General features: G+C 34.5%; 16 protein-coding genes, 3 long non-coding RNA genes and 1 pseudogene across 27 annotated transcripts in view; 11 read left to right on the top strand and 9 right to left on the bottom strand.

The window, feature by feature from the left end:
- Positions 1 to 7532: 7532 nt before the first annotated feature.
- On the top strand, positions 7533 to 9680 carry LOC106375845 (glycolipid transfer protein 1). Of its 2 annotated transcripts, none has more exons than XM_013815852.3 (7): positions 7533 to 7694; positions 8231 to 8366; positions 8583 to 8638; positions 8789 to 8919; positions 8993 to 9128; positions 9243 to 9374; positions 9468 to 9680. In XM_013815852.3, the coding sequence occupies exons 2-7, from the start codon at positions 8249 to 8251 to the stop codon at positions 9501 to 9503; spliced, it is 609 nt and encodes a 202-aa protein (XP_013671306.1). In that variant the 5' UTR covers positions 7533 to 7694; positions 8231 to 8248; the 3' UTR covers positions 9504 to 9680. The 2 variants fall into 2 exon arrangements, with proteins under 2 accessions (XP_013671306.1, XP_013671307.1); XM_013815853.2 differs by having other exon boundaries at positions 7637 to 7760.
- A 264-nt stretch (positions 9681 to 9944) lies between these two features.
- Positions 9945 to 11608, top strand: LOC106375846 (CRIB domain-containing protein RIC1). 2 transcript variants are annotated; one of them, XM_013815854.3, is made up of 5 exons: positions 9945 to 10201; positions 10288 to 10456; positions 10536 to 10636; positions 10706 to 10784; positions 10862 to 11608. In XM_013815854.3, exons 2-5 carry the CDS (start codon positions 10399 to 10401, stop codon positions 11212 to 11214), a joined length of 591 nt encoding a protein of 196 aa, XP_013671308.1. In that variant the 5' UTR covers positions 9945 to 10201; positions 10288 to 10398; the 3' UTR covers positions 11215 to 11608. The 2 variants fall into 2 exon arrangements, with proteins under 2 accessions (XP_013671308.1, XP_022556036.1); XM_022700315.2 differs by having other exon boundaries at positions 9951 to 10201; positions 10533 to 10636.
- On the bottom strand, positions 11243 to 12319 carry LOC106375847 (50S ribosomal protein L28, chloroplastic). Its single transcript, XM_013815855.3, has 2 exons — positions 11987 to 12319; positions 11243 to 11600 (listed from the first exon to the last, which is right to left on the bottom strand). The coding sequence occupies exons 1-2, from the start codon at positions 12180 to 12182 to the stop codon at positions 11368 to 11370; spliced, it is 429 nt and encodes a 142-aa protein (XP_013671309.1). The 5' UTR covers positions 12183 to 12319; the 3' UTR covers positions 11243 to 11367.
- Positions 12320 to 18443: 6124 nt separating this feature from the next.
- LOC106375848 (multiple organellar RNA editing factor 2, chloroplastic) lies at positions 18444 to 20329 on the bottom strand. Its single transcript, XM_013815856.3, has 4 exons — positions 19882 to 20329; positions 19712 to 19809; positions 19556 to 19621; positions 18444 to 18887 (listed from the first exon to the last, which is right to left on the bottom strand). The coding sequence occupies exons 1-4, from the start codon at positions 20259 to 20261 to the stop codon at positions 18745 to 18747; spliced, it is 687 nt and encodes a 228-aa protein (XP_013671310.1). The 5' UTR covers positions 20262 to 20329; the 3' UTR covers positions 18444 to 18744.
- Positions 20330 to 28698: 8369 nt separating this feature from the next.
- Positions 28699 to 30423, top strand: LOC125586211. The gene has a single exon (XM_048756053.1). The coding sequence runs from the start codon at positions 28699 to 28701 to the stop codon at positions 30421 to 30423; it is 1725 nt and encodes a 574-aa protein (XP_048612010.1).
- A 767-nt stretch (positions 30424 to 31190) lies between these two features.
- On the top strand, positions 31191 to 31889 carry LOC106373085. Its single transcript, XM_013813313.1, has one exon. It carries the CDS (start codon positions 31191 to 31193, stop codon positions 31887 to 31889), a length of 699 nt encoding a protein of 232 aa, XP_013668767.1.
- An 8224-nt stretch (positions 31890 to 40113) lies between these two features.
- Positions 40114 to 40812, top strand: LOC106373087. Its single transcript, XM_013813314.2, has one exon. It carries the CDS (start codon positions 40114 to 40116, stop codon positions 40810 to 40812), a length of 699 nt encoding a protein of 232 aa, XP_013668768.2.
- Positions 40813 to 58996: 18184 nt separating this feature from the next.
- LOC106375849 (receptor like protein 24-like) lies at positions 58997 to 62399 on the top strand. The gene has a single exon (XM_048754986.1). It carries the CDS (start codon positions 59588 to 59590, stop codon positions 62240 to 62242), a length of 2655 nt encoding a protein of 884 aa, XP_048610943.1. The 5' UTR covers positions 58997 to 59587; the 3' UTR covers positions 62243 to 62399.
- A 5128-nt stretch (positions 62400 to 67527) lies between these two features.
- Positions 67528 to 68790, bottom strand: LOC125585612. Its single transcript, XR_007322601.1, has 2 exons — positions 68196 to 68790; positions 67528 to 68083 (listed from the first exon to the last, which is right to left on the bottom strand). It is a non-coding gene; the product is annotated as an uncharacterized LOC125585612 (long non-coding RNA).
- Positions 68791 to 69704: 914 nt separating this feature from the next.
- On the bottom strand, positions 69705 to 74303 carry LOC106375139 (protein unc-13 homolog). Of its 2 annotated transcripts, XR_002657908.2 has the most exons (7): positions 73602 to 74303; positions 72550 to 73220; positions 72270 to 72471; positions 71722 to 72177; positions 71438 to 71624; positions 69939 to 70983; positions 69705 to 69795 (listed from the first exon to the last, which is right to left on the bottom strand). XR_002657908.2 is itself a non-coding variant. In XM_013815026.3 (6 exons), exons 1-6 carry the CDS (start codon positions 74229 to 74231, stop codon positions 70010 to 70012), a joined length of 3120 nt encoding a protein of 1039 aa, XP_013670480.1. In that variant the 5' UTR covers positions 74232 to 74303; the 3' UTR covers positions 69809 to 70009. The 2 variants fall into 2 exon arrangements, 1 of the variants encoding a protein (XP_013670480.1); XM_013815026.3 differs by lacking the exon at positions 69705 to 69795 and having other exon boundaries at positions 69809 to 70983.
- A 520-nt stretch (positions 74304 to 74823) lies between these two features.
- On the bottom strand, positions 74824 to 76614 carry LOC111213586 (heterogeneous nuclear ribonucleoprotein 1). The gene is made up of 2 exons (XM_022715380.2): positions 76180 to 76614; positions 74824 to 76046 (listed from the first exon to the last, which is right to left on the bottom strand). The coding sequence occupies exons 1-2, from the start codon at positions 76399 to 76401 to the stop codon at positions 75093 to 75095; spliced, it is 1176 nt and encodes a 391-aa protein (XP_022571101.1). The 5' UTR covers positions 76402 to 76614; the 3' UTR covers positions 74824 to 75092.
- A 4083-nt stretch (positions 76615 to 80697) lies between these two features.
- Positions 80698 to 82095, top strand: LOC106375851 (acidic leucine-rich nuclear phosphoprotein 32 family member B). Its single transcript, XM_013815858.3, has 3 exons — positions 80698 to 81033; positions 81095 to 81189; positions 81357 to 82095. Exons 1-3 carry the CDS (start codon positions 80950 to 80952, stop codon positions 81964 to 81966), a joined length of 789 nt encoding a protein of 262 aa, XP_013671312.1. The 5' UTR covers positions 80698 to 80949; the 3' UTR covers positions 81967 to 82095.
- A 57-nt stretch (positions 82096 to 82152) lies between these two features.
- On the bottom strand, positions 82153 to 83924 carry BNAC04G43810D. Its single transcript, XM_013815859.3, has 3 exons — positions 83714 to 83924; positions 83222 to 83585; positions 82153 to 82582 (listed from the first exon to the last, which is right to left on the bottom strand). Exons 2-3 carry the CDS (start codon positions 83470 to 83472, stop codon positions 82525 to 82527), a joined length of 309 nt encoding a protein of 102 aa, XP_013671313.1. The 5' UTR covers positions 83473 to 83585; positions 83714 to 83924; the 3' UTR covers positions 82153 to 82524.
- Positions 83925 to 92421: 8497 nt separating this feature from the next.
- Positions 92422 to 101128, top strand: LOC106373088 (annotated as a pseudogene).
- Positions 97006 to 98258, bottom strand: LOC125585611. Its single transcript, XR_007322599.1, has 2 exons — positions 97351 to 98258; positions 97006 to 97251 (listed from the first exon to the last, which is right to left on the bottom strand). It is a non-coding gene; the product is annotated as an uncharacterized LOC125585611 (long non-coding RNA).
- A 1443-nt stretch (positions 101129 to 102571) lies between the features above and the next one.
- LOC111197698 (probable peroxygenase 3) lies at positions 102572 to 104805 on the top strand. The gene is made up of 6 exons (XM_022702324.2): positions 102572 to 102814; positions 103317 to 103466; positions 103592 to 103677; positions 104049 to 104143; positions 104232 to 104357; positions 104478 to 104805. Exons 1-6 carry the CDS (start codon positions 102697 to 102699, stop codon positions 104635 to 104637), a joined length of 735 nt encoding a protein of 244 aa, XP_022558045.1. The 5' UTR covers positions 102572 to 102696; the 3' UTR covers positions 104638 to 104805.
- LOC106375854 (zinc finger protein CONSTANS-LIKE 12) lies at positions 104464 to 108809 on the bottom strand. 2 transcript variants are annotated; one of them, XM_013815863.3, is made up of 5 exons: positions 108406 to 108809; positions 106465 to 107202; positions 105973 to 106167; positions 105773 to 105895; positions 104464 to 105699 (listed from the first exon to the last, which is right to left on the bottom strand). In XM_013815863.3, exons 1-5 carry the CDS (start codon positions 108445 to 108447, stop codon positions 105592 to 105594), a joined length of 1206 nt encoding a protein of 401 aa, XP_013671317.1. In that variant the 5' UTR covers positions 108448 to 108809; the 3' UTR covers positions 104464 to 105591. The 2 variants fall into 2 exon arrangements, with proteins under 2 accessions (XP_013671317.1, XP_013671318.1); XM_013815864.3 differs by lacking the exon at positions 108406 to 108809 and adding an exon at positions 107287 to 108281.
- Positions 108810 to 114113: 5304 nt separating this feature from the next.
- On the bottom strand, positions 114114 to 119999 carry LOC106375855. The gene is made up of 9 exons (XM_048754985.1): positions 119792 to 119999; positions 119084 to 119286; positions 117269 to 119004; positions 117085 to 117185; positions 115330 to 116922; positions 115202 to 115250; positions 114879 to 115120; positions 114693 to 114797; positions 114114 to 114590 (listed from the first exon to the last, which is right to left on the bottom strand). The coding sequence occupies exons 2-9, from the start codon at positions 119253 to 119255 to the stop codon at positions 114380 to 114382; spliced, it is 4209 nt and encodes a 1402-aa protein (XP_048610942.1). The 5' UTR covers positions 119256 to 119286; positions 119792 to 119999; the 3' UTR covers positions 114114 to 114379.
- Positions 120000 to 129051: 9052 nt separating this feature from the next.
- Positions 129052 to 131459, top strand: LOC106375857. 5 transcript variants are annotated; one of them, XR_007322595.1, is made up of 5 exons: positions 129058 to 129578; positions 129677 to 129853; positions 130225 to 130438; positions 130552 to 130829; positions 131028 to 131459. It is a non-coding gene; the product is annotated as an uncharacterized LOC106375857 (long non-coding RNA). The 5 variants fall into 5 exon arrangements; XR_007322597.1 differs by having other exon boundaries at positions 129059 to 129578; positions 130225 to 130429; XR_007322594.1 differs by having other exon boundaries at positions 129060 to 129578; positions 129665 to 129853; positions 130225 to 130452.
- Positions 131460 to 136298: 4839 nt separating this feature from the next.
- Positions 136299 to 140487, top strand: part of LOC106375860 (pre-mRNA-processing factor 19 homolog 2) — a 4661-nt gene continuing 472 nt past the window's right edge. Inside the window, exons 1-17 of the mRNA XM_013815868.3 lie at positions 136299 to 136519; positions 136611 to 136696; positions 136866 to 136937; positions 137027 to 137089; positions 137369 to 137455; positions 137590 to 137731; positions 137820 to 137941; positions 138264 to 138380; positions 138680 to 138775; positions 138858 to 138917; positions 139250 to 139324; positions 139426 to 139530; positions 139697 to 139813; positions 139913 to 139990; positions 140083 to 140167; positions 140261 to 140312; positions 140398 to 140468. Of these exons, the coding sequence (XP_013671322.1) occupies positions 136507 to 136519; positions 136611 to 136696; positions 136866 to 136937; positions 137027 to 137089; positions 137369 to 137455; positions 137590 to 137731; positions 137820 to 137941; positions 138264 to 138380; positions 138680 to 138775; positions 138858 to 138917; positions 139250 to 139324; positions 139426 to 139530; positions 139697 to 139813; positions 139913 to 139990; positions 140083 to 140167; positions 140261 to 140312; positions 140398 to 140468 (1441 nt within the window). The 5' untranslated portion in view covers positions 136299 to 136506. The remainder of the gene's footprint in view (positions 136520 to 136610; positions 136697 to 136865; positions 136938 to 137026; positions 137090 to 137368; positions 137456 to 137589; positions 137732 to 137819; positions 137942 to 138263; positions 138381 to 138679; positions 138776 to 138857; positions 138918 to 139249; positions 139325 to 139425; positions 139531 to 139696; positions 139814 to 139912; positions 139991 to 140082; positions 140168 to 140260; positions 140313 to 140397; positions 140469 to 140487) is intronic.

Below are 140487 nucleotides of genomic sequence, written 5' to 3'. Positions count from 1 at the left end.
GACAACTTGCCATAAGTTAAGAGAACAAATATAGAAGGAACACAAGCTAAACAAGAAAGAGATGCAATTAGGAAAATGCGTAAATCGCACGTAAAAAATGGAAAAGTCAGGAGGGCCGACCCACTTTAGTTGCTTGTAAAACGACGGAGATTACCGCCCCTTAATTGCCTTGTCCCACAATAGATCTCCTCTCTATTAACTTATTTTGTCTCACACAGTCGTCCGTACACACCTCACAATCTCCCATATCATGAATATTGCTCTAACAAAACTCAAAATAATTCTCGACTTTTGTATTTGAACCCAAAAATATCTGAATGGATTCTTTAGTGTGGTATTGGATTATGGGTATTATCCAAACCCGTTGGAAACTTGAAAAACTCAAAAACCGAAAATGAGCTTGAATATCTAAATCAGTACTTGAAAATAGAATTCAAAACCTTAATAAACAACCACTCATTTTTTTGACATTATATTTAAATGAATCCGAAATATTATTATCCAAAATAAATTCAGATGCAAATAAATTTACACAGAATTTTAATTTATCTAACCAAAAAGTATTATTAATCGAATCCTATCCGAATAGAGCCTAGAAAACTTAATCTAAAAATCCGATTTGAACAAATACTCGAATTCCAAACCTAATTAACTCAAAAGGCTACATGATTGTAACAAACCGAGACGAATGTAAAATAATAGATTGAACTAGGTTAAGATCCGCGCCTTGCGCGTAATGAACATTATATATATAAATTATTTTATATATTATATGTTTTTACATTATGAAATAACAAATATATCTTGAATAAATAAAAAAATCAACAATTATTACGTATATAATTAAAATGGTGCTGACATATAAATTAATCTTATTAATCCAAACAATATTTTTTTTCTATTTGATATGGTATATAATTAAATATAAATGATATTAACATATATATAGTATAATTTTTATATTAATATCTATAAAATGATGTTTTCTACTCATATATTTTTTTGATCATTTGTATCTTTTATAACAAAAACTTTAAATTTTTAATAATAAAATTTTCATTGTAGGATTAATAGTTTTAGTAATTTATAATTTCTTAAAAAAAATTATGTTGTCAATATTTGTTCAGAAATTTTAGTAAATTTCTAAATTATATTATTTATGTATTTTATATGGTATATAGTTTGATTTAAAATGATATATATATATATATATATATATATATATATATATATATCTTTTAATCTTAATAATTATTAAATGAGACTTTCTACTTATATGATTTTGGTAATATTTTTATCTTGTCATAACAAAAATTTTATACCATGGTTCACAAAATTTGAATGTAAGACTTTTAACAGTTTTAGTTATTTATAGTTGTTTTTAAAATTTTAAAATATAACTTATAAATAAAAAATTGATTTTTTATTTATTTTATGGTTAATATGGTTTTTAATTTAAGGAAATAATGAAGAATATTAATATTGAATTTATGGTTAATTTAATAAAAAAATTATTATATATTTAGATGGACCAACATTTTTTCTAAAAATTCTAAGAATCATCATAGTGATGACACGTGACTACAAAAAATGTTTTAATGCTTTTCAATTAATTTATAAGGGATAACATAAGTTAGTTACAACAGTTTGTTGAATAAGCTATTTTTTAATTGATTGTACTATATTCAACTAAATAAATTATGAAGCTTGACACATTCTAAATCCTTTGGTATGTATATAGTACAATCTTCTTCGTTGTCCCTAATACTGAGACTAACTATGTCTGATTTCACTATGGGTAATATTTTCTATGTAGGTTTTCTTGGATTTTTTAGCCATCTTACGTAACTTTAACTAAATACATTATGACGATGATCATGGTTCATAATTGTTTAAATTAGATATGATATTTGTTGATAGTTAAATAGTTAATTGTTCGATTGAAAAATGATGCTAATTCTAAGTATTATGATGATTTGTTATTTGTTATTTGATATTTTCTATGTGGGTGTTCGAATGTGTACAAAAACGAATTTGTATAACATTTTGAAAAATCAAACACAATTTAAAATTTTGATTTTAATGTACCGGTTTAAGTCTACCAAAATTAAAACGAAGTTCGAGTATAATAGATATCAAACGTTATATACGTATATCGAGTATAATAAATATCAAACGTTATATATGTAAATATTAATTTAAACATTAATGGTCCGTAGTGGCAATCTTGTTATTACTCTAATAATCTATGTTTTTTAATAGGGTATGTGAGGAAGGCTAAGGTGATGACACGTAAGCATTAAAATATAAGTCACAACTTAAAAATACTTCCTAGTTAATATATAGGAGATGAAACAACATACCTTTTTGAGTAATTAGTGACAAAATACGGTTAATGTTTGTTGAATCGTATCGTATCAGTGTGCAACTATACTGAAGGATGGGAGGATACAAGTGGGTTGTTAGTTTTGGTATTAAATGTGGGGTCCAAAGAGAGACAGTGGAGACTTCAACAATGCCGGTTGCGTGAGGAGAAGGTAAAGGTCATGTCCAAATAATACAATGTGGATTTGTCGTCAACGAAATTCATGATATCGACTTCCTTTCTTATAAAGAACATAGAGTTTATCTTGGATGTTCTTCTTGTATATATAACAGTATTGTTTTTCAAGTTAAGATTATTAATACTTGGGTTGTATATAATTTGACGGAGCACTCTATAAGCATGCAGTTAAACTAAAATGAAACAATAGTATTCTAGTAGCTCATAGTTTTACGTAGGACTCGCCCTGCTAAGTTCTGTGACAGCATCCAATTCCTCATTTGAATACTTACTAATAATCCAAAATTTTCACAGTTTCACAAAATTTCTTGGATTAGGACTAATTTTTATTGTTATTCAACATTCAGTTCATAAGATTAGAACCATAAATCTATTGGATTTCTCTTGGACATCACGTTATTCTTCATCTTTCTCATTTTCATATATTTTGAAAATAAGCTAGAATATGCAACTCATAATCGCCAAATTTCATCCATATCTCCTAATTTGAACACAAATATTATTATTCTTTTAATGATAAAATGCTAAGCCTCAAATATCATACATCTTCTTATAGCGAAATCTAAATCACATTAAATTAAAAAAAAAATTGGAGAGCGTACATTTTCTAATGAGGATCGAATATGCGACCTCCTAAATCCTACCAGATAATCCAAGAGTTTTACTCACTATGCCAATTAGCCCAACTCTTCGTTGATCATTGTTGGTTTTGTGATGAGCCTCTGTCCAACTCTATAATATCTGATTAGTACGATATTGTCCACTTTGGGCCTAAGAGACTGGCCCGCTTGGATTTACTTTCGGGCTCCTTCCCAAAAGGCCTCGTACTATTAGAGTTGGACATATCTTTATATATTAGACTCTCCTTGTCTAATTCTGTAATGTGAGACTTAGTTTGTTATATCACATTCTTCCCCTCAAACTAAGGATCACATTCATCTCGTGTCCTACAACTAACTTTCAGGATCTTTTGACTTGATCTCTACTACATACACCTCCCAATCCTAGCTCGATGGGTTCCGTTCCTACTCGAAAGATATTTTGGTATTCTTGCAGATTTTTCGTCAACCGCTCTGATACCAATTGTTGGAGATAGTAATGGAAATCATAGAGTTGACCCGGATAATGGGAAGAACATGGCGGGTACTGAAGCTGCAAGGCAAGCTATGTGGTTGCGGGATTTGCTAGGAAAAATCGATATCACTGTAAGTGAGAAAGTCGACATAAGATAATGTGTTGAAAATGAATTGAGTGAAGTTTAGCATGAAGAAATGAGGGAGCTTATTGGAGTTCAAAAATTATCGAAGATGGAGTTCAAGGTTAAAGGGGAGAATGTTGAATTAAGCTTGAAGAAAAATGAAACTTGAGAAATAAGTTAAAGACCTAATCCTACCGAGTTATGGTTTAAAGGATTAGGAAATATCCAAATATGTTATACCTAATGAGTTTAGGAAATTTGATTTATATATGAGGAGATGCAAGGGTGTTGCATAACTTATGAGTTGAGAGATTGTGTGAGAGCTTAAGGTTTTGAGTTAGTTTCTTTAAGATTAATAAGAGGGTTATTCTTATCAAGTTGATTGAGTTCACAATCGATATTCTATAATCATGTTATTCAATTTGGTTAAATATCAATTTTTATCGTATGTTAAATTGTGATGTTTTTAAAAACTACTATTTTTAACATATATTAATTTTGTATAAGGGAATGAGAATGATAGGAATATTATTTTATCAAATGAATGAGTTAGTTTGTTAAATTAAGAAAACATAATTAGAAAAAAAAACCTGTGTGTACATGCAAATATTCATCTAGTATGACTCAAAGAGTAAGAAAGTACACCACATCTAGTCTGCAATTATTTCACATTGTGAGGCTACTACCTCATTTTGCGATTCATGTTTTGAGATCTATCTAGACTTTGAAAAAATGCAAAACATATACTGTAAGACAAAAAAAACATACCCAATTCTCCAGACAACAATAGCAAAAATGTCATTTTTAAAACGTTTAGGACAAAATTTCTTTCAGCTTCTGCGATTAACTGGTTACCAATTCTCCCAGCTCCAGTTAACTGCATACATAATAGGAATAGCCTATCAACATATGCCGAGTCGAGTGGTCTACAACCTTACACCACAGCGCTCTGGAACCGGATCTTCGAACGGCTAGATCCTCATCGTACGACTTTCCTAACGTGGGAAGAGCTCCTCTCTCGGTTATGAGTCTCAGCTGCATTAGCACCCTCAACCCCTGACACTACAAGAAAACATGTAATTACCGACTACGACATCAATAGTAAATCAGTCGCAAAAAGCACTATTACGACTGTTTTGCGACTGATCAACGTAGTCACTAATTGTTGTGTCGCTAATTCAAAGAGTCGTAAATCAGTCGTTATTTTACTACTGAATTGCGACTGCTTTACGATTATGGTTAGTAGTGGCTATTTAGATGCAAAATAGTCGCAACAATTGCCGGCTAACTTGCGACTAATACATGATTACTTTGCAACTCATGTTCATAGTCGGATTTTGGTAGTAAAATTACAGTCGCTAATTAGTCGTAAAAAATAAAAGCAAAAACAAAAAAAAATTGCAATAATTATTTATTAAATATAAATAAAAATTGCATTAATTATTTATAAAATACAAATACAAATAATATAAAATCTTATTTACATAAATACATATAAATATTATAATATATCTATTTGCCGGAGACGGAGACGACGGCTTGCCTCCTAAGACAAAGGCGGAGTTGAGGAGCCATACACCGGATCTTCCAGTCCTCCTTCCAAACCGGTGCTCCCTCTCCTCCACATTCCACGCCGCGAGTTGAGGAGCCACTGTGCCACACTAAAGCTCACTCTCCATCTCTGCTTCTTCGTGACATCTTCTTCCTCTGCCGTCTCCACCCGGAAGCTCCTCCTTCTTCTTCATGCTGTTTCACTCAGATCCGCCGTCGTCTGAGCCTCTTCCGGTGTGAACATCGTCGTCTGAGATTCTTCTTCTCTCCGTCTATCTTCTAACCTTTCTCTGCCGTCACGCTTCACCATCTTCATCAACACATATTGAACGAAGAATTGTGCGAGAGATAGTGAGATTGCTTCTTCTTATTCTCTCAGTCTGTATTGATTAATTTGTTGTTCATTCTGTACAAGAATGAAGATTGTGCGAGAGAGATAGTGAGATACAGAAAGATCGTAGTGGGACAGGGGAGAGATGTGAGTTATAGAAACACAATCTGAATAAATCTGAACCATTGATTTTTTGTAATCAGTGGTGTATAATTGCTATCCACCCCATCTTGGTTTCAACCAATAAGAAAAGAGGAGAGGGATTGCTATCAGAGTTCTATTTTTGTCGACTAGCCGAGTTTATTTTGTTCTTTTTTTAATATTATCTGAGGAGATTTCTTTTAATGTAAATATGAAATGTTAAAAGATATATATAAGGTTATGGTTTAGGGTTTAGACTAAATTTTGGAAATAAATATATGATTTGAGACCAGATTTTGAAAGATTATAGCTTTATAATTCAAATTTAGAGTTTGAGTTTAAAAATATTATAATTGGAATATGTATTTATGTTATTTATGTTATAAGGTCTAAGGAATATAGTTTAGAGTATAGAAGTTAAAATTTAAAATGAAGTTTAAAGAAAAATAGATTTAGAGTTTAAGTTTAAGATTTGTGTTTTGGAAGTTTAGATTTGAAGTTTATATTTAGTGGATGTATGATTTATGTTTGAAGTAAGGGTTTAGGGTATATAGTTTGATCGAAGATTTAAGGTTTTGTGGGTTAGAGTTAAGGTTTGAGATTAAGTTTTCAAAAAACTAAATTTGTTATAATTTTAAGATTGGAAGTTAAAGTATAAAAAGATTATAGTTTAAATGTTTTTTTATTAATAGTTTTCTAGTTTATGACATAAGATATATAATACATATGATGTTTATATTTAATGATTATATTATGATCATATCATTTTCAAAACAATAATTTATGTTTAAGTTTAGTTTAGTTTAGATTATAAGATAGAAAGGTTAGATTTTATGGTTTTATATAGGTTTAGTTTGGGGTTTAGGGTATAGAAGTTAAAATTTGAGTTTAGGTATTTAATAACGACTGATTTGCGACTATATGATATGGTCGGGACATGTAGTAGTAAAATAGTCGTTAATTAGGGACTGTTTTGCGACTACATGCTCTATACCTCAAATATGTTCTTAAAATTAGTGTATAGAGTAAGTAGTCGCAAAACAATCGTTAATTAACGACTATTTTGCGGCTACATGTACCGACTACATCATATAGTCGCAAATCCGTTGGTAATTAGCGACTGTTTTGCAACGTATTTTTTAAATCGCAGATTAGCGACTGTTTTGCGACTAAAAAGAGTTAGTAACAAAATAGTTACAAAACAGTCGCTACTCAGTCGGAATATTTTGCGACTGCAAAATTAGTAGCAACATGCAGTCGGTAATGTCATGTTTTCTTGTAGTGTGAAGAAGATAGCTACTCAATCCCTTTTCTATAATGTCTGGAGGTAGCGTAACTCTGCAGTTCACCTCAACGGATTCTTGCCATTGCAGACAACTTTCAGCACCATCGATAGGGAAATCCGCAATGCCATTAGTGCGAGAAGACATAGGAGGAATTTCACGACTCTTATGCAGCTTTGGATTAGATGATTCGTTCTTCTACTCTAATTTTCTATGCATACTTTGTTTTTTATCTTTTTTTTGCCAAGGTATCACTAACTAGGCTTTTGTAACCCTAAATCTTTCATTTTATGATATTCACATTTTAGCAAAAAAAAAAAAAAAAAAAAAGTTGCTTAAACTTCAAAGCAGACTAAAATAAAATAAGGCTAAACGTTATAAATAAAAAATCTCGCTCCCTCCAAACGCAATGAAACGGCGCGTTTTCGTATTCACCTATGAAATTGGACGTAATTGACAAATAAATAAATCTTAGGGCTATTATCAGAAACTTCCGTAACGTATGGGGCATAACAGAATCATTTGAAAATTTATAACTCCCATAGAGAGAGCGAAGAAGAAGAAGAAGAACCTCTATCAGTCTATCAGAATCTGATCCCATCTTTCCTTGATTCTCAAGGCCAAAAGGTACGATTTTTCTCATTCTCCGTTATAGATCGGCTTCAGATTCTTCTTTCCTCGTCTATTGAATCGGTAGATCTCGAACCATTTCTTGTTTTTTTTGGTGTGATGCTATGTTTGATCCATGGATCGGGATTGATTTTTAGATCTGTTTCTCGATCTGATTGATGAAAGTCTCGATTTTTATGATGTGGGTCTCAGTCTTTGGTCTGAGTTTGGACTGTAGTGGAGCTGATTCGAACAGTTCTGTATCTGTTAGCAAAAAAAGAGAGAGATTGTTAGCTGTTTCAGACGTTCTCCTACGTATGGATTTGACTATTTCTTCATAAAGGGTTGAATCAATTTATAACCTTTGTAGCATTTTCTTTTTTCCTGGTTTGAGTTAAATGGTGTTTCTCAGTGGTGTTCATGTGGTTGCTCAAGTGAATTGTTGATTGTGGGTTTTGTTTTGATGTTGACTGTCTTCATTGTTAGGATATGGAGGATCATCCATTCTTCAGTGTCAAAATATCTGAGTTTTCCTCTTTTGTTGTTGTTTTCAGTTGAGTAAAGAGTTGAAAATGGAAGGGACTGTGTTCACGCCGTGTTTGGAAGGAATGAAGAATGTCAAGTCTGAACAAGGGGAGATGCTTACTAAGCCTTTTCTAGACCTCTGCAAGACCATCTTGCCTGTTATAGGTACCAATAAAAGGCCGAAACTTTTCTGTCTATATGCTTTTTTTGAGTGGAGCTTCTGATATTTTCTGGGGTGATATATATAAGCACAAGTATATCTTGTGATTTTCTGTTGTCGTTATATGCAATAATAAGTTTCTTTACCTTAAATAGACAATTGTTATGTACTTGTGTTTCCTATTTTTTAACTTAATTTTCTTTTGGTTTCTGTTTTTCCAGATAAGTTTGGAGCCGCTATGACTCTTGTGAAAGCTGACATTGGTGGCAACATATCGGTAAAGTTCTCTTCTAGTTTCCATGATTTTGGTAAAATCGTAGATCACAAATCTATTTAGCATTCATAGTACAAGACCATTGATAAAAGTGCATTGTCTGGCTCTGTTCTTGCTCTTCTTACCTAGTAATGTACAATGTCTCTTGTGTAGAGGTTGGAGAAGAACTACTTGTCTGATCCCGACAAGTACAAGTACTTGTACACCTTTGTTCAAGGTGAAATTGAGTCTAAGACAGCAAAAGGATCGTCTAGTTGTACCAACGGTCTTCTCTGGTTAACCAGGTAAACACAATACACACCTTTGTTATGAAGAGAGCTGCTTCTCAGAAACAGTTATATATATTGATTCTTTCAGAGCGATGGATTTCTTAGTGGAGCTGTTCCGCAACTTGGTAGCACATCAAGACTGGTCAATGTCACAAGCTTGTGGTGAATCTTACCAAAAAACACTCAAGAAATGGCACGGATGGCTCGCCAGCTCTACCTTCTCTGTATGAATTTACTTGCGCATTTATCTCCTTCTTTTCACTGTTCCATCCTCATTGTCTACAAACGAAATCTCATTTTGATTTCCTGAGAAATGGTAAACCTTTTCTGTTTCTCAGATGGCGTTAAAGCTTGCTCCTGACAGGAAGAAGTTCATGGATGTCATATCTGGTTCTGGTGACATCTACGCCGACATGGAAAGGTTTTGCACTGAGTTTGGTCCATTCCTTCAAGAAAATCACAAGTTTCTGGTAAACAAAGTGACTTTATAAACCTTTCAATCATCGCAATGTCTTCAGATTTTATCACTTAAGTTTTTGATCCTCTTGTTCTTGTCTATGCAGGCGAGCGTTGGTATGGATGACATGAAAGCTTCTTGAGCATCATATGATTACCACCTGTATCCAAATCTGCTTTTGTCAAAAACTTTGTCTGTTTTAACTTTTCTCCTTTGGATTCTAAAAATCATAAACCCTTCAAAGAAACAGAATAATGTGTCAATTTCTATCTGAATGTTGTTCACTTTATAATACAAGTTTATAACTTTTATCTTCTCATTAGTCTTTTGTTTCCTAAGAAATGTTTCAATTATTTGCAGAGGTTACAAAATATATATGTACACTCTAAGATCTCCATTACAACTCTTAGATTTCCCACGTAGAAATATAAAATCAAATACACGTTTAGACATGCATGTGTTTTTTTATTAATAGTATATGATGTTCTGTTGTGGTCTTTTTTTCTACTTCCTTAAGACCCGGAAGATCCTCATGACAACTTGTTTCCCATGGAGGGTTGGATTGACTCAACGTTGCCTCCATTACCATCAACATTCTAAATATAAAACTACAAATTACCTGTAAACTACAGCTTTGATTAGAAAAGGAAAAAAATAAAAATTCAATGGTAAAAATAAAAACTTAGTGCTCTCCCTCTTCTTCTTTCTCTTGGTTGAGATTACAATCAACAATTCTGAGGGATCTCTTGATCCTTCTCTCTCTCTCTCTCTCTTCCTCTCTTCGTCAGAAAACCTTCAACATTTTTTCTGGTCAAGAAAAGAAAAATCCATGCGTTCAAGGTTTCTCTTATATTCTCTATCTTCTTGTTTGTGCCTGGGGACTTGTTCTTGATTTGTTTCTTGGTTTACTTTTCCTGCAAGTTTAGGTTTACGGGAGTTGCAAAGCTGTAACGATCGTTAAATCTTGAACGTAGAGATTGTCTCCGGCGTGTGGGTGGTTTACACACAAACCGGATTCAAAACCTTCATTAAGAGAAATGGCGACGACTATGAAAGGCCTTCTTAAGGGCCTTCGTTACATTACTCAAATTTTTGGTGAGTCTCTTTCGATATTAATTACCCTAATGTATTTCTTCCATCACAAGGCATATTAACCGTTCTATTATTACAGAAGACGAAGAGAAAGAAAAGGAGATGCAGATAGGGTTTCCGACCGATGTAAAGCATGTTGCCCATATCGGCTCTGACGGTCCAGCCGCCAATACGCCAAGCTGGGTACGCTCATTCATTTATATATCCATTTGTACGTATGTAAACTCATCATCATCGTTGCTCTTTCCGCAGATGAATGACTTCAAATCTCAAGAAAATGAGAACGCTCAAGTAGTTTCAAGAGGCAACTCCAACAAATACAACCCTCAAGGTTATATATCTTTCCTCTGTAACGTTTTGTTTCGTTCATTTAAAAGCGTCAAGTTGTAACGTTTTATCTTTTAACAGAGATGAACCAACGTGGAGCGGGGCTAAAAGAGCTACTTCCTCCGACCACAAACGAGAAACCGAAACATAAACACAGGCGTAAACCAGGAAGCAGCGGGAACGTTGCATCATCAGAGGAACCAGCGAAGCACTCATCAAGACATAACCGAAGCAAACACGGTTCGATGGACTCATCGTCTAGTGATCAAGAGCCTTCAGTACGTAGAAGGCGTAGTGGTGAAGGTTCTACTAATCCTTTTCCAGATGGTTCAGCTCCTCCACGGAAGGGTAAACCAAGGAAACAAAAAGGATCAATAGGAGGAGAAGGGTCGGTGAGGAGATCATCAAAAGGTAAACCAGATACTGAGAGTTGAGTTTGATACATGTAATGATGTAACGATATAAAACGAAAACATGAAATGTAATTTTTTTTAAGGGAAACAAAAACAGTTTCTGATTCAAACTCACAAGGTCCATTGAAGGAAATGTATTAAGAGAACAGTAAGAGATACATATCAATCAATCATCTATTTCTTGCGGAGATCTATGCCAGCTTTCTTGGCGACAGCGTCGAGTCCGTTCTTCTCAATGGTCTTCAAGGCCTTTGTTGATAAACGAAGCTTGACGAAGCGTTTGCCAGCTTCCCACCAAACCTTCTTGTACTGTAGGTTGACGAACTGCAACTTCTTGGTCTTGTGGTTAGAGAAGGAAACTTTGTTGGCTCTGTTCGCTTTCTTCCCAGTAAAAGGACAGATCCTCCCTGACACAAAAAAAAAAAAAACAGTTTCAAAGGCAAAGAAAGGGCCAAATGTTTCAGAATCAGAAAGGTTTAACAGAGAGATATTAAGTCAAAGTTTATTACAAGACGAGAAACCAGAACTTAAAACACATACTTGTCGGAATCGAGACATAACTTGAGAGAATCCAACACACAAGCCTACCCGAACAATTTTAAAATACAAAACAGTACAAATACATTGATAGCTTATTACAAGACAAGAAACAGGACAAGCACGAGGTCTGTAACGGAACTTAAACACACTTGTCGTCGACACCTAGACATTAATTTAAAGAATCCAAACACAACAACTCCAAAATTTCGAAATTCGACATGAATAAACTCTTAAGAGACAAGGGGGAACTTACGGGCGACGATTGGCTGAAGACCGGGGAAGGAAGAAAGGGAGATGCGGTTGATGACGTCACTGGAGGGACCCTGCGAGATTCTTAAGCCGCTGAGCTGGGAGCTGAGGAAGCCGAGCTCAGTTGGCTTAGCGACGGACTTTGAGGATGAGGTCATTCGTAATCGTAGAAAAGCCCCTTGCGTCGCCATTGTCGTCATCTTTTTTTTGCTTCCCTCTTGTTACTCTGCTTCGAGAGGATTTGGTTGGATAAAGAAGAAGATTGGCTTCTTACTTTTCATTTGCAGACTAGGAAAGGAAGCGAACACTCTTTCTCATCCAGAAGGTTACCTTCTCTAAACCGTTCGATTTCGTGATAACCGGATAGCATTTATTTCTCAGTTTTTTATTATTTTAACTAGGATTCAAACCCCCCGCATACCGCGGGGGAAACAATAGTAAATTTTAAATATAATTTATAATGATAAGTTCGTAAATTATCTTTGAAATTTAGGTTAAAATTAATGTATTATATTAATTTGAATAATACCAAGATCATAATACATGATCATTGAATAAGACAAAATGTGATTTCTAATGCTATGTTTGAAATGATTTTTGAGTTTGTTATAGATTTCATCACTGAAATTAATAAAAATATTTTGCTGAATTTTATGTTTTTAGTAAGATGTTTCCAGTATAAACTCAAGACGTTTAGTGGAATTGTAACCTTGTAATGAACTAATATTGATAGAAAAATTTACACATCTAATATGGTGTATCCCAAAATGATTATATTCTATGGATTCTTGCCACTATTTTCTCTTTGTGCTAAATATATATATTTGCATCTCTAATTAAACTATAAATTTTACCAACAACCATAAAAATATTCTCATAATGTTCAAGGAAATTAACATTCAAAGTTATATAACTGGCCAACAAAAGGGTCAATATGCTAATTTAATGAGTATTCAGTATTGTTATAAAACATTAATATGGATAACGATTGAATTGTGCATGAATGCTATTTTTATAAATAATATTTTAATTTTTTTCAAATTTTGATTATAAAAATTTCTTTAGAGAATGAGACAGCAAAAAAAAAATCCTATTAATAATAAATTAATATCAGACTAATACAAAGAAAATTTGTCGTTTTAATGTGTGTTTGATCTTGAAATATATTTTTAATAATTTAGAGTTATTAACTTACTATTTTCTTTCTTTTATATATGTTTTATTGTATCTTAATGTTGATTTTTGTCAATGTTTAATCGGATTACAATGATTGATCATTTAGTGTTGCAATGTAACATTAAAACAACTACAAATGTTCATCTAAAATACAATGGGTTCCTAACTTATTAAAATGAATCAGCTTAATTTTTAAGAAAAACTACATACTCTCTTGATAGTAATCAATAAACAATTTAGTCGGAAAGAAAAGAAAAAAACTACATACTCTCCAAATTGAATAATCAATCTTCCATTTTATCCCAATATGATAATCTTGCTTCAACATAACGGTTGAAAATTGAATGTAAATCAATCTTTTTTTTTTTTTTTGGTAAACATGTAAATCAAATCCTGTACATCTGTATAATATTTATTTATCGTAACAATCTAATAAATATGTTGTTTTGAAACTCCATGTTAGCAACAAACGGTTAAATATGAGATTAATATTTTTCAACAATTCTAAATTGTTGTGAAATTTTATAATATTTTTAAATAACTGGAAGGTGTAGTCTGTAAATGACTAAATCAGACTATGATATACAAATTGAAACAAATAGAGTTGAGAGGATAAAAATATTACGATGAAGTTTTTTTTGTAAGAAGTTGTTACAAAAAATAATAATATATGATAATAATATATACAATCAATCTCTTACAATGGTTATTAAATACTTTTTTGAAGTCACATCTTTAAATGTCATTAAAAAGATTGTATGATCACAAAGACGTTATCATTAAAAAACATATGTATACAAGATATTTATAGTTTTTAGTGAAAATAGTAATAGGTAAATTGACTAAAAGATAATTTTCCAACAGACTCATATCATTTCTTTTTCATCTGAGGGTTAGGTCTGTGTCTTTAATAGACTCGGGTTTAACCATTATTTGTTGTTTCGTGAAAACAATCTGAAGTCTGTTAGAAATATATTTTCTACGTAACAAAGTAAATCTCAGATATGCAATTTTCTAGTAAAGCATTATAATGTCCACATCTCATTAGATGTTTTGCTCGATTTTTATTGACATCATTTTTCATTGCGTGTTATAAATTTTTTAGATGATTGTTAGCTTATTAATCGAAAACTCCATCATACTCCAATTTCACTTGTACTTATTTTTTAAAAGAGACAAAATTATATCATTTGTATGATAAGATCAACTCAGAATTATTTGTAGCAATTTTTAATCCAATGAATATTGTATCATAACAGAACATAGCATATTTTTGACTCTGATTATTAAAAAATAATGGGAAAATTGTTTTTTTAGAGCAAAAAAAATGATAACTATGTCCCTTTAGATTTATCTCATATACTTTATGTGCCATTAGGCTAATTATTTTCAAAATAGCAATAATGCCCTTAAAATTGTAATTTTTATATATAATAAATAATGGGTTCGATCAAGCGGGGTCGATCGATCCGGAATTACAAGGTCGAACGGATCGATCGATCCTGATCATTATGCAAAACAAAAAAAAACGCGGAGCATATACTGATCGACCTGGTCTATTTCACTCGATCGGCAAATGTCGATTTCATACATATCGACCGATCTCGAATTGTAGACCGTTCGATCTGTGGAAGCATATATATGAATCATGGTAGAAATAATGTGAAATTTTTGTGAAAATCTTCTGAACAATCAATGGAATATAGGAGACGGCGTGAGAAGAAAATTACTACTTTTTTTTCGTTTTTTTCTGTTTTTTTAAATCGATTTTTTCAAAATATGAAAGTGAATATTCCGAAATATTTTGTTTCCATATTTTTAGGAACTGATTTCTTATCCGTAGAATACAATTAATATGTAGAAATCGGTTTCTACATGTTTTTAGAATTATATTAATGTGTAGATTTTGATTTCTACATGTTTTAGATTAACTGTAAATCTGTAGAAATCGGTTTCTACGTGTTTTATATTTATATTAATGTGTAGATTTTGATTTCTAAAGATTTTAGATCGGTAGGTTAAGCGCGGAATGTGTATTCTAAATATTCTTAGAATACTCTTATTTACGTAGATCATGTATTTTAAAAATTGTAGATTCAATGAAAAAAGTGGATTTCGTTTTCTACTTCATAGAATGTCATTTCTACTTTATTTAAAACATAATCTGAAAATTATGATTTAAACATTTTTAGAACTGAAAAAAATACCACTAAGTTCATAGGTATTTTATCAATAGTTACTATTTTTCCAAATTTTTTTTGTTTGTAAAACTATTTATTAAATTTATTTTCAAAAATATTAAAAGTATTATAGGCAAAAATGACACAAAATAGATATTAGTCTAAAAAGACATAGTTATCAATTTTTTTGCCCTAAAAAAACCAATTTTCCCAAATATGAAATACTATACATGAAATTGATGTAATCCATCCAATTTAAACAAATCATAATTTTTTTTATTGGACAAACAAATCATAATGCTATAACCACAAATAGACATAATTTTACACCTTTATCTTTTTCTTTGTGTAAGTTCGTCATATATTACGTTCTTTGAATCTACTGCAACTAAAATAATGATTATAAACAATTACTCTTCTTTTTTTTGAAAAGACAATTACTCTTTTTTCGACAAATGCTTTTATTATATTGATTTAGGTTTTATGTTTGACCGAGGGTTCATTAGTGCTTCTACACCAAGAGGTCTGGGTTTCAATTCCCAGAGAAAGCGGAATTATGCGAATTAGAGGAGAAAAACATTACAAGAGATCTACAGAATGACGCAAGTTGTATCGTCACACATGGATCTCATAGGACGGCTCAGGTGATGCAGTCAGGCGTGAATCCTCATACGGCAAGTAGAATTGTCGGCTGTAAAATCGTCTGTAATATTTCTCATAGTTGTAATAGCATAATTATCCAACGTTAAAAAAAAATATATTTATACATTTTAATGAATATTCTCAATATGGTTAAAATTTAATATATAGAATATTATTTACTCAGAAGATAAAATAAAAATATGTTTGTAAAAGTTAAAAACTTACTCAGAGGTCACCTTCTAAGTTCTAACTAACAGAAAATAAGATTTCTGTGATAGAAATATTATCCACTTTCCTCTCTATAAAAATTTGGATATATTTTTTTCTCATGTTCGCTATTACCATAGATATGCATATGGCATCAGAAGTAAACATTATTCTGTGCTCCTACGTATGGCAAAATTTTTGGTATTCCTTTTTTTTGCTGAAGACCTAAACATAGTTGACATGACTTCTTTAAACTACTTACAAGAAATTTATATTTCTTCGATCATAAAAAGCCAACAAATCGGTGGTTACAGTAACAATATTAACTACAAGAATTTTATGTCAGTGGAAGGAATGAAACAGGTTTGCTACAATTTACGTGGAGCTAAAAAATGATTTGTTAACACAAGAATGTATTTGATCTCTCCTATGCACATATATCAATCTATACAATTAATTATCTCACATCTAGAAACATAAAATCTCTTCAATTGTAAGAGTTCTTCCGAAAAGGGAGTGACAGGATTGAGGAGATTGTTAATCATTTCCACTTTCTGCGATTGAGTACGCACACATGCCCAATATTTTGATATGAGTGTCCATTGTATGAGGCTCACAGCCGCAGCAGGTGATGGCCTGCCCAGGGGATCCATGGGATACATCTATCCCAACAATGATGGTAGGAACTTGCATTACTAAAGGCATTGCTGGAGAGCGCAGACATCACCTGCTGTCACTCTTCGTCGCATCTCAGTACAAGCCATCATTTTTCATCTGTGGAAACAGCGTAATAACGTCATTCATAACCAAATTTCCCTTTCCACAGCTGTAGTCTTCCGTCTTGTTGACCGTGACGTTCGGACTATCATCACTGCAAAGCGTCAACGAAAGAATTTTGCCTCTCTCATGTCGAGTTGGCTGCGATAACTGATCTTCTCAGATCTTTCCTAGCTCCATTATGTTTTTCCTTTTTTTGCCATAGTGGTGCTCTCTGATTTTGTAAATCTAACTCTTTCATTAATTTGAATATTAACAGTTTAGCAAAAAAAAAAAAGTTTTAAGCACTGTTGACTTCTGTTTTTTTCTAACGTTTGTATCACTCAGCTTGCAATCAATAATCTAACATCTAATAACATATAGTCTCTACGTTTGGAAACATTTGTAAAATCAGATATTGTAAATGCAACGTCTATTAATTAGCGTCTCCGTATATGGTCGCCAAATCAGTTTGGAAAGGCACCTTCTCGCACTTAAGATAAGATAACTTGTAAATTGTGGTTTCAATCGATGTTCGAATGGAGAGAATTAGAAACTCAACAGGGCAGTAAATTGAGTAATTGCAGAGAGAAAACTCAATAGGGGTCAATAAACTCATCATCAAAACAACAACAACATAAAACCAAACTGAATATATTGGAAAAGATTAAGACAGTAAACTCACCAGAAACTGATCACATGCAGTATTCGTCAGAGGAATAGGTCTAAAATTGCAGAAACTCAACGGGACAGTAAACTCTTCAAAAACTCAAAAAGACAGAATACGAAAATGAAATTATCTGAAAAGGAGAGAGGGTTTAGAGGAAAAAGGAAAGAAGATGCCAGCAACGTATATCAAAGAAACAGAGAAAATAAAGTCCAGAGAAAGTGATAAGAAACAATAGAGAGAATGAGAGAAAACTTCAAATAAATCTGACAACCTTTACAATCTCTTTTATATATAGATTCTGAAACGATACGACTCGTGAGGAAAGATTACGAGTGTAAGGATGTGAATTTATTTTGCAATATGTTTAAGAGGCGCCAGTTATGATACGGTGGATTGAAGACGACGATTGCTAAAAGTAAATCGATAACATCATAGGTTTATCCTAAACAAAATTTTAACCATTAGATTATATCCTAGAAACAATTCTAACCGCTAGATTCTAATTTTTTTTTTCCTATAAAAAAAGAATGACATCATTGTTTAAAGAAAAAACAGGTTTGCTATTATATATAGATTACGGTTATCCGAAAACAAAACCGAATCCGAGACAGCTTAGGCTCCTGTGGGTTTCCTTAACCAAGCCACTGCCTATGAATCGCCGGCTCATTCTTCAACAGGCAAGCAGTTAGAGCCCCAGGCTCAGCCACACCATTCTCCGCCGATTATTCACCAAATAAAAGTACGGTCTCAACTTTACTTTTCTTTCAAACCCCAAAGTTTTTTTGTTTATGAAAATGTAATCACAATTTGCCACAGACAATGGGTAAGAATTGAGGAAAAGATGATACATGAATTGCTCTAGAAAGGAAAACGAATATTGATGCCCAAATATCCCAGTGTCTTCTCTAAAACAGTAAAAGTAACCTCAATTTACATTATTACATATAAAAGATGTTACACATTACCGAAACTAAGCATTTCAACAATATCCAAAGTTGATCCATTAGCAGCAACGGTGTGGAACATGGAACCTTCGCCTGGCAGCAGCAACATCATCCTCATGATCACCACTATCGTACTCGCTTTCGATTTGATTCAATACGGTGTACGCGTATCTTCTTCAGTCGCGGCTCAGCGTGTGTTTTCTCTGCGGCGAGAGTAACGAGTTCTGTCATTGTATCTCGGTCTATCTTGCGCTCTCTGCGGCTGTGGCTCAACTCGCCTCTGCCTCTCTGGTGATCGTTGGACTATCTCTCCATTAACAAACAGCTCCGCTACAAAGCCACAATTAAGAAGATACAAATCAGGAATTACAAGATCTTTATGAATGATCAGTCTCAAAACCAGCCTGCAGTTAAGATATGTCATAATCCAATGCACACACCGAGCCAAAAGAAAAGCTGATGTGTCAATACATTAGCAATCAAAACTAATCACACTTAACAGACTCACTAACTTCGGTAAGATGGACTAACAGAAGCATGAAGCAAACAATGGTTGTTGCAATATATGTTTCATCTCAACCGGCCTGCAGTTAGATATAATAATACCTATCTGCAAAAATCGGCTCAGAGAAAGTATTCGATGTCAGTCCATTAGCATTCAAAGCTAATCATAGCTCAAAGACTCGTTAGCTTCGCCAAGATGGACTTCTTATCAAAAATAGTCTCGTGTTTCAAGAAAAAAGCACTCAGGATTGCATGTTTTCTTATAAACCAGCTTGCAGTTAGATATACTATTATAAAACTATCTGCACATATTAGCTACAAGAAAATGGGTTTTCTCAGTCCATTAGCATTCAAAGCTAATCATAGCCAAAAGGCTATGATTAGCTTTGCCAAGATGGACTAATCAAAATATATCTTTCATCTTTCAAGAGACACACTAAGACTAGCTAACCAGAAAAGATTTCATTTTGAGATTAAAGCAAAAAAAAAACTACCTCCATAATCTTTGTTCTCAGGATCCACATATGAATCCGGAAGCACAAACAGAACACCAGGCAAACCTGTCGTAAACAAAAGCAACACTCTCTATTATTAGTTTATTACTCAACACTAAGCTAACAGAAGAGACAAGTGTAAAGTAAAGACAAGACCTTCAAGCTTAGTAGAAGTCTCTTCATCAATCTCACACCCAAACCCTAAATACCTCTCACACGAAACATTATAGATCCTCTTCTTCGCCTCCTCCTCACTACACAAACCCAAAACAAGAAACAGCGAGTAAACACAAAGAAGAGTCACCACGAAGAATATATTAATTTACCTTCCAACGACTTTAGCTAAGGTTTGGACGTAGCAATCAATCATCTCCTGCTTCGTCGCGCCTTCGCCGCCAGGCTTATCCATAACAATCAGCCAGTGCTCGTAATCGCATCCCGGGAACAGAGGCGCCATCTCCGTCGGAGGTCGGTCGCTGAAGTTGGAGCCGGAGTTGAGCGGGGAGTAAGCGGAGCCTGACCGGTTAGCGAGGCATCTGATTGAGGTAAACCGGGTCGAGGAAGGTAACCGAGATCCAACCGAATCGCGACCGGAACTGAATCCACCGCAGCGAACGGTGGAAGGAAGCTTAGGAGGAGAGACTAAGGTTGTGCTGGGGAAGAGGGAGCGCGTGAGGTGGCGCGTGCCGGAGATAGGCAAGGCCATTGTTGGCGACTGAAGGAAGAGAGGTAAGAGAGTGATAGCGTTTGGAGGTTTAAAGTGGATAGGGTTTTGGCAGACTATTTATTTTTGCTTTCCTTATATTATTATGATGGGCTTCACATAACTTGGGCTTATAGCCCATAAAATATTATGCTTAGAATATAATTTTAGAGAGAACATTATAAGTGATGAATTTAATTTATTAAATTCGTTTATTATTTAAAACTTTATTACTTAAAACTTTATTACTTAAAACTAAGTTTTTTTAAAAACATATTGAGTTATAAATATCAATACTGGATTGGTGAGTATAACATGAAGACAAAAATATACATAATATATATATATATATATATATAGATTAATCTTCCAAACTTAAACTATTATATTATATATGAATAATGTTTTAAATGATTTTAAAAAAAAAAAACAACAAATGGTTATTTTCAAATAATGGATGTAATTTACATTATACTATCATTTAACAAGTATTAGATACGTTTTGATATATCATTATTTTCTATTTCCAAAAAAAAATAAATTGTTAAACAACAATATCATCTAGGTTAAGTATACTAACAACACAAATTCAAACATCATAAAAAATATTTACATAAAAATTATAATACAATAATTTAATCAAAAAATACAATTCAAAAAAACAATATTCAAAAGAATAGTTATATACTTAATATTTGAAAATCAAAGATATTTTTGCTAAATTGTACTCACCTCGCCAAGGAGATCGACCATTTTTTTTACGGATCGATCGATTGTTGAGCATGTGGCCGATCCGAAAATATTCTGCAATTTAATTAAATATCTAAAACATTTATTCCAACACTTAACCGATAATTTTGCTAAATATGATAACTAGATAGCCAACAAAATTAAAAAAAAATATTTAAATAGTAAAAAATATGTTAATTTAACGTGTTAAAATTTAAAAATAAATTTTAATTATGACATGCATCTTAACATTTATATAAATATATATCATAACCTAAATATAAATAATTTAACAACTTAAATTAGAAAAAAATAAAAATCTCGGGCGTAGCCTGGGTTAATCCCTAGTATACACAGAAATAAGAATCTAACTCTATTAAAAGCACGATATACAGTTTCTTAGGTGTGGCATGTGGGATCGGAAATTCGACCAGTAATAACGCAACAAAGAGACATGTCATCCGTTCATAATTCGATTTGGGCTTCGTATTATTTTATTTGGTTTTAGGCTTCTTATTTTACATTTCTTTAGATTGTTAGGGCTTCTCCGCGTTCTTTGTCGATCATTCCCTCTTCAGGCTTCGATGATCATGCCGTTCTTCTCTTCGACTTCCTCCTCTTCTCTTACTCTTCTCTCCGGATCCGTTTCATCTCATACTTTCTCCACTAACTGCTCTAATCAAACCTTCTTTGATTTCATTCAATGGATTCTTTTCATCTTCCTCTCTATTTGTCTATTTATAAATCTTTTTTCTTGGGTTATGAGTCGATCAAAATTGAAAATCTTCTCTCAAACAATCGTCGCGATGGAACCCAAAGGACACTCTTCGATCTCCAGCGACCGCAATACCAAGAAGAAGACCGTCGCATCCTCCGCATCTGCAAAGCCAAACGGGAAGTCCAGCGCTTCCTCCGCCGTTGCGATGAAACCTAACAGGAAGTCTGCTGTTTCGTCTGCCATTCTGATGAAATCAAACGCTTCTACCGCCCTCTCCTCCGCGCATGACGATAAAGTGATGTTCTTCAGAGATGTGAAACTCGGCCCACACGAAGTCGACTTGAGGTTTCGTCTGATTCATTTCTGGGAGGCTCGAAATCCAAATACGAAAACTCTCATTGGACAGGAGATGCTCCTTATCGATGAAGAGGTTCGTCTTCAACTATTTTGCTAATCTTCCTCCTTATTTATTATTGCTCGAAATTGTTAGGTTTCTATTAATCGTCAATTTGAAATGATCTATAGGGAACTGTTATTCAAGGTTATGTTCCATCTGGGCGGGTTGGGACATATGAGCTGACATCGGGTTCTGTTTACAAACTGAGCAATTTTTCGGCTCCAGAAACAAAGCTCAGTATCGGGTTACTGATCATAGCACCACCGTTACATTCGCTTGGAATTCTGAAGTATCGGTTCTTCATAACCCACCGGTTCCAGTTCCTGAAGATAGGTTCAGGTTTGATAGCTACGAGGAGTTTCAGGCCAACTATGACCGCAAAGTTGATCTTTATGGTTAGCTCTGTTGAACTATTTTTTTTTGTGTTTATACTTAGATCTTTAGATTATATATTTACATCTAATGAGTATACTCCTATGAAATCTTTTATCCCAGACTATGTTGGCCACATGAAGCTGGTGAATGGGCAGACTATCACTGATCATACTGTTCTCGACGAAGCCGCCATAGCAGAGAAGCGGCATCTATGTGTTCATGTTCAGCCACACGAGTAAGACTGTCCAAATATTAGATATATTCTTTGTGAGTTATGCTTGACACATGATTTTAATCTTATGCAGCGGGCCAGTAATGAAGCTCTATCTATGGGACAAAGCCGCATCCGACTTCTGCGAGAAATTCAAATCGTATGGAAGCACTCCAAGCGTTCTTTTGGTCACCACAGTGAACCCTAAACATCTTGGAGGTTAGCATTTTTCTTAATAACAGGATTAAGTCATTATATTATGTTAGGTCATTAGAATTCTATTGGATGGTGTGCTCATATTTATAAATTAGGTGTTGTGATTCGAACTGAAATGAATTAGGTCATTTTTTTTATTGTTAAGTGAGACATAGTTATAGCACGTAACACTTGTTTGAATACTTTTGTGGCATCGTTTAAGTATTTGGTTGGTAATAATCAATTCATGTGTTCTGAACAGGAACCCTTGCTCTGACTTCGATGGCATCTTCTTGTGTGTTTATGGATACCGATGTCCAGCCTAGCAAGGATTACCTTGGGTGGTGAGCATTTTTGTATTCAGTTATTTTTTACATGCGACTTCTGTTGACATTTCATGCGATTCAGCTCTGACATTCTTTTGGAATTTTCATTTTTCTCAGGCTGAGATCCAACTCGGATATTGCTAATAAGATTAATGCAGAGGTTGTCACTAAGCCTGAGACAGCTACTCTTGAGGAACTCTTCTCCTACATCAAGCAGTCAACTGCTAAAGGTACAAGATTTGTTCTGTTTTCACATTCCTTGTCATATGCGTGTGTATTGATAGAGTTTCTTTTATTTTCCACAATGGGAGGCTGCTTGGTTTGAATGCACAACAACTATAGATGATGTTATCCAGGGTTCAGCTTGGTATTATATTTCATGTGATGGGTATAATAGCAAGGAATTCAAAGGGCCAACCTCTCTGATTTGTAACAATAAGAAGTGTGGGAAAAGTGAAGTCACAGGCGTTGCTCAGTAAGTGTTGTATACACAGTTTCATCTACTTTTTGCCCGCACTAATAGCTAATCTTCTCTCATTCCAGATACCTGACCAGGATTTCTGTTTATGATAAGAGTGAACAAGCAGTTTTTGTCATTCTTGGTGATGCTGGCAAAGAGTTGACTGGGAAGCATGCATCAGAATTAGTTGCTCGTTACTTTGAGGTAATTAAGAATCTGTCTATACATAGCCCCATATTATTTGAACTCATTTATATTGTTCTTGGATGTTAGTCTAATGAGGGCGTGGAAGCTGACCATTGTGTGCCGGTACCACAAGCTTTGCTTGATACAATCAGGCAGACACACAGGTTCATTGTGAAAGTCTCCGATCATAACTTGACAGGGAAGACACATACCATAACCGTCACCAAGATATTCCCACCAGAAGCTCCACATCCTATAGCACCATTGGGAGAATACGCTATTCCAGCAACGTCCAACGATATCTTGAAGACTGGAAGTGAGGAATCCAGTGCTTGCAAAGGATTTGGGGATTCCGCTGGTGATAGGGTTAGAAAAGCCTCTGAAAGTATTGAGTCAGATGAGGCCAAGCGTTCCAAGAGTGGCTAATACAGCTTCAGCTATCTTTATACTCAGTGATTGTTATTTTGCTGCAGTATGAGTTCGGTTTTATGTTTACGTAATGACTTTGTCTTTTTCTATTTCTATCTTCATACTTTTGTTTTTTGGTTGCTCTTTATATTTCTTTGAATACATTTTCCGCCAGGTGGTTTTCCTCATCTCTTTAAGCAATTTACTTGGTATTAATTCCTTTCTACTACTCATATAATTCAGAGTTTGTGATTAAAATATATACTATATGAAAACATTATGCCTCAATGGTAGGCTACATAAACACACATTGAGACACATAAAAGCAATATATTCAGACACACATGATAACATCTCTGACAGTTATATATTTAATCAAACTTGCAGACATGATTTAGGGCGTGATTTCAGCACCAAAATATCAATTCAAACACAAGTAATTAAATACTATTTACTTTCAAAAACGTAAGACAACCATATATACACGTCCTAACTCCTAAGGAATAATTTTATTTTTCAAATAAACCAAAGCAAAGAAACATCTACCTTCCTCTTCAACATTATTTTAGCGTATAACTTATCTATCACATGTTCTAAATTAGTTTACAAAACATTATTGGAACCGACAGCAAAGCTCATATCAAGAGGATCCTCTAAAAGCAGTGTGAGTTTAAGAATTTATAAAAAATCAACAAATTTCTATACCTATTCTAAAATTCTAATTTAAAATCAGAATGAGACTGAGAATCGCATTTAATGGAATGGAGAACCCACCTCCTACACCCCCTGTCCAAATTCCAGGTAACTCAAATCTTTATTCCAGTTTGTGTGCTTTTGCAGACCTTAGATAATTTATAGTAATTTTTTAATTATATAATTATGTGATTTTATGTATGATAATTATATTCATATAAAATTTATTGATGATTTACGTTATAATCATATATGTTGGATATGCTTTTTTTATTTACATCTATAATTTACAACTATATATGGAAATCGAAATAGTATAAAAATATTATACGGGTACAGAATGTTCCACTCCTACTCAGAATATAGTACTGTAATTGTTTTTTTGTGAACCATGTAGTAGTGATACTCAGTGCCGGCTTATATAGGAGGGCGAGCGGTGCGACCGTCCCGGGTCCAATCCATTGTCCTTCTATTTCTTAATAGATAAGAGTCCGTTTTTAAAAAAATACATGTATTTTTATATTAAAAATAAGAAAAGGGCCTCAATCTTTTTTTTTATGAAAGTATTTTTTATTTCCATAGATTTATTTTTAAAAATACTTCTTGTATTTTGAAAAAACATATATCTATCACATTTTTTAAAGAAAAATAATAGTTTGGAAATTAAACTTTTGTTTTTGCTCCATGGTCTATGACACTATTGAGCCGGCACTGGTGATACTGTAGGCTATATTAGTAAGTACGAACCTAATTTTGAATCTCCTCTATTCCATAGATTATGCCTGTTAATATTGATTTTTAGTGAACCATGTAATAGTCATACTCTGGCACATAGTTTCCATAGACCATGTATGATACGAATTGAAAACAAGTTGAACACCGGGTCATATTGGTTTTAAGTAAACCATACAATATAATCGTGCAATAAACCAATCATAATAATTTGGTTATTGGTCAAACGAAACACGTCATTATAGAACACCGGGTCATATTGGTTTTAATTAAACCATACAATACAAAAGTACTCTAACCAATGATTTTAATTTGGTTATTGATCAAACAAAACGCATCATAATAAAACGTTAACCGATGACAACAAAAAAACCATAACCACATTTTATTACTCAATGACAATATTTTTATTTACGTACATAAAATCGTATTTTCCAACTACATAAAAAACCTACTATATAAGTTGATAAATTGACAGATAGCGCTCATAGCATATCTCAATATTATTCTTTTAGAATTTTAATGGTTTCTTTATTCAATTACTTAAACGTGTATATTTGTTCCAGACATATAAAAACTCAACTACACAGATTGTATAACGAAAGTTTATGATTTTGTTATCCCCAGGATTATGAAAATATACTGCAGAAAATTCATCACTTAATTTGTATCACATAAATAAATGATATTGGTTTAAATTATTCATTACCCGCAAATTTAAGTATAATTCATATTGTTTAAAATACCTAATTTTTCATAACAAATAAATTACTATCAATCGATATAAAGATATTCATATTGTCATATACATATGATGAAATTTGAAGGGCAGAACACAATTTTTCATATTAGGATCTTACTTTAATAGTATAGATGTCTTTTATAAATGAAGTGCAAAAAATACCACATATTTGTATAACCAAATCGGATTCAACCTAAATTAGTTACTATGATTTATTAATTCTTTAATCGCTTACGTAAAAGAATTTAACTAAGTTGACTCCGAAATAACAGCTCTCCGAATACAGTTGTTTTGTATAAAATTTTGTTAAGTTTCATTTTATAATATAAACTATGTACAACAGAAACTCTATAAATTAATACTATTTAAGTTAATACTTTATAAATTAATAAATATCACCGGTCCCAAATTAGGCCGGTTTAAATTTGACACGTACCGATAAAATAATAAGATAATATGTTAAGAAACTTTTATGCAAATATATGGTCCCATCAAAATTATTAATTGGTAATTAATATATATATACATATTTTATATAAGTTGAACCTATTATTAAATTATTTGTTTTATATTCACAAATGAAATATATTTATATTTTCTTATCACTTAAAATATTTTTGATGAGATTTACTAATATTATACTAAATAATATAATATAATTGAGATAAATTTCTAATCTCAAAAAATAACAATTAATGACTATACACTAAATAAAATATTTTTCCTATTTTATAATAAACATATCTTAAAGCAAGGAATCTATATAAGGAACTTTTATAAATTAATATATTTATAAATTAATAAAATTTGAAATCCCAACGTTAGTAATTTATAGAGGGTTTACTATAATATAAAAAACGTAATTCTTTTTATGTAAATTAAGATTTTGGTAACTCCGATACTAATAAATACTTAGCTATTTTTTGAAATGCAGAAGCTTCATCTGGAATAACGCATAAAAGAAAACGAGGACGTCCACTCGGATCACGAACGAAATCGAGAGGTGTGTCTTCGTTATAAGTTATACACTATTTCCAACTAATATGTTGTATTGAATATTACTCTAATTATGATTATTTCCCAGTTCATCTAATAAATGATCGACCAACATTCAAACCGAAGTTCTATGACTGTAAGTTTATATGAATTATGATAACATACTTTTATCAATAAAAATTCGTAAAACTAATTGGGTTTCGAATTTAAACAAACAGGTGGTTGTGATAAATGCGACTCTTATGGTACGAAACGTTACTCCGGTATCTATATCTTACATTATATCCTCTTACAAATTATTATAAAACATATTAGTTAAACAAAAAAATGCACGTAACATGAGGAAGGCCAAATTTGGATTAATGATTTACTAGCTCTAATATTCATTGTTTACACATATATTCAGATGCTACAACCTGACCATATGGCTTGCGACGCACCCCAACGAAAAAAAAAGGTACATACTATGTGTTTTTTTTGTACATATTAAGTCCTTTAATGAACGAAAGTATAAAAGTATGTGAAAGGCAAAAATTCTTAACAAAATTTTAAAATCCAAAAATTGTAAATATTAGATCCACTATGTGTTACCAATGTCAAAAAAAATTTAATTCAGATAAAGACTCTACATCTAAAGCCGAAGAGAACATAATCGTAGCATGCGCAAAATGTGGTGCATTAATGTGGACTTCGGAGAGCACTGGTAGGGACTCCAGAACAGGCAAACCAACGTTCACAATTTGTTGTAACCATGGTCAAATAAAGCTACCCCCGCTCATGCAACCCCCGCCCTATTAGAAGAACTTATTAATGCTAGGTGGTTTCGAGATACTATCCGAGTCTATAATTCTGTACTGGCTTTCACATCCATTGGAATGAAAATGGATTATAGTGTGGTGCATGCGCCTGGTCCTTACACTATACGTATACAAGGTCAAACCCACCACAGAATTGGCTCACTTATACCCCGTCAAGGCCGTCCCCCGGAATATCTTCAGCTTTATATATTCGATACAGGCAACGAAGTCAGAAACCGGTTAAATACGATGGGACAAACCTCAACCGAAGGTAATCTTGATGAGACAACCTTAGAGTGCCTCATCGAGATGATTGACGAGAATAACTGTTTAGCTAAGATTTTCCGACGTGCACGTGATCACTAAGAAAGCGTTGGTCAAGAGTTTACTATTAGGTTGCTCCAAGGTAAAGGGAAAGGGAAAGAATACGATCTTCCAAGTACGAGTAAGGTCGCATGCCTTATCGTAGGGGATTATGTCATCGACAATTGGAGTACGGGATATAGTGGTTCAATTCCAATCTGACACTTTGCAGCAGATACGTGATAACCACCCTCTATTCATGAGCCTTCAATATCCTCTTCTGTTTCCATATGGCGAGTATGGTTTTCATCCTGAGATCTCATTGCATCTTGAGACAGGCACTTCAAGAACAAGGCAATTCCTTACCATACGCCAATTCTACGCTGCTCAGATACAGACACATCTTAACCAAGGGTTGACGTTGATTAAAGGCGGTCGTCTCCTCCATCAATATGTTGTGGACGTTTATACAGCAATTGAAGAAGATCGGTTAAGGTGGGCGAGGAATAATCAAGATATCTTGAGAGCCGAACTCTATAGTAATGTACTCGATGATGTTAGCAAGGGTGAAACTGATGCTAAGATTATTGGTCAACGGTTCATACTGCCTCCAAGTTTTACCGGTGGACCCCGATACTTAGTTGAGAAATACCATGATGCGATGGCTATTTCCAGAGAATATGGGAATCCAGATTTGTTTATCAGAATGACGGCCAATCCTAACTGGAGAGAGATTAAAGATCACTTTGATAGATACGGTGGAGACTCTCCCAATGATAGACCGGACATCGAATGTCGAGTCTTTAAAATGAAGTTAGATCAGCTACTCAAAGATTTCAAAAAAAGAACTTTCTTCAAGCCATACACAGCAGCTCTTCACAGGATAGAGTTTCAAAAAAGAGGGCTCCCTCATGCACATATATTATTGTGGTTTGGAAGCTCTTCCAGGACACCAAGTGCAGAGGAGGTAGATGAGATTATTTTGGCTGAGCTTCCAAACAGAGAAAAAGATCCAGAGGCTTACAATTTAGTAACGAAACACATGATCCATGGTCCATGTGGTGTCATTAATCTGAAGTCACCATGTATGGAGAACAACGTGTACACGAAAAAGTATCCTCGCCAGTATAATGACAATAATTCGATTGATAAATCAGGGTATGTATTATATCGTCGCCGCCGAAATGAAAATGCGTATGTGGTAAAGGATGGGGTGATCCTAAACAATACTTTCGTTGTGCCTCATAACATTAAGCTCCTAAAGAAGTACGAAGCTCATATTAATGTTGAATGGTGTAATCGTACAAGCGCGGTCAAATACTTATTCAAGTATATAACCAAAGGTGTTGATAGAGCATCTGCAGTAATTGAAAGGGGAAATACGGAAACTGCCTCTGACCCAATGGCTTCTGGCGAAACAAGTGAAAGAGTTATCAAGCAACAAAATGAGATCCAAGACTACGTCGATGCTCGGTATTTATCAGCTTGTGAGTCTATGTGGTGGACTTTTGCATTCCACATCCACAAAAGAAAGACATCAGTTGAGAAGCTTATCATTCACTTTGAAGGTGAGCATAACATCACAATTAAATCAACTGATAACCTCAGCCGTGTGATCCGCAAGCCAGGTATTGAGAAGAAGATGTTCACTGAATGGATGGTCTTATGCAGAAGGTCAGCGTTTGCACAAACATTAACTTATGTGCAAATACCTGAATATTTCGTATGGAACAACAGTTCCAAAATCTGGTCCGAACGCAAGAAAGGAAAAACCATTGGCAGGATTGTAGCTGTCCATCCATCGACAGGTGATCGTTACTATCTAAGGATCCTCATAAACAAGATTAAGCGTCCTAGAAGTTACGACGAGTTAAAAACGTTTAACAATGTGAAATAACCTGACTTCAAATCGGTTTGCCACGCACAAAGATATTTGGACAATGATGTTGAATGGCTTGAGAGTATGATTGAGGGTGCTAGAACGGCTACCCCATTCCAACTCCGCGATATGTTTGTCACATTCCTAAACAATTGCTTCGTTGCGAGCCCTGGCAAACTATGGGAACACTCATGGAAATCAATGAGCGAAGACATACTTCACAAAAGGCAACGACTCTTAGGTCACACAAATTTGAAACTGGATGATGAGACCCTTGAGCAATACACATTAATTGAAGTGGAGAAGTTGATGCGCATGCATGATCGCTCATTAAATGATATTAAAGAGATGCCAAAGATCAAACATGTTTTGCTAAAAGAATTGGGGAAAAGTTTGTGGAACCAAGAAATGGATTACGATGTTGCCGAGGAAACACTAAGACATGACACGCTGTACAACTTACTTAATGCTGAGCAGCGTGCGATTTCTTTAGACTCTGTTGATAAAAAGGATGGAAAACTATACTTTGTATATGGCGCAGGTGGCACAGGGAAAACATTCCTATACAAAGCCATTATATCCAGACTTGCTCAAGAAAACAAATCGTTCTGCCAGTTGCTTCTTCGGGAATAACTGCATTGCTACTACCTAACGGGAGAATGGCTCATTCTCGCTTTAATATTCCTTTGAAACTCTCCGCAGATAAGCTATGCAACATCAAACCAGGTACGATGCTGGCTGAGCTAATTGAGAAAACGGATCTCATAATTTGAGATGAGGCACCTATGACACACAAGCACGCTTTCAAAGCGCTAGAAAAAACGTTGAAGGACATAATGTCTATGAAAAATCCACTTGCAAAGGATCAAACTTTCAGCGGCAAGACGGTTTTGCTAGGCGGTGATTTCAGACAAATCTTACCAGTAATTCTACAAGGTAGTAGAGCTGATATTGTCTTAGCTTCGATTAGTCACTCATATCTATGGGATAGCTTCCACAAGTTCTCTTTAAAAACAAATATGCGAGTCAATCAGGACGAGAAAGAATTCTCTGAGTGGCTTCTCAAGGTTGGGGAAGGTCATCCAGAATCGGTCGAAGAAGATGGAGATGATGCCTACCGTGAACAAATGATAATTATCCACAACTCTTTGGTCCAAGAGTTTAAGGATGACTCTTTAAAACAAGTGCTCGATGCTGCACATGGAGATGTCAAAAAATTAAAAGCCTCCCAAAGTTCCTACACTGATAAAACCATACTTACACCCCGAAATGATACAGTCGATGAAATCAATGCATACACGATCTCGAAAAATGACGGGGAGTCAAGAGACTACTACAGTTACGATAGCTTTGAGATCTCGGACACTCAATCTGATCAAAATGATTCATTATATGCAATTGAGTATCTCAATTCCATGGAATTTCCAGGATTGCCTGCTCATAAGCTCACTCTCAAAGTTGGGCCCCCAGTTATGCTTCTGTGAAACATAAATCAGAAAAAGTGTTATATAATGGTACCCGTATGATCCTAACCCACATAGGCGAACGAGTGCTTAAGGCAGAAATAATCATTGGCTCACATGTTGGAGAAGAAGTTTTGATCCCAAAAGTTGTTCCCTTGCATGATGAAACAAAGCTACCGTTCACTTTACGTCGACGACAATTTCCTATCAGATTGTGTTATGCAATGACAATCAACAAAAGCCAAGGGCAAAGTTTGAAAGAGGTTATCCTATATCTACCTAGACCGGTCTTTGCACATGGTCAGCTCTACGTGACATTCTCACGTGTAACAAGCAAAGTAGGATTAAAAATCATCAAAGGCGAAGATTCACACCCACAAAGAGTGAAGAACATAGTATACAAAGAAATCTTCAACCGCCTTCGTTCCGATGAGAGTGAATAAAATTTCAAATTCAGAATATCATGAAGATGTTTTTAGTGATTACTAATCTAATAATTGACATTTACCTGATATTTAATATTCTAGCCATCAACAGAAATAACTCAAAGTTAACGTTTTTTTCCTGATGCTGGATATCTCGCTACTTCCAAGTACGTCTACCTATTCAGTTAATTACATAAATTTATTTCTACTACTAATCTATGTTCGCTGGTTAATTTTAAAATAATTTCAGGCTCTTTGTCAAAAAAGTCTACCATCTTATCTATGATTTTCACTTTTCTGCTTAAAGACGTTACTCTATTTATCTATGATATACCATTTTTTGCTTTAAGACTTTACAGTATGCTCTTAGCTATATGATAAATGCTTTATCTATGCACTGCTTTCGTATTTTCGTCAAGAAGTCGACCATCTTATTTATGATTTCCACTTTTCTATTCTAAGACCTTAACATCTGCTTCTAAATTTTCATTCTCAAAATAATTATTCTATAGTTAGAAACAAATATAAAATAAATACCATTTAGCATTCACAAGACAAAAGACAGTAACCAAAACAGCAGAAACAAATTCGATTCAGCATTTCAATTTACGAAAAGGATAAACTTTAAATCCGATCTGCGACTCAGCAAAGAGACAGTTACTTCGAATCACACAGAATTCGGCAGCATAATACAAATAGTCAATCAAAAACATAACTTAATATTATCCGTAAACAAAACAAGTATGTGAAGGGTAGTCTAATGGTTAGAGATGTGCACCAACGACTCTTTGGTCGCAGGTTCGAGGTGCAAGTATATATTTTACTTATTTTCATTTAATTATTTACTAAGTACGTATTTACAAACATACCATCTCCTTCATCTTCCCAAATACCAGCCTGCAAACCCTAAATATCCCATATCACCATTTTCACAATTCACCACAATTTCAACTTCTTCTTTTTTGTTTTGTTCAATCATAATGAGATTTGAACCCTCTACTTCGTAACGGAATATCCTCTTAATCTCATTTTTAAATTACCCTTATTCAATCAGATTTCCTTATATAAACCACAAAATCTTGAAACTGAAAGAAACGCGTTCAAACAAAAGTCAATCACCTATAATTACGACTATTTTCTCAAATTAACGCTTATCAAATCACTATAAAAATACCATTTAACCAGACCAAATGATTTCCAGCATAAACTCGAACCGCAATACACAAAGGCTCTTCTCTTCATCTCATATTTCCGCACAAGCAAACAATGAATTCGAAAATCATCTCAACGACGGACAACAAAAAAAATGACAGGGAGACAACTACTAGAGACAACAAATCCCTACACCAAACAAGGTAAACAAAATATCTCTTCATACGTTCTTACAACAACTCTAGCTCACCTAGATAAGCAATAAACAATAACACCAATAATATATTTAAATCACACTTTTCGCAGGTCAATATCACGTCCTCTGCGTCCCATTGCTCAAGAAAATCAACCTCTTCGGGAAGGCTTCTCAACAGCACCTATGTCAGTTCGTATAAGTCGTCTCTGGCACATCAAAAAACATCAGACAAACCAGATGCAAACCGGCTTTATATGCTTAGATCACCAAGTCTGCTTCATTCTCAAAACGTTAATATCTATCCATATATATCTCCATTAACAATTTCATACACATGCAGGGGAACTTATACGAAGGAAGACTTCAAACAGATATTTCGCCAGATAACAACCCCATTTTGAAAGAAGGAGATATTTATGAAATTTCGGAATTTCTGGTCGTGATTAACACTCAGGACTTCTTATTCTTTCTATCCATCTTGCTGATCCTGAGTGGCTAGCTCATCTTTAGTTAGTACCCACCTTGAAACCCTAAAGGCCGTTTAGGCCAAGGAAGTTTGAGGCAATAACAGGTCTGTGATGCCCTTAGATGTTCTGGGCCGCACGCGCGCTACACTGATGTATTCAACGAGCAGCCTGGTGAACTCAGGAAGCAACAACACCGAGAGGAGAGGTTAATAGAAGAGAATGAAAAAATGGTAGAAGAGCTACAACACCAAATGTTGACGTGCCAACATCGGTCGTCAGACAGCCAGAATTCGGCAGAAGAGCTTATGATCTCTATGGTAACAGGAAATTCTACTGGGAAGAGAAAGATGAGCATGGAATCGACAGAGATGATCAGGGACAAGCCAGAGATCTAGAAGAAATTTTCATGCAGAAATCTCAGAGACTACATTATCTCTTTGGCATAGTCGCCTGGGCCACATGAGTGACAAGACCTCCATGTACTGGTTTAGGGATGGTATTCCTACCAAATTTCCGGGAACATAAATTCACCCCACACCCGTATTTCATACAGTTCACCAAACGAACCACAACGACAAAACCACAGTTCACAACTTCTCTCCTCGGAATTACAACCACCTCCTACATTTGGCCACTAACAATACCTACCTACCAGGTAAATCATTCATACCACTTGCATTCTTATCTCCAAAATTAAAAATATTAAGAAACTAAAATGATAAACAATGACTAGATGTCGTCGGCCAGATACGGTTGATGCAAGACCTAAAACCACAAAATCCAGAAAGCAACTCGAAACTCATAATAGGCCTATTGCTAAACAGGTAGTCTCAGTCAAATGATTTATTTATTAAATTAAATCATCACCTAATCATACTTATAATTCAATTCTAGATCCACAATGGTTAAGCTCGTGTTCTGGGACAACCAAGCCGCAGACTTGAGATCCCTACAAGCCAAGAGAGATAGGAAATTCCAAGTTCTTATCGTCACAAGCATCATCCCAACAATATATAAAGGTACTGATCCATGTTTAATTTATTATTAGTACAACTACTAAACTGCAACGACCTAAAATCTGTGGCAATTTTACAAATATTTGAATTATTAATCTAAATTTTAATTTCCTACTAATTACAAGTTTACTACTGCAGGAAAACTACAATTCTCTTCATCACTAGCTACGAGATTTTACTTTGACTCCTCAATCAAACATATCAAGCACTTCAAAAGACAATACAAGTCAACCAAATGCTGATCTCAAGGCAAACTTAAGCTACCCATCGGATTAAGACCATCGAGATGAATCAAAGCTATAGAGATACAAAAAGATCTCCAAACATCTTTTTATTTCTAATTCATGTCTTAATAACTTTTTATATTATATCTTCAAAAAAATTCTTCCGCGGGAGTCTATCCTCTCAATTAATTCACAAACTGGACAAAACCTGTGTGCAACGTATAATAAAAAATATTAACTAAAATAAACAATAAAATTTGATTTTTCCATACATTATCATCTAAAATTATAGTATTTAAAATAGTAAATGATCTATTTATTAAAACTGCTTAAATACAAAAAAAAATACACAATAAATTCAAGTTCAAACAAAATATTTTATATAGTAATTCAATCTAATAATACTCTTTACATACACATTATAATATACATATATATGTTTTCCTAATTTTAAAACATATTATGGACATGGGCTGGACCATTTTCAAATCACAACAATGTAAACCATAATAATCCAACACCCATCTAAATCTCGGGCCAGGCCCAGTTGTAATTTTACATGAAAACGGCCCAAATGACAACAATTTCAATTAAAAAGTTGAGTGCTTCAATTGGAAAGTCGGGAACCGTCGTCTTCCATCTCTCGACTGCGATAATCTCACTGCCATGACAGAACCGATACCTTCCTCTACTCATCAATCAAGACGTCAGAGGTTTAGTGAGATCGATTCCTCATTCGGAGAAAGCTATCAGTACCGACCTCGATTCCCGTTCAAATCGTTCGATGAGCGGCTCCAAATAAGCCGACGGTTATTCTCCGGTGCTGCTCCGGCCATCGGAGGTTCTTCTCGCCGTTATCATAATCACGAAGCCGCTATCGGGTACCTCTATCTTTCTCTCCGAGGCTTTACGCTTCAGGGTTCTTTAGATCCTAAGGACCCTTCTTAATTTAGATGATGCGTTTAGGGTTATCGATAGCATAGGATGGTCTTACACTGTGATGCATGTGCATCCGTTCTGCCCCAGGGTTGTGCGAGAGTTTATCTCAAACAAACCCTTCAATGATGAAGGTGCTCTCATTCGGGGACATGTGTTCTAATTTACCCCTTCTGTGATCAATCAGTTGATGATGACACCATCTGTTAATCACTCTTTTGGGCGGAGAGAAGTTGTTCTGAAACAAGCCATCTCATACCTCACCGGAGGCCAATGCTCCGGATGGACGGGATTCAATCGCATCTCTCTACTCAGTCCTTTCCAAGTTCTATACCGCGTTTGTGAACTGAATTGGCTTCCAGTTCCCGATTCTGACTCAATGATGAAAAACCGACTCCGTCTTCTATATGATGTAGCGAAATGCAAGCCAATTGACTTTGGTCATCTTGTGTATGACCAAGTGATCGAGGTGACCCGCAAAACAGACTGGGACACAAACCTGATTTTCCCAAACCTCATCTACCAACTCTTGATGCTTCAGAAGGATGTTCCTTTCCTACCAGGAGATGAAGAACCTATAGGAAGAGGTCTCCCTATCTATGGGTTTGCAGATGACATAACTGGAGCAAGAGGACATCGAAGGCTGTATTAGCTAAGCAGCCATAAAAAAATTTGTTAGCTCCATCACTCCTTTCACAAATGTGACATATATATGATCTTTTTGTAGAGTCACATCACTCTGAATCCTCTAATAGACTGTTGTAGTGTAAAATAAAGTAATATTTTGGTATGGTATTATAAGTATGGAGTCAGTTATGTAGTCAAAATATTTATTTAAATGCTTGGGTATAGAGTAGCTGTTGTAGTTGCTTACAAGTGCTTGACTAATTAGGATAATTATAAGATTTCAACATATTCTGACCATGATCTAAGAAGAGATGATGCGTCTCTGTTTTTAATAGAAGCGATGTGTTGTGGAAAGAGGAGATATACAACTATCAAAGACGCAGACGACATGGGAACTGGAGTATTTGACAAATCTCTTTCTTGGTTTGGTTGTGGACTCGGCTGGTGAGTAGTTTATGTACTCTCTTTTTTATTCCGTTTATTTATCAGTCTAAGACTAATGCTGATTTCTTATTATCTTTGTCTCCCCACATGTGTGGTACTACGCTACGTTTCTTTATTTCGGGAACTATTACCGCAGAGATCCTAGAGAAAGGCCTGGCCTTGTTGCTTCCCCAATCACTGTAAGTTACTTCTTATATGAAAATTATAGTGTAGAAGTAGATACTCTATAGTCTGGATCAGAGAACTGAAGATGTAAAATTGACGCATGCAATGGGATTTTTTCTTATGTTGCACCTTTTTTTTTTTTGCTTTCCTATGGTTTTAATATTTTTTGAGATCAATATTATAGAAGTTCAAGCTGTCACATAGGAGGTCGATATACTTTCGGATAAGGTCTATTTATTAAGAGATGCAATCTTTTTGGCTTGATTTTGTACGAAAAGGGGGATGAAAAATTGTGTTCAAGTTGATTTTGTTTTGCAAAAATTAGGTTCGCGCTTACTAAGTTTCTATGAATGGAGGGATGAAAGTTGAGGTGCATGAGTCCGACATGACTGCAAAGCTTTTCACGAGTATGTTGCTCAGTTTTGATGGAATCGAACCAGAAGGGAGAACATATATAAATAGTAACATCAATTTTTGTAATTCATATACATTGACATCATTTATTATAATTGATTATAACCGAAGTATTAAAAATGATAATATTAAAAAATTTCATTCGAATACTTAACGCTTCCTGCTTCACACTACAGTCTCCTGTTTCTCTCTTCCTCCGTAACCGAAGTTTCAAGCTTCTTCAGTGTATATTCTCTTTCTAACGTTGCTCAGTTAAACCCGAACCTTAACTCAAAACGTTTGGTAAGAAAGAGAAGATAGAAGTAAAATGGGTTGTCAAGTTGAAACGGATGTCCACCATACACAGAGAACGATGATCAGCTTTCTTCTTCAAGCCATACACAGCAGCTCTTCACAGGATAGAGTTTCAAAAAAGAGGGCTCCCTCATGCACATATATTATTGTGGTTTGGAAGCTCTTCCAGGACACCAAGTGCAGAGGAGGTAGATGAGATTATTTTGGCTGAGCTTCCAAACAGAGAAAAAGATCCAGAGGCTTACAATTTAGTAACGAAACACATGATCCATGGTCCATGTGGTGTCATTAATCTGAAGTCACCATGTATGGAGAACAACGTGTACACGAAAAAGTATCCTCGCCAGTATAATGACAATAATTCGATTGATAAATCAGGGTATGTATTATATCGTCGCCGCCGAAATGAAAATGCGTATGTGGTAAAGGATGGGGTGATCCTAAACAATACTTTCGTTGTGCCTCATAACATTAAGCTCCTAAAGAAGTACGAAGCTCATATTAATGTTGAATGGTGTAATCGTACAAGCGCGGTCAAATACTTATTCAAGTATATAACCAAAGGTGTTGATAGAGCATCTGCAGTAATTGAAAGGGGAAATACGGAAACTGCCTCTGACCCAATGGCTTCTGGCGAAACAAGTGAAAGAGTTATCAAGCAACAAAATGAGATCCAAGACTACGTCGATGCTCGGTATTTATCAGCTTGTGAGTCTATGTGGTGGGCTTTTGCATTCCACATCCACAAAAGAAAGACATCAGTTGAGAAGCTTATCATTCACTTTGAAGGTGAGCATAACATCACAATTAAATCAACTGATAACCTCAGCCGTGTGATCCGCAAGCCAGGTATTGAGAAGAAGATGTTCACTGAATGGATGGTCTTATGCAGAAGGTCAGCGTTTGCACAAACATTAACTTATGTGCAAATACCTGAATATTTCGTATGGAACAACAGTTCCAAAATCTGGTCCGAACGCAAGAAAGGAAAAACCATTGGCAGGATTGTAGCTGTCCATCCATCGACAGGTGATCGTTACTATCTAAGGATCCTCATAAACAAGATTAAGCGTCCTAGAAGTTACGACGAGTTAAAAACGTTTAACAATGTGAAATAACCTGACTTCAAATCGGTTTGCCACGCACAAAGATATTTGGACAATGATGTTGAATGGCTTGAGAGTATGATTGAGGGTGCTAGAACGGCTACCCCATTCCAACTCCGCGATATGTTTGTCACATTCCTAAACAATTGCTTCGTTGCGAGCCCTGGCAAACTATGGGAACACTCATGGAAATCAATGAGCGAAGACATACTTCACAAAAGGCAACGACTCTTAGGTCACACAAATTTGAAACTGGATGATGAGACCCTTGAGCAATACACATTAATTGAAGTGGAGAAGTTGATGCGCATGCATGATCGCTCATTAAATGATATTAAAGAGATGCCAAAGATCAAACATGTTTTGCTAAAAGAATTGGGGAAAAGTTTGTGGAACCAAGAAATGGATTACGATGTTGCCGAGGAAACACTAAGACATGACACGCTGTACAACTTACTTAATGCTGAGCAGCGTGCGATTTCTTTAGACTCTGTTGATAAAAAGGATGGAAAACTATACTTTGTATATGGCGCAGGTGGCACAGGGAAAACATTCCTATACAAAGCCATTATATCCAGACTTGCTCAAGAAAACAAATCGTTCTGCCAGTTGCTTCTTCGGGAATAACTGCATTGCTACTACCTAACGGGAGAATGGCTCATTCTCGCTTTAATATTCCTTTGAAACTCTCCGCAGATAAGCTATGCAACATCAAACCAGGTACGATGCTGGCTGAGCTAATTGAGAAAACGGATCTCATAATTTGAGATGAGGCACCTATGACACACAAGCACGCTTTCAAAGCGCTAGAAAAAACGTTGAAGGACATAATGTCTATGAAAAATCCACTTGCAAAGGATCAAACTTTCAGCGGCAAGACGGTTTTGCTAGGCGGTGATTTCAGACAAATCTTACCAGTAATTCCACAAGGTAGTAGAGCTGATATTGTCTTAGCTTCGATTAGTCACTCATATCTATGGGATAGCTTCCACAAGTTCTCTTTAAAAACAAATATGCGAGTCAATCAGGACGAGAAAGAATTCTCTGAGTGGCTTCTCAAGGTTGGGGAAGGTCATCCAGAATCGGTCGAAGAAGATGGAGATGATGCCTACCGTGAACAAATGATAATTATCCACAACTCTTTGGTCCAAGAGTTTAAGGATGACTCTTTAAAACAAGTGCTCGATGCTGCACATGGAGATGTCAAAAAATTAAAAGCCTCCCAAAGTTCCTACACTGATAAAACCATACTTACACCCCGAAATGATACAGTCGATGAAATCAATGCATACACGATCTCGAAAAATGACGGGGAGTCAAGAGACTACTACAGTTACGATAGCTTTGAGATCTCGGACACTCAATCTGATCAAAATGATTCATTATATGCAATTGAGTATCTCAATTCCATGGAATTTCCAGGATTGCCTGCTCATAAGCTCACTCTCAAAGTTGGGCCCCCAGTTATGCTTCTGTGAAACATAAATCAGAAAAAGTGTTATATAATGGTACCCGTATGATCCTAACCCACATAGGCGAACGAGTGCTTAAGGCAGAAATAATCATTGGCTCACATGTTGGAGAAGAAGTTTTGATCCCAAAAGTTGTTCCCTTGCATGATGAAACAAAGCTACCGTTCACTTTACGTCGACGACAATTTCCTATCAGATTGTGTTATGCAATGACAATCAACAAAAGCCAAGGGCAAAGTTTGAAAGAGGTTATCCTATATCTACCTAGACCGGTCTTTGCACATGGTCAGCTCTACGTGACATTCTCACGTGTAACAAGCAAAGTAGGATTAAAAATCATCAAAGGCGAAGATTCACACCCACAAAGAGTGAAGAACATAGTATACAAAGAAATCTTCAACCGCCTTCGTTCCGATGAGAGTGAATAAAATTTCAAATTCAGAATATCATGAAGATGTTTTTAGTGATTACTAATCTAATAATTGACATTTACCTGATATTTAATATTCTAGCCATCAACAGAAATAACTCAAAGTTAACGTTTTTTTCCTGATGCTGGATATCTCGCTACTTCCAAGTACGTCTACCTATTCAGTTAATTACATAAATTTATTTCTACTACTAATCTATGTTCGCTGGTTAATTTTAAAATAATTTCAGGCTCTTTGTCAAAAAAGTCTACCATCTTATCTATGATTTTCACTTTTCTGCTTAAAGACGTTACTCTATTTATCTATGATATACCATTTTTTGCTTTAAGACTTTACAGTATGCTCTTAGCTATATGATAAATGCTTTATCTATGCACTGCTTTCGTATTTTCGTCAAGAAGTCGACCATCTTATTTATGATTTCCACTTTTCTATTCTAAGACCTTAACATCTGCTTCTAAATTTTCATTCTCAAAATAATTATTCTATAGTTAGAAACAAATATAAAATAAATACCATTTAGCATTCACAAGACAAAAGACAGTAACCAAAACAGCAGAAACAAATTCGATTCAGCATTTCAATTTACGAAAAGGATAAACTTTAAATCCGATCTGCGACTCAGCAAAGAGACAGTTACTTCGAATCACACAGAATTCGGCAGCATAATACAAATAGTCAATCAAAAACATAACTTAATATTATCCGTAAACAAAACAAGTATGTGAAGGGTAGTCTAATGGTTAGAGATGTGCACCAACGACTCTTTGGTCGCAGGTTCGAGGTGCAAGTATATATTTTACTTATTTTCATTTAATTATTTACTAAGTACGTATTTACAAACATACCATCTCCTTCATCTTCCCAAATACCAGCCTGCAAACCCTAAATATCCCATATCACCATTTTCACAATTCACCACAATTTCAACTTCTTCTTTTTTGTTTTGTTCAATCATAATGAGATTTGAACCCTCTACTTCGTAACGGAATATCCTCTTAATCTCATTTTTAAATTACCCTTATTCAATCAGATTTCCTTATATAAACCACAAAATCTTGAAACTGAAAGAAACGCGTTCAAACAAAAGTCAATCACCTATAATTACGACTATTTTCTCAAATTAACGCTTATCAAATCACTATAAAAATACCATTTAACCAGACCAAATGATTTCCAGCATAAACTCGAACCGCAATACACAAAGGCTCTTCTCTTCATCTCATATTTCCGCACAAGCAAACAATGAATTCGAAAATCATCTCAACGACGGACAACAAAAAAAATGACAGGGAGACAACTACTAGAGACAACAAATCCCTACACCAAACAAGGTAAACAAAATATCTCTTCATACGTTCTTACAACAACTCTAGCTCACCTAGATAAGCAATAAACAATAACACCAATAATATATTTAAATCACACTTTTCGCAGGTCAATATCACGTCCTCTGCGTCCCATTGCTCAAGAAAATCAACCTCTTCGGGAAGGCTTCTCAACAGCACCTATGTCAGTTCGTATAAGTCGTCTCTGGCACATCAAAAAACATCAGACAAACCAGATGCAAACCGGCTTTATATGCTTAGATCACCAAGTCTGCTTCATTCTCAAAACGTTAATATCTATCCATATATATCTCCATTAACAATTTCATACACATGCAGGGGAACTTATACGAAGGAAGACTTCAAACAGATATTTCGCCAGATAACAACCCCATTTTGAAAGAAGGAGATATTTATGAAATTTCGGAATTTCTGGTCGTGATTAACACTCAGGACTTCTTATTCTTTCTATCCATCTTGCTGATCCTGAGTGGCTAGCTCATCTTTAGTTAGTACCCACCTTGAAACCCTAAAGGCCGTTTAGGCCAAGGAAGTTTGAGGCAATAACAGGTCTGTGATGCCCTTAGATGTTCTGGGCCGCACGCGCGCTACACTGATGTATTCAACGAGCAGCCTGGTGAACTCAGGAAGCAACAACACCGAGAGGAGAGGTTAATAGAAGAGAATGAAAAAATGGTAGAAGAGCTACAACACCAAATGTTGACGTGCCAACATCGGTCGTCAGACAGCCAGAATTCGGCAGAAGAGCTTATGATCTCTATGGTAACAGGAAATTCTACTGGGAAGAGAAAGATGAGCATGGAATCGACAGAGATGATCAGGGACAAGCCAGAGATCTAGAAGAAATTTTCATGCAGAAATCTCAGAGACTACATTATCTCTTTGGCATAGTCGCCTGGGCCACATGAGTGACAAGACCTCCATGTACTGGTTTAGGGATGGTATTCCTACCAAATTTCCGGGAACATAAATTCACCCCACACCCGTATTTCATACAGTTCACCAAACGAACCACAACGACAAAACCACAGTTCACAACTTCTCTCCTCGGAATTACAACCACCTCCTACATTTGGCCACTAACAATACCTACCTACCAGGTAAATCATTCATACCACTTGCATTCTTATCTCCAAAATTAAAAATATTAAGAAACTAAAATGATAAACAATGACTAGATGTCGTCGGCCAGATACGGTTGATGCAAGACCTAAAACCACAAAATCCAGAAAGCAACTCGAAACTCATAATAGGCCTATTGCTAAACAGGTAGTCTCAGTCAAATGATTTATTTATTAAATTAAATCATCACCTAATCATACTTATAATTCAATTCTAGATCCACAATGGTTAAGCTCGTGTTCTGGGACAACCAAGCCGCAGACTTGAGATCCCTACAAGCCAAGAGAGATAGGAAATTCCAAGTTCTTATCGTCACAAGCATCATCCCAACAATATATAAAGGTACTGATCCATGTTTAATTTATTATTAGTACAACTACTAAACTGCAACGACCTAAAATCTGTGGCAATTTTACAAATATTTGAATTATTAATCTAAATTTTAATTTCCTACTAATTACAAGTTTACTACTGCAGGAAAACTACAATTCTCTTCATCACTAGCTACGAGATTTTACTTTGACTCCTCAATCAAACATATCAAGCACTTCAAAAGACAATACAAGTCAACCAAATGCTGATCTCAAGGCAAACTTAAGCTACCCATCGGATTAAGACCATCGAGATGAATCAAAGCTATAGAGATACAAAAAGATCTCCAAACATCTTTTTATTTCTAATTCATGTCTTAATAACTTTTTATATTATATCTTCAAAAAAATTCTTCCGCGGGAGTCTATCCTCTCAATTAATTCACAAACTGGACAAAACCTGTGTGCAACGTATAATAAAAAATATTAACTAAAATAAACAATAAAATTTGATTTTTCCATACATTATCATCTAAAATTATAGTATTTAAAATAGTAAATGATCTATTTATTAAAACTGCTTAAATACAAAAAAAAAATACACAATAAATTCAAGTTCAAACAAAATATTTTATATAGTAATTCAATCTAATAATACTCTTTACATACACATTATAATATACATATATATGTTTTCCTAATTTTAAAACATATTATGGACATGGGCTGGGCCATTTTCAAATCACAACAATGTAAACCATAATAATCCAACACCCATCTAAATCTCGGGCCAGGCCCAGTTGTAATTTTACATGAAAACGGCCCAAATGACAACAATTTCAATTAAAAAGTTGAGTGCTTCAATTGGAAAGTCGGGAACCGTCGTCTTCCATCTCTCGACTGCGATAATCTCACTGCCATGACAGAACCGATACCTTCCTCTACTCATCAATCAAGACGTCAGAGGTTTAGTGAGATCGATTCCTCATTCGGAGAAAGCTATCAGTACCGACCTCGATTCCCGTTCAAATCGTTCGATGAGCGGCTCCAAATAAGCCGACGGTTATTCTCCGGTGCTGCTCCGGCCATCGGAGGTTCTTCTCGCCGTTATCATAATCACGAAGCCGCTATCGGGTACCTCTATCTTTCTCTCCGAGGCTTTACGCTTCAGGGTTCTTTAGATCCTAAGGACCCTTCTTAATTTAGATGATGCGTTTAGGGTTATCGATAGCATAGGATGGTCTTACACTGTGATGCATGTGCATCCGTTCTGCCCCAGGGTTGTGCGAGAGTTTATCTCAAACAAACCCTTCAATGATGAAGGTGCTCTCATTCGGGGACATGTGTTCTAATTTACCCCTTCTGTGATCAATCAGTTGATGATGACACCATCTGTTAATCACTCTTTTGGGCAGAGAGAAGTTGTTCTGAAACAAGCCATCTCATACCTCACCGGAGGCCAATGCTCCGGATGGACGGGATTCAATCGCATCTCTCTACTCAGTCCTTTCCAAGTTCTATACCGCGTTTGTGAACTGAATTGGCTTCCAGTTCCCGATTCTGACTCAATGATGAAAAACCGACTCCGTCTTCTATATGATGTAGCGAAATGCAAGCCAATTGACTTTGGTCATCTTGTGTATGACCAAGTGATCGAGGTGACCCGCAAAACAGACTGGGACACAAACCTGATTTTCCCAAACCTCATCTACCAACTCTTGATGCTTCAGAAGGATGTTCCTTTCCTACCAGGAGATGAAGAACCTATAGGAAGAGGTCTCCCTATCTATGGGTTTGCAGATGACATAACTGGAGCAAGAGGACATCGAAGGCTGTATTAGCTAAGCAGCCATAAAAAAATTTGTTAGCTCCATCACTCCTTTCACAAATGTGACATATATATGATCTTTTTGTAGAGTCACATCACTCTGAATCCTCTAATAGACTGTTGTAGTGTAAAATAAAGTAATATTTTGGTATGGTATTATAAGTATGGAGTCAGTTATGTAGTCAAAATATTTATTTAAATGCTTGGGTATAGAGTAGCTGTTGTAGTTGCTTACAAGTGCTTGACTAATTAGGATAATTATAAGATTTCAACATATTCTGACCATGATCTAAGAAGAGATGATGCGTCTCTGTTTTTAATAGAAGCGATGTGTTGTGGAAAGAGGAGATATACAACTATCAAAGACGCAGACGACATGGGAACTGGAGTATTTGACAAATCTCTTTCTTGGTTTGGTTGTGGACTCGGCTGGTGAGTAGTTTATGTACTCTCTTTTTTATTCCGTTTATTTATCAGTCTAAGACTAATGCTGATTTCTTATTATCTTTGTCTCCCCACATGTGTGGTACTACGCTACGTTTCTTTATTTCGGGAACTATTACCGCAGAGATCCTAGAGAAAGGCCTGGCCTTGTTGCTTCCCCAATCACTGTAAGTTACTTCTTATATGAAAATTATAGTGTAGAAGTAGATACTCTATAGTCTGGATCAGAGAACTGAAGATGTAAAATTGACGCATGCAATGGGATTTTTTCTTATGTTGCACCTTTTTTTTTTTTGCTTTCCTATGGTTTTAATATTTTTTGAGATCAATATTATAGAAGTTCAAGCTGTCACATAGGAGGTCGATATACTTTCGGATAAGGTCTATTTATTAAGAGATGCAATCTTTTTGGCTTGATTTTGTACGAAAAGGGGGATGAAAAATTGTGTTCAAGTTGATTTTGTTTTGCAAAAATTAGGTTCGCGCTTACTAAGTTTCTATGAATGGAGGGATGAAAGTTGAGGTGCATGAGTCCGACTTGACTGCAAAGCTTTTCACGAGTATGTTGCTCAGTTTTGATGGAATCGAACCAGAAGGGAGAACATATATAAATAGTAACATCAATTTTTGTAATTCATATACATTGACATCATTTATTATAATTGATTATAACCGAAGTATTAAAAATGATAATATTAAAAAATTTCATTCGAATAATTAACGCTTCCTGCTTCACACTACAGTCTCCTGTTTCTCTCTTCCTCCGTAACCGAAGTTTCAAGCTTCTTCAGTGTATATTCTCTTTCTAACGTTGCTCAGTTAAACCCGAACCTTAACTCAAAACGTTTGGTAAGAAAGAGAAGATAGAAGTAAAATGGGTTGTCAAGTTGAAACGGATGTCCACCATACACAGAGAACGATGATCAGCTTTCTTCTTCAAGACTCAGGCTATTCTTTAAAGTAAAAAAAGTACCACCTGCAAATCCTCTCGACAAATATAAACAATCTGATACTCCTCCAATGCCTCCTCAGTAACATCATGACTCCTCAGAAGCATCATGCCTCCAATACTCCATCACTATCTGCCAGAAGACAGAAATCAGTAACAAAAGAGACTCATATGCTCACCCAAAGATAATCTTCTCCTTGGTAACTCCCCATATAGCGGACAACATAAAGAAATGTATCTATGAAACTTGACAACCTAGTACAAGAAAAAGTTATAGTATCGCGTTTCATAATATCCAGCCTATTTATTTAAAAAATGATATACATATGAGCACAAAAAAATTTAAACTTTAGCAAAAGCAGAGTATTTTAATTACTAATAAATATTAAAGTATGATTACTAAAAGACTAATATAAACATTTTTTTCCTTTTCCATCTCTTCAACTGATACCATTTGACTAATATGAAACAAAATATGAATTTGTGTTATTCCAAACAGAACATTGTAATCTTCGGAATAAATTTCTCTCATTTTACAAATATTTCATAAAAATTATTAATAGTAATATAACATTTCAAATCAAACACAAAATTGAAATAGCCCATATTTCTTAATATAAAAATTAATAATAGTAATACAATATTCAAATCAACACAAATTTGAAATAGTCCATTTTCCGCGCGTAGCGCGGACAAAGTCTCTAGTACTTTTATAATTGTGTTCCCCTTAGACCATGTGGAAAGTAAAATTTCAAAACCTACTTCAAATTTTGCGCTATACTCCTTACATTTGTTACAACTAATATAAATTTATAAAACTTTTTATAAATAACTAACACATATATAAAAATATTACAGCAATATTAATTAATAAAAGCTTACATTAAAATATAAAACTAGACATAGAAATACATAATTAAATATTAAACGACAAACAAAATATCATATTATTCCATAAAATTATTTCCGTAATGCTTTCATATGTGATCAACTAGTGCATTTCCAAGTGAAAAATGATTATACTTTAAAAAAAATATAAAGCTTGTTTTAAATTTTTATTTAGTTTTATGTGTAAAACTTAAATTTATAAAAATAAATTTGAAGATTTATGAGATATAATTTTTTTTAAAAGATTAAAATGAGAAATGAGAAAATACTTAACAATCATACATAAGATGTATAATTGTAAAGACCAAAATGTAAATAAAAAGATGAAACTTCAAATTTGAAGATTTGAATAGTAACATTCTGTATTTGAAGTTTCACTACTCAAAACTTTAAATTTGAAATTTTGAAGTTTCTTTTTACAGGTAAAAAAAATTCTATATTTAAAGTTATAGAGTGTCTTTTGGAGATGATCTTAGTACCAACTGTCCTCGAAAAAAGTCTATTTCAAACCCAAATTTCTCGATCATGCCTATTCTATCATGTACTTTAGTATAGTGTCTATTCTATCACAAATTCAACAAAATTTTAAAATATCTATACGAATTTTTGGTGGTTAGTTAACCGTTTCTACAGGTGATTAAATAGCTAAAATGACATTTATGTTAAAACAACGCATTTTTTAAATAACACAACATTAAAATTTTGAATTTTATAGACTTCAAACCCACCTATTGGTGGATGAAATTCTTCTATTTATCCGTCAAGACGTGAATTTGAAGTGAGTTTTATCCATCAAGACGTAGATTCGAAGTTTGTAAAACTCAAAATTTAAATTTTATGATAGTTATAAAACAAGGTTGTTTTAACGAAAATATCATGTCAGTTTTCTAGTCACTCGAATAAATGGTTTACTAATCATCGTTATAGTCAATATATATATATATATATATATATATATATATATGCACATTTATAAACGTTTGTGTTGATATTTTAAAATTTTGTTAAATTTATAATGGAATAAACACCATATTAAATTTCATCATTGAATAGGCACGATACAGAAAGTTTCATTAGTACAACGGTCAATTAATATTTCTACGTGGTTTGAGATTCAAGCTTCAAACCCCACAAATTATGAATATTATAAAAAGATTGGTTACAATATAAAAGATTAGTCTCCCACATTTTTAAAAAGAAAATTGAAGAAAAAAAAACTTTAAAACCTTAAAAAAATAGCTGTTGAGAAAAGTGAACAAAACAGTTTTTTTTAAATTAGTTTCTAAAACTCTACAAAATTCTCAAACCTATAAAAATTGATTGGCAATTTTATTAGTTTTCATAGCTTTACGCAACCAACAAACATCAACAGCCTAATCCTCAATCGAACCATAGGATGGTGAAGAATACAATTAGATATAGATCAAAATGGTATAATTAAATGTTAATTCTTATAAAACATATAAAATTGGTAGTTGTAAAATCGTCTATGTAATCGTTTCTATTAGTGTAATAATTATCGATACTTTAAAAAATAAGTTTTAATGTAGGAAAGTAATTTGGTTGAAGAAAAACAAAATCATCATTCTCATCATTCTGGGGATAAAATAAAAGCAAATGGGTTTGACTTCTACTTCTACTAGGTTAAAATCATTGGATTAAAAATTTAAAACGATCATGCCTTTCATCCAACGGAGCAGATTAGGATAAGATGGTGATTATGAGAAAAATATTTGTTTTGTAAATATCAGTTTTACTTCAACAAAACGTTACGTTGTTCAGTTAATAATTTTGTAAGTCAAGTATATACAGGGATTGACAAAAGAAAATTCAGACACTTGGACAAGATTTTTTAAAACGTGATTTTAATAGGAAAAAGTATTTTTACAGCCAAAAAAATAGTACGAGCTGAAATTGTTTCGTATGATATTTTAAGTAGTAAGGCTAGTTATGAAAACTAAAAGTAATTTTTTGTGTAAGAGAATATAAATAAATTTTTAAATTTCTAAATATCATAGACTCTGATACTGTCGGACTCGACTCCTAATTCAGTTGACCTTTTATTTAAAAAATAATTTTATTTTACTATACTAATTTACCATATCTTTTTTTTTTAAATATCTCCAGAAACAACATTATTCTAAAGACAATTTTTTCAAATAGTTTTTAAAGCTTTTTTACTAAAAGGCGTCCAATAAAATAAAGACAAAAAAACTTTATTAAAGAGAGAAAATACTATTCTATCATTCTTGCTTAAATATGAAAAATTGTTTAAATAAATAAATAAAAAGTATTTCTGAATTCTATGTTTTCAAATTTGAACATTTTATAATTTTTTTAACTTTCTTAAAATTTTCTTTTTAAAATTTGAAAATATTTTTTAAACTATTTTTGAAAAAACTTTACAAAATTATTAATATTTATTTATTTTAAAAAATTCTAAATCTTACCTCGTAAATCTAAATCTAGATTAGTCAACTCTAAAAGATAATTGTCTATTAATCTTTACCAAAACTTCTTTTGTAATTTTTTTCTTTTTAAAAGCTCTTTTGGTGAAAAAACTAAAAAAAAAATTGTCCTATAGAATTTCTGTTATTTATTTTAATGTTTAACAATCTTTTGTTTATTAAATGAGTGGCACTTCCACTGAGAGTCATACTTCTTCCAAGTCAAGTTGTGTGGGTGACGTAACTGTAGTTAAAAGTTTCAACTTGAAACCCACGTCTCTTTTTATACCACATACCTTCTCTCAAGTTCCTTAAACCAAAATAATTCTCTTATTCAACAGTTTTCATGATCACCATGTCTGAATCTCGTGTGCGTATGCGTCTGCATTTTCTCTCGCTAATCTTGCTCTGCTGTGTCTCACTTTCAAAACCGTTCACGGTAGTTATCGTAAGATATCAAACTAAGTCTCACATTACATATTAGACAAATGATAGTTTAATATATAAACAGATGTCCAAATTTAATAGTACGAAGTCTTTTGGGATGGAAACAAAAGTAAATCTATGCGGATCAGCCTCTTATGCTCAAAATAGACAATATCGTACTAATCAGATAATAAAGAGTTGGACACGAGATTTTACAATCCTAACAATTGATATCAGAGCGGTTGACAAAAAAATCTATAAAAAAAGTAAAATACCCTTCGAAAGATGAATGGGATCGTTCTGAGTGATGAATGAGAGATGTTTGTGGAAGAGATCAAATCAGAAGATCCTGAAAATTAGTCGTGGGACATAAGATGAATATGATCATGAAAATGTTAATTCTTATAAAACATATAAAATTGGTAGTTGTAAAATCGTCTGTGTAATAGTTTCTATTAATGTAATAATTATCGATACTTTAAAAAATAAGTTTTAATGTAGGAAAGTAATTTGGTTGAAGAAAAACAAAATCATCGTTCTCATCATTCTGGGGATAAAATAAAAGCAAATGGGTTTGACTTCTACTTCTACTAGGTTAAAATCATTGGATTAAAAATTCAAAACGATCATGCCTTGCATCCAACGGAGCAGATTAGGATAAGATGGTGATTATGAGAAAAATATTTGTTTTGTAAATATCAGTTTTACTTCAACAAAACGTTACGTTGTTCAGTTAATAATTTTGTAAGTCAAGTATATACAGGGATTGACAAAAGAAAATTCAGACACTTGGACAAGATTTTTTAAAACGTGATTTTAATAGGAAAAAGTATTTTTACAGCCAAAAAAATAGTACGAGCTGAAATTGTTTCATATGATATTTTAAGTAGTAAGGCTAGTTATGAAAACTAAAAGTAATTTTTTGTGTAAGAAAATATAAATAACTTTTTAAATTTCTAAATATAATAGACTCTGATACTGTCGGACTCGACTCCTAATTCAGTTGACCTTTTATTTAAAAAATAATTTTATTTTACTATACTAATTTACCATTTCTTTTTTTTTATAAATATCTCCAAAAACAACATTATTCTAAAGACAATTTTTCCAAATAGTTTTTAAAGCTTTTTTACTAAAAGGCCTCCAATAAAATAAAGACAAAAAAGCTTTATTAAAGAGAGAAAATACTATTCTATCATTCTTGCTTAAATATGAAAAATTGTTTAAATAAATAAATAAAAAGTATTTCTGAATTCTATGTTTTCAAATTTGAACATTTTATAATTTTTTTTAACTTTCTTAAAATTTTCTTTTTAAAATTTGAAAATATTTTTTAAACTATTTTTGAAAAAACTTTACAAAATTATTAATATTTATTTATTTAAAAAAATTCTAAATCTTACCTCTTAAATCTAAATCTAGATTAGTTAACTCTAAAATATAATTTTCTATTAATCTTTACCAAACTTCTTTTGCAATTTTTTTCTTTTCAAAAGCTCTTTTGGTGAAAAAACTAAAAAAAAATTGTCCTATAGAATTTCTCTTATTTATTTTAATGTTTAACAATCTTTTGTTTATTAAATGAGTGGCACTTCCACTGAGAGTCATACTTCTTCCAAGTCAAGTTGTGTGGGTGACGTAACTGTAGTTAAAAGTTTCAACTTGACACCCACGTCTCTTTTTATACCACATACCTTATCTCACGTTCCTTAAACCAAAATAATTCTCTTCTTCAACAGTTTTCATGATCACCATGTCTGAATCTCGTGTGCGTATGCGTCTGCATTTTCTCTCGCTAATCTTGCTCTGCTGTGTCTCACTTTCAAAACCGTTCACGGTAGTTATCGTAAGATATCAAACTAAGTCTCACATTGCATATTAGACAAATGATAGTTTAATATATAAACAGATGTCCAAATTTAATAGTACGAAGTCTTTTGGGATGGAAACAAAAGTAAATCTATACGGATCAGCCTCTTATGCCCAAAATAGACAATATCGTACTAATCAGATAATAAAGAGTTGGACACGAGATTTTACAATCCTAACAATTGATATCAGAGCGGTTGACAAAAAAATCTATAAAAAGAGTAAAATACCCTTCGAAAGATGAATGGGATCGTTCTGACTTCTGAGTGATGAATGAGAGATGTTTGTGGAAGAGATCAAATCAGAAGATCCTGAAAATTAGTTGTGGGACATAAGATGAATAATCCTGAAAATGTTAATTCTTATAAAACATATAAAATTGGTAGTTGTAAAATCGTCTATGTAATAGTTTCTATTAATGTAATAATTATCGATACTTTAAAAAATAAGTTTTAATGTAGGAAAGTAATTTGGTTGAAGAAAAACAAAATCATCGTTCTCATCATTCTGGGGATAAAATAAAAGCAAATGGGTTTGACTTCTACTTCTACTAGGTTAAAATCATTGGATTAAAAATTCAAAACGATCATGCCTTTCATCCAACGGAGCAGATTAGGATAAGATGGTGATTATGAGAAAAATATTTGTTTTGTAAAATCAGTTTTACTTCAACAAAACGTTACGTTGTTCAGTTAATAATTTTGTAAGTCAAGTATATACAGGGATTGACAAAAGAAAATACAGACACTTGGACAAGATTTTTTAAAACGTGATTTTAATAGGAAAAAGTATTTTTACAGCCAAAAAAATAGTACGAGCTGAAATTGTTTCGTATGATATTTTAAGTAGTAAGGCTAGTTATGAAAACTAAAAGTAATTTTTTGTGTAAGAGAATATAAACAACTTTTAAAATTTCTAAATATTATAGACTCTGATACCGTCGGACTCGACTTCTAATTCAGTTGACCTTTTATTTAAAAAATAATTTTATTTTACTATACTAATTTACCATTTCTTTTTTTCTTAAAATATCTCCAAAAACAACATTATTCTAAAGACAATTTTTTCAAATAGTTTTTAAAGCTTTTTTACTAAAAGGCCTCCAATAAAATAAAGACAAAAAGGTTTTATTAAAGAGAAAAAATACCATTCTATCCTTTTTGCTTAAATATAAAAAATTGTTTAAATAAATAAGTAAAAAGTATTTCTGAATTCTATGTTTTCAAATTTGAACTTTTTATAATTTTTTTATAATTTTCTTAAAATTTTCTTTTTAAAATTCGAAAATATTTTTTAAACTATTTTTGAAAAAACTTTACAAAATTATTAATATTTATTTATTTTAAAAAATTCTAAATCTTACCTCTTAAATCTAAATCTAGATTAGTTAAGGGCAAATCTCCAAAATAACACATTTCTAAGTTCTTGTCACAAAAATAGCCCTCAAAAACTAAAATGACCAAAATACCATTTTATCTTTTGAAAAATTTAAATTTTTTTTTATTTTTCAAAATTTGAAATCTTATCCCAAAACCTCACTCCCTAACTCTAAACCCTAAACCCTAAACCCTAAACTCTAAACCCTAAATCCTAAATCATAAATCCTAAACCCTAAACCCTAAATCCTAAACCCCACCCCTTAACTCTAAACCCTAAACCCTAAATCCTAAACCCCACCCCTAAACTCTAAACCCTAAACCCTAAACCCTAAACCTAAACCCTAAATTCTAAACTCTAAATCCTAAATCCTAAACCTCACCCCTTAACTCTAAACCATAATGTCTAAATTAATTTACCATTGGGGTATAAGTGTATATTTATCTTTTTTGATAAAACATTAAGTGTTATTTTGGTCATTTTTATTCTTAGAGGCTATATTTGTGACAAAAACTTTTTTAGTGCTATCCTAGTCATTTTCTCATTAGTTAACTCTAAAATATAATTGTCTATTAATCTTTAACAAAACTTCTTTTGTAACTTTTTTTTCTTTTTAAAAGCTCTTTTGGTGAAAAAACTAAAAAAAAAAATTCTCCTATAGAATTTCTCTTATTTATTTTAATGTTTAACAATTTTTTGTTTATTAAATGAGTGGTACTTCCACTAAGTCATACTTCTTCCAAGTTAGTTTTATTTTTTAAAACAGAGAAATATGGTTGTGTGGGTGACATAACTGTAGTTAAAAGTTTCAACTTGAAACCCACATCTCGTTTTATACCGCATACCTTCTCTCTCACGTTCCTTAAACCAAAATAATTCTCTTCTTCAACAGTTTTCATGCTCTGCTGAATCTCGTGTGCGTGTCCGTCTGCATTTTCTCTCGCTAATCTTGCTCTGCTGTGTCTCACTTTCAAAACCTGTTCACAGTTACCGTGAGATATCAAATTAAGTCTCACATTGGATATTAGATAAATGAGAGTTTAATATATAAACAGATGTCCAATTTTAATAGTACGAAGTCTTTTGGGATAGAAACAAAAGTAAATCTATGCGGGTCAGCCTCTTATACCCAAAATAGACAATATCGTACTAATCAGATAATAAAAGTTGGACACGAGATTTTACAATCCTAACAATTGGTATCAGAGCGGTTGACAAAAAAATCTATAAAAAGAGCAAAATACCCTTCGAGAGATGAATGGGACCCTTCGAGTGATGAATGAGAGATGTGTGTGGCAGAGATCAAGTCCGAGAAAATTAGTTGTGGGACACAAGATGAATATGATCCTTAGTTTGAGGGGGAGAATGTAAGATATCAAACTAAGTTTCACATTGGATATTAGACAAATGAAAATCTAATATATAAAGAGATGTCCAACTCTAATAGTACGAGGATGGAGACCAAAAGTAAATCTATTAGACCTCATTTGAAAATCTACACTAAATATTTGATAGTGTTTGTGATGTAAACTAGGGAAGAAACAACGATGCGGGCAACGATATCCTTAGACCACAATGATGTAATCAGAAATCGGTTGACAAAAATGGACTTTTATTGATTAAGGAGATCGTTTACAGTAGACAAATAAAGGTCGGAAACTACAAAGGAACTCGACTAAAGAATAGATTCCAAGCGAGGTGAAATGAGGTCGATGTGTATTATGTGCTCTTTCTAGGGTTTTTCACGTGTCCATCTACTTGATTTCCCATCTTGTTTTATAGCTGCGTCCTCCCGCGATCATCGTAACCGCTTCCTCGATCTCTGGATCTTCGAAGTCTCAATCTCGAGCTTGCGTGCTCGCTGTGGGCTTTTCTCTTTGCGGCCCATGTCTTTAATTTTGGCCCATCAATTAATTAACCGAAATTGGGTCCAACATTTGTCCCCTAGTCTCTTTTTCCTTCGGATGAATGAAAACGAGGCGGTTCGTTTTTATTCTGATTTCGTCTCCGGCACCTGGTTTAATTTTGGTTTGATTTAATGATAGCCTTGCTGACCATTGTTTCATGTGTTTTATTCTTGCGCGTAACGGCTACATCAGCCGCCGCTAGGGCGAAACCTAGGTCAACATTATCTTTCTCGGGGGTTGCGATATAGCTGTTAGGGTTGAGGCTGTTATAAATATCCAAAGGAATTCTTCTTTGCTTCAACTCTGATCCTTTTTCTTTATCTCCTTCCGTAACTACTTTGAGATTTCTTGATCACAAAATTTTGTTGAGATGGCTCCACTGTTCAGTTTTCCTCGTCCGACGACTACGATTGATCGGCTCGAGCAGCTTTACACGGTGTCGATCGCGCCATCGTCCTTGATCTAGCCTCTGCTGAAGAGTTTCCTGAAACGGTCCGAGCAGGGTTCTGCGGAGCATATTCTCCTTCTTTGAGACTTGTGGTCTCGTTTTCACGATTCCGGAGCCCATTCTTGACGTACTCGCGGAGCTAGGTCTGTTGCTTACCCAGATGTGTCCTAACTTCTTGAGGCTGCTTTTGGTACTTCTAGTCAAAGCTCACGAAGAAGGCTTGTTGTTCGGGCTTGATGAGCTCCGTCATCTGTGCTTGATGAAGCAGAATAGCCAGAATCCAAGAACTTTTCTTTTGTCTCCGCGTCCGGGGCGTCAAATCATACAAAACATCCCTTATCGCGATCAAAACTGGCGAGAAGAGTATTTCTTCTTTAAGGTTGATTAGTCTTCGATGGGGAACTTCGAATTCTTGAAACTTCCTTGAAGTTGGGCTGAGGACACATGTACTTGCCTTTAGTAATCTTAATTTCAATCTTTTCGTTTTTTTGGGGGATTTGTGATTCAAATATTTGCTTCTTCTTAACTGCTCCAGTTCATTCCGAGAGTTCCTCGATGTCTGACGAGCTTCGAGGTTTGGTCGGAATTCACCGGAGAAGTCGTTCGAGTTTGTCGTTGTTTAACCCGGATCCGAGCTGCTTTTGCCATGCTAGGAGGAACAAACATGGCCTCACTGGTTATTGGCGGCTCTGAAGATGAAGCGGAGCATTCTCAAGAAGTCATTGCGACTCCTTCCGTTCAAGTTCAGTCTTCAGACCGATTGGTCAGGCAACTTGTGAGGAGGTCATCGTTTCGTACTTCTGGATCGACGTCGAGGAGTAAAGCTTCTGACATATCTCCCCTGATCTCGATTTGGGACTCTGATGACGAAGACGTTCCTGGGGAGCGACGATCTCCTGTCTCGTTGAGCCCTGGCTCGGAAGATGAACCCGTTGCTGCAAAACGTAAGCGACGCGGATCGTCGAAGGCCGCCTTGCCTGGTTCGTCTCGTTCTGAGCAAGAATCGACCGTCCGGAGACTTGCTATTGAAGGTGATGGTCTTTTGTTCGCGGCTCAGGACGACATGATCTCTCTCGCCCAACGCATGAGGTCCGCGGGTTGTCGTCTCTCGTCCCTTACTTCTCCGATCGAGAAGTAGGCTTACGCCAAAGTGGCGGTCGCGAGCTCTAAGGCTTTTTTCTGCTTCCTTTCTTTCTGAAAGGTGATTTGGGTTCTAATTTGTCAGCTTTTCTTTCCTCAGGTTATGTAGGCTTTCAACGAGTATGTTGTAGTGATGGAGGATCACATTGAGATCTCTCGGAATGACAAGGAGATCGAGAGCATCGATTCTGAAATCAAGAGGCTTTCGGCGGAGCTCGAACTTACCAAGCGCGAGGATAAAAGTGATGCTGAAAAGATCAAAGCCTTGACCAATGACTGGAGGAGAAGTCGTCATGAGAATGTGACTCTTTCGGCCGAGGTCGTTGCTCAAAAGACCACGATCGCAGAGCTTGAGGTCGAGAGGGATCGAGATATTCGTCGAGCTTTCCGCATCGCTCGCCGTGATGTGTCCATCTAGTTGATTTCCCATCTTTTTTTATAGCTGCGTCGTCCTGCGATCATCGCAACCGTTTCCTTCTCGAGTTCGCGTGCTCGATGTTGGCTTTTCTCTTTGCGGCACATGTCTTTAATCTTGGCCTATCAATTAATTGACCGAAATTAGATCCAACACGGACCAGCTTCTTAGGCCCAAAATAGATAATTTCGTACTAATCATATAATAAAGAGTTAGACATTGGATTTTATAATCCCAACAGTTATGTTACTTGTCGTCCTCATCAGACTAAAGCTCTCACTGAGTTCATGAACGAGTTTGATAGCCACTGCAACCTCACTGATCCCTTTAGTGGAGTCTGGTGCGATAACTCGACCGGTGTCTGAAATTTAACACTCCACAAACATTATGTGCATGTCGTTGTATGCTAAACCGATTTATGTCGTTTTGAACATATGTGAGAAATTTCGAACCAATGTCTTTCCCATCCAATTCCGATCCAAGTTATACGCTAGAAAAAAACAACTAACGTGCAGGGCCGGCTAAACGGCAGGGGCTAGCAGAGCAACCGCCCAAGGCCCAAGAGCAAAAGGAGTCTATAATTTATTTTTTTTTGATTTATTAAATTTTAACTGCAGAATAATTAGAGTTGGTAAAGTTTAAGGAGTTGTATAGATTGATTTTTTTTTTCAATTAATCAAAAACTTTTTACATTCTCAAAAATTTATTTTCTCCATTAAAATTATCATTTCCCATAACAGTGATGAGTTTTGATCATGCTCTGTTTTTTTTAAAAAATTATCTTATTTTCTTCAATACAACTTTTAGTTACTACGTTTATATACTTTTGACGGATCAAGATTTTATTCCTAAATATATGGCATTTCTTTATAGCACTTGACAGTTAGATTGTATCATAACTACACATTTTGAAAAATCTTTGAAAAGAAGTGCTAATACAAATTTTAAATTTTAAAATATGGTATAAAAACATATTCAATCAATTCCAATATGACTCTAATCACTTCTAGTCACTTATGTGAGCGTGATAATATTTTAAGCATTTGGTTTCATGTTTTTGATAATCTATACAATTTTTTTTGTCAATAAACTATACAATTTAATAGTAATAAATATCATTGTAAGGGTTAAGGGTCCATTTTGAAAAATTACCCCAGGGCCTATGAGATGGTTAAGCCGGCCCTGCTAACGTGGATTTCACTTCATGATTCGAATGGAAATTAGTTAGCCAATTTGCCATACTTTTTTTTTTCCAAGCTAGAACACAAAGACTTAAAAACGTAGCTCTAAATTCTTCTATAAGTCAAGTTGCCTGGGTGACAATGACATAACTCCAGTTGAAACCCACATATCTTTATTTATACCACCAATCTTCTCTCTCACTTTTCTTACACCAAAATACTTCTTCCTCAATACTTTTCAAAAAGACCATGTTTGAATCCCGTTTGCGTTTGCATTTTCTCTCCCTAATCTTGCTTTGTTGTGTCTCCCCTTCAAGCTTCTACACTTTCAAATACGATAGGAGGAGTTATGTTGCTTGTCATCCCAATCAGACTCAAGCTCTTACTGATTTCATGAACGAGTTTGATAGCAGCCACTGCAACCTTAGCGACCCCTATAATGGAGTCTGGTGCGATAAATGGACCGGTGCGCTCACAATGCTACGACTCCAGGCCTGCCTCAGTGGAACGCTAAAGCCCAATAGTAGCCTCTTCAGATTACATCATCTTCGTCACCTTGTCCTCTATCAAAACAACTTCATCTCATCTTCACTTCCTTCAGAATTTGGCAATCTCAGCAGGTTAGAGGTCTTATATCTTGGCAATAATAGTTTTGTAGGCCAAGTTCCTTCCTCATTTAATAACCTAAGCCTGCTTTCCTATTTATCTCTTTCCCTAAACGAGCTCATCGGTAGTTTCCCACTTGTACGGAATCTAGCAAAGCTCTCGTTTTTAGACCTTTCTAATAATCATTTCTCTGGAACTCTAAATCCCAACAATACTAGCCTGTTTGAGTTGCACCACCTCCGTTACCTTGGCCTAGCTAGCAACAAATTCAGTTCATCAATCCATTCTGAGTTTGGAAAACTCAACAGACTAGAAATCTTGTATCTTTCCTCCAATTACTTTTTCGGGCAAGTTCCTCCAACAATTAGTAACCTAACCTCGTTAACCAACTTGTACCTTGAAGACAACCAGCTCACTGGTAGTTTCCCACTTGTACAAAACCTTACCATGCTCTCAACTATAGAATTCAGTTTTAACAAATTGTCTGGAACCCTCCCATCTTCTCTATTCAATATGCCTTTCTTAACAAGTCTCGATCTTAGAGGAAACGATCTTAACGGATCTATTAATTTTCCTAATTCCTCTACCCCATCTTGGCTCGAGTTCTTGTACCTTGGGAATAACCATTTTGAAGGAAAAATCATAGAGCCTATCTCAAATCTCATCAACCTCATATATCTAGACCTTTCTTTCTTAAACACAAGTTACCCGATTGATGTAAGCCTCTTCTCCTCGCTAAAATCTTTGTCGGTTCTCGATCTTTCGGCTAATAGTATATCTCCGGCCAGTTTACATACAAATTCAGAAATCCCAACAAACTTGGAGAGATTGTATCTACAAGGCTGTGACATCACCGAGTTCCCAAAAATCTTAAAGAACCTTGAGAAGTTGGAGCTTGTAGCAATAACCGACAATAGAATCAAAGGGAAAATCCCGGAGTGGGTATGGAACCTTCCTCGTCTGACCACATTGTTTGCTCTCAATAATTCCATGGATGGTTTCGAAGGTCCAGTGGATGTTTTGGTAAATTCATCGGTGAGGAATTTAATGCTGGAGCTAAACAGTTTTGAAGGTGCAATCCCTATTCTACCACTCTCCATCAGCGTTTTCTATGCATCACACAACAGATTCACAGGGAGCATTCCTCTTTCAATCTGCAACTATAGATCTCTCACGCAATTGAAGCTAGACTACAACAACCTCACGGGTCCTATCCCCCAATGCTTGAGTAACTTGAAGGTTTTGAATCTCCGGAAGAACAACTTGGATGGAAGTATTCCTGACGCCTTTTATACCGGTGCTTCTCTACAGACACTTGACTTTGGACACAATCGACTAACCGGGAAACTTCCAAGATCTCTTCAAAATTGCTCATCCCTAGAGTTTCTAGTTGTTGACCACAACATGATCAAAGACAAGTTCCCTTTCTGGCTCAAGACTTTACCGAAATTGCAAGTCCTTATCCTCAGTTCAAACAAGTTCTATGGCTCTATATCTCCTCCTGATCAAAGTCCTCTCGGGTTTCCAGAGCTTCGCATATTTGAGATATCTGATAATAAATTCACTGGAAGCTTGCCACCAACTTACTTTGTGAATTGGAATGTCTCGTCACTTACAGCGAAAGAAGATGATGCTCCTCGATATATGCAATACGGAATAATTAGCTATGGGGCAGTGCAAAACGTTCCAGAGACTATAGATTTGCAATACAAAGGTTTATCGATGGAGCAAAAGTTTGTACTTACTTCTTACGCCACCATCGATTTTTCTGGGAATAGAATTGAAGGACAGATTCCTGAATCCATTGGTCTCTTGAAAGCGCTGATTGCACTCAACTTTTCCAACAACGCCTTCACAGGCCATATTCCTTTGTCGTTGGCCAATCTGAGCAATCTCGAATCACTAGACCTATCAAGCAACCACCTCTCAGGTACTATTCCTAATGGGCTTGGAAGCCTCTCATTTTTGGCGTACATAAATGTGTCTCACAACCAGCTCAAGGGTGAAATACCACAAGGAACACAGATTACCGGGCAAGCTAAATCTTCATTCGAAGGGAATTCAGGGCTTTGTGGTCTTCCTCTCCAGGAAACTTGCTTTGGGACTAATGTCCCACCAACACAAGAACCTCCGGAAGAAGAAAAAGAAGAAGAGGAAAAAATGTTGAACTGGAAAGGTGTGGCAATAGGGTATGGACCTGGAGTGTTGCTTGGACTTGCAATATCACACCTCATTTCTACATACAAACCAGAGTGGTTCGTCAACATAATTGGTCCAAACAAGCGCAGAAACCGTTAGGAATATTTTCAGTTTGAGTTTTATCCTTCAATGTATGTCAAGTGGTTGATGATCCCTCTTGTGTGGGAGTGTCTATTTATGTTTGTATATCATTATCTGATGCTTCGTTTCTATTTTGTTTCCTATAAAGTAAGAATGGTGAATGTTTTGTAGTCAATTTCATGTGCATCTCTCTTTTATTTTCTACTGAGTAAAATGGAAAAAGCCAGGAAAGATGGTGAAATGCGGTCATATTGGGGCTTATTGATATTCAAATATTAGATCGATCACATTCCGATAAGAAGAAGCCAAGAAACTGTTGAGACCTAATATAAAGACAACTAATAATAGTATATTAAATGGACGTTTTGTATAGAAATCTTTGTGGTTGGGTCACTTATTAATTTGGAGTTTGAGTGAGATTTCTGCCTTTCAAGTTTCAAGATACTACAAATTATTGATTGTATATGAAACTGTTGGAACTCAATTTAACACATGTGTTAAAATTAGAGTTGGTTTGAATGAGAAATGTTTGTACTAAGATTGTTGCTTTAATAGCACAAAATGGATAATGTGGAGAAGTCTAACAAGGTTGCTAACCTTAGGCAATTATATAAAAATGTGAATCTATACTAAACCAAGCGCGCGCACCAAGTTGAGTTAATGTAAACTCGGACTTGAGTTCGGTTTAGATAACATTTCGGGTATATGGATCATGATCCAGCAACCGATATTTTTATGTCAAAGTTTTATTTTATGTAATTGATCACAACATAAACAAAAATTTTGATTATAAAAATAAACAAATCTTTTAGAGAATAAACTTGGTCAAAAGTCATTAATTCTTGTTAAGAATGAGACTTGGTCACCAAGCTAAAAAGTCTCTTTAATTTATGATTAATTTTTGTGGTTAATGCAAAAAAATAATTCAGTATTTATCTCCACTAAGACCAAAAACGTTTTTGGCATCTTTCCTAAGCTATATAATGTTTCTTCTCATTCCACTAATAAAAACGGTGAAAAAAGTGAACAACAACAATCTCTTCCACTCTTCGCTTGATTTATTTTTCATTTTTTAATGAAAGTACACATAGAATGAAAGTTTGCTAGACTTCTTATTCAAGTGATGTGAATAGAAGAAAGATGCAGTTTTATCCTGGGATTCTAATCGCCATACAACCGTCATACTACGGGGCTTTTTTGAATTGTGCCCCTTTGTAAATTAAGGTCCTACAAAAGCTACCCTTTCAACAGAACGAAACGGCAACTTATAGTTACCAGGAGCGAGAAGCAATGGCAATAGGTTATGCTCTGGGAGTCACAATAGCACAAGTCATTGTTTCATAGACACTGGAGTGGCTTATCAAACCTCGAAACTGTTATGATTGTTTCGGTTCTGCATTTTATTCATTACTTGGTGGCGTTGTATTTTTTTTACAGCAAACATTCACAGACTCATGTAGACTATGTAAACCAAGGCGGCAATTCGGCATCCATGTGTACGACGAAAAACTGTTGGTTCCGAGCACTGCGTGCCAAGCGATCCGCCTTTATGTTTTCCGTCCTAGGTACATGAACGATATCTGAGTTGGTGAAGCTTCTTTTCAAAAGCATAATGTCTTCTAGGTAGCTTTCAAATGCTGGTCATTCCTCTGGTTCTGAAACCATTTTCACCAATTGAGAACAATCCGTTGCAAACGTCATCCGAAACTGTCTTAAATTCTTCACACATTCCATTGCCCAAATTAATGCTTCCATCTCCGCATGAAGAGGGGAGAGACATGCCCTTACTTTCCTTGCCCCTAACAAACCATCAAACTCCGGTAGCGTGTTGAACCAGTCTTGCCCTGAAAATAAGTCATTATCTTTCTAAGAACCGTCTGTGAAACACCATATTCCTGTAGTCCCTTAATTAGATCTTATTTGTACTTCATGTACCAACCTAGGATTATTGATAACATGTGCCTCAGCCCAAAGTCTTGATTCCAATTCTGCTAAGTTAAGTGTTTCTCTCGGATCAATATTAAGATTACTGAAAACTTTATTATTTCGGTCCTTCCAGATGTACCATAATATCCATGCAAACTGATGATCTTCCATTTTTGGATTAACTCTCCAAAATAGATGGTCCATGTTAGCAAAAAGTGAGCCCATAGGAAAAAATTTGGATTCGATGGAATCTTGGATAGTGCCCACACTTGACGTGTCGGGGGGCATTCAAAGAACACATGATTTATTGATTCCTCCGAATCTCCACACCGTGCACAACATGTATCTCCTTGTATTCCTCTCGCTTTTAGATTTTTTGTTACCGCTACACAAACTGTCAACAGTTGCCATAAGAAATGCTTTAATTTTGGAGGACACTTCACTTTCCAGCAAAATGCCTTAAGTATTTCCACATTTGGTCCATAAAATTCTGGTGGTTTTTCCTTATCAGGATAGATCCTTTCTACTTGATACCCTGATTGTACCGTGTATTTCTCGTTATTAGTGAAATGTCATCCATTCCTATCTTCCATCTGATTCCTACTCAAAGGAATATTTTCAATCATTTTTGCATCTTGGGGTTCCACCAATGTCCTAATGGCCTGTAAATTCCATGTTCGGGATTCCTGATTAATGAGAGAATCCACTGTGAGGTCTGGGTAACTATTATGAAAGTTTTTGTTACTTGATCTCAGGCGATTGGATGGGATCCAAGGATCATTCCATACTGAAATAGATGACCTTGTTCCAACCATTTTGATTAGTCTTTTACAAACCAGAGATCTAGCATAAGTAATACTCCTCCAACCATATGACGGGGAGTATGAGCGAATCGGTTCCAGGGGTGAAGCATTCTTGAAATACTGTCCTTTGAAAACTCGAGAGAAAAGAGTATTTGGTTTCTCGATCAGCCGCCAAAATTGCTTTCCAAGCATCGCCGTATTAAAATCAGTCAAATCCTTTAATCCTGCCCACCATTATCCTTATGTACACATAATTTATCTCATGATTTCCAATGCATCCCTCTTGTGCTTCCTCCTGGACTCCACCAAAACTGAGCTACTGCACTCGTTAGTTTCTTAACTTTAGCTTTCGGTAACCGATACATAGACATCACATGGTTTGGCAGGGCTGTGATCACCGATTTAATAATCACCTCTTTTCCCCCCTTGGTGAAAAACCAAAATGTCCAACCATTCATCCTATTATTCAGACGATCTTGTACAAAACCAAACACTTGTATCTTTGATCCTCCTAAACTCTCTGGCAAGCCTAAATAAGAACCCATTCCGCCTCGGTTCCGAATTTCCAAAATATCTCTCAACTCTTGACGGCTGGATTCATCAATCTTATGTCCAAATTGAATCGAGGATTTCTGAAATTAATTTGTTGCCCTGAAACAGTCTCATAATCCTTTAATATCCTCAGAATAGTTGGACACTCTTCTTTGTTTGCCTTGCAAAAGAACAGACTTGGTGGCGTTGTAATGAAGCAATTTTTTTATGTTTTTTTCTTATATATTTATCAATGTTATTAGGTGTTTTTCTGCACATAAAAAAAATTTAAAATATTTTTTTAACAGATAAATATAAATTATATTTAAAATAAAATTTTATTAATATTGTAAATTTTCTTTTTCTTATCAATATTTAATATAAATTTGATTTATTAAACATAAAATTAAGACAAAAATAAGTTTGTTTATTTTAAATTATATTTAAGAATATGAATGTATATATTTAAAATTATAATCTTAGAAAAAAATTTCTATCTATTTATTTTAATTAAATATATTAAATAAATTTGTAAAAAATTACATAATTATCAAAAATTAATATTAAATAATATTTATAAAATTTGTAGATATATATAAGAATCTAACTATTTTACGATTAAATTTTTATAATTTCTAAAAAAAATTATACATATTTTTGAAAATTTTAGTAACAAAAATTTATAATTTAAAAATATATAATTAAATGATATTTCAAAATTTCTAATGCTATATTTGAATATATTTTATTTAATAATGATTTATGAGTTATTACTATATTCTAAAAAAATTCCAAAAATATAAATCGACATTAAATGTAATATATAAGTTATTATCATATTTTTAAAATTTTACCTAAATATAAGTTAACATTAAATGTAATTTTTCATGTTACGTTAAGCTATAAGTCATATCATTAATTTTAGTAATCATGTCATATTATTTTTGAGAAAATAACTATAAAAGATGATATATGGTAAAATCATTTCTTAAAGTATAGGGGATGTTCTGATTAATCTATACATATCTCTATTCATTATGCCTTCATGTTCTCGATGGTAAAGCCTGTCTCAGTTACAACAAAAGAAACCTGATTAATTTTGTATACGAAAACGAAGCAGAGAGTGAAGAAAAACAGAGGTTAACAACATGTTACTTTTTCAAGACTACAAAAATGCAACCAACAGGGAGATTTTCTGAATTCAGAAATGTCCTTAGTGGTGCTTGAGGGAAATAAACCCAATACGGCGATCCGGGTTCAAACTCCATTGGCCACACGAATATGAGCTATGCTTTCGGCTCATTTGAAAAGAATCTATCTGTGGACTGTACCTCCACTCGGGGATTAGGTCAATGTCTTTAATAGACCCGGATTTAATCTTTTTTTTTACAAAAAGAAAAAAAGATAACTGAAAGCTAAGTAAAACAAATTCATCACTTCACTGAGAAAACAAAGTTAACTAGACTGGACTTCTACAGAATAGGGCTAAAAGCAGAGGATTAAAACATATCTCAAAAATGAAGGAGCAATTCGATTCTACCACTCTGGCATTCTCTATCAACAATCTGGAAGGAAGTATTCCTAGCAAATTCGATGTTAGTACATCGCTTCAGACATTTGAAGTTGGATATAACCAGCTAACCGAGAAGCTTCCAAGGCCTCTTGTAAAGTGCTTGTTTGTAAAACAGCAAAAATTAATGATACAGTTCCTTTAGCCTCCACCAACTTAATATATTAACTCCAAGCAAAAAACTAAACTTAAAAATCAGAAATAAATATTCGAAACTTAATATATTATATATATTCAACTTCGTGTTTATGGTGATGTGAAAATCCGAATAAAACCTAGAAGGGGCAAATTCAAAAAATTTAAAATTCGATCTGAATCCGACATATACTGCCTATTTCTAAAATTTATGAACACATGACACATATGACATATCTATCAATATATATATAAAAATGTTTGTCTTCTTACCGTTGTGCCACCTCAGCATCCAAGTCACAAAGTCGAGTCCTGAGAAGCCGATACGTGTTTGGTTCAGTCAAAACGCCGCACTTCATTTAATTTGAAAATTTAATAGGCTTTTAACCGTATGTGTAAAACTGTATGGTATTGGGCTACAAATTACAGATTCTGTGTGAGGTCCGTCAGCCTATTCTTGGAAACCCTAGATCTAATGCAGCCAAAAAGTAATGTTTCTCTTTCCCTTTTTTCTGTGGCGACTGCAACTACTGAACTTCTCCTAAATCTCTGAAACGGTTCGAGTTTGTGCTTTTTCGTGATAACTCCCCATCAATTCGGTCACCCATGATGAGGTCTTCAATCCCTTGCTTACGTCAGTGAGTTGGTGTGTTTTCGGATATAAATATGTCAGTATTTTTAATCTCAAAATCATCTCTTAGGCTTCTTTCTTTGCTTCCATCTTTGGATGAAAACGACACATGCCCCAAAGAAATGAAGACTTGGCGTTTAAAAGGAGCTTCATTAGAGATTGAAGGTGGACCATCAAATCCATCTGAATCAGCAACATTAGGCTGTGTGGTGGTGTGACTGCGATGCTTTTTTGGCTGATTTTTGCTTACGGAACTGCTCCAGCTGAATCCCATGAAAATTAACACACAATCTCATTTCTAATAATCATGGAAAATTTCAAGTGATTCAAAGATTGAACAAAAGAGGCATCGATGATAAGATGATCCAAATCTACCTTATGACGTCCAGCTTCAGCGACCTCCTGCCTCTGTCTAACCTGATCTGATTCCATTGAAATCAAATCTTTTTTTCTTTTTAGTTGGCATTAAACCCATTAACTGATGCCACTATGAAATAGCCGATTAGGGAGATGAAACTCGCCAGTGCACTAAGGAGACGGATCCGAACACAAAGATAACAAAAGGAGATCTGGAGAAACCCAAATCGAGAGAATTATAAAAATATTTAAATCAGGATGTTCGATTTGGAAGAGAAAAAGAAGAAAGAAAGAATATTATATATTAATTTTGATTTCCTTACTTTTACGCCATATCTCTCTCATAATAACATTCTCTTAGATGCTTCGAACCTTTCTTTGGCCGGTTGTATGCAACTTTTTTTTAATCATTTTCTACTCATTTTTTCATGAAGGTAATTTGACCCACCAAAAGAAGAAAAAAGAATTCTATCTAAGTAGTAAAATTCATTTTATACAATGTAAACCTATTGTTTCATCTCGATCAAACGAAAAAATCGAATTTAAACATAAACAACCATATATTTTCTTCCAACCTTTTAGTTTAGATTTTTTTCTATCTTATATCTGAATATTTTTTAAAGTATCTATAAATTACTAAAGTTATTAAAAAATATTTACTTTGAAAATTTTGTGAGCAGTGATTAATTTTATTTTGTTATGACAAGATATAAATGATTATAAAATCATATAAATATAAAATTTCATTTAATAGATATTCAGAATATATATATATTATTTAAATTAAACTACATAAAATATAAAATACTTAAATATGTTAATTTAGAAATTGCATTAACAAAAAAAATTGTATTAACAAGTATTGAAACCTTAATATTTTATTTCAAATTTGTATTATTTTTTAGAAATGAAAAATGTTAAAGAACATACAATGCATTATTATATAACATCCAAAGACAACTATAATATAGAATTTTTACCACGACACATAATTTGTTAATAACTATTTTGTTCAAGAAAATAACAATATTAAGCAAATACGATTATGACCATTGTTCAAAATTGATTATATATATTTGAAATATAGGTGGTACAAATAAATCAAAATATATGTAGGACAGGTTGAAGAAAAAACTTCAAAAAAATAAATGTTCTACGACCCATAAAAATTACATAATTTTGGTTCTAAAGCCAAAGTAAAATTTAATTCGTGTATCTTCAACAATTATTTTACATTAAACATAAATAAGAAAGATAAAAAAAATATTCAGACCATAACTAAGATTTAATTCATTACTTTTTTGTTTAGCTCATATATTATACATAGGTTTTAATAATAAAAATAGCAAGTTGTTTTTTGAAACATCTAAAAAGAAGCAAGTTTTTATTATTAAAAAAATTCGTTAAACAAAACAGTGTAAATAATTTTAAAATCAACTAACTGCATAAATGTTTATAACCCATATCTATATATACATATATAAAAATATAAATATCAGACATATAACAAAAAATATAGAAAAATTCCGGGCGTAGCCCGGGTCGGCCCTAGTCTAATAAAAAAAATGAACAAATATTCATCGAAAATATCCCACAAACTCGTTTTACTCTTCAACTTCTGTAACAATAAGAAAACAAAAATAAATAAATTATTACAAATCAGCTGAAAAATCACATTTTGAATAGCTTGACACAACAAATCAGCTGAAAAAATCACATTTTGAATAGCTTGACACAACAAATCAAGTTCAGGTCACTCACCAACACAAACAATTTTGTCTTTATAAGAGTTGAATTCTTTTCTTTTCCTTTGCTTTCTCCATTTCAAGTTGTCACCTCCTTTTAGGCAATTGAAATGACTTCTTAAGAAACTGATTAGCAACACGGTCGTTTCTATGACAAAGAACCCTCAAGATAGTGTTCGGATCAGACCGGTTCCACCTTCCTGTAGTCGGAGGCATCGGTAGCTTCTGTTTTGACCCAACCATCCCCATCCCACTTGTTTCACACGTCACAATACTAAAATCTTCCATAAGTTGTTCTGTAGGTTGACTCATCAGCTGAATCACACCTTCCACAGTCTCCGCATCTCTGTCAACAATATCCTCAGGTATCAACCCTTCACCACAAGTGCAAAAAACCCTCTTCAAGCTCTCGAAATCTTCCTCGATCAAACTATGATCCGATCTGTAAAACACTCTCGAAAACCCTCCAGCGAGCAAGACCATCAAGAACGCTTCGAAAGACGACTTCATAACCTCCCTCATCGCCAGCGCTTGAGCACGGTCCGCAAGAATCGCTGACATTAGCGTTAAGTTCTGTTTCATGATCCGCAAAGCCGGTCTGATCCTCGTGTTCGCGACTTCTCCTACGTAAAGACTCTCGTAGAGAACAGAGTTCGAGTCGAGGAAGATTAGTCTGTAAGCCGCGACTTCTGAAACGTGCTGGCAAGCGGATTCGATGCCAGCGTAGGTGAAGTCGAAGTAGGAAGAAGAGTTGTTGTTTCGGTGGCGGTAACGTTTTCGGGTTGCGGGGAGTACCCTCGGGTTCAGAGAGAGTGTTTTGTTTAGTGAGTGGATATGTGAGCTTAGGAAATGTAGTGTGTTGAGACGAATGTAAAGACGTTGCGTCCCGCGGCTTGTGGATGGGCGTGCATGGTGGCCGTCGGATAACGCTGGTGCAACGTGGCTGAAATCTTCTCTGACGGCGGTACAGGGTGTAGCTCTCTTCCATAGTTTAAGAAATCCTGAATCTCTGTTGCATCTTGTAAGAGGAGGTAATGTAGGAATGTAACTCTGTCTCGAACCTGAAATAACCAAACATTATAGATTAAGCTTTGAGATTTATACCCAAACAGAACCAAAATTTTAGTTTTTTGGTTTAAAATCGGTTATGAATTCGGTTATGTTCAGTAAGCTATTCGTTTTTTAAAATCAGTAACCGAAAAGAAATAATAGAAAAACCACTCGAAATAACCAAAAAAATTGAGTTTCTAACAAATTTAAACCGAAATTTAATAGAAACAAAATATTAATTTCTGCATAATTTTTAAAAGCCGAGATAACCAACCCGGATCGGACGGAACAAAACTTTCCAGTTCAGTTTGATGAGATTATGGCCTAACCGAGCTAACTGAAAACCGAATTCTCCAACCCAAATTAACCGAATAAACTAAAACCACAAGCCTAGCTAGATAGTCAAATTAAATTGTAGCTGCGTTTTTCTTGAATTTAAAAGATGTTATTTGATTTTGAACTTACCACAAGATGCAACAAAGGTAGTGTATTCTTGGAAAAGTTGTTCCAATCCTTCAACAAGATCATGAACTAGATCCTCTGTAATCCCAATGGGGATTTCGAAGAACTCATCAATTATTTCCTTAGCTAGCTTCATCAACTCTCCTGCAGATTGTGCGTAAGGTTCTGATTTGGACTTAGGGTTCCATGTCTACAAAACAAAAGAATGCAACCACACAATGTAAGTTACAAAAAGACACAAAAGTAACGTTTCAAAGTTTTGCAAGTACTATATCTCTAAAACTTACTTCAGTTTCTTTTGCTCTAAACAAACATTCTTGAACTCTCTTTAGATTCTCTTCAATCCATTGCCTCAAAAGCCGCAAAATAATCGAATCAACTTCATAAGGAACCATTTCTTGAACCAACCCTTTTCCACCGTCATCGAATTCTTCTGAATCTTCAGCCACCATCTGCACCAAAACCTTCTCTAGCTTCCCTGCCGTTTGCAAAACCTCAACAGTATCTCTTGAGATAAAAAATCTCCCTGCCAAATACTGCATCAAGATCGAGCCATAGCATTGGTGAAGCGACACCGAGGCAACACCTGCAGCGACTGAGTGCCATCTCTTGAGTATTGGACTGAAACATTCACGTTCTCGTAACGCTAACTCCTCTGTTTCCTTAGCTAGATGTAGTAGTGTTGCAGCCGCTTCTTCTCCTTCCTCTGTAGCTAAGATTTTAGCCTTTGTGTTCTCTATCACCTACAAAGAAAAAGATTACATAACCTTAAAAGAACATAAATAGTCATGTTTATTAATTTATTGAATATTAATTTATAGAATTTCTAATGTACCTTAGAAAATGCGGTTTTAATAGACGCTCTTATGTAATAATCCACACGGTCTCCTGAATAATCAATTAATTTAACGTCGCCTTTCCCTTGAGAGATTGTCACATCCTCTCCCAAGATTTTTGATGATGATAACGCTAATGGGAGAAGATTCTCTATCAACCCCACATTGCCTCTTTGGAAATAGTCATGGTAGCTTAACAATCTATAATGAAACCAAAACAACATTTAGGTTTCACACGTTTTAAATCAGTAACTTGTACAGCAAGAAATAATCAAATACCTTTTCTCGGTCCATCCTTGCATAGAGGCTAATACTGAGGTCAGTAGTTTTACATAGAGAGCTTCGCGGTCAAGTTTCTTTGCGTCATTAGCAACTTCAGCCAGCATAGCGTGTGATGCGCCTAGCAAGTCAGGTTCCATTTGTGACGTTACTACGTATTGATGAAACAAAACCCAAGTGAAACATAGATTATGCACTGGTCTTGTGATCCCTAGTGTTGACCAAGTTTTCTTCATTAGTTCTAGCATCTCATCGATTTCATCTAGCACCAATGTCTCATCCCTTACATCGAATATCGACTGCAATAATGCTACGTAAAGATGAATGCTGAGAGGGAAACCATCAGCCCAGTGACAAACATCGGATGGGTTTCCATTAGTGCTGCGCCAAGCTAAAGACACGATTACGTTGCATAGTGTTCTCATTGTGTCTGAGGTTTTGCTTGTGTCGATGGGTTTGTTCTCGCTTTGTCTAACGATTTCTCTTAAACGCATTGCGTAGTTGTTGGTTTTGTCTAGAGGAATCGATGGGTGTAGGAGAAGACCAGCTTCAAGAACTTTGAGTTGTCTTCGTTGCCAGAGCTGGTACTCGGGACCATCACCGAACTCTGATGTTTTCAAGTGTCGGAGAAGCTCTAGCGGTAAGATTATCGTCTCTGCTCTTCTACCAGTCTGAAAATAAAAACCATTTTAGGTTACTATTATATAGCATCAATTGGTAAACATTAATTAATTGCGGAATTGTGGAAAAATAGCTAATTGATAGAAAAAGTTTAAATATATGGAATAAAAATTATAAAATAATTTACTTCTCCAACTGGGTAAATTTTGCAGAAAAGTGAAAAATACATTAGACTGATTAAATATTTTTGTCAAAAAAAAACATAAATGCAAATCTGCATTTTCTTCATTTATTCCACAAATATTTGGTTGATTGGCAAAATACTTATGGAATCGTCTTTAAACACAGTTATGCAGATTACCAATCAGGCCCCATATCATTTCAACTTGTGCATTAACTTGTACAAGAAGCAACCAAATGGATCAACTTACTTGACCAACAAGCGTTCTCAACAAGGTTTTTCGAAGCCGGCTATCACTCTGTTCTGTTACCCTCATTTGTTGCCTCATAATCTCCGCCGAAGTTAACGGTCTTCTAGGCCGAGTAGGCTGAACCGTCAAGAACCCGGTTCCGGGGCTAATGTTAATGTGTCCTGAGCCACTTCCACCACCAGGTGATAACGAGTTTGTCCCGGCTCCTCCAGCCACTCCTATCGTAGACATTCGCCTAGACGGTGACCTTTTAAGCATCTTCAACCCTAAAGCCCGTTTAACCCGGCTTGTAGGGGTTGTCACCACCTCTTTCCTCCCTGAAAACCCAAACCCTGAACCAGAGCCACCACCATTTGATCCTCCTCCTCCTCCTCCTCCTGCTTCTCCATGATTGTCGTTGTTGTTGTGCGTAGAGTAGAACGTGAGAGCAGTCCTACCACCAAAACCTGGTGATGACCGACAAGCCGTGAAGAAGATCTCGTAAGCCGTCTCGCGGATATCATCAGGTTCAAGACCGTTGAGCTTCCCGAACGGCCAAAGAAGGTCGGTATTAGGACAAAGCACCGTGGAACCACCTCCCATGTTAGAGATAGTCACCGAGAATGACTCACGTCGGTGATGATGGTTCATGGTGGGAGGAGGAGAGGGGGTGGAGGGAGGGAGAAGTTTTGGACAGGATTTATGAAATTAGATTTTGTCCAAAATGAGAGGTAAGAGGGAGAGAGATGACATTTCTAGTTTTAAAAATAAGGCAAACGCGTGAGCAACAAGAAACAAGAGGGACATAGAAGGAAGTGGTAGAGGAAGGAGACAAGTTGGAAAAACGGTAATCTACGGCAAATTTTTCTGTGCTGTGGAATGTTGAGAGAGGATGTGAGTAAAATTAGGAATATACACAAGATAATACTATAATTAGCAAATCTTCTATTTATAGTAAATCTTGTCCATCCAAATCTCATCTGTAAACTAAATCATATATCTGTGTAGTAGAAAAGATGTGTAATCCTCCTGTAACAACAACACACACGCAGACATGGAGAGGCTAGTCATGTATGCAATCTCAAAGTGGTTTATTATAGCTACGGTTACTGCTACCAGTACCAAGAAGCTTTTGTTATAACACACACTTTTCTTAGACCCCAGTGCACACCCAGCAAAAATGTTCACCTTAACAGAGGAGATGATGAAGCAAGAATCTTGAAGGAATATTCAAAAGAATAAATGAAACAAAGAAAGATGAATAGTGGATAAGTTATTGTTAAACACAAACACTAGCATAGAGAAAAGAAAAACGTTCCAAAGCAACAAATATAAATAAGCACACTACAACTTCATATGAAATACTAAGTACGACTCAGCATCAAGAGTGCCTGAACAACTTATTAAGAAACTAACAAAATAGATAATCCAGGTCAAGGGCGGCATCCTTAAAGAGGAAAGAGGAGTTTGAGGAAAAGACCACAATGTAGTAGTCTTTCTTTCTTCCTCCAATCACTGTTGTAAAGCTTGATTACCACTCCCATAACCTCCACCATAACCACCTTGCCCGTTCCCTTGGTGATTCCCATATCCTCCAGAGCCATCTGAAACATCAGCATAGCCACCGCCAAGGCTGTTAGGCCGCCCACCGATTGCACCATAACCAGATGGAGCTCCATAAGAGGAATCATTTGCACCATATCCATAACCTGCAGATGCACCTCCTTGACCCATCACTGCTGAACCAGGACCACCAGAACCGCCCCACGGAGCAGCAGGAGCATTTCCATATCCCAAGTTACCGTAACCAGACGGCGCTTGACCTCCCCAAGAACTTCTTGGACCACTTCCAAACCCAGCTCCAGGGACACCAGGGTTCCCATAAGGCGCACCAGATGGATTCCCATACCCTCCAAACCCTCCATAACCCACACCGTTGCTTCCATAACCATAACCAGTAGTACCATACCCAGAACCACCGTAAGGAGGATAACCGCTTCCAGCGTTTTGAGGCGGCATGTATCTACTGGAATCAACACGACCCTCGTATCCACCTCCACCATATCCCGAGAAACCACCACCCCCACCACCTCCAACAACTCCAGGATTAGCATCTTTAGGAAGAGCTCTTTTAACTTCTACTTGCTTCCCATTCAAATCGTGGAAAGTCTTGTGCAAAACAAGGTCAACAGAATCTTCAGAATCGAACGAAACAAACCCAAAACCTCTAGGACGTTGCGTGGTCTGGTCAATCATAATCACCGCATCGCTCACGGGGCCGTAAGTCTCGAAGTAGGCTCTAAACTCATCTGATGTCAACGCAGGAGGCAAACCTCCCACGAATATCTTCTTGGTCCTCACGTTAGCTCCACTATCAAAACTCCTAGACGCAGCATTAAAACTACCCCCTGGTCTACTACCACCAGGACTCTGCTCTTCTCTAGACATTGCTCTCTTCACATCAACCTAATACCACAAAAATTAAAAGTTTAGATTTTTATGATGGTCATGACAATAAGATTCGAAAAACTAGAGAAACCCAATTGAGAAATAAGTGCAAATTCGAGTTTTTAATTAAAGAAAGTTTAGAGCTTTTTACATCTCTGTTATCGATATGGTGCTTGCTCTGAAGAACCCTATCAATGACGGCGGGATCGGAGAAGGAAACGAATCCGAATCCTCTCGGACGACCTGTAGCTTTCTCTCGCATCACCGTCACCTGCAAAACCTCTCCGTAATTGCTGAAGTACTCTCTCAGGAGATTCTCGTCGGTGTCCCATGAAATCCCGCCGATGAAGAGCTTTCCCTGATCTGATTCCATTGCTAAAACCTAGATTCGAATCTCCCCCGCGAAGAAGAGGTTCCGAGAAAATTAGGGTTTGTGGGAATCGAGTTAGAGAGAGAGAAGAAGAAGAAGGCAAAAAAAAAAAAAAACAGATTTAGAAAGTAGCTAGCTAGCCAATGGGGTTAAAGAGAGTGAAAGAGATTTGTTCAAATTTTATTTTATTACTGAAAAAAGGCTTCAATGTACGCAAAAGTAGATATTTAATATTTTGACAGAAGAAGAAAGCAGTAAGATATTTTTGAAAAGTTACGAAGAAAGGAAGTGGATATTTTTTTACTTGGTTTGCCCGTTTGGGTGATGCGGTAAATTGAGCAAGAACATCGGACGGTGTACGGTTGTGTAGCGGTAAAAATCGGATGGTCAGTATCACGTTGCAGAGATGGTTCAAACTTCGAACTAAACAGTACATTAGACAGACTGCAGTGATGACTTTCTGTTAAGAGAATGTGGATCTCACGTGAGATGTTTTAAAGAAGAACATCCGTTCAATGATGATCTATTAGACTATTACCATTCGACCCAAAATCAGCACCAATATGATGAGCAATATAATATATTAATTTGATGTGAAATAGTAGACTGGGAATAGAATTGTGTGTTTTCTGTAATTAAAACTCTTTCTGATTTTTTTCAGATGAAATTTATCATCTTATATTGTTTTAATGCATAATTTATTGATTAACAATAATAATAAACTATAGACAAGCCCGGCTCAACATTATTTGGACCTCTGGATAAATTTTTTTTTAAGTTTTTAATGTTCATGTTTATTTAAAACTTAAATTTATTTTAGAACTTTTTATCAACAACATCTTTATAAAATATTTTATAAAAACAAATTATATACATGTAAAAAATTTTAGGGCCCTTTTTAAAGTAAATTTAAAGAATATTTAAAATTTTCTAAATAAAAATATGTATATAAAAAAAATATTAAGCCCTCAGCTAACAAGTTACGGGGAGATACGGGTTTGGGCAGCGGTCGCACCACTTGTCCCTCCACATCAGTCGGCCCTGTCTATAGATCTTTTGAAATGTTAGTGGTTGAAAGTTAATAAAACTATTTTAGTTTAAAATATGTATACGTTTATGATTGAGCTAGTTTTTTTAAAAAAAACTTATACATTTATAATTTTGTCAGAAATTATGGACAGTTGTATATTCAAGGTTTTGTACAACTTTTTTTTTTAATATCTGTTTTGTTTTTCCATATAATTGATAAATAATTGGTAATAATGGATTCTCCAGAAAATTATACAAGAAAACTATACTAACTACCAAACATGACTAAAATTTTATAGGTTGTCGTTGACTAAAAAGTGTTGATGTGATGTGCTTTTAAGTTTATAGATATTTTAATTTTTATAAACAGGTTTGAACTTCGAGACACAATAATTTTAAAAAACGTAAAATCAAAGCATTGTTGTAATCTTGTCAATACTTATATAATATTTAAAAAGATATGAAACATGTCAATACTCACATAATATCTAGAAGGATCAAGGATAGATGTTTCATATGAATGCAAATACTAACTATAAAATAAACAAAATTTGGATGTAATATTTAGATGTTGTATCTAGATGATATACAGTGCCGGTACGGTATTAATTGGCGCATAAAGCACTTTATAAAAATTATGCCCCTTAATAATATTTAATTTTGGTATTTTTAATTATTTAATCAGAATAATACATGGTATATTAAAAATTAATTTGTTTATAAAAATAAAGTATATAACTATCAGTTTTTTTTGTTTTAAAAGTAAATTAATGATCACACAATTATTCAATTATTTTGAAAGAAAAATCGGAAAATCGTTGATATTTATATCCTTTATTTTGTAAAACATATTAAATTTTAATATATTTTATAATTATGTTACCTGTCATTCTGTATGAAAATTCTAACATCTCAACCGTTTTTATAGTTTCTTATGACAATATTCTCAACATTAACGTTTCCTATATAGATTTTATATCTATAAATAAAACACAGTTATAATTTAATCAAATCAGGTTAACATTACTTTTAACTTGTAAAGTTTTGTTGAATTTTCAAAGAATTTCAGAGAGAGCATAATCTAATATACGATATTTATGTTTGATTAGATTTTAAAAAGTCCAAAAAAGTTATAATAATCATAAAAATAATAGTAAAGTTAAGACTTACATGGAAAATGCAAGAGAGTGCAATAAATAATTAGGTTTTTGTTTAATACTTATTTTATAGATAATTAAAAGGAAACGAAGATATTGTAGAAAACAAATGCTTCTTGTAATCATTAATTCATTATGAAAAAGAAAATAAAAGGGAAGGGGGAAAATCAAAAACCGGAATCAAAACTGCCACTCGTAGGATATATTGATAAACGTTGGCGCCCCTGATATATTGATAAACGTTGGCGCCTAAAGCTCATGTTTTATGAGCTTTAGGTCAGGGCCGGCTCTGATGATATATCTATATGTTTCACCAGATACAGACAGGAACATAGGCCAGTATATGTGATATATATGTAACTAGTGACCTATAGCAATAGAAGGTTTATCGATCGAGAAAATTAGTCATAACTTAGATCTGGATGTCACTCAAACAAATGGTCATACAACTTGGTTTATTCTCTGGTATCACTTTCCCAAAATTACTTAAATAGGCCACAAGGCCCACACTCAGAAGACAACCCATTGAATCTGGATTCTTAGAACAATAAAAATATTTTTTGACCCAAAAAAAAAGAACAATTAAAATATTTTTACGAACTATACGTTGTCTTCATTTTTTATTTTTTAATGAAAGTAGTCTTTAATATCAATTCATAAAATTGCCGAAAAATAAAGATTTCTTGTCTGAACATTTTTAATTGGTAATTAATTCCACAATGATCTTTGGTTATGCATAGCAGAAACAAATAAATATAAGCGAAATATGGTTCGGAATACTAAAAAAAATGGTGCAATAACTGTTTTGTATTTCTCTTCTTTAAGCAAAAAACTAGATTTTCAAAGGACGGGAGTATATTTGTTGACAAATTTATTGATATAATTGTTTGTTAACCTATAAACATTTTCGGTTTTCGAGTTTGGTTGTGGTTTTTGGTTTAGAAATAGAGAAATACCCTAGAATAGCACTAAAAAAGTTTTTGTCATAAATATAGATTTTAAAGATCAAAATGACCAAAATGTTTCATTAAAGAGGTAAATATATACTTATACCCTAGGGTTAACTAATCCAAACCTTAGGGTTTAGAGTTAAGAGGTTGGGATTTGGGATTGAGGTTTAAAATTTTATAAAATAAAAAATAAATATTAAAAATTTGAAAATAAAAATTTTAAAAATAGTTTCAAAAATTATTTTCGAATTACAAAAAGAAAATTTGAAAAAAAAATAAAGAAAAAAAAATTCAAAAAAAAAATTTATAAAAAAATTTGAATTTGAAAACATATAATCTAAAACTATAAAAAAATTATTCTTTTTAATTTATTTATTTATTTTTATTTTTTATATATATATCTAGGTTATTAAGGTCATTTTACCTATTAAATGGAACATTTTGGTCATTTTCCTCCTTGTGGTCTATTTTTGTGACTAAAACTTGAAAATTGTCTATTTAGGAGAATTCTCCTTAGAAATATATAAACTATTTTGGTTATATATGAAGTTGAGTTTTGGTTAAAGTGATTGAATATTTTGATATTTTGTGTGTTATGGATATATAAAAATTTCGAATTTTTGGGTTCTTGTTACATTTCTGTTTTAAATCATTTCAAATAATTGAGATAAAATAAAAAATCTTCATATTGTGAATCACCAGTATAATAAAATGGGAGAAAATTTAGAAAATTATTTTATTTACATATCTATTTATTCAAGGTATAAATAATATAGCAAATAATAACAAATAATTTTAATAACATAAAGTTACTATATTCAGAAAAAAATGTTATTGTTTTTATTAAAAATATAATTTGTAATGTTTATATTATAAAAAAAATTATAATGTCGATATTTTGTATTTTCAAATATTTTAATTTGTTGAAAATAATTAAAATGAGATGCATTATTATTTGATTTTAAAATCACATGCAAAAATGATCAAGTTGGGCGCAAAAACCAATTTAACCAGAAAGCAAAGTAAACATATATCTTATTTTATCTTAATAGACCGAAACTCACTGTTCTTATAAATCTAATTTATTGTTTTAACCGACAAAATCAGATTGATTATTGAAAAAATGACTGAAAAAGTTAATAAAAATTTTTGTAATTAATTGGAAAAGTGAGCGCATAGTGCTAAAAAGAATTATGCTTTAATCGTATAGATGAACGACGGCAGAAACGCCGTGAGGCTACCGTCAGTCACATTCATCTTTTCGAAACTCCCCAACGTTCCTATTTCTATTCAAACACATCAACGAGGCAACAAAACAAACAAATAAAATAAAAACAAAAATCATCTCTCTTCGTCGTCTTCTCCTCTCAAGAATCGAAAAACCGAAACAGAGGAAACATCACCCACCACCACCAATGGGATGTTTTACTGGTTGTTTCGGTCTCTCTTCCAACACAAAACGCAGAAACTCCACCAGGAAGATCCTTCCTCAGCATCAAGTAACCTCCTTTTCTTTCTTGTTTCTCTCTCTCTCTCTTTCTAACATTTGTTTTCTTGCAGAGAATCTGTAGCTATGAGCCTCTACTCTCTTCAGATCCGTCAGATTCCTTCACTAATGTAGATAGCCCTGAAAAGATCTCGACTTCGAACCTCAGGTCAGTGTTTTTACTCTGTTTTATAGATTCAGATTCACTCATAAAGATGATACCTTTCTGCTCTGAGATTATCTACCTGATGATAACCGGTTATAAAAGGCCAAACCCAAACCGGTTTAGCATTTCATTCAACAATGGTCAATGCTCTGTTTCTGGTTCTGTGTCAGGTGTGAGGTGGATGCAGAGGAGGAGGAGGAGAAAGGAACAAAGAAGACGAGGAAGAGAGTCAGGTTTAATTTGAATGTTCAAACCTTTGAACCACCACTACCATCAAGATACGAGAATTATTGCAGCGGTGATGATGATGAAGAGGCAAAAGGAGAGATAAAGAGCAGTAGATCTGTGTATCCTTCAAACTATAGATACCATAACTGCGAAGATGAAGATGAATTGGGATATGGAGAGAGTGATTTTGAGGATGAAGACTACTGCACAGATGATGAAAACGACTATGAAGATGACGCTGATGATGAAGAAGAAGATGAGGACCAGGATGTGACTCCTCTATTGAATCCAGTTGAGAATATTGCGCAGTGGAAAGCGGTTAAAGCAAAGCCGGTGAGAGTTAGGCAGCAGCTGATGAAGGAGAACGTTCAAGTGGAGAGTGATGATGATGATGATGATCAAGCAAGACCACTACTGAAGGAGATCATCGTTAATACTAGCCTTGCCGACTGGTTGGTCTCACCGAAGAGTTTTCATGGGAATGGTTCGGCTAAGAGATCACCAATTGTGGACATCACCAACATGGCGAACAGATCAAAGGTTCCACAATGATGCAGTGTTTTGTTTGTTTGTTTTTTTTTTTTGTAGCATTTCTGATTCTTTATGTGTGTGGAGATTGGAGGTTTGTATCATCAGTTTCACTATTCAGATTTATTTTGATAAAGTTGTGTGGTCTTTCAATGTTTTGGCATCTGCTTATGATTTGGTTGAGGAGAACAGTTACTGGAAGCAGAGGAATGGCTGCACATGCTTACAATTGAATTAGCTTGTGTGTTGCAGTAAAAGACATACATAGTTTACTGTCAAAAACCTGTCATCAAATCAAACAGCACTCCCAAAGATCTCCAGCCTCTCTATTGGACAATACAGCAGTAATCTATAATCTATATATACTCTCACTCCTGTGAATGAAATGTGATGATCTGGTATAAGTTTATGTGAGTCTACATCCCTCCTTTGAACTGGCTTCTTGATACAAGTCCTGAGCACAAAGCAGACAAGCCTGCTGGTTCGTCTGTCCTCAAAAAGAACTGATTGCTTAAAAAGAAGCTAGATACAAAGGACGAGCTCATTGTTAAAACTCCATGTTAAATGGTGGTTGGTTGAGGACTACATAATTGTGCAGAGGCAGGAATCTGAATCATCTTCATCTGCATCGCTTACTTCACTGCAAGCAAAAATGGAGGCAGTAGTAAGAAATATAAGCGTTAGAAATTTCCGAGCAAAACACACAACAACGTAGGAGAAAGTAAAGTTCTTGAACGGAAGGAAACTATTCTACTGGTCCTATAGCAGAGGAGAAACAGAGGTAGTTAGTTCATTATCTTTTTTTTTTTTTTGTCAAACAGTTAGTTCATTATCTCTTGGTGTTTTTGCTAAGTTCAGTTTCCACAAGCCCAAGAATGATGTGATAGTGAAAGCAACGAGCTATATTACAATAGACAAAGGCAATTCTAAGTGTTTTTCATAGACTCATCAACAATAACACTTAGCTAACAAATCAAGGAGAAACAGATTAGCAACCAACCACAAGAATTTCTCTACTGAAACCATTAAACAAAAGGGCACTAGTCAAAGATCCAGAAGACCATTCCAAAATCACAGTATCAGTCAGAATCAATACAAACATAACGTAATGATATTGTTCCCAACTTTGCAAAACAAGTTAACATCTAAGCAGCAGCAGCAGCAGAGGCAGACCAAACAATTGAAAACAAAAAATCACAATACTACAATTCCAAAATTAAAGTGAAAAATATGAAGGAAACAAAAAAAAAAACAATCAACATAGACTCTTGTTCCTTACCTTGGTTCATAAACCAAAACCTCAGCAAGATTGTCTCCTTTGTTGTCATTCCACTGGACAGTCCTCTTAATCTTGTCAGTACTTCTAGACATCCCTCCTTTCCTAGGAGGCGGCAATAAACACTGTGACTCACTTTCTTCTTCTTCCTCTTCCTCCTCAACCTCACTGCTCTTTAGACTCACAACAATAGCCTTATTATTACTACTCTCACATCCATTGCCTGCTTCACCCTCTCCACAAGTCGTATCCATAATCAAAACAATCTGGAGAAGATAGAAAGATTCTTCTTCCTTTTTTCTCTTTCCTAATTCATGTCAAATACAATCCACCATTAATCATGTAAAGGTTTGAGCTTTAATCCTTCCTGGTGCAAAACGAAAACAAGGATTACAAACCCTTAATCACCAAATCAAAAGTAAACCCAGATCAAGAATCGAGAACCAGATCGGGAATACGAAACCAAAAACTGAAATTGAGAAAGGCGTTGCTTACCTACTCAGTGTCGGCGTTAGGGAGAGAAAAAACAAACTCGAATTTTCCCGGGAAAGATTCAAACTTTGAGAAGGATTAACATAAACAGCAGATCATCTAATCGTATTTCAACAAGAAATCTCAGAACCCATCAATGGCTCTGATCCGATAACGAGAAGGAGAAGAAAAATCTGAGAGACGCGTTTCTATCTGCTGTGTTGTAATTTTGGATGATGAATAGAATCAACGGTCGAGATTTGACGTGAGGGTTTTGCAGATCAGATTAATGATTTTTGTTTTGGTTTTCTAATTGTTATTATGAGTTTGCATACTTTGGGTCCGTTGACTAATCATTTTTAATTAGCTAACTTGCAATATTTTAATCACTATATTTTTATATTTACTTTGCAAGTACAACTGGTTGATCTATAGTTTAATATGCTTTGAATTTGTCATAAAAGATTGGCAATTTTTAAATTATAGAAAAATTGGCAAAGTAATAAATAAAATAAAAGGTAATCAGTAAACTACTATGTTTGTACGTAGAGATTAGTATTTTAGTTCCATAAAGATTAAGTAGGTTGCATAAAATAGAGCCTAAGACTTGTATTTCTCGCAATAGGAAGTTAATTAATAATTCATGATATATACTTTAGTTGTTGCTTGTTTAATAATTTTTCTTTTGTACATTTTTCAGATAAAAATCGTCAAGGTGCTTCTTCAATTATTTAAATATATTTTAAGAGAAAATTGCATTTTAAACACTGAAAGTATCACTTTTTAGCACTTTAAACATCGAAGTTTTTTGACTAGCACTTTAAACATTCAAAGTAACATTTATATCATAATAAACCTCCAAAGACGTTTTCCTCTTCATAGACAACTGGTACTGTTCATTTTACATGTCAAAATAATGACGTTTCGGTTTCTTAAAAAAAAAAATACAGGAAAGTACAAGAAAAATCGAATGAAATTGAAAAAAATTGTAAAAAATTCAAAACAAATTTTTTAAAAAAATTTAAAAATTCAAAAAAATAAAAATTAAAACTAAAATTTCAAACTTTAAAATAAAATATTAAAATTCTAAAAATTCAAAAATAAAATCTAAAATTAAAATGTCAAATTTAAAAAAGAAATTTTTTAATTTTTTTTTAAAAAAAATCTAAAATAAGATCTAAAATTAAAACTTCAAACTTAAAAATTAAAATTGTAAAAGAAAAATTGTAAATATTTAACCAAAAAAAATATATTTATTTTAAAATTCCATCCAATTAAAGTGACTGTCACTTATGATGATATCAAAACTTGCTTCCATCAAAAACAATATATCAAAACTTGCTATCATCAAAAAAATTTTTTTTTGATAATCCGAATATCCAGACACCTTACATAGCCCGACTAGCGCATTAGTACACTTTGCAGAAAGCATCTCGCGAGCCGCCAATTTCACCCCATGTTAATTGATGGTGGCCACACGTAGGGCTAATAATTCTCTCAAATAGACTATATGGAGTTTTGTCCCAAAAAGATTTTCTAAGAAATAAAATGACCAAAAATGTTTCATTAAAGATGCAAAAGACTCTTATGTTCTAAATATATAAATACAAATAAATGAAGAAAAATTTCAAATTATTATTTTTTAAATATTTTAGATCTTATTTTAGAATTTTTAAAATTTTATTTTCGTTTTTAAATTTGACATTTTAATTTTAGATCTTATTTTTTCATTTTTAGAATTTTTAATATTTTATTTTGTTTTTAAGTTTGAAATTTTAATATTTATGTTTTTTGAATTTTGAATTTTTTTTTAATTTTGTTTTGAATTTTTTTATAATTTTTTCCAATTTTATTCGAATTTTTCTGTATTTTAACGTATTTTTATTTTATTTTATATTTTTAAGAAAAAAACAAACCGACACATCATTATTTTAACCTGTAAAATGAACAGTACCAGTCGTCTATTAACTGGAAAACGTCTTTGGAAGTTTATTATGATAAAAATATCAATTTGAAGGTTTAAAGTGCTAGTAAAAAAATTTCAGTGTTTAAAGTGGTAGAAAGTGACACTCTCGGTGTTTAAAATGTGATTTTCCCTATATTTTAACGGATTTCTACACAAATAAACTATTTAAAAGTCAGGGAACAAACATATTTCCAAATGAGATGTAACGACAGACAGTGCTGGTATAACATTTTCGGATGGCCTAAGCAAAATTTAACATATTGTTAATATTTTAATCTAGTATCATATATATTTATAATATAATAAATGTTATATAAAAATTTCTTAAACTAGTTCAGCTCGATAAAATAACTTAATTAAGTCAACCATACTATAACAAGGTTAATCAAAATTATAAACTATGTTTACACATAGATAACGTATCAGTGTTTAAACTACCTCTATCCTATATTTTGAGTATTTTATTAAGTTTAAGTATGTGTTTTGAAGTATTTTGGTGTTATTTGGTAGTTTTACAGGTAAGTCTACTTGTAACAAAAGAGTTTGAACCGGATACATAAAAGAAATAAAAGATGTAGAATTATGCAAATATGTCTGAAATTTAGCAACATATGGAAGATTTTCCACAGTGAGATTGAGCTCAGTTTGGACACAAGATAGATAGAGAAATGATTTCTCTTTCCAATACTATCTTGGTAAGGTCGATTCATCTGTTAAATCAAAAGTTATGCGCGTATTACTGAAAACTGGTTTGTTTGTCAATTTAATACGAGAAAAAAAATTAGATTTCTTATTTTTGATTTGATTGTGCCTAAAATTCGACCGAGACGTATTTTTGACCTATATCTACTATTTGAGTCGTTTTTAGGTCAAGACTTTTAGGTTTTAAAGTTGTGAAGTGACGAGAAAATCTTTTTGAACCCTTGTTTTTGTCTCTTTATTTTAACTAATCAGATTCTATCATTGATTTTGTGTTATTTGGTTATGTTGAGTAGCATCATAGTTAGATTTTAGGGTTTTAAAAGAATTGAAGATAATGATTTCTAGGATTGTTTAATTAGGAAACATGCATTACAGTTTTTCGCTTGGATTGTTCTTAATGTTTGAATTTGATTGGTCACCTAGTTCATGATTTCAGGTTAATTGAATGCGGTGGAAGTTGATTTAACTCCTTTAAAATATTTCATGTGAGCAAGGTGTTTTTAGCCAATATGGGTCGATGTTATTGCGTTTTGTGACCTATCGAAACTCGAACTTGATGTATGTTTAATTTTTTAGGTTGAACGAGAAATAGTTCTCTATGTTCTTAGACATAATAACTGGAGCCAGGGTATTGGAAAGTTTATACATTTGTGTTTTGAATTCTAGAATGGTGCTTAGTTGATTTTTTGATAAATTGTTTATATTAATAATCTGATTTCATGTGATTTTCTTAATGCATGACGTTTTTATTTTATTATTTATATCCGCATATTTAATTTTTGCTTAATTTAAGGAGAACCAAAATTCTTTTTTTGCCCTAGCTTGACTCTATTATCACAGACTTATTGTCAAATCTTGATCTTCCTGAATTTTCTTCCTTCTATATTATCCTGATTTGATGTGCACTTGCAGTGTAATTAAAGAGCTAAAATAAGTTATCAATATACTATTAAAAATAATAATAATATGAACAATTCAGATGAAAATATGTTCCCTCGTGATGTATGCCCTAATCTATCTCGTGGTTTGTTTGCCTTCTAGACCGACCCTAGGAAATTATGACCCTCTCAAACAAAATAAAAATGATTCGATGGAGAGACATCGATCCTTTAAGGCATTATTTTTTAAAACATCAGATAGATAAGATAGCAGAACCATCCTTGCAATAATTCTAGAATTTTGCGGTTACACCACTTTTTTTTTTTGCCAAAGATGTGAATATCATATAAATATGAAAGATGTTTGTAAACTTTACAAAAAACTAAAACCAGACGGGGTGCACTTTGGCAAAAAAGAATAAAAACAAAGTGAAACCCATACGAGAAAAAGATTTTCTAAACATTTCTTAGCCATGATAGCATAAGTGTTTTGAAGCTCTTCTTGATGTTTTTCTTCCCCAAGATCGTGTCTCTGATGTTACGGTCTATGAGCTTGTAGATCGTTTGAGGAGTTGAGGAGATTCCCTGGTGCAGGCGTTTATTCCGCTCTGCCCAAATATTGTAGATAGTTGCATGAGCAACCAGCCTCTTGAGAATCAAAGGAGTAGTGGAGTCCTTTAGAGAAATCCATTCAATAAAAGAAGTCCAAGTCATGAAGGCTGAATGTGTATAGCCCAACCGTCGAAGAACCAGTTTCCAAATCTGTTCACTGATTTCACAACCCAGAAGAAGATGATCTTTTGTTTCCAGAGCTGAATCACAGAGACAACAGCTTGTAGAAGTCCCTAGACCCTAGCTTGATAGTCTCACCCGTGTAGGCATTCTATCATTATACGCAATCCACATGAGGAAGGCGTGACGAGGCGTAGCCATCTTGAACCATACACTGCTGGACCAAGAGACTAACGGTGCTCTGTTTCGTAGCTCTTCCCAAGTACGAGAGGCAGAGTAACGAGGCATAGCATCACCATCAATAACCCAGTGAAACACATCATTATCCTGAAAGAGTGAAGGAAGAATAATACCCGTGAGATGAATTTGAAGGCTTTCTGCAGCAAGAGATCGAGCGCCTCTCAACCGCCAGCCATTCTCATCCCAAGTATCAGCAACTGAAGCATATAAAGGAATGCAGAGTTCTCTCGGGCCCGAGTCGCCAAATAATTCAATCAAGCGACCAAGAGGGGTCCAAATATCCCACCAAAAACTAATTTTCTGTCCATTCCCAAGATTTGCTTTCAGAAAGTTTGAAGCTATAGGGCGCAGGTTCAGTAGAGATCTCCATGTCCAAGATCCCGCCTTTTTAGCTTCTAAGCTCCAGAAGCTTTCATCTCCAATTTTGCATTTCCTGATCCAAGAAGCCCACAGTGACGGGTTTGGTGTATATAACATCCAAATAAGCTTTAGGCAAAGAGTCTTGTTCCACGTCTCAAAATCCCTGAGCCCCAGTCCTCCTTCTTTTTTCGGTAAGCACACTGTACTCCACGCAATTTTCGCAACTCCTTTGCGCGTGATATTTCCAGTCCATAGGAAACGAGAGCAAAGACTCTGGATTTGTTTGATGCATCCTTTTGGGAGAACAAACGCAGATGTCCAGAAATTTATGGTGCCATAGATAACCGAAGAGATCAACTGAGCACGACCAGCATAAGATAGCTTCTTTGTAGACCAAGCAGTAAAATGTCCCTTGATTTTTTGGAGCAGTGGTCTGTAGTTGGAGATTTGCAGCTTGCGATGCATAAGAGGGAGGCCCAAGTAGCGGACAGGCGTTGAACTGAGGTTGAACCCGAGACTAGTAAGGTCAGCAGTTTCAGCCTGATTCAAGCCTCCAACGAAGAGTTCCGTCTTGTCCTTATTCATTCTTAATCCCGACCATGTGGCAAATAACTCCATAGTATCAACAATGTTGTCAAGGGAGCTTTTCTCACCATCAAAAAATATCATAATGTCATCAGCAAATGCCAGATGCGTAGCCTCAATCTCTGATGTATTGGGATGATAGCCAACGTCTCCTACTCTGAATTTCGCATTCAGCATTTGGGAAAAGACCTCCAAGGCGATAACAAAAAGATAGGAAGATAGCGGGTCTCCCTGACGCAATCCCTTTGTTCCTTTAAAATAACCACAAATCTCCCCATTCACTGAAACAGAGAATCTGGTGGTGGAAATACACTGAGAAATCAGTTTCCGGAAGTGAGAAGGAAACCCGAGAGCCTCTAGTGTGTTCAAGATAAAATCCCAGTTGATCGAATCAAATGCTTTTTGCAGATCAACCTTCAGCATACATCGCTTTGAGATGTCTTTCCACTTATACCCAGAGACAAGCTCTGTAGCTAACAACACATTCTCAACCAGAAGGCGCCCCGGTACAAAAGCTGATTGAGAAGATGAGATGAGCTTTGGCAAAGCTGCTTTTATTCTGTTCGCAAGAAGCTTAGAGGCTACCTTGTAGACAATATTGCAACACGATATTGGCCTAAACTCAGTCATCTGATTCGCATTAGGCTTCTTGGGGATCAGGGAGATGATAGTTGAGTTCCATTGCTGTAGGAGACAGCCTGTAGTCAGAAATTCTTTGATTGCTGCTATCATATCCATCCCAACCACCCTCCAGTTCGCTATGAAAAACTCTGCAAGGTAACCGTCCGGGCCAGGAGCTTTGGACTTTGGAAGAGCAAAGAAAGCTGTCTGAATATCGAGATCGCTGAAACCTTGATTTAATTATTCTGTTTTAGTTTTAGCTGTTGAGTTTAACACTACACCACTTTAACACTACACAACAATACTCGCAAGCAATTTGAGTTTTAGCTGTTGTTAGTTGGATGCGTGGGTGGATGACAATTACCAAGATTATTAATATATTGGGGTCCAGCAACATATTATTAACATATAGCTTTTGCATTATTAAACAAAAAGGTTAAGTTTTAATTGGTTTGCGGTTGGCGTAACTCTCCACAAAATCATATATAATGAAACAGTTTAGATTAGAGGTCAGGAAGATCACCCAATCGCGACAATGACTTATGCACAAAGAGGTCAATTTCACGTTGTTGTGAAACTGCATAATCCTTATCAGTCAACTTCCACAGCTTCTTATCAACCGTATCATACACCTTTCGCACGATAAAACCTCTTCCTCTCCGAAGTTGCTTATGATCTGGAACAAAATACACCAGGCATCTATGCATCACAGATTCTACTGGGACCTCATTACGATGGAAACTGTAGAACAGTTCACGTGTATCATTTACTACCCAGTTTCCACCATCCTTTTTCTTTGCATCTTCTTGACGATAAAACCACTGTCCCAGAATCATCATCCTTCCATCTTGTTTTTTGGTAATATCCTACCCAAAAAAAAAAACAGAAAAGACTTAGTTGGAAGAACTGATAAGCATTATACAAAAGTTCAGCAACACGTACACCAGTACCTTGATAATGGCAATATAAGGAATTAGACTATTTTCTTCTGAAAACAACATCACCGTATCCTCCTGTGCAAGAAAGGAATGTCAGAGAGACTAGAAACAAAGCATCCAGGTGCAAAGAGAAAGCATGATCGAAAGAGAATCTAAAAAAACAGCATTTATGGCTAATTATACAGACATCAAAGTTCCTTCAAAGCCCTGGATTCAGCGATGTAATCACCAAAAAGTAATTAAACAAGGTGCACTCGAAACCCATAATATATTATGCATCATCAATCTAGTTCACACAACTCACCAGCTCGTATCTTTCACCTTTGTACTCGAACTGCCCGTAATGGTTTCTTCTCCTTTCTCCTCTACCCGTAACTTTAACCGGCTCACCAACCGGTTTCGCGTCATCAGGCTTCACCGGTGTTCCGTCATCAGGTCTCCTTGAGTTCTGTCCCTGCGACCTCGTCTCCGCTACAAAGTCCTCTTCGTCGTCACTCGAGTACACCTGAGCAAACCTCCGACGCGACACCATCTTTCTACCTGTGTGCATAAGAGAACAGAGACAATTAATAAGATATATATTGTTGTTTTCTCAATATGATAGAACGTATAGTATGTAGATTCACACACCTTCTTAACTTTTGGGTTTTACAAAGAGGTTAGATACATGCACATATATATATACTAACTTACAGTTTTATAAGCCTAGATTTATTTTATTGCTTAATTATCTTTGAGGACTTTTTATGGTCATTTTGGGATATCTTACTAATAAAATAAGATGGTCAAATTTATTATTTAGGAAATTTTATCAACAAAATTTAAAACTGGTCAAAGTAGTTAATAAAAATGGTCAACTTTCTCATTTAAGATATATTATATTTGATCCGCACCGTCCATGCCGATAACTTTTCATTTTATAACTGTTAAGCTTGAAAAATTATATGATTTTTATTTATTTTTGTTATTAATCGAATGCATTTTTTTATATAAGAAGCTGAAAATTTTGATGAGATTCTTTATAACTTTTTTAATATATTTTGTCATAATTAAAAATAAACATTAAATTTATAATTAAAATTGATTTCTTTTTAGTATCTTAAATGAATTAAAAAAAACTAAAGTTTTTGAATAGCATATTTTGTAAATAGCACCTAAAGTAATGTTAGCGATATTCTATTATATTTTGTATATAATCACTTTACAAATATATCGCTGTTTAAAATAAATAATTAAATAGGTAATATATAGTTGTAGATATAGTTTAACATATATTAAAAAATTGTATAAAAATATTCAAAAAATTGTATAAAAATATTCAACAATTTAATCCTTTTAAACAGTGAATGATATTTTAACTTTTTTAAATGTTGAATACTATTTTATTTATTTATTTAAATGAAAGTATTTTTTTAAATGTGTTAATTTACCAATTTAATATAATTATCATATTTAATTCATATATTACTTCTATTTTAATATAATATAGAAAATAATTATACAATTTATAAAAATGACATATAATTTTATTTTATTTTATAATAAAAGTTTATTTTAAATTAATTTATAATAATACTTTATATTAGTTACGAAATTAATCAATTTATTAATTAAAATATTTATTAAGATTTTGTTAGATTTTTTTCAACAGATTATAATGTAATATATTTATAATTATTAAGATTTTTAAATGTTATATATTTAATAGTTTAATGTAAATAATCAAATGGATGTAATGAATGAAATGAACCTATTATGATTTTTTACGGTAGATAAAAAATTGTACTTGAAGATATGATAAGGTTCTCCTGTTACATAAATGTAAATCTACTAAATAGAATTCTTCTGAATTGAGTACACCGGCTATAATAAGGTTCTCCTGTTACATAAATGTATAAGTTTTCATTATATATGTTTTACCATTCAACAGCAGAAGCTATTAAAATCATTACAAGGATTTCTGAAATACAAGCGTTAATATTAAGTAGTCAATTATAAGAGATGCTAAAGAGTTTGAATTTTCAAGATGATTCACAAGCGATGAACAACAACAACAGACACATCAGGATTGTTTATCATCGAAGTGAACCCTTTTACGTCTTTAAACAAGTTTAGTTTCCCTGTTTTCAATTTTTTTTTACCTTGTTTTATCTACTTGTTTGAGTTGCATTAACTATGGTTTATATACAGAGAGTCTCTGTCAGAGACCGAACGGCGGTGTTTCCAATGAATTTTAGAGACGATTCGGATGTGGTACCAAAATTTAGTACATGAGTGACGTTTTTAACTGGTACCAAAATGTGAAACAAATGATCTCATTTACGGCTGATAAATCTCAAAAACGAAACATATCATATGCAATTTAACACGACCCAATATTCTAATTTAGTTTGTCTATTCAAAGTAAATAAACAAGAAGGAGAAACAACTATGCAACTGTACTAAAACAATATATATTGTTTTGAAATTTGAAGTGTTTTCACAGTATATCTTCTCTTTGTCAAATTTATCCTTTTTGTTGAAAACTTTAAATATTGAGTAAGAAAAGGAACTAGTGGAAGTGGGTAGCCAAAACGAAATGGGAAAGGCACCACAATGTAGTTGGTCACCAGTACCTCCTTTCCAACTTAGACGAGAACCGGTCCAAGACTTGACCACTAATTCTGGTTTTATCTCTTTTGGTACAATTTCTAATTCCTTTAATCTGTTTATCAATTTCAGCCTCTTTAGTTAGTATTATATACACGAGTTTCAATCTTGTTGTCATTGCAGATATTACTTCACGGCACGTTGAAGGAAAGAGAGTACTAGACACAACGGTTTGGAACTTACTAAATTTTTACGCATACGTTGAATACCATATTAAGGTAAACATAGTGATGACTTCTTCAAAATAAATACCATATATTAGATTTTGATGTTTATATTCTTGTTATTGAAATTCACAACCTTTTGTTGGTAAAATAGTGTTCGAGAGGGTATATTCAGAGAAGGATGCGAAAAGGAATGGATAGCTTGGCCAAGGTATTTTATTCATTTTACGTACATACAGACGAAATAACAACAAGTTTGATGATAAAATAACTTTTAACTTGCTGTAAATTCTAAGAGTTGATTACACTAACAAACATTTTTTGACTTTCTATTACACTTAGACACATTTCTTACATGTGACACATTTTGTTGTGGGCCAACAACAGATTGTGGACAATTTTGTCCTTAATGGAAAGGACACTTGTGGATTAGTGATTTGTGGATGAGTATGTGTGGTTGAATGATTTGTAGACGAGTGTTGTGTGGATGAGTGATGAGTAATGTGTGGATGAGTGATGAGTAATGTGTGAATATGTGATGTTAATGTGTTTATAGTAACTCTCTGTTTTGATTCCATAAAACTATACAACAATACGTAGACATTGACTCATGTTACTAAAATTATACCATAAAACGTGGACAAAGACTCTGTTATTTCCAATACAAACACTTGGTTTCTTCAGCTCAATTGATAAATTATCTGCAATTAAACTTCAATCAAGATGAGAAAGAAATGATATTGTAAGTATGACCGGAGAGAAAAATCAAAGAAGCGTTACCTTTTGTCGGAGAGTAATAGATCTTGAATGTCAGAGATTTCTGATCTAAGCATTTGCGTTTTGTCAAGATGTGGATGGATGTAATTTTGATTAGAGTTGAATTTAGATTCTGAGATGATGAATGGAATCACTACAAGAAATATGTACATTGTTAGCGCGAGAAATATGCTATAGTAGATGTTTGATAGTGAATTCACAAATACTATGTATGCGGCAGCCATCATAGGTACCCCTCCTACGATAGTGTTTTCTGAACGCTACGAAATATACAGATACGATAGCAATACTTATATGATATTTGATGTGTTGTGATTTTGCATAGTTTTATCTTTGTTATTTCATATATATTCATGCATTAACCTTACATTTATTTGCATTTAGAGTCTATTGCATGTACATTTGCATCTTGTAGGTGTTGGATGAATTGTTTGGAGTTTTGGAGCTGATTAAAGCACAAAAGGAGCTTCATAGCGGCCAGGCGTAGCGGCAAAAGATGGTCGCTACAGAAGATAGAGCTGAGGCGTCTAAGTATCCTAGCGGCCACACGTAGCGGCATCATGAGGTCGCTATGCGTTCAGGACTTCAAGCGCCTTCTACAGCGGCCAGACATAGCGACTTCATGAGGTCGCTACGAGTTCAAGAATGCGAAAAATCGTCTAAGTATCCTAGCGGCCACACGTAGCGGGCATTACAAGTCGCTACAGAGCGTAGTGACCTCTGGTAGCGACCTTTTCTGGTCACTACGAAGAAAAATATCTATGTTTTTGTGGGTTAACCCAGGTTTGTTGGGTTAACCCAGCTCGTTTTTAGACATCTATAAACACCTTTAAGACCTAATCTGAGGAAGAATCTGATTTTTCTCTCAAGAACATTGCCTCCTTTGTAAAAAAGCTTGAATCTTTATATCATAATCTAAGGAAGTTCTTCATATTATATCTTGTTTCTCTTTCTCATAAACAAGATGAGCCTTGAATCCATCATGGGTTTGAGCTTTCTCATGGAGTTTAGAGAGTAGACACTCCTTGGATTCATGGGTTAAGGTAGATTAGGGTGATTAAGTGTAGATTTAGGGTGTTTTATTGTAGATCCTTCTTATTCCTTGCTTCTTGAGTGATCTTAATGCTATTTTAGAGTTGGCCTCTCTAAAATTGAGCTCTAGACATTTCATACCCGAAAGGTGTTTGATGAAATGTCTGATCCAACTCTCCTAAGCTTTTAACACTCTTTACCAAAGAGATTTGTTGTTAAAGGTGTTAAGATGGCTAATAGGCTTGATTTTAATGATTACTTTGATAATATTCAACCAAAGAGATTTGATGCTTGAGTTATCTTAGTGAATGAACATCCATCTAGAGATAGAGTTTGTTTAGGATTGTGTCTAAGCCTAAGGTTGATAGATTGATTGAAAGGTACCACCTTTAGATTGAAACTTGATCACCCAATGTCAATTCCCTTAGCCCATGGATTCTCCTTAGTATTTGATTGAATTCTTGCACTTATTTCTTGATTGGATCTGAGATCACCTTGTTTATATTTCTAGGATATTAGTTTGTTACAAATCATCTATCTTCTTGTTTGCTTAGATTAGGAAGGTTTGTGTATTCTTGGTGTTATAAGTCTCTAGTTCTCTGTGGATTCGATCCTAAAATGCTACAATGACATACCATTCGATTGTGATATTGTTGGCACATTAGGTTAATTGGTGTGTGCTTAAACGCAAGTTCTTCATATTATATCTTGTTTCTCTTTCTCATAAACATGATGAGCCTTGAATCCATCATGGGTTTGAGCTTTCTCATGGAGTTTAGAGAGTAGACACTCCTTGGATTCATGGGTTAAGGTAGATTAGGGTGATTAAGTGTAGATTTAGGGTGTTTTATTGTAGATCCTTCTTATTCCTTGCTTCTTGAGTGATCTTAATGCTATTTTAGAGTTGGCCTCTCTAAAATTGAGCTCTAGACATTTCATACCCGAAAGGTGTTTGATGAAATGTCTGATCCAACTCTCCTAAGCTTTTAACACTCTTTACCAAAGAGATTTGTTGTTAAAGGTGTTAAGATGGCTAATAGGCTTGATTTTAATGATTACTTTGATAATATTCAACCAAAGAGATTTGATGCTTGAGTTATCTTAGTGAATGAACATCCATCTAGAGATAGAGTTTGTTTAGGATTGTGTCTAAGCCTAAGGTTGATAGATTGATTGAAAGGTACCACCTTTAGATTGAAACTTGATCACCCAATGTCAATTCCCTTAGCCCATGGATTCTCCTTAGTATTTGATTGAATTCTTGCACTTATTTCTTGATTGGATCTGAGATCACCTTGTTTATATTTCTAGGATATTAGTTTGTTACAAATCATCTATCTTCTTGTTTGCTTAGATTAGGAAGGTTTGTGTATTCTTGGTGTTATAAGTCTCTAGTTCTCTGTGGATTCGATCCTAAAATGCTACAATGACATACCATTCGATTGTGGTATTGTTGGCACATTAGGTTAATTGGTGTGTGCTTAAACGCGTAATCAATATTATTAACTTAACTATAGCTTATGATTCGTGTTATGATGTACATATAATGACATTGGTATAAAGCTATAACTAGAAATATAACAATTAAAAATTATTTTGAATATTTAATTAGGATTAAATAATTAGTTAAAAGTTAAATAATTATAAATTAAATCGAAAATTATTTTGTAACTGAAAATAAAATAAATTTTATTAATAAATTAAATTTGGTTTACAGATTAATTCTGGTTTACAAAACTAAACCAGAAATTAAAAAATAAAATCAGACCACTACATTTTTTCTAACTCGGTTTACACTTAACCAGACCTAACCTAAACCTAAAGAAAAAACTCATGCCGCCTCCTCCATAGCCTTGTCCCTCTTCCAGCAGCCATGAACCTTGCTTCCTCCAGCCACCATGAACCTTGGCTCCTCCACCTATCTTTACCAAAAACAAAACAAAATCAGATTCGTAATAGAGCAACAGAGAGAAGGAGATACACAGATACGAAGAGAGAGAGAGAGAGAGACGTCGACCGTGGTGGTGGTGAGACAAGGGGGAAAACAGTGGTGGTGAGACGAGGAGGAGACACGGTGGTGGTAAGATGAGAGAGGCGTTGAGAGAGATGGGCGAGATGAGAGAAGCGTTGAGAGAGATGAGAGAGAAGAGAGATATGAGAGGTTAGAGTGAAGAGAGAATCGGGAAAAAAAAAGCAGAGAAGGAGATGAGATGAGATATGTCGTGAGAGAGAGAGAAGAAAAAAATAAAAATTGAATTGAATAAATCTCTACTTTTAGATCTAAGTTAATCCAATGGTTAAGAGTGTGATCTATGTATTTGAATCTGATTGGCCCGAAATTTTGTCTTTCTTTTTCTATTTTTATTTTTGTTTTGTTCTTAAATATTTGATAATTTGTTTTCTAAGTAATTTTTCTTAGTTATACCTTATATAAAATTTTGTATTTTCGAGTTTATAATTTAAGTTTAGAGTTTTCTTTTTTGAACATAATAAGTTTATATTTATTTTAAGAATTGATGTTTAAGTTTGAAAATATTTGATTAATATCAAGACTATGATTTAAGATTTTGGATCAGAGTATGAAAATATTAGATTTTGAATATTAGGTCTAAGTTTTGTAGTTAAATTTTCAAAATTTTAGTTTTGAAGTTTATATTTAGAGTATTTTATGTATAGTAAAGTTTAGTGTATATGGAATATAAAGTTTTGAGTAAGGGGTTGGAATATAGTATTTGAAGTTTAAATTATGATTTGAAATTAAATTATGAATTTAAATTTAAGATTTAAGTTAAATTATGAAAAAATAGAGTTTTAAGGTTTATATTTAGGGTTTAAAAGAATTTTAGGGTCTAGGGTTTTAAGCATGTACAAAAAAACCGTGGCATTTCGTGGCTATTTTATAAAGACCTACAAAAAATTTCGTAGCTAAATCGTAGCAAGAAAATACTCTTTATAAATTTTCTTTTTTTTTCCTTCAATCTTTGATGATTTGTTTTGTAAATAATTTTTCTTACTTATATCTTATTTCAAAATTTATATTTTCTACTTTGGAAATTAAGTTTAATGTTATTATTTTTGAACATAATAAATTGATATTTATTTTAAGAATTAATATTTAAGTTTGGTCATCATTTAAAAAGTTTGTATGTTTACACATAATGTATAATTTATGTTTGAAGTTATAATTTAGGATATAGAGATTGATTAAAGATTAAGGATATGTGGTTAGGAAATTATAGTTTAAGATCAAGAAGATTAAATTTTAAGTTTAATTTTAAGATTTGAAGTTATAATATAAAAAGATTAGAGTTTTAAGGGTTGTGTTTAGTGTTTAGGGTTTAAAACCATGTTTAAGGTTTAGGGGTTCAAATAGCTTTTCTTAGCATTATAAAAATGCTATTATAAGTCTTTCGTAGCTTTATTAAGCCGCTTAAATAATATTTTTGACGCTTAAATCTAAATTCCCGCTAAGTACTGGTGAAACCGGTGATTTTATTTTTCCCGCTCACGTAATTCTTAAAATAGCATTAATTAAATGCTATTTTAGGTTTTTCTCTATCATAGTGTTTATCTAATGCTATTATATAATACGAAAATTTCTAAATCATCTACGATAGCAGTTTAGTAAAACATGCTATAATAATGTGCTATCAATGTATACTTTTTTTGTAGTGAATCGAAGGAATATTGTCCATATCCACAACTAGTTTATAATTCTGTTAAGATGTTCATGTCCACAACTAATTTATAATTCTGTTATCCACGCTTTGTTGTCCACGTCCACATTTTGTTTACACATTAATATATATATATAATATATATGAACATGAATCTTAAAAGATAGATAATTTTATATATAGTTTATTATGACAATTATTTTTGTTTTATATATTTTAAAACTTGAGATAAAAGTAAATAAATACATAAAGTAGAATAAGAAAAATAATAAAATGAAATAAGAAGAGGAGAGAAATTCTCTTTAGTTTAGGGTCATAAGAGTTTTTTTGACAAAAGAACGTGTGTCTCAAGTGATAAGTGTTTTGTAGTGTAATTTGAACGTGAGAATGTGTCTCTAAATGTAAAAAATTCAAATTCTAATTATATAAGCAGCTGCTAAATAACACAAGCCTGGAAAAAGTTCCTCAAAAGTGTATTTTTTCTTCTTCTCGTTTTGCCTCTTATAAAAGGTTTTTGACTTTCTGTATTAATGTTTTTTACAATTTGTATTTCATACTCTGCTTCATAGAAAATGGAAGATGCAAATACTTTAATTAAGAAGCTTGTGAAGGTTCAAAAAGGAAAACTGATGATGAAACAGAGATGCAAGGAAATGACAAAAGCCTGTTCGTTTGTACATCTGCAAGATGCATCCAGATGGTCCATCTAGGTGTCTTATCTAGATGCTCCATCTGGGTGTTGTTCGTTTCTTCATTTCGTCCATGCATCCAGATGAATCATCAGAATGCAACAATGTTCGTTTGCTTTTCATTTTTTAACTTTCATCTGCATCCAGGTGGACTTGTTAATAAAATGACTAAAATATAATTTTTTACGTTTCTGCAGAAAAATAACATTTTTACCGTTTTGGCGGAAAATATTTTTGCGGTTTTTGAGGGAAAATGTGTTTTTGGCAAAAAAGTGTATTTTCGTGGTTTCGGCGAAAAATACGTTTTTATGGATTTGGCAGAAAAATACGTTTTTGCGGTTTGGACGGGAAAGGTGTATTTTTGCGGTTTTGGCGGGAAAAGTGTTTTCGACGAGAAAAGTTTGTTTTCACGATTTTGACGGAAAGTTTTTTTCGTGATTTTGGCGGGAAAAGCTTTTTCACGATTTTGGTGGGAAATTGTGTTTTCCGGTTTTGGCGGGAAATTGTGTTTTTCTGATTTTGGCGAGAAAATGCGTTTTTCGGTTTTGGCGGGAAAATTGCGTTTTTCTGGTTTTGGCAGGAAAATGCGTTTTCCGGTTTTGGCGGGAAAATTCTGTTTTGGCGGGAAAATTGTGTTTTCCGGTTTTGGTGGGAAAATTGCGTTTTCCGGTTTTGGCGGAAAAATTCTATTTTCCGGTTTTGGTGGGAAAATTCTGTTTTCCGGTTTTGGCGGGAAAATTGTGTTTTTCTTGTTTTGGCGAAAATGCGTTTTTTTTTTGTTTTGACGGGAAAATGCGTTTTTTTTGGGTTTAGCGGGAAAATACGTTTTTTCGGTTTTGACGGAAAAATGCGTTTTTTCGGTTTTGGTCGAAAAGTGCGATTTTACTGGTTTGACAGAAAAATGTGTTTTTATGGAAATGTACGTTTTACGTTTTTTTTGCGGAAAAACGGATCTTGCGGTTTTAGCGGGAATGTGTGTTTTTTAGTTTTTGCGAGAAAATGTATTTTTTGGTTATAGCAGAAAAATTTATACGTAAGAAAATAGAATTTACGGTTTGAAAATAATATTTTGATTTTAAAAAGTCATTTTTGTCATTAATCATTTTGGACTGAACTAGATGCATCTGTTTCAAGATGCACCATCAAGACTCACCTTCATTTGGGTGAAAATTTGAGATGAGTTTTTAAAAATTCAGCTTAGTGATCCATTTGGATGCAGTATTATAATGTACAAAACGAACATCGATTTGCATCTTCACCCAGATGGATCACCTGGGTGAGCAAACGAACAGGCCAAGGAGAGTGAAGATAAGTAGATTCCGGATGAAGATTTAACGGATGTGCTCGTTTTCGATTCAATCAACGGTGGATATCTCTCCCCAAGTTCTCTTCTAACCCCTCAGATAAATCATACACAAAATTGGACTAAGCAATCTCTTAGACATCGACGTCCCCATATATACATCTATGCATATGCACATATGTATACAACACACACATCCACGTGAGAGTTGTATAAGTTATTTTCTCTAACAAAATATGTAAAACCACAAGTAAAATATGATGATCTGACAAGTAAACACATGTGATTAAGTGGTTTAGTTTCATTAGTTTAAATATATATAATAGTTACATCAAATAGATAGATAATGATACTTTTACACCAAATGAATAGATTGATTTCAAACCGATCGACTTACGAGCAGTGTATAAAATTATATTGAAAAAATCCATTTCATAATTATCAGATACAGCAAACAATTAAAGAACCAAAGATAAGTGAGTAAACGAAAATAATGAAAATTTATCTGACGGTGGATGATGGGTAGTTAAGATTCATATATTTCAATTAAATACCAGAAAATGCTAAGGAAGAGCAGGCACTGAATGCATGCATGTTACGTAAGAGTTATTTACAACAGTAAGTACCAATGCCATATACATCAATAAGTCTACTGTGATAAAATGTTAAATTTATTGTGGGTAACCAATCCGCATGTGACAATAAAATTTTAACAATTAGCAAAACAAAAATGATATTGACTTCCAAATAGTAATAAATGAATGTATATGGTGATTATCGAACGGCGGTAGAATTTTATTAACTTTTTGATAAGAATCTTGCTGTTATTGTATAGAATTTACAAGTATTGGCACATTATTTTTATTACTATTATTAATCCATTTACAAAAAACAGAAAACCATCGCAATAATAAACTTAAGCGCGATTGATCATAAAAAACTGTAATAATAATAATCCCGATTTGTTTTCCACCGCACAGGTTTGAATTAAATTAGCGGTTTCAGCCCACGTGAATAAGACCACAAATGTGGTCACATCACGATCGATAACATATTTAGCAAATACGTGTTAAACACTCTTAAGTAGTTAAGTTATAAAACATTCATTCACCCAATGGCATTTGACTATTTGACCCATTTGGTTGGTTGGTACTGAAATATCCCCGGTTCTTAGTGATTGTACAAGTTATTTGCCATCAACCACATTTTGTTAGTTTTGAATCACTAATTGCCATCAACCACATTTTGTTAACCATGAATGGAAGCCTGTGCTAAGAACAGTTATAAGGATAATAATTGCTGAAGAATTTCGGAAAATTATAATTACTCAAGATTCTTGTGAATTACTCGGAATGCTTTTCCCCTTAAATATGATTTTTTAAAGAAAAAAAAAGCACGATGTTATTTTCACACCGACCTCTCCGTGATTTAAATGTGGATTCATTTCAGCAAACTGATGTAAGCCACGTGAATGGACCATATCAGACTTAGCGTGTATGATTTGTCTATCGTTTTCTTTTACATCATTAAACCACGAGTTTACGACACGTGTCCATTATTTCTTTTCTTATCACATCATTTTACTTATAAAAGGACCACGAAAACCAAAATATCAGTGTCCATTTTTTGCAAAAGTAGAAACTGAGAGCATCTTCAATTATTAACACTTACAGAGGAGAGAGAAGGAGAGCCAAATGGTAAGAGAGAGTATGGGAGAAGAGTCCGAGGCTTTTGCCACGACGGCGCCGTTAGCTCCAGTGACCGGTGAGCGAAAAGTAAGGAACGACTTGGAGGAAACATTACCAAAACCATGTAAGTATTTTCTCAAAAAAAAACATGTAGTACATATGCCTGTCCAAACTTAAGAGTTAGTTTCATGTGTAAACAAGCTAAAATATAACAATCCTACTACCCGCTGCAATTAACATGACAAATCCTTAAAACGTTATTGATGTTCGATAGATCCGAGTTTTCAATTTCTTAAACATTGTGATAAAAAAATCATTTTAGATTAGCATTTCATCTACGAAGTTTGAAACTGGATTATGACACCGCAACCACTACCCCGAGGTTATAAATTTGTTCATTAAAAGGTTCTATTTTTTCTGAATTGTGAAGTAAATTACTTTTTTTCGTTTATTAAAATTTAATGTGTAAAATAACCTTAAATGCATAATTTCATAAATTCAAATACAAATTGTATTATTATGATAAACACATTTTTCCAAATTATTTTTTTGCTCAAAGTTATAGGTAGCAACTAGCAATCAATAAGTTAGTGCACTTTAATTGGAATTTTTGGTTTGAAATTCAGATTTGGCAAGAGCACTAGTAGCTCCAGATACAGAGCATCCGAATGGATCAGAAGGTCATGACAGCAAAGGCATGAGTGTTATGCAACAACATGTTGCTTTTTTCGACCAAAACGGCGATGGAATCGTCTATCCTTGGGAGACTTATGCGGGTTACTATTATTTTGCTTTTAACTTTTCAGAGAAATAAGAAACCAAATATTTATTTTAAATGTAACCTTTTGTTACATGTTCACATATTTATCATAACAACAAATGTTGAATTTTTATTTTGCAGGATTCCGTGACCTCGGTTTCAACCCAATCTCTTCTGTTTTTTGGGCCATATTCATAAACTTTGCGTTTAGCTACGTTACACTTCCGGTATGTAAACAAATCCTTATTACACGTACTCCCTCCTTTTCTAATTCTAATCGTAACTAGTTTTGCTTAAAAACACGAATATTTAGAAAATTGTTATTTAAAAGAATATGTCATTTAATCAAATAATTCAACCAATTATTAAAAAACTAACATTATTTCATTGGTCACACAATATCTAATAAATAAAAAAGATACATTGAAATATGTAAACTATTATATCGTGAAACAAAATCTTTTTGCTAAAACTAGTTACATTTAGAACGGGTGAATATTTATTATTCCTATTTCGTGATTGAATCTTGTATTTATTATTACTATTTCTGGATTGAAAATATATAATATATGTTGTGAATGGTGAATATTGTATATAGAGTTGGTTGCCATCACCACTATTGCCTGTTTATATCGACAACATTCACAAAGCCAAGCATGGGAGTGATTCAAGCACCTATGATACCGAAGGAAGGTATAACATTCACTCAAGCACGTTACACACCTAATCATTTCAAACAGAATTTTCATGTTATACTCAATATGGAAAATCGATATTGTAGGTACGTCCCGGTTAATCTCGAGAACATCTTTAGCAAATATGCGTTAACGGCTCCAAATAAAATAACATTAAAAGAGCTTTGGAACTTAACCGAGGGAAACCGAATGGCAATCGATCCTTTTGGATGGTTAGTACTAAAACATTATTGGTTCTTAGTTGATTATATGTGACAATATATATCTTATTTTTGTTATTATCCGGTAAAACCGATCTAAACCGAGCGGTTTTATGTCTTGGTGTGTGGCAGGCTTGCGAATAAAGTTGAATGGCTACTAGTCTATCTTCTTGCAAAGGATGAGGAAGGGTTCGTGTCTAAAGAAGCTGTGAGAGGTGTCTTTGATGCAAGTTTCTTTGAATACTGTGCTAAAAAGAATAAAGAGAAGGCCGATTCTCGCAAGCAAGACTAAGCATTTAATTTGCTTATCTTTTAAATTTGTCCGTTTGTATTATTATGCTCTCAATCTTAATTAGGAAAAGGACAGAAAACAAAAACTCTATGTGGAATAAAACGTTTGTGTTCTTGGATATATTGTTGTGTAATATTTGTTGAATAAATAAAATGAGATTTTCATCAATTCATTATATGTGGCAGAAGAAAAAATAGTAATACAGAAGAAAAAGATTACATGGACTTTCAACTCAAAACAAAACAAATGGATTGGTTTAAGTCTTTTAATATTAGTATTGTACATTTAAACTCTTGATGTTGGATCATAATATATCTTTTTGAGATGACGGTTTTCATCTCCCCATCTCGTACGCTTGTAGATAATGCGGGTGTAATTGTTAACCCTAAGGAAGAAATGAAAGGTACTTTGCCCATTCATTTCTCTTACGGAACTCATTAATCAGTCATCACATTTTTTTTATCATGTACATCATGTTTTCTATATAAGATCTTTTCAACATATTATGAGATTTTAGGTTCTGCGATTACTGGAGCTACCAGAAAAGAGTGTGTAGATCTATGGCCAAGGTTTATAATATAGTATTCAGGTGAAATAAAAACTTTTAAGCCTTTTTACTAAAGACATTCCATATGTCATATCTTTTAAATACAAGGCACTACATATATCTACAAAATTTGCAATTTTCTATGTAAAGTAGTTAGACAATCTTCTTCGCTTATTCATTGTTTTTAGTGAAAAAACATCCTTCTTCACAACTGTTTTATTCATCCAAACCTACCTAAGCCGCCCATTATTCTTTCTTTCTTTATTTTGTTATTTTGTTTTGACGGCAGCATTACAAAAACACATATACTAATTAAGTAACAAGAAATAACTCTATAGGAGTACTAGTTATATATAACTATATAAGATTCATGTTATAAACATGAATCTTATAATAAGACTTGAAACTCAAATCCATGACTGAATTGAGTAGTTGCACTTGAAGGAATTGGGTCCACTAATGTGTGCAAAAATGTCGGAAGAATCTACCAATTGTTCCTCATCCTTTAAGCCCACCTGTGAACCAAACCGGTTTATAAACATTCCCTTTAAACATATACATCGAGTTAAAACAAACTGGGTTTCTTACCCCGTCTTCATCATCATAATGGCTTGAAGAACCTTGTTTAGTTAGTTCACCAAATTCATCATTCTTCGCAAATCTTCCTCGAACTCTTGGACGACTATCAGCCAATGTTTTCCTACACGCATACTATAACAAAAAAACAAAAATAATTGTAATAACAATAACCATATGAGTATCATGGTTTGATTAAGTAAGAACTGAACCTTGATTTTTTTGCTGAAATTCCTTTCGTTTCTTTTCTTCATGTACCTATTGATCCTCTCTTTTCTTTGTTCAGGGGAGAGTTTCACAACTTTATTTAACGTTGAATCTTCTAAACCGGTTATCTCAACCGGTCCTAATGTTGGATGAGTTTGAGGTATCACTAATTGGCTTTGGTTCTCGACGCCATTAAGTACCTTTTTAACCCAAAAAAAAATCCGGTTAGAGATAGTAAACCGTTCATATGTTCCTTCATAACAAACCAAAAGTTCTCTAACTGAAGATAACAAATTAAAAACCGATAATTATTAGCTGCACCAAACCGGTTCCTTTAATTTGATAAATCAGTTAGCATTTTGGCAGGTATTTACCAATCCCACATTTGATCTTAACAAAACCAGAAATCTCAGTTCTATACCCCTACTTGTTGTGAAGATAACCAAACCTAAACCAGATAAGTGTAACAAAAAACTGAAATTAATTTTCAATTTTACCTGGAGATCTCCTGGATTAAAGATGCCTTTGATGGAATCCGGACAGAATAATCCACCATTATCAGTTTGAAAATCCATAAGTTGATCACGTGGTTTGTTGAAATCTGGTCCCAGATGAATATGTCCGGGATATAAACCAGAACTATTATCAGAAGATAATAAACCGGTGCTCATATATGCCGGTAAACCGGAAGTACGAAAGAAAGAGCAAGGGTTAGGGTTTAAGCCAAGATTGTAACTTGGGACAGAAGAAAGACAGTCTTCTTCGAAAACCCCTAATGGTAATAGAGGAGGAGCTATAGAAGAAACCGCTGGTAGAGCCAGATTGTCTCCAGAGTGTGGAATGTTAGGAAGCTGATGAACAATCTGAGCTCCGGATGAGAAATCAAACTGGTCTTGATTTGTTGTTGTAAGGAGCTGATCTATAAGTGGATATTGCAATGGGGATGATGAGAAATCGATTGAAGCTGCTATGTCGTTTTCAAAATCATCACGTGAATCGAAAACTATGGACAGATCAGCGTTATTGTTGTCATCTTCATCATCTTGAAATATGTTGTTCATGTTGGTGTTACTGTTCTCAGTTGTTGTAGTCGTGTTAGTGTCTTGGAAGCTCCCAGATTTGTCAAGAATGTTTGAAACAGAGTTGACTTCAGATGATTGATTGAAAGTTTCTTCAAACTGTTGTGGATCACAAAAATCGAAGATTTGAGCACTAAGAGGGCTCGTGATATCATCCTGGTGAAATAACACAAAGAACTTTTAGATTTAGACATTAGAAAGAACAGAGAAAGTAATGATCAAGATCTTTTAAAACATTACGTTCAAACCAAGCATCAAAGAAGAGAAACAGAGGTTTGTCTTGAGCCACAAGAAACAAGAATTGTGTGTGATCTTTGAGAAATTACAGATTGGTTCTTAAGATAGATTTATACTCGGGTAAAATTTTCCTACTGTGACCTTAATTATCTTAGAGAGAATCTATAAGATATGTCTTTATTCTGTTTTTCGACATCAAAACACTCCAAGATTTTGGTGTCTTGATCAGATCCAATCGTTTCTCCTTAGTTATAGTACCAGTTTAGAACAACACAAATGTTCGTAAAGAGAGATTAAATGCATCTGTTCTTTCATGTGACATGTTTAGAAGTAGTGTTCCAAGCTCCAATAGCTAAAAAGAAAAAGCAAAGAAAGAGTGGAGTTTCTATAAAAGGAAAGTTGTCTGATTCTGGCATTTCTTGTTGGTGCTTAGAAAATAAATTAAACCATTGCCTGTTATGAACCAACATTTAGATTTTTTTCCCACAAAGAAAAAGTAAAGGGCACTTCATAAGATATAAGAACATGCAAGAAATCCTCATTATGATCATATATACATCAAAGTACTACTAGTGAAATTTACCGAACTTTATAAATTCGAATGTGAGAAACTAATCTAGCATTTTACTTTTGAAAATAAATCGCATGCTCGGATGTGATAGAAACAGTTGAATGGACTGATTTTTGAAGAACATTTTAATATCACGTAACGATTTTCAATTGGCATAGAAGTAACAATCGTACACATGCAAGCGAATAAGAATGTAATGTTCAAAAACCCTATATTAATAATTTTGGAAGATAAATTGAAGTGTGTAGAGAATAACAAAGAAAGAAATAAAGTTTAAGAATGAAGAAATTGAAATGGAGATAGAATGGAATATAAGGCAAGAAAATGACCTTACACCAAAAAAGAAAACTCTAGTTAATTGAAATTCTAGGGTTGCCCCATAAGAGAAATCAAACTAATCAGTTTATAAGATCAAACTTAAATTTATATGATCTGTGCATGGTATATTTAAGTAAAATAGAGAAAATGAAATGTTCGTTTCAATTCTTGCTAACAACAATGAATCAATGATAATACAAATTAAAAAGGGTAGTTGAAGAGAAGAGAATTACGATGGAAATCTGATCTTGAGACGAGATCACGTCTTGCAACATGATTGTGTTCTTTATCTCCAATTTTAATGCGAAATTGTTTGAGGAAAGGAGAGAAAATTCCCCAGAAAATGACTTATAGTAAGAAAAATAACGAACAGGCCTTCAGGGATGCTTTGTCAAACATTGTTGGAACTGATGTATGAACAAGAAATTCCATCGAATAAATTGAAATATTGAAGAAAAACAAATAAAACTGAAAAACAAAGACAAAGAGATAATCAAATTAAAACAGAACAAAGGCTCTTCTGTTTCAACAGAGAAGAAATGAAAAGAAGAAGTTATGGGAGTTTCACGTAACCATCATACATATATATAGTTTTGGTTTATGTCTATGTATCTATGTGCTTATATCTACATATATTAATATATATGATCTGATGCATGTTTCTAAATATTATTTTCATGCCACAAGGCGTCGTATATGTCAGGGTGGCACTTAGCATGACGTGGGAAGAAATCATTTTGACCGATCAATGAGTTTTGACCTAATTCTTTTGCATGGATTTTGACTAAAAATTAATCTAAATTAAGCCCTATATTCATGGAATTAGTTTTCTATTTTTTAACTTTAGATATGTCCAATCTTGTATTTCCTTTGCTAATTTTATTGACTTGGTTAGTGATTTTGCGCAAAGGAGTGAAAAAAAAGTCGACCAGGTCAGTAAAAACTATGGGAATAAATATGTTGCAAGATGCCTTTGGACAATGAGCATTTATTTGCCGTAAGTAAATTTATTCAATAATATAAGATAAAATTCGAAAACAATGTAATTCGAAAACAATGTTTAACCAACTTCGAAGTTTAAAGTTTTTCCATATGAAAATGATTTCATCTGTGACACTGACATTTTGAGCCTATAGGGGTCAATGCTTACTACCTTTAAGATATAAGTCGCTCCCTCTCATCCTTCGTCATTTCACTTTCCTACACTTTTATTATTCTATTCTAATAGCCATAACCAAAATAAAGTATGCGAAGAAGAGTGTTTTAAAGGCTACATTGTCAACCTAATCATCGGTACGAACAAAGTGATCAAAGTACGAATTGTGTTAGCATTCAAAACTATAAAGGATGTGATTTCACATTTAGTCTTCAAATCTTTAAACATGTATTCCCACAAATGGAACTGCTTTATCGGTTAAATGTTATTTTATTATGCCTTAAAACTGTTTTAGGATCTCATATACTATCCTAAGTAGCTATTTGCCTATTTGTATTTTGCAGTTCACTTAGCATACATTATTACAAGGAAATTCAATGTATATCACTTTGTTGTTTGTTCTTATCATGAGACATATCGCCTGTCAGTGTATTATTTTGGTCACAAAAGTCTACCAAGCATTTGAAAATCACTGCCATGAGAATACGTTATTTCCCCCTCAAAGTTTCCAAAATATATTAAGGTTTTTTTTTTACAAAAAAAAAATATATTAAGGTTTTACTCTTAAGTCGTATTCACAAGTTAATTCATGTATGTGGTGTTTATATATGTTTAGAGCTTAAAGCACACTAAACATGTACATAGGATGATAAGAATTGTAATATTTCTATTATTAAAAAGTAAAATAATTGGGATCAAGAGAGTTGCAATAATTCTATTGTTTTCAATAACAAGAAATGAAATGAAAAAAATAAAAAATGAAACTGCTTAAGATCAAAGCTGATTTGATGAATTGATACGTTGGAGATATGACCATCTTCGTGATCTAAAGTTCATTATATGCACACGCATTATCCAAATAGAAAGCGACCACCACTTTCACAATATAAACTAACACCTAAAAATAAGCGAAACCAGTAATAAAGAGAATAATATATATATATATATATATATATATATATATATATAATATTACTTTTAACATATCTAAATAAATGTGAATTTCATTGCGTTTTTATTCAAAATCTTCTTCCTAGATGAATCATTAGCCATTAATTAAATAGGTAACCGATGATCATTGACAATTATGTAAAGTTCACCAAATGTTAGTTATCTCATCTCAAAGGTATACTCTCATTTGAAGTATATACGTAATTTGTTTCTGCAATTTAGTTGTGATTACGGATATCAAAAATAAGTTGAGTAATCTTGACTCACAGATGAAGATGTAATATATTATCTTCATAATATTTATTGGTTGTTCGTATTTGAATGATAGTTTCGCTTTCATATTTGGATCCTATAGAATATAACTTTTATCAAATAGAAAGGACACACCCATCGTGCTTCAGATGGTACCCTCATCCTTTTAAATCACTAAGTAAATTAATAAAACGTTATTTTTAGAAGTGAAAAATACTTTTTATTTTGTTTGAGTATCTCTTTGTATTATTGCTTTACTCTTTTTTATTCAGTTGATGGAGGTCGCATTTGCAACGTGAATGCATAGTTGCAGAACAATATATCAACCCACTAATCAACGATATAAAAGCTACAAAGTATTATGCATATCACTTATAATATGGAAAATTATATATTATAATTAAATAATATTATTAATTACCTATTGTTAACGTATCAACAATCAATTAGCCTATGACTTGCATATTTCTCTTATATTAGCATTGTTTGCGTGTACTTAAGGAAATCAGTTCTTAGGAGATTGCTCATCATAGAATTTATAAAGCTTAGAAATCTTCTAGTAGACTACAAAAACATGCATATATTCAAATAACTCGTTATAAAATACATTTTAACATGAAGCATATTTCCAAACCCAATTTTTTTTATCCATCTACAAAATGTGATAACCTCCTAGAAGCATAAATGATAAGTTAAGACTTTAATGGCGCATATACACACTTTTCACACTATTGTTTGGTTGTGAGAAAACTTTGCAAGCTACAATCTCTTACATTTGTTGGTTTTACATCTCTTACCATCTATTATTTTTTTTTGGTTGTTGTCAACATGCAAAGATAAATTAACTGATTTTTGGTTAATAAATCTAGTTGGATATATATATTTTAGAAAACAAAAATTACACAAAAAACTAATAAGATATAGTATGGTTTTACTTTCTTATATTCAAAATATCAAAAGTGACATAAAGAGGAAAATAGAAGCAGATTTTAGACCCATATACTATATTAACAGAGTTTCGAACGTAGGAAATCCAACAAATCCATCATATATGTTGGTCACACTGAGTATGCATCTTTAGTCCAGTGACCACCTCTATCACTAGAGTTCGACATCACTAGACTTCAACTCCATATGGCCCCATTATATGTGATAGACTTTGAATAAATTCTTCTCAAGAGAGAATCCAATTTTACCTTTGTATTATGGCTCTCGATAGTGATTACCCCACCCCACTAGCACATCTTAATGGGTTAGTAATGCACTTCCTTATCAAAATTGTTTGTATATCTTCTTTATATATTTCTTCCAATATTATTTCGTGATGGTTTATTAAATAAATCAAAAAAAAATTGGAGATATATATTCAATGTAAAATGATTTGAAGTTATTTGATTTATAAGAACATGAGCACCATTGAGTATCTCCACCCGTTTTTAGATTAAAATAATAATAATAAAAAAACAACTAAAAGGAAGAGATATAGAGTGACAATTGCTTCTCCTCGGAGAGATGCAAGTCTCTTAATAAAAAACTTTTATTATATTCATCACTTTTTCATTAGACAATATTTTTCAATTATTAAAACAAAGTTTGAGAAACCAATCACGGTTTCTTGCCAAGTCTAAAGAGTTTTAGATGATTGTAAGAAAATTAAAAAAAAAAATTAATATGATTTTATTAAATCACTCTAAAATTTCATTCAAACATATGAGTTGTTTCTCTCTTTTTAAACTGATAGAGTCCACAAAAAAAAATCAAAAATCACAATTTAAAATATTTTTAAAAATAGTAGATTTCAAAATACTTTATAAAATAACAATCTCCGTAACATTGCTTTTTTTTGTTTAAAACATGTTTGAATAACAACAAATTTATCATGTTAATAAAAATTACCTCAAATTTCTGATTAGACTGACAATCAACAAGCATATTAATATTTTTTTGTTCACTGAGTTAGATAATCAACAAACATAAAAAGATATTGATTCAGAAGAAAAAAAAACATGTGCAAACGCGCCGTTTTAAGTAATTCCATCGGGAATTCGGGATAGGGCCGTATCAGATTCATTAGAAACTTCAAAAGCCTGAGAAGATGAGATAAAGCCCAAACGTAAGATAATAATCGTTTTAGGCCCATAGCAAAACTGAACCCCTAGTTTCCACTGAGTGTTACCCATCGTCTAAACTTCTGTCACTGTAAAATCTGATCTACTGTGTTAATTGCTACTCCGATCAGCACAGTAACTTTTATTTTTACACTAGTTTTAATAATTTTTTATTTAATCCAGTTTAAAAGCTTAAGTATAATTACAGTTATAACCTTTATGTTTATTCTTCATAAGCCCCATAAGAATAGCTCTCGCCGGCCGGCGTCTATAGAGTTTTTTTTTTGAGTTGCCGTTTAGCTCAAAAGCGATGAGCATCTCACAGTTTCCTCCGCCTGCTTCTCCATCTCCATCTCCATCTCCGGCGAGTTTATCATCATCATCATCATCATCGATGAGGCTATGGAGACCAGCTGCTCAGAGTAATCTACGGAACCAGTGGTTAAAAAAAAGATGAATGCTTTTACTCACTTTTGTGTTTGTTAATATGGGCAATATAGGTTTGTGCCAGCGATGAAGTTTGGTGCGTTGAGTGACATGGTTGGTATCAAGGAGAAGACTTTGAAGAAGCTGTCTAAGCAACAGGTGAAAAGTTTTGAACTTTTACAACACTCTTTTGTCTTTCTATTCTGTGTGTTTTTTTACTTCACATATTGAGTCTTTGTATGTTCAAGAGTTCGTATCGGATCAAAGCTTCTATCTTCGTACAAGGAAATGGTGAGTGTGTGTGTGCACATGACTATCTAGTATTCTTGTGAATTTGGAATCTATAAGCAAATCTGTGGTAAAGCTACAGGTAGGTGTTGTTGTTGAGATGGTGAATGTGAGTAGATATCTTAGATGTTATATGAAGCTCGAGTCTATTATACAGTTCTCTGGCTCTAAGGAAGATTCAGATGATGCTGGAGATTGCTGTGGCATCCCTGTGTTTAATTTTTTGAATGTCTCTGCATTTGGTAAAGCTCAATAAACAAAAAAAAGAAGAGAAAATAATAAGTAGTTATTGATTTTCTTTCTGTTTGTTGTCTTTGAAGTTTGGTAATGTCGATATGATCACAGAGAAGATGGCCGAGGAGCTTGTGGAGATGTTCAAACGCCAAGTAATTCTAAAGGTAGGTTTACTCTCTCTCTTCCTCCTAACTCTTTCTGTATATAATCTTTAGGCTCTTAATTAGCTTCTGATTGTTTTCTGCCATAACATCAATATCAATAGATGAGCTATTTGTTGACTTATCTTATGCATATTTGTTGCAGGATGGATGAGATATTAGCAACGGTCGGAGAAGAAATTAGACTCACCTTCTAAAGTTTGAAAGCTATTCCTTAGTGCGGCGTCTGGTTAAGTTTCTGTTACTTTAAAGCATGACTGCTTCTACAAAGCACAAAGTGACTTAAAGAGACAGAGGAAGAGATTTTTAGAAAATCTTAGCTTTGATGAAACTCAATTGCTATGTTTTGTTTACTGGAAACCATAGGTTGTAACCTTTTGTTATGAGCAACTACTCTTTACTAAGTATACAAATGGGATTATTTTGGCTTACAATATTCGTGACGATGAATACATTAATGCTACATGTTGTCTCGTAGGAAAGCTCCGGCTTCTTAACAATAGAGACCTTCACAGTTCTCAGAATCCTGACCAACTACTAACTCATACCCACCCAAGAAATACAAACATACATATGAATGGGAACTACTGGCCAAAAACAGAATAATATGAACGGATTCATCAATAGTTAGTTAGAGGGAGAGACATTGTACCCTGTCTGGAATATTCCGAGGCATTGGAGCTATAGTAACATATCTTTGTGGGTTTAACCTAAGTGAACTCACGGTCCGGTCCGTAGATGAGGATGTTGGGTGGAACTTCGCAAAACGATTGATCACTGCAAACTTCTCTAGATCCTGGAGTTCCACGCTCAAGTCTGCAATTGTAGTTCCGTTCTGTAGTCTGCAACAAGGACCAGATATTCATGAGATTAAGCCGCCAAAATGAAAACCCATTTAGAACTAGAATCAATTACTAGAGAGAGAGAGAGCTGTGTTTTTTTACCCTGCAAAGTTAGTCTCTAGTTTCTGTGACCTGCTAATGAAATCTTCAGCAGCTTTGGAGATGTACTGGTCACTGATTGTTTCAGTGTTCCTTCTCTCAGACACCCTACACAAGAGTGGATAAGTTTGTGTCAATACATAACCTCAAACTCTCCAGCATTTCAAGGATAACAGTACATATCCTTACGGGTTTGATTTGTTCTGGGGCAAAAGGCATTCGCTCCTATCAGTAAAAGTGGAGCTACATGCATCTCCTAGTGCACCTCTTGCAGCAGTATATGCAACAAACTCATAGTTTGAGCTAGCAATCAAAGATATTACCCTAGCAGGAGGCGGGCGAAATAGTTGTTGCATGAGTTGTGTTGAATATGTAAGCCTTCTCTTTGATCTGATTGGTAGGCCATCCTCAAGTAAATTCCCAAATTCCACCTGTGAGAACATAAGCCATCAACGTAATCAACAACATTGGACAAAGAGGCAGGCGAGAAAGTATGTAATGAGGAAACTCACCTTTTCAGCAAATTGATTAGCTGCTCTGGCCCAATCAACCTCGGCCTCACTGTAAAGAGTGTAGTAGATTAATACGGTAATCTATATGAAAGATTAAAAATCAATATTAGTGCTCATAAGCCACACACCTGCGAGTCTTAAGCCTCTGGGAACCATGCATGACTTCTTTATTCCAAGATAGAAGCTCTGATGTGGCGGTTTTGCGCTTCTTTGGTTTATCAACCTTCAGAAGTGTATGAGTTGCACCATGAGGCAATGACTCAGATGAGGGAATCTCCGCTCCTGGTGCGGAGCCTGACATTTGCTGCGTATTAAACTGCTTTGGAGATTGAACATTATGTGAGCCATCAGCTGAACTCCCAACATTAGAAGATTTTTCTTCTATGTTCAAGGAGGTGAGTCTCCCTGTATTATTCACGGGTTGCACCAGTCCGTTCTTGAAAGTTCCATATTGATTATACCAGGATGGAGCCATCTGAGGACTGATTTGTTGTTGATGATCTGCTCCAGCCGCGGCTGAATGATTCTTATTGGAGAAACTCTGAGAAACAGTTTGGCCGAAAGGTAGCAAGTGGTTCGCTGATTCCTTGTGACTCAATCCATCTCTCAGTAAACCATCAGACCTTAAAGGTGACTGTTGCTCCTCTTTGGAAGCTACCTTTTGAAGATGAACAGAACTATCCTTGACTCTCTTCACAGTCATCTTGGGTGCGTCAGCCCCCCCATTTTCAGCCATAAGCTCATCGTGACGCATATTATCTTTCGGAAGGTTGTTTGAAGGAAAAGAGCGATCAAAGGTTTGATGATTGCTCTGCACCATTCTGGAGAACATCGAAGCAACACCAGCTGTTTGTTTTGCACCCATATCTTGACCCTGCAACTCTTGCATATTCACCATGTCCCTCCCACTTAATGACATGTCTCCTCCATTTTGAGAGGATAATTGATTTCTCTTCTCCTGCCTTGAGAAGATGTCTTCTACGTGGCTATTGGTAACTGGATGCGGCCGTAATATATCTAGCTGAGGCTTAGGTGGCTGGTTCCAAAACCGATGTTGCGGTGCTGAAATACCGGCTCCTGAGTCAGATCTCATACCAGAAGAGGAACTCTGCTGAGGCGAACTGAATACAACCTGAGGCTGAGGAGCAGACAGCATACGAAACCCTTCAGCTGAATCTCCTTTGTTGTTGTGGGTCGTAGGATTCAGAAAGGAAGGTTTTTGTGCTGAATAGTCACTGCTTTGATCTCTTTCTTTCACTTGAAGGGTTGACAACTCAGAGGATGAACTGACTAAATGGTTAGAAGTTAATTGTCGAGTATCAACAGGCATCAGTTGATTTTGGCGATACCCTTTGGAATATGGAAAACCAGAGGCATTGTTGCTTTCTCCTTGATAAGTGGATTGCTGTGGAAAAGATTGATTAGATGCCCATGGAGCAAACCTTGATTGACTTGTTGGTCCTTTTTCAGGGGCAATATGAAGTGAATTCAATGGCTGCAAAGAATTCATAGAAAACTGCACATTATCAGGTGAGGGAGCTGGTTGAGATGGCAGAGCCAGCTGTAAACTAAACCCCTGAGAAGCAGATGACGACTGACTATGACGAAATTGACCACCATTTTCTGCAGAGGGTGTTGATTCAGGAATATTGGAAACATTTGTTTCCACAGAATGCTCCTCCGGCTGGTCCACCTTGTGAAGAAGCTCAAGCATAGTCTGCCTGCACAGGAAAAAAAATTCAGAAGGGCAATTGCAAGCAAATAGTGAATAAGAATTACTCAATGACCACAGTAAGAAAATACATCCCCAATGAAAATTTGTGAAAACAGTACTCAGCTAGTTAGTTGACAAACTAAACCTTTTCAACCCAAAGGAAAAGTACCTTGACGCATTCTTCACTTGATTACACATATCAACGCTCCTGTCGGCTGAAGCAGATGTAGTAGGTGAATTTTCTGATCCTATGCTTTGTAAAACATGTCCCTGCCATAATGAAGCCAAAAAGAATGTTCAGAGGGATTCAGATTTACTAGAACAACGCCCAAAACCAATGGATAAAAATTTACCCTGTCAATTTGCATTTTCATAGGTGGCTGACTAAGAGACTTTGGCTGCCCAAAATAGCCTTGATTTCCTGCAGAAACGTGCTCCAGTGTGGGTGGCAAATGGGCAACTTTTTCTCGATAAGGCTCATCAGTGACACCAGTATTACCCATGGGATGATAGTGAAATTTGCGACTGATCTGACTGCCATCTCTATAATTCACTTGAGGGGTAGCTTTCTCCACAGAGTTATTACCCAAATGCTGTTGGTTTTCCTGGACATCCCTAGAGGCAATAGACTTGTTTTCCGCAGTGGCAATGCCAAATCCATAGTTTGCCTTCATTTGTAGATTTTGGGTGAAGTGATTCTTCTGTTCAACAGGAGCAACTAAGTTTGGATTAGAAGCAGCCTTCCAAATACCAAATCTATCTTCAATACCCTCATTCGTTTGAATAGAGCCCGAATCACTCTGGAGTCTCTCACTTGGTGCATTTGAAGCCTTGACGCCAAGATTCTGGACCCTGTTACCAAAGCCTGCGTCATTACTGGATGTTTCTGCTACAGCAGATAGCATAAGAGCACTCCAACCCCCACCTTTCAAAGAGGGGCATGCATCATTAAGGTCAGAACTACTGGACATCAGGTTTCCTGTCAAGCTCATATCAGTGTCGTTTCCAAATGCTTCCCACAAATTGTCATCCGAACCAAACAAAATCTTTTCTTCTGTTGGATCTAAGGCTGTCGACTTCTGTGACCCAGAAACATTTCCAGGCGCTTTTATATATGATTTTTCTGGTGGACCAGAACCCTTCATCTGATCGAGTTTCTCCTGCGCTGAAACGTTTCTCTCGCGTGGATCATCTTGCTGGAAACATTCAAAATTTGGGCTATCATTTGAACCTGGAGCTGAAGTATTTGAGAACATCGCTCTCGCCTGGTATGTGGATCTAGGTAGCATAAAACTATCAGGCTGATTGGTGAGAGTGGAACCATGCTCCGAAGATAACCTGTTCATCTGAACGGAAGAGAAGGAATTTTGAGGTGCATTTGCCCCACCAAGAGGCATGCTGTACAAGGAAGGTTCAAACTGTAAGTTCGCCTGTCCGTGCTCAGCGCCAAGCCCACTGGATGAAACTGGTGAAATGCCGGGGTGCATCCAGTGTGTATTTCCTGACACAAGATCAGGCTGCCAACCATTACTAGACGCATCCTGAAGAGGGATACCATTAATCAAAAGGTGTGATTGATTATCACTTGAGCGATTTCCATTTACTGCATGTGAATTCAAAGAACTGAGCTGCCTGGCTTCCAGCTGTTTCTTATGAAGCTGTTGTTGAAGTTGATACTCATGCATTTGCTTAGCCATAACTTGCTGCTTTAGTACTTGCATATCATTGAAAGTCATCTGCTGCCTTGGAAACGGCTGGAGCATGCCAGGCGGCTGGCTGTTTAATTGCTGTTGACCACCAAAGAAATCACAATTAACCGGAGATTCTCCGCCCATCTCAAACCTCATAGGAGTTTTATGAATGTCTGAAGTAAACCCTTTCGCTGATAAGTTATCTCTACTAGATTCTACACCCACTCCCAAACCATTTGACCCATTCTGCATTGCCATCCCATGCATGTAACCATTTGTGAGTTGCTGATTATCTTGCAATAGACCTCTGGAGTACTCAGACCTTATAGAAGAAGGTTGCTGCTGCGTAAAATTCAAGCCATGGTGTGAATTTGAAGACTGCCATCTCTCTGGATCAACTGGAATAAGCAAGAAAGGAACGTTTTAAATCTCCAGCATAAGCTAGAAGCTAGTCATATAAGTGGACAAAACGCATACCAGGTTGTTGTGTGCTATAACTCTTCAGACCAGCAATACTGGATGGGTCTATATGCCTATGGTTTCCAACTAAACCGTTACTGAAACCGGACCAGCTTCCATCAACCACCTGAGACTGATGCTGGTCTTGAGATAGGCCTTCTTGTCCAAAGAAATTGTGGATCCTCTCCATAGATTTAGCTCCTAAGAATGATTCTAAATATCTGGAACCTCGAATAGAAAAACAGAACAAAGTTCAAGATTTGTGGTCTCCATAAATAAAAGTATTGAAAGAAGAAAAAAAAAACGTGCAGTGACGTCTAGGGAACCACTTAAGAGCTCCAATCAAATTCCGAAACTATAAACACACACTCAATCTACTCCTAATCCAGCAAACTTGAGACCACATTTGATACTAACTGTCATCAAGATCTTTAAACCAAAACCAACTAAAGCTCAATCCTTTATTAACAGCTCAAAATCAAAGCTAAATCAGAAACAAAAAAATACAGAATTGCTTTAAAAATCTCGTGAATCCTCCACTCGAGATCAAAATCAAATCGAAGCTGAAACACTACACTAACCAAGAATCCAATCTCAAAACGAGAGCTTTCCATACTTAAATTCCTACCGAGAAACTTCAATAATTGGGTATTACAAATCAATCTCACATACTAAAAATAAAAGTTTAGGGTTTCTAAAAAGGGAAAGCGAAAGATGCGAACTTACACTTGTATCTACAGCAAATGGAAAGCCTTTCTTCCTCCCAACCTCGATTTTTCAAAGAGTGCGTTAGGGTATCCGAGCTCAAGAGAGAGAGAGATAAAGTGATCGAAATTTTTTCAACGGCGGGCGCAGGAGCAACACTGAGGTTCGGATTCGGAAGCAAGTTTCAGGCTCGGGTCCAAAGCAGATGGCTCGCATTTTACTGAAACTCTCTTACGGAGACAGAAGGTTACAGAGTTGTTGTACTTGTGGGCCAGTGGCCAGTGGCCAGTGACGGACCATTGTAACCAAAATAATCATTTCACAAAGACTTTCTTGAGTGATTTTTGTTTACCAATTTATTATTGGGAGAATTTTCCGAACGGTTAAAATCTCAAGTATAGTTAAGGGAATGATAGTGGTTTTTCTTCGTCTGTATAGTAACTAGAGTAAATAGCAAATTATAATATTTTATATGACAAAATTCCAACTGAAGTTGGAGTAAATTTAAATGTGAAATAAAATATTACTCTAAAACTATCATTCAAGATGAAAACACTCAATAACGGTTAGCAATCAAGAGAGAGAAAATAGTGTCTTTTCCCTCCCCCCAAACCTTCAAAACCCTAGTTTCACATCCGCTTTACTCTTAATTTCGGTGACTGGAAGCTCTCCAGCTCCGGTCGCCACCTCTGTCCCTTCTGTTCTCTAGTCTTTCCCTTAACCCCCTCGTCTTACTCTCATCTTCTTTGTGTGGTGCCTCTGGATTTTCACGGGAATACAGTAAATCTAATCGAGGGTTGCATACGTGTGTGGTCTTTCTGGAGCACCTGCGAAGAGTAGAGTTCATCAAGGAGCTTAAGGAGCCTTCGATTTTTCGGTCTCTGCTTTTCAATCGGAGCAGATCTGGGTCAGATCTGATCTTGCCCTTCGCCGGAATGGATGGTGAAGCGTCGCTGCCTCCTCCTCCCCTCAATGGCACCGGCTTGTATCTGTGCGTCTAGCTGGACTCGTTCTCAAGGTCTCGTCAGAGCTTCTCTTCTCCAGTTGGAGTAAAGGCGGTGCCAAGGCTCACCGTTCCGAGGACCTCTGTTTCTTAGGTTATGAGACGTCAACCATAGCGTGCTTTTGGTGATTGATTGGCTTCAACTTGCTGTTCTCGATGTCGACTCCTTGGGTTTTGAGGACAACCCATCTGACGACATCTCCAGCCTTCTCTTGTCGGTAATGGCGCTTGTTTTCAAGGAGCTTCACTCTCCTTCCGTGCTTCATTTCCCATCTTCCAAACTCCAGCAGATAACTTCTTTGTCTCCTTGATGATTCCGCTGCATCCTTTGTGTCGCGTAGCCGGATGGGGAGCTGCATTGACCGTATGCGTTTGACCGTAACTTGTGCCTTTCACTTCCAGCGGCGTTTACTCAGGTTTTCAGTTTGGTCTTCTGCTGAGTTAGCTTGGGCTCGTTTGTTAGCTTCTTCCTCCTCATGTGGAGCTCCGGAGCGGGAGCCAGCCGCCTCCGTCGATGTCTGCTTGAGCCACTTCGGTTAGTGCTTGACTGAACCTGTTTTCTAGCTATTCTCTTGACGGTTTGGTTAATCTTAACTGTCAAGAAGCGCTTGGAGTGGGAGTTTAATTTTGATGTCTCTTGTCCTGTAATGCTTATTAACTTCATTGTGCACCATTGTTGGCAAGCTTGGAGTTAATTCCTTAGTGTCTTTGGGTTTTTTTTATACTTTTTGCGGCTCCATAGATTCAAAATGGCTGTAAAACAGAATCTGATTGCACTTCAGTTGTAACCAAAACTTCATTATGATTAATGACATTTACAATTTAGCAAAAAGATGAAAACAAATGTTATATGTTTTTCTTTTCTAACAAAGATTTGATTTTACGGTAGTACGGCTGACAAGAAGTAAAGCTTCAGTGTGCATTACGTAATTTAAGATGTCTAACTTATCTCTGGGTGGACTGTCAAAGTGTGTCGACTGCATTTAAATAGAAATTTTACTAACCAATTCAAACTCTCTCTAAATAAAAGAGGTCAGTCACTTTTGCCATAATTGAAAGCTAGTCTTCTACTTTAAAAAGAGAAGAACAAAAAAGCGTAAGGGTCACTTCTTGGTCCACTCTCCAATAAACAAAGATTTTGGTTGAGAATGGCGACATGCAATTCGCGGTTTTCAGTGCGGAATTGTCAAAACCGTCAATTGATCACCATTCACCACTGTCACTCAAAAACGCACACTAGTAAAAAAACAAAAGTAAATACGCAAATTATTTTTGTATACATGCAGAATCCAAAAAAAATGCACTTTAAAACTACTCTCACGTATAAGATAGTGGTTCAGCTGAAAACCGCACCTGTGTAATTAATATTTGTTTCAATATAGCACAAAGTCTACGTTTCAAATATCATCGACTCATGTACCACTATTTATAATATGAAAATTTTACTCCTAGAGAGACTTTATGAGTTTCCAATTACACAGACACATTGAACTTACCACACACATTTCGTGTATCTAAAGACATTAACACCCTTTAACTAGACCAAACTTTACTTCTCATTCCTCTTCTCTCGTAACTCATTATCAAGTCTGACAAGTTCATCTTTTTTTCCTAACTCAATTATACTTTCTTAAATACTCAAACCCTAATACTGAAAGTTTCAAAAAAAAAATCAAGAGACGATCGATGGGTGTGATGATGAGACCAGAGCTTGTAATGAAATCAATCGTGGATGAGCTCATGAATCGCTGTCGATGAGCTCTGGATTCATCGTGGGCGAGCTCGGGATCCGCCGTGGGTGAGCTCGAAATTCAGCGACCGTTTCACCGCGCCAATTTCTATTCCTAGAAAAACTCCAGATTTGCTAATCGTCTCACACGATGTTTGCTTTTATCGTGTGTTGTAGTAGAATCAATCATTACGGTTTCGATTCAAAAGTCAGATTTAGAACTCAGGTACCAAATTCATTTTCGTCTTCATCATGGGTAACATCTAAAGATTCAAAATTTTGGTTTGGTGTGAGTCAGAAGAAAACTCTCCTCATGGCTTTATCGAATTGGAGCGACGAGAAGTCTATGTACGTTAACGGTAAAGTTTGAAACTTTCTGCATCTAACAGTTTCATTTTGTTGGTTGGCTCTTGTGGGTCTCAAGATTTTAGTTTAAATTGTGCATGTGAGCTTTCTGGCAAAGAATAATTATGGAAAACAAAGTCTTTTGTATGGTTCTTTGTGTTGTCCTTTGTGTTTTCATTCCTGTTTTTTAGCTAAGATTTGGTTCTGTGTTTTTGGTTTTTGAGTACAGGGAACAAGATTCAGAGGAGGAGCTGAGTAAGGTGGAATACATATGGTTAGCTAAGTATTATCATCTCATGAGCAGATTAAGCTTCTCTCATGTAAATTTTGTCCTTATTCTAATAATCTTCCGTCGAATGTTTGTTTTTGTGCTGTTTTTATTTGTTTATTTTTAGATGGATCTTCACGTTCTTGTTTGTTGAAATCATTGACGTTTTTGTTAGTTAAACCATGTCCACATAAACCATGTCTACACAGGTTAAACTATGTTCAGGGAACATGAAAATAGATCGCTGTCCACACAAAACCTGTCCACATAAACCATGTCCACACAGACGTTTTCCACACCTTCCATGTGGACAATCACATTGCATCTGCATCTTCTCAACCATTCTCCATTGTGTATGATAGTAGTGCTCATCCAGTCAACCTGCAGGACAGTCCCTATGTAATAAATTAGAGACATAACAGTTATGTAGTTCCTATGTGGACACTAGTTTCGTTTCTATATCAACAAACCTGAATTACCAAAATTCATCCACAAAAACATGTTCACAAATAGTCATAGTTACATGTATATGCAATGCACCTAAATCTACTCTAAATGCATCTAAATGGACAAATTGAGAACTAAAATGATTGCTAAAACTATGCAAATACACAAGATATCAATCTAGAAATCGAATTCTGAAACGAACCGCAATCTTCTCGATCCAAAATTCTCCCTAACCCCCTTTCTCCCTGCCAACATCTTCTCCATCTCTATTCTCGAGCATACATCTATCGATCTTTTCTACCGTCCATGGAAGCGATGGTGGCTATGAACAAGGCGGTGGTACCTATGAACGGTGGCGCTTAGTCCCATGGAAGCGGTGGTGGACACCGTGGTGAGATGGCAGTGGATACCATAGCAGAGGCGGTGGTGGTTATGGAGGAGGCGGTGGAGACGTGGTAGTTATGAAGGTGACAGTGGCTCTCTTGGTCAATGTGTGCGTGGATATTGTTGATGTGGTCGGAATAGTTTTGGATGAGGATCAGTGGCTCTCTTGGTCAATGTGTGCGTGGATATTGTTGATGTGGTCGGAAGAGTTGTGGATGAAGATCTCGTTGTCAGTGGTTGTGTTGATGTGACCAGAAGAGTTGCGGATGGGGCTCTCGGTGGTGGATACGAAAGTGGTAATAGAGGGAGAGGAGATACTGGAGGTGGTGATTAATGTAAGCGATGGTAGCTCGCTTGGTCAATGTGTGTGTGGATGTTGTTGATGTGGTCGGAAGAGTGTGGACGGGGATCTCATGGTTGTGTGTGTGGATGTTGTTGATGTGGTCGGAAGAGTTGTGGACGAGGATTTCATGGTCAGTGGTGCTGTTGATGTTGTTGATGTGACCGGAAGAGTTGCAGATGGAGCTCTCGGTGATGGATACGAAAATGGTAAGAGAGATGGAAGAGATAGTGGAAGTAGTGATTCAAACGGAGGTGGTAATTAAAACGAAAGTGGTAACAGAGGTGGAGGAGATAGTGGAGGAAGTGGCAATGGCAGATATGAAGATGATGATGGAAGTGGTGATTGAAGGGGGGATAGTGATAATGAAAGTGGAGGAAAGAGACATTAGTTCAGTCCAGAGAAGAAACTAAAAAAATGAAAAAAACAACTCTCGGATAAAAAAAGAACTTTTCTAATTGTGTGGTCCCAAAATAATTCACTTTATCACATATATCTAGTTACAACATACTTCTCTTTAGACAAAAGCAGGGTTAATTCTGTAACAAAATATACAGATGTCCACGGAATGTGTCTCAACTTTACTATGTGTCTCTCAGCGATACATATTGTGTCCCTTAGTGTAACTCTCTCTTATAATATTAATGAAAAGTACCTTACATTACTTGTTATGCTTTTGATAGGATATAATAATATTTTGACTTGCATTGTGTATAACTTTTTGGGTTACAAGTTCCACTTGATTTATTTTTTAAAATAATATAATTTACTTTATTAGTTTACGATTCTTTTTGAAAATATAGATTTTATTCATCTAAAATACTTTATGAAATTAATATTTATTTTTTCTTTTCACAATTTTAAATCCAAAATATTTTACTTTTTATTTAATTTCTTATTTAAAAAAAACAGAAAACAAACAAACTAAAATCATATATTTTAATAATAAGAAAATAATTACTACAAAATTGAACTAGAAAATTGGTTCAATATCAAAATTCGGCTTTTTATTTAAATTTAAAGTAAATCATGTAAACTTAAATATAATTGTTAATACTTAAAAAAAATTAGTTATGTTAGTTATACTGATATATTTCTTTTGTATTATTTATATTTTTAAAAATTTTCAATTCCGCAAATTATATTTTCACCAATCAAACACAAATCCGCACAGCTAATTTTCTCAAAACCGCACTTATTCCGCAAACCGCACAAACCACAGTTGGATCGTACCGCACTTCAATTCCATACCGTTTTTATTACCAAAACAGCTGTTACCATTCGGATCCTTTGTCAAACAATGTTTTATCTATTTGCAAGATCTTCGTGTACTCGATATACAGTAACAGTACAAACGAGTGTTCAGAAGATAATATTAACTAAAAAGATGATTACTGACAACGTTGGAAACTACCTCACAAAAAGTACATTTCTAAGCAACATTCTCTGGTTGCGTTATAACCAGAATGCGACTTCAATGGTGAACGTGTTCCTTGTGGTCCAAAAAGTCCTAATAGTTTACGTATACATCGCTGACAAAAGAAAAAAAAGTCCTGATAAGTGACAATCGGTAGTCGCTTTTTAATTCTTGATTTTTTTATTTTATTTTCCTGTCAAATGTTATTATCGGTCTCATGTGAGCACCTTCCAGGTTAAGAGAAGAAAGGAAACAGAAACCAATTTTTTTGAAACTGATACTCTTATCACTAACACGAAAATTAAAAAAACAGAGAAACAACTTATGTAACATTTTTCTCAAAAAAAAAACAACTTATGTAACATTGACAAACTACAGTTAAACGACATAAATAGTGCATAAAAACACATACAACCTTAACCTAGACGCAAAGAAAAGTCAAAACTCACACACATAGTTGCAGACCAATATATCAACCCACTATTTTTGCTTTACTCTTTTTTATTCAGTTCATGGAGGTCGCATTTGCAACGTGAATGCATAGTTGCAGACCAATATATCAACCCACACCCACTAATCAACGATATAAAAGCTATAGAGAGTATTATGCATATCACTAATAATATGGAAAATTATATATTATAATTAATATTATTAATTACCTATTGTTAACGTATCAACAATCAATTAGCCTATGACTTGCATATTTCTCTTATATTAGCATTGTTTGCGTGTACTTAAGAAAATCAGTTCCTAGTAGATTGCTCATCATAGAATTTATAAAGCTTAGAAATCTTCTAGTAGACTAAAAAAACATGCATATATTCAAATAACTCGTTATAAAATACATTTTAACATGAAGCATATTTCCAAACACAATTTTTTTTTATCCATCTACAAAATGTGATAACCTCCTAGAAGCATATATAGGAATGTCAAACAGATTGGTACGTCCCGTCCTATACCGCAGCGGACTCTTCTTCTCGCGGATCATGGCGGGTTAGGTCCGTGCGGGCTATGATCTCCAAAAGGTCGCCCCAATCCCGTCCCACCAAAGTGCACAGTCCCTTACAGGCCGTCATGCGGGCTGGACGCAAACGAGTGCATCAGGACGCTTCTTGACGCTGCAGGCTGCTCCAGCTCGCTTCAGGCTGATCCACTACATACTCAAGTGCACATAATGAAGATACATGAATCATCTACTATTCAAGCTCAACAAAATTTGTTATATATTGTTCTTGTATGCTAGTTGTTTTTTTTTAAGTTCTTGAAGTTCTTGAAGTCTATTTTTCTCTATTAGAAGTGCATGTATAAGATGAGATTATTATTATATATATATATATATATATATATATATAGTCATAACCAAACTTAAAGTGCACGTAGAAGATGAGGTGTTAAATATGAACCATATTAAAATTTTTAAAAACACCAAATTATAGTACTCAAACAAAACCAAACAACTTAAACGAGAAATCTCACATTATAATAAAGCAAAACACCAAATCAAGATAACATTTCAAACTTGCTCATCTTCATCTTCTCCATTTACAATGGACTCAAATGATGGTAATTTCTCTTCTTCGCCATCACCATCAATTTCTTCATCTATAAATATTAGATACTTCATTTACTTAGGCTTAAGGATAATGGTACTCTAAAATAAATTAAAATCTGAGTTATTGGCCATGTGCATAAGATTTATATCCCTTGATCCAATTCCTTGTGCATATCAGAGCTTGCACATTTTTTGGAAGTAGACAACTCCTATATTTGTTAAGAACTCGTGATCCAATACTGAAGGAAGACTCCGAAGCCACTGTTGTGATTGGAATACTTAGCAGATCACATGCCATTGCAGCCAAATCACCATACTGATGCACATTATCTTTCCACCAATCGAGGATGTCTAAGCTCTGGAAATTAGTAATGTCCAAAGGTGGTTCATCAAGATAAGCTTCTAGAGGTGTCTTTCCACTCGCAACACCACTGACTTTGCGATATGCAAAGAAATCCTAAGAAGTTTTTTTTTTAAATATCAGAAGGGTAAAAGTTAAATAAACATAAGGAAAAAGTTTGAAAAACCACTTCCATCATAGTTTTCAAACAGTCTCATTGACCCTGTCGCATAAGTTTTTTGTGAAACAGTCTCAAGTGGCTCTGTAGAAGGGGATTATTCTTAGATTTTTTGTCGTATGACTCAAACAGAATATTGAGCTTCTCACGCAAGTTCTTCAACTTTGCATCACGTGTACTCATGTCAAGCTTCTCTAAACAACATTCGATAACGGAAAACTTAAACCATGGATCGAAGACTGCTGCCATTGCAAAAACACCACTGACTTCATCCCAATATTTATCAAATTTCTCTTTCATCGGTGACACCATGTATCTGAAAATCTCATCTTCGCTTTCCTCATTCAATCGAAGCAAATTATGGATCTTCCAAACCTGATAGAAATACAAGTTTGAAGTCGGGTAATTCGAACCAGACATCAAGCTTGTGATCACTGCAAAAGGACAAAAAAAACATCAGATATTGTCAGCTCTAGTCTATTCCTCAGCTGTAGGCGCCGTTTTATAACTCTTCTTATCAAATGTCTCAAACTTAACAAATGCTTTACGGTACTTGATGGCTATTTCAAGCATATAGTAAGTCGAGTTCCATCTTGTGGGCACATCCAGTATTAGCCCCCCCCCCCCCACTGTCTACTACACTCGCAGAGTAGTAAAACTTACAATGCTTGCAGTTGAATCTTCCTCTTCCTCCTCTGTTCTTGCTCGATTTGTAATCTTCACATTCGTGATCTGTGGGCTTACCAAATGCCTGCCCAATCCTCTGCGGGCTTACCAAATACATGTCCAATCCCACCCCGCAACAAGCTTTACCGGGCCAGACCCGCAGTCCAGGTTCCACTTTGACATTCCTAAGCATATATGATAGTTAAGACTTTAATGGCGCATATACACACTTTTCACACTTGTGAGAAAACTTTGCAAGCTACAATCTCTTACATTTGTTGGTTTTACATCTCTTACCATCCATTAATTTTTTTTTTGGTTGTTGTCAACATGCAAATATAAATTAACTGATTTTTGGTTAATAAAGCTAGTTGGATATCATAATACTAAAAGCAACATTTCCTCAAAATCTAAGCTGCCACGTCCTTAAAAATAATTTCCCAATGAGAACCAGTTAAACGGCCACGTCAGACGGGCTTTCCATGTTATTTTCGTCCAAATGTCGACCATGTAATAAAATGAACTTCTATTTGGGCTTTGTTAAATAGCTGGTCCAAGTCTCATAAAAAGTCTGTTGGATACTGTTTGTTTATATGGCCCAGCAAAAGTAGTTCTGAGATTTTATGAGTTTGTCGACCAAACTTTGCCGTTTCATAGATTAAGTTTTCATTGTTCTCATTCTTCAACCCTTCAACGCCAGGAATCTCTGTTGATTTTCACAAGTCTGCAAAAACACGTTTCTTTCTCAACTCTTAACCTCCCAACTTTGTTCATATACATATTTTCGTTTGGGTTTGTTCAACGTATTCCTCTTTAATTTGACAATGAATTTTTCTTTCCCATTAATAATCTCCAACTCTCCGTCTCCCTTCTCAGACAACGAACACCGTAAATTCACCTCTCAAATTCTATAAATTAGAGATGGTTGGGTTGAGAGTAGGATGAATCTACACAGATTCTCTCAGTTTATCTTCTACCTCAAACCAAGCACCCGTCCACCACTCAACCTTTGATCCTTTGATGCTCTCCGACTCATTAGATCTTCTCAACTCGGGTAATAGTTTTGGGACTCTCGAAACATCAAGAAGAACGGTGAATTCATGGGAATCACTTTACTTCTCCTTGATGAAAAGGTATTCTCATCTTATTAGGCTAAGAAGATCATATATTCCCGTCTCTGTTTCATTTTTGGAAAAGCCATATTATTTAACTCTTCTAGCTTTCAATGTAGGATACGGTGATCCGGCTGCTGAGCCACGTCCCGGGGGTGCTCGCGATCCCACCGGAATTGCAGACCTGAGAGTTGTTGGCGTTGGAGAAGAGAAGTGTCGCTAACCTCTTCGTAAAGCCATAGCTCTCTAGGATCGTTGGAGGAGTTGTGGGAATCAACAGATCTGCTCAGTAATAGGTGTGATATTACAGTTTGTGCATTGTATTAGCTATTTTGTTACTGATTAATAGTTTTCGGTTTTGGTTGTATCTTACTTGAATCATGCTTATTTGATTTTAGCCAGCTCCCTATTATTTTTAATCTTCTATCTTTTTATATTAAAATTGGCTGTCCTTTTAAGATTATACATGTAAAGATGTAAACTTTTTATTAAGTTATAACTATTTCATGAAATTGGTTTATTTTTATTTTGTTTTTAAACACCATATAGCTCTCTTGCTAGAGTGCTCTTCTCATTTCTGCATATTACCTTTATGCTCAAAATATTTTCTGGCTCATTTTCTTCCATTGCATTAATTTAATTTTTGTCGTAACTGAACCTTATGCAGTATAAGGTGTCGGTTGTTTATGCGATCTGTGGAGCATTGTGTTGCAGAGAGAGAGCTTCTCCGAATGGTGAGGCTGCAGCAGAAAGCAGTGACGTTGAGAAAAGAGCATAATTGATGTGGCTTCAACCTTGGAACCTGAGGAAGCAGACAATGGAGGAGGCTACAGTACTCTGGTCAACCAACCAAGGAGTATATCGACTATGCAGTTAAACATGTTATGTTATACATGTGATAGTTTCTTCTTCCGAGTTCCTCATTCTCTTCTGAATGGTTTAAGTACAATAAAAATATCTGAAGCGATTGTGATTAAACCCCATAAATGTGCAGGGTTTGCTCGGAATCAAGGTTAATGTCATGCTTGACTGGGACTCTATTAGGAAGCTAGGACCAATGACACCATTACCAGATGTCGTTATCATCCATACTCCCAAATGAAAAGATGTTAATTCCGCACCTGATCAATTGGAAGCTCCCCTCACCCTCACAGCCGTAGATTACCCTGAGATGATCTCAGTCGTCTAGAAGAGATGGCCAGGAAAGCCTCATGTTCTTCATAAAAGCAACCTTTTTAATGGAGAGAACTTACTCTATATGTTGGATTCAATGTACATCACTCTCTCTCTCTCTCTTCCCTCTTTGATTTTATAATGTTACTTTTAGTCATTTTGTTTCCGTTTCTAGCTTTAAACGTGTCGGTAACGTGATATATATTCCTCTCATCTTCTATTATAGAGAGAGGTTCGGTGAGACCTTTATAGATGTTGTGAAAGTATTTATGTGTGTTGTTTTATACATTTTTGCAGATTGTCATCACTCTTGAGATATATGTTGAGAAGAGTGCTAATGGATGGGCGAGTCTGATGGTGAGGGCCACTGAGTTGAGCATTCCAGCAAAGCGGAAAACTCCTCCTTTGGTATCTATTTGCGCAAAGCAAGTGGAAAGAGTCACAAAAGTTGCTCAAAACCATGAAATTATAAAGTCACAAGTGGTGATTAGGGTTTATTTTTTTCTTTTTACAGTTGTGATATGTGGGATCATTATGATTCACCCTGCTGGGCTGAGGGAGAAGCTATCTTCAGACATGTGATTTGTTATCTCTTAAATTTAGCCATTATAGAGAGGTAGAGTAAGACCTTTACAGATGTTATGAAATTATTTATGACTGTTGTTTTATACATTTTGCAGATTGTCATCACTCTTGAGATATATGTTATTGAGAATATTGTTTGGATTCCTTGGTTATGGTGGGTTCAAAGCATGATGGTTAAAATTTCAATCAAATTTTCATTCATGAAACAGTTTAAAAAAATATAACATTTAAAAATAAACGGAATGTTAATTTCTAGAAATTTAGCAAAGAAACAAACTATAAAGAAAGTCATGTGCTTTTATTTAAACCTGATGGTTTATGAGATATTTCGAATTTCATCCGTTTGACAAAAGAAAATCTGATACTCATATTAATATGAGAAATACTTATCACATCATCATATTTTCAGGTGGTTTTGGGATAAAACATAGTCATCTTGAAGTTATTTAGTTTGTTACGTGCTGATGTAGTGTGCCTATTGTTGACCAAAATTGGAAGAAAACCATGGATTGTCGTAGTCCAGGTTTAAGGTATACGGTTTGATGCCAGCTGGCTTCAAGGTGCTAAATGTTCCTCTTAAAGGTGATGATTCACTAACGAAGTAACTTTTCGATCCTGATTTTGGAGAAGCAATTTGACGTGTGAGCTCTATTGATTCTGGTGAGAGAAGCTTAAATATGTTTTATCATATAAGTTGTAACCATGTGGAAAAAGATATACAGATTTGTTATGGTATTATTTTAACTTAATTCACTTTTTATTTGTTTTGGAATTATAGGGTTATAATTGATTACAAAAATGGGATGCAGTACAAATTTTATAAATTAATACTCGATAAATTAATAAATACGATAAATTAATAAATATCATAAATTAATTAAAAAGATTCTGTGCGGTTCAAAATTTTAACACAAATCAATAAAATAATACGATAATAAATTTTCAGAAAATCCTATGTCAATATATGGTCTCCGTATAAATTAATAATTTATATGTATATACATTTTATATAAGTACAAACCAATCATTATATTGTTTGTTTTATATTCACAATGGAATTATCTTTATATTTTCTTAACATTTAATATATTTTGATGAGATTTAGTAAAATTATATCTTAAACACATTTGAATTATGTGAAACATATTTTATATACACTAAATAACATAATAAAACTAATATAGATGTAAAATTTCAAAATATTAATTAATATACATACATTAAATCAAATATTTTTCTTAGTTTGAAAAAAATATATCTTTAAAATTGAAAAACGTTAAAAGGAAATTTTTTTAGTAAATTGATAACTATGTAAATTACTAAAATACCAAAATCCTACATTGTTAATATATAAAGTTTTTACTATAAAATGCACAAATGTGTGTATATAGGAAAGAGTTGATGTGCACACTAGAATAAAGAACCGATGTGCAGAGCAAGCATAACATTAACTCATAATAAACCTCTTCACTAATCAAACAAATCAATCCGTAATACTTCTTATAAAATTTTTAAAGTTTTATAACGCATCTAATGTCAACAACCCCGCGCTTGCGCGGGGGCTTGACCTCTAGTATATATATATTTTAGAAAACAAAAATTACACAAAAAACTAATAACATATAGTATGTTTTTACTTTCTTATATTCAAAAGGGAAATTAGGTGAGATAACTAAGAAAAAAAACCATACTTCACTAAGTAACCAAATCCACACCCTCTCTCTTATTTTTTCTTCCTATCTCTCTCTACCTTTTTTTTACAAAACTAATTTTTTTTTTAATGGTTATTTCTAGACATGTCAATTAGGGCTGAAGCCCGTAGCCCGAGCCCGCCCAGCCCTAAAAATTACCGGGCTTGGGCTTAGCTTTATAAGCCCAAAAAAAAATTGGGCCTTTCGGGCTAAGCCCATTTGGGCTTTGAGTATTTTGGGCTTGAGTCCGTTTGGGATAGGGCCGGCCCGAAAACCCGAAATTTATATTTTAGCGTAAATATTATCCTTCTTTCTTGTAATTGAAACTATTATTAGTATTGATATATTATTTTAATATTTTTATCTAAACTCTAATAAAACAAATATAAAAGTTTTTAATGCACTTTATTGTTTCATCATTACAAGTGTTACATTTTAAATTTTACAAAAGTACATTCTTCTTTCATGCACAACATGTTTTTATTTTCAAAATATAAAGTATAAAACGTTTGACCATGTTTATCATAAATTTTGTTCTCTTATATTTTTTGTTTTAATTGATATTTGATTATTTAAATCTTATTAAATTTGGTTTGTGTATAAAATATTTTTAAAACATACGAAAAAATAAAAAATTTGTGATAGACAAGAAAATTTTAAACTCACTTTATACTTTTTTTATTTTTTAAAAATGAAACTCTTTTTTTAATGAAAATTCACATGTATTAAAACGATGGAAGTGACAATGACAAATTATTTTTCGAAAAGCCCACAAAAGCCCGAAAAGCCCTGTAGCCCTATAAGGGCCGGGCCGGGCTTTGAATTCTAGGCCCAAATTATTTTCGGGCCGGGCCGGGCCGGGCTCAAATATTTACGGGATTAGCGGGTTTGGGCCGGACCGGGCCGGGCCAGCCCGAATTGACACCCCTAGTTATTTCACACCCTTCAAAATATCAAAAGTGACATAAAGAGGAAAATAGAAGCAAATTTTAGGCCCATATACTATAGTAACAGAGTTTCCAACGTAGGAAATCCAACAAATCCATCATATATGTTGGTCACACTGAGTATGCAGCTTTAGTCTAGCGACCACCTCTATCACTAGAGTTCGACATCACTAGACTTCAACTCCCCATTATATGTGATAGACTTTGAATATGTTCTTCTCAAGAGAGAATCCAATTTTACCTTTGTATTATGGCTCTCGATAGTGATTACCCCACCCTACCAGCCAGGGGCGGACACATCGTCATAATTAGATGGGGGCACATGATATTTTTTCAGTGACTTTTTCTTGGGTTCACCCACCAATAAAAAGTTGTCATTTTAGATCTAATATCTTTTAATTAAGAAAACAAAATAACTTGTCAAATTATATTATGCTTTTAAAATAAAAAATAAAAAATTAAATAAATAAAAATAACAATAGTTCTAAAAAAAGATTATTTAAAAAAATATTTATTTTTAAGATTTAGAGTTTAGTGTTTAAGATTTATAATTTAGAATTTATCCAAATGTTTAGTGTTTTTCCAAGGGTTTAGGGTTTATCCGAGGGTTTAGGGTTTACCCGAGGGTTTAGGGTTTTCCCAAGGGTTTAGGGTTTAAGATTAGAGTTTAGGGTTTAGTGTTTTGTTGACAACATGTTTAGTGTTTTTCCAAGGGTTTAAGGGTTTACCCAAGGATTTAGGGTTTACCCAAGGATTTAGGGTTTAGGATTTGAGTTTAGGGTTTAGTATTAGAGTTTAGGGTTTAGTGTTTTGTTGACAACATTTTTTTTTTGAATTTGTTTTTTATATATTATTTTTATTTATTTTTAAATTTTATTTTGAAAAAATAATATAATTTGCAAGTTATTTGGTTTCCTTAATTAAAAGATATCAGATTTAAAAGGACAATTTTCTATTGGTTGGTGAACCTAAAGTTGTTTCTGGTACTAATTATCTGGTACTAATTATCGAAAGGCATTTCTTAAGCTGGTACTAATTATCGAAGAAAAAATAAAAATTAGATGGGGGCACGTGCCCCCAACGTCCGCCACTGCCACTAGCACATCTTAATGGGTTAGTAATGCACTTCTTCCTTATCAAAATTGTTTGTTATATCTTCTCTATATATTTCTTCCAATATTATTTGTGATGGTTTATTTAATAAATCAATAAAAAATTGGAGATATATTTAAGAGAAATTCCTTAAGATATATTTAAAATTTTTTTTGTCACAAATATAGACCTTAAAAATAAAAATGACCAAAATAGACTTAAATGTTTTATCAAAAAAGTAAATATACGTTTATACCCCTAGTGTTAATTAATCTAGATTTTAGGGTTTAGAGTTAAATGGTGGACTTTAAGGTTTATGGTTTAGGATTTAGGATTTAGAGTTGGGGAGTGAAATTTTGGGGATAAGATTTCAAATTTTAAAAAATAAAATTAAAACTAAAATTTTCAAAATAAAAAAAATACTCTTTTGGTCATTTTAGTTTTTGATGTCTATTTTTGTGACAAAAACTTTAAAAAAATTATTTGAGAGAATTGCCTTTTATTCAATGTAAAATGGTTTGAAGTTATTTAATTTATAAGAATATGAGCACCAGATAATATTTCCACTGATTTCTAAAATTAAAATAATAAGAAAAATACAAAACAACTAAAAGGAAGAGATAGAGAGTGACAATTGCTTCTCTTCTAAGAGATGCAAGTCTCTTAATAAAAAACTTTTATTATATTCATCACTTTTTCATTTGACAATAATTTTCGGTTGTTAAAACCAATCAAGGTTTCTCGCCTAATCTAAAGAATTTTAGATAATCTTAAGCAAATTAAAAAAAAAAACTAATATGATTTTGTTAAATCACTCTAAAATTTCATTCAAACCTATGAGTTGTTTGTTTCTCTCTTTTTAAACTAATAGAGTCCACAAAAAAGAAATCATAAATCACAATTTAAAATATTCTTAAAAATAGTAAATTTCAAAATACTTTATAAAATAACAATCTCAGTAACACTGATTTTTTTTTTTTTTAAATCATGTTTGAATAACAAAAAATTTATCATGTTAATAAAAACTACCTCAAATTTCTGATTAGACTGACAATCAACAAGCATATTAATAATTTTTTTGTTCACTGAGTTAGACTAATAATCAACAAACATAAAAAGATATTGATTCCGAAGAAAAAAAACATGTGCAAACGCGCCGTTTTAAGTATTCCATCGAGATAAGGCCGTATCAGATTCATTAAAAACTTCAAAAGCCCAGGAAGATGAGATAAAGCCCAAACGTAATATAATGATCGTTAAAAAGGCCCATAGCAAAACTGAACCCCTAGTTTCCACTGAGAGTGTTACTCATCTTCGCTCCCTTTACCAATCTCCCGGCTTGCGCGATTCTGCTTCGTAGCGCCGGACCGGAGACGATATTAACCCTAGCTCCGCCGCTCCGAGGGACTTCCACTTCATTCCAACAGCTCGCGCTGCTTCGTATTACTCGTTCTCTCCACGATGAACTGTGCAAGTAAATCTCTTTCTTTTTCTCCCCCAATATGCCGATTTAGGGTTTTTTTTTAATTGATTAGTGACGTCACTGCCGTCTTTGTTCCATACAGTTTCCGGAGAAGTTCCAGAGGAGCCAGTGGTTTCAACGAAGTCAGGTTTGCTCTTCGAGAGGCGATTAATCGAGAGGCATATATCGGTAAAGCTTGAAGCTTTTTTTCTTTTGAGATTCAGATCCTGTTTACGTTCTGTTAGTTACTTTGCTTGAAGATCTTGGCTTTTGTCAGCACTGTTATCCCAAGTTGGAGTTTTTTAAGATTATTAATCCACTTGATGATGGTTTCATGGAAGTTCTTTTTGACCTGTAGGATTATGGGAAGTGCCCGGTTACTGGAGAACCTCTTACCATTGATGACGTTGTTCCCATCAAAACCGGGAAGGTAGTGTTATTTATTTTTGAGTATTTGATGTGGAGAACTGTTGAAGAACTTAGTTTAAGATGTTTCTGTTCCTTTGACCCATTCTGCAGGTTATAAAACCGAAGCCAGTGCATACAGCTAGCATCCCTGGATTGCTTGGAACGTTCCAAAATGTAAGTTTTTAAATGTTTTAGAACTTTGTTTCTGCCTTTTCTTTATGGGAGTTTCACGATAAAGTTCCCCCCTGTTCCTGTTTATGGTCATGTAGAGTTTGGTTGGTAGCCTTGGATTGGAATAGTGTAGGGTTGGTCAAGTTTCGTTTAACGGAACTGTTATTACACTGATAATCTGCTCGTTTTCTGACTCTTAATCAAGAGAAATTTGTTCATTAGTTAGGTTGAATTAGACAAGGTAAATGCGTGAGAAGTTAATCTGTTTTGCTGCACTTCTAGGAATGGGACGGTTTGATGCTATCAAATTTTGCACTGGAGCAACAACTGCATACTGCGAGGCAAGAGCTAAGTCATGCCTTGTATCAGGTAATTTCAGTTGTGCGTTTGTGGCATGATTTTGTTTTTTATTATGTACCTTTGTTTTATTATCTTTAACGTCTCATCGTTTATTAAGCGTGTTTGAACAATTTTTGTAATAATTTTTTCCTTCGGTTTTGCAGCATGATTCTGCCTGTCGCGTGATTGCTAGGCTTAAAAAAGAAAGAGATGAAGCGCGGCAATTGCTTGCAGAGGTTGAAAGACATATACCTGCAGCCCCGGAAGCTGTGACAGCTAATGCTGCTCTTAGCAATGGTAAACGGGGTATGATTGTACACCTTTGCTCAAGATATGTTAGCTAATTAGTTTTCTATCTTGTAACATGTTACAATACTCTTTTGTTGTATAATAGCTGCCGGTGATGAAGAAATGGGTCCTGACGCGAAGAAGTTGTGTCCTGGCATTTCAGCTGAAATTATCACGGAGTTGACAGATTGCAATGCTGCTCTTTCCCAGAAGCGCAAAAAGCGTCAGGTACTGCATATTATTTCCCATCAAACTTTGATCATGCATTTGAAAGTCGGATGGCAAAACCTTACGACTAGCAGTTTTATATGTATTGTTTTCTTGTTTGTAACAGTCAATTGTAATACTGAAGGCTTATGATTTATGTTCCTCAATATATCTATTTAGATCCTAGTATGTGTTTGAAACTTAAAAAGGAAAATGTTGCTACTTCCTGCCTCTCTTCGCATGTTTTCTTCTCCTGTTCCACTCGATTCACAAATGTACTTTGGAGTTTTGTGTCTTGTGTTGGTTCCTGCTGTCTTGTTAATCTAAGCATTTTTTTCTACAGATTCCCGAAACATTGGCTTCAATAGATTCTTTGGAGAGGTTCACTCAGCTATCAAGCCACCCACTTCACAAGACCAACAAACCGGGCATTTGTTCCATGGACATCCTACATTCTAAGGTTTCTCATAACTTTATTCTTGTCTGTTTTTGGAAGTCATTGCATAGCATGACAGGCAGACTTGTGTTCATGAAATATTTGCATACATCCTTCAAGTCCTTGATTGGGCAGTGTTCATTTTATTGTTCAGTGTTCAGTTTTTTTTGGCAGACCTTTTTAACTGTTCTCTTATATGTCAATAGGCGTGTGCGATAGTTTGTATTATGACCTGTGATCCTTCGCATTTCTTTTGATATCCATTACTCTAGTTTTGGTGTGCCAAAGTTTACCTCTCATTATCCTTTTTTAATTGGTAATAGGATGTCATTGCTACCGGAGGAGTGGATGCAACTGCTGTTATCTTTGATCGCCCTTCAGGGCAGATCTTGTCAACACTGACTGGTCACTCGAAAAAGGTATTTAATTTTTCTTTTGCTTTGGATTCTGTTTTACCTTTCTCTGTGGCTTTGTCCTTAGTATGTGTTAACCCTTTTGTAGGTTACAAGCGTAAAATTTGTAGGTGACAGTGATCTTGTCTTGACTGCTTCGGCTGACAAGGTAACTCAAGATGCATTTACAGATTTGAAATCCATAGTTTCAATTTTTTTATGAATGGTGCTTGGTCATTGTATCTGTAGGAGTTTTGTTATCCTGCGTTTTGTTTGCCATTGTTCTGAAAAGTAGTAGTTGGCAGATGCATTTGCTTACTTTAAGTGTGAGAAGATAATAAGCAGCCTTCAAATCTAAATCTGTAGATGTCATGATGCCATCTTTGAAAAACTATGGTTCGCTGCGTAGAGTTATGATCACCTCACACAAAAGTCTTTGCGATATAAACCTCACCTTTGTTAATGCATCTTTATATTACTAAATTAGTGAATTACCTGCAGACGGTCCGTATCTGGCGGGATTCTGGGGATAGGAATTATGCTTGTGGGCATACATTGAATGATCACTCTGCAGAGGTAAGCATGAAATTGAAGAACTCTTAGTCTGCTACATTTTATTCATGTTATTCATATACTTTTTGTTTGACATACTAGCGGTGATGTTTTTTTTTTTTCAGGTGCGAGCTGTAACTGTGCATGCCACAAATAAATACTTTGTGTCGGCATCTCTTGACAGTACATGGTGCTTCTACGATCTTTCCTCTGGCTTATGCCTTGCAAAGGTCCCTCATCTCTTTCATCAAAGAACCAACTAATACATGTCTTCCTTTCTAGCTTTGCGTATATGCTATATTACAGCAACTATTCTAACAACACAAATTCTTCATAAGCATTGTCATATAAGCTCCTTTCATAAAGGGCCATTTTCATATTTCTTGTGTTGTTCAGGTATCCGATGAATCTGAAAAGGTGGATTACACGGCTGCTGCTTTTCATCCCGATGGTCTCATTCTCGGAACCGGTACTTCTCAATCTATTGTTAAGATTTGGGATGTTAAAAGTCAGGTAAAAAACTCTGGCCTTCCGGATTCTATTTCCTCTTAAAAAATCAATAACTATGTCCACAAGACTTCATTTTATTTGAACTTTTGTGTTGGGTAATAGGCAAACGTAGCGAAGTTTGATGGACACACCGGTGAAGTTACCTCTATATCTTTCTCTGAGAATGGTTATTTCCTCGCGGTTAGTACTTTGAACAAACTCTGAGACGTGCAAGTGCAACTACGATTCTGTGTACATGAATGATGTTTTATTATGGTTCTGCAAATGTGCAGACTGCTGCCGAGGATGGTGTTAGGTTGTGGGACCTGCGCAAGTTAAGGAACTTCAAGTCATTCTTATCTGCAGATGCAAACTCTGGTATGGAACTACTGTATCCCATTCTAGTCGTTTGTTTTGTTGATAGAGAAATCTCCACGTAGAAGATAATGAAAATACTTTTTTTTTGTGCAGTGGAGTTTGACCCTAGCGGATCTTATCTTGGTGTTGCTGCATCAGATATCAGGTGAGTGCAGATTTGAAATTTAATGTCAAAGAGGTCAAGCTTTTGGGTTTATACTCTTTTAACAATATGTTTGTTACGGCTGCAGACTATACCAGACGGCGAGTGTGAAAGCTGAATGGAACCTTATCAAGACACTCCCAGACCTCTCCGGCACTGGTAAGATCCCTTTCCTTAA

This window comes from Brassica napus, chromosome C4 (genome assembly GCF_020379485.1).
Source record: "Brassica napus cultivar Da-Ae chromosome C4, Da-Ae, whole genome shotgun sequence".
Lineage (NCBI taxonomy): Eukaryota > Viridiplantae > Streptophyta > Magnoliopsida > Brassicales > Brassicaceae > Brassica > Brassica napus.
Note: the sequence above shows the minus strand (reverse complement) of the source record. Positions and strands in the feature narration are given on the sequence as shown.

What these genes read in the sequence shown, in the direction of transcription:
- LOC106375845 (XM_013815852.3), top strand. Translation starts at nt 8,249, where the DNA reads ATGGAAGGGACTGTGTTCACGCCGTGTTTGGAAGGAATGAAGAATGTC. An exon ending in GGTCTTCTCTGGTTAACCAG is followed by an intron (nt 8,920 to 8,992) that starts GTAAACACAATA and finishes TGATTCTTTCAG; the next exon opens with AGCGATGGATTTCTTAGTGG. An exon ending in AAGAAAATCACAAGTTTCTG is followed by an intron (nt 9,375 to 9,467) that starts GTAAACAAAGTG and finishes TTGTCTATGCAG; the next exon opens with GCGAGCGTTGGTATGGATGA.
- LOC106375846 (XM_022700315.2), top strand. Translation starts at nt 10,399, where the DNA reads ATGGCGACGACTATGAAAGGCCTTCTTAAGGGCCTTCGTTACATTACT. An exon ending in TTACATTACTCAAATTTTTG is followed by an intron (nt 10,457 to 10,532) that starts GTGAGTCTCTTT and finishes CTATTATTACAG; the next exon opens with AAGACGAAGAGAAAGAAAAG. An exon ending in CCGCCAATACGCCAAGCTGG is followed by an intron (nt 10,637 to 10,705) that starts GTACGCTCATTC and finishes CTCTTTCCGCAG; the next exon opens with ATGAATGACTTCAAATCTCA.
- LOC106375847 (XM_013815855.3), bottom strand. Translation starts at nt 12,182, where the DNA reads ATGACGACAATGGCGACGCAAGGGGCTTTTCTACGATTACGAATGACC. An exon ending in TCTTCAGCCAATCGTCGCCC is followed by an intron (nt 11,601 to 11,986) that starts GTAAGTTCCCCC and finishes TTTTTGTGTCAG; the next exon opens with GGAGGATCTGTCCTTTTACT.
- LOC106375848 (XM_013815856.3), bottom strand. Translation starts at nt 20,261, where the DNA reads ATGGCCTTGCCTATCTCCGGCACGCGCCACCTCACGCGCTCCCTCTTC. An exon ending in TTAGCTAAAGTCGTTGGAAG is followed by an intron (nt 19,810 to 19,881) that starts GTAAATTAATAT and finishes GGGTTTGTGTAG; the next exon opens with TGAGGAGGAGGCGAAGAAGA. An exon ending in GACTTCTACTAAGCTTGAAG is followed by an intron (nt 19,622 to 19,711) that starts GTCTTGTCTTTA and finishes TGTTTACGACAG; the next exon opens with GTTTGCCTGGTGTTCTGTTT.
- LOC125586211 (XM_048756053.1), top strand. Translation starts at nt 28,699, where the DNA reads ATGTCATCGACAATTGGAGTACGGGATATAGTGGTTCAATTCCAATCT.
- LOC106373085 (XM_013813313.1), top strand. Translation starts at nt 31,191, where the DNA reads ATGACACACAAGCACGCTTTCAAAGCGCTAGAAAAAACGTTGAAGGAC.
- LOC106373087 (XM_013813314.2), top strand. Translation starts at nt 40,114, where the DNA reads ATGACACACAAGCACGCTTTCAAAGCGCTAGAAAAAACGTTGAAGGAC.
- LOC106375849 (XM_048754986.1), top strand. Translation starts at nt 59,588, where the DNA reads ATGTTTGAATCCCGTTTGCGTTTGCATTTTCTCTCCCTAATCTTGCTT.
- LOC106375139 (XM_013815026.3), bottom strand. Translation starts at nt 74,231, where the DNA reads ATGAACCATCATCACCGACGTGAGTCATTCTCGGTGACTATCTCTAAC. An exon ending in TTAGAGCAAAAGAAACTGAA is followed by an intron (nt 71,625 to 71,721) that starts GTAAGTTTTAGA and finishes TTTGTTTTGTAG; the next exon opens with ACATGGAACCCTAAGTCCAA. An exon ending in TACCTTTGTTGCATCTTGTG is followed by an intron (nt 70,984 to 71,437) that starts GTAAGTTCAAAA and finishes TGGTTATTTCAG; the next exon opens with GTTCGAGACAGAGTTACATT.
- LOC111213586 (XM_022715380.2), bottom strand. Translation starts at nt 76,401, where the DNA reads ATGGAATCAGATCAGGGAAAGCTCTTCATCGGCGGGATTTCATGGGAC. An exon ending in ACCATATCGATAACAGAGAT is followed by an intron (nt 76,047 to 76,179) that starts GTAAAAAGCTCT and finishes TTGTGGTATTAG; the next exon opens with GTTGATGTGAAGAGAGCAAT.
- LOC106375851 (XM_013815858.3), top strand. Translation starts at nt 80,950, where the DNA reads ATGGGATGTTTTACTGGTTGTTTCGGTCTCTCTTCCAACACAAAACGC. An exon ending in AGATCCTTCCTCAGCATCAA is followed by an intron (nt 81,034 to 81,094) that starts GTAACCTCCTTT and finishes GTTTTCTTGCAG; the next exon opens with AGAATCTGTAGCTATGAGCC. An exon ending in ATCTCGACTTCGAACCTCAG is followed by an intron (nt 81,190 to 81,356) that starts GTCAGTGTTTTT and finishes GTTCTGTGTCAG; the next exon opens with GTGTGAGGTGGATGCAGAGG.
- BNAC04G43810D (XM_013815859.3), bottom strand. Translation starts at nt 83,472, where the DNA reads ATGGATACGACTTGTGGAGAGGGTGAAGCAGGCAATGGATGTGAGAGT. An exon ending in GTTTTGGTTTATGAACCAAG is followed by an intron (nt 82,583 to 83,221) that starts GTAAGGAACAAG and finishes TTTTGCTTGCAG; the next exon opens with TGAAGTAAGCGATGCAGATG.
- LOC111197698 (XM_022702324.2), top strand. Translation starts at nt 102,697, where the DNA reads ATGGTAAGAGAGAGTATGGGAGAAGAGTCCGAGGCTTTTGCCACGACG. An exon ending in TTAGCTACGTTACACTTCCG is followed by an intron (nt 103,678 to 104,048) that starts GTATGTAAACAA and finishes TATTGTATATAG; the next exon opens with AGTTGGTTGCCATCACCACT. An exon ending in GCAATCGATCCTTTTGGATG is followed by an intron (nt 104,358 to 104,477) that starts GTTAGTACTAAA and finishes GGTGTGTGGCAG; the next exon opens with GCTTGCGAATAAAGTTGAAT.
- LOC106375854 (XM_013815863.3), bottom strand. Translation starts at nt 108,447, where the DNA reads ATGTTGCAAGACGTGATCTCGTCTCAAGATCAGATTTCCATC. An exon ending in CTCAAGATCAGATTTCCATC is followed by an intron (nt 107,203 to 108,405) that starts GTAATTCTCTTC and finishes TTATTTCACCAG; the next exon opens with GATGATATCACGAGCCCTCT. An exon ending in TTAATCCAGGAGATCTCCAG is followed by an intron (nt 106,168 to 106,464) that starts GTAAAATTGAAA and finishes TGGGTTAAAAAG; the next exon opens with GTACTTAATGGCGTCGAGAA.
- LOC106375855 (XM_048754985.1), bottom strand. Translation starts at nt 119,255, where the DNA reads ATGGAGAGGATCCACAATTTCTTTGGACAAGAAGGCCTATCTCAAGAC. An exon ending in CAGAGGCTTAAGACTCGCAG is followed by an intron (nt 115,251 to 115,329) that starts GTGTGTGGCTTA and finishes CACTCTTTACAG; the next exon opens with TGAGGCCGAGGTTGATTGGG. An exon ending in CCCCAGAACAAATCAAACCC is followed by an intron (nt 114,798 to 114,878) that starts GTAAGGATATGT and finishes ACTCTTGTGTAG; the next exon opens with GGTGTCTGAGAGAAGGAACA.